The sequence below is a fragment of the Myotis nattereri genome (assembly GCF_964212035.1).
Source record: "Myotis nattereri genome assembly, chromosome: 3".
In the NCBI taxonomy this organism is placed as follows: domain Eukaryota; kingdom Metazoa; phylum Chordata; class Mammalia; order Chiroptera; family Vespertilionidae; genus Myotis; species Myotis nattereri.
Window position 1 is genome coordinate 185,044,834 of NC_138077.1, and position 117,202 is coordinate 185,162,035.

At 49.4% G+C, this 117,202-nt stretch overlaps 3 protein-coding genes and 3 pseudogenes across 6 annotated transcripts; 3 read left to right on the top strand and 3 right to left on the bottom strand.

The window, feature by feature from the left end:
- Positions 1-16,727: 16,727 nt before the first annotated feature.
- Positions 16,728-42,847, bottom strand: LOC308515216 (vitamin D3 hydroxylase-associated protein-like; the record flags this gene model as incomplete). The annotated part of the gene is made up of 16 exons (XM_081085782.1): positions 16,728-16,803; positions 16,912-17,081; positions 18,940-19,085; positions 20,643-20,751; positions 21,161-21,200; positions 21,944-21,987; positions 22,462-22,561; positions 22,854-22,951; positions 23,845-23,970; positions 24,861-24,985; positions 25,415-25,455; positions 26,932-27,138; positions 28,190-28,323; positions 29,005-29,154; positions 29,293-29,406; positions 42,650-42,847. 15 exons carry the CDS (start codon positions 42,845-42,847, stop codon positions 16,953-16,955), a joined length of 1,761 nt encoding a protein of 586 aa, XP_080941908.1. The 3' UTR covers positions 16,728-16,803; positions 16,912-16,952.
- LOC308516932 (large ribosomal subunit protein eL15-like) lies at positions 35,249-35,851 on the top strand (annotated as a pseudogene). The gene has a single exon. The product of its transcript is annotated as a large ribosomal subunit protein eL15-like (transcript).
- Positions 42,848-56,602: 13,755 nt separating the features above from the next.
- LOC308515219 (fatty-acid amide hydrolase 1-like) lies at positions 56,603-79,662 on the bottom strand. The gene is made up of 10 exons (XM_081085786.1): positions 79,419-79,662; positions 68,954-69,067; positions 64,721-64,855; positions 64,353-64,486; positions 64,066-64,272; positions 63,776-63,816; positions 63,425-63,512; positions 62,751-62,790; positions 62,150-62,258; positions 56,603-57,009 (listed from the first exon to the last, which is right to left on the bottom strand). Exons 1-10 carry the CDS (start codon positions 79,611-79,613, stop codon positions 56,897-56,899), a joined length of 1,176 nt encoding a protein of 391 aa, XP_080941912.1. The 5' UTR covers positions 79,614-79,662; the 3' UTR covers positions 56,603-56,896.
- LOC308516933 (zinc finger and BTB domain-containing protein 10-like) lies at positions 65,097-66,673 on the top strand (annotated as a pseudogene). Its single transcript has one exon. The product of its transcript is annotated as a zinc finger and BTB domain-containing protein 10-like (transcript).
- Positions 79,663-85,339: 5,677 nt separating the features above from the next.
- On the bottom strand, positions 85,340-113,746 carry LOC308515218 (vitamin D3 hydroxylase-associated protein-like; the record flags this gene model as incomplete). Its single annotated transcript, XM_081085785.1, has 15 exons — positions 85,340-85,689; positions 87,552-87,697; positions 89,234-89,342; positions 89,752-89,791; positions 90,535-90,578; positions 91,053-91,152; positions 91,445-91,542; positions 92,438-92,563; positions 93,475-93,599; positions 94,029-94,069; positions 94,735-94,941; positions 95,975-96,108; positions 96,786-96,935; positions 97,074-97,187; positions 113,549-113,746. The coding sequence occupies 15 exons, from the start codon at positions 113,744-113,746 to the stop codon at positions 85,561-85,563; spliced, it is 1,761 nt and encodes a 586-aa protein (XP_080941911.1). The 3' UTR covers positions 85,340-85,560.
- LOC308516934 (large ribosomal subunit protein eL15-like) lies at positions 103,038-103,640 on the top strand (annotated as a pseudogene). Its single transcript has one exon. The product of its transcript is annotated as a large ribosomal subunit protein eL15-like (transcript).
- Positions 113,747-117,202: the final 3,456 nt, after the last annotated feature.

The following is a 117,202-nucleotide window of genomic DNA, read 5'->3' on the forward strand; positions in this document are numbered from 1 at the left end:
CGTACACTCAGCTTGGGCCGGGCTGATGGGAGGGAGGCCCGAGGCTGCCCACAGTGGGGTTTGAAGGAATCAGGGGGCATGGTCGATGTGGAGGCCTGAGTCTGCATAGGTAATGAGGCCAGGGACTGGCTTGTCAATAGCGTTTAAGTACTTTTCTCCCATTTTCAGGCCAGACTGAATTATTTATTCGTTTCTGGTCAATCGCTGGTAATGTCATTAGCATTTGTCTATCAAAGGGAGCAGAATGGGAGTGGTCCCCTTCAACTGACCCCCACATCCAAAACTGACTCTCAGAGGTCAAGCTGCCCAGTTCCCGGCCCCTGCCCTCAAGTTACCCTGGGACCAGAATGTCTCAGAGGCCCTGCATGCAGAAGGTTGTCTATCCCCATGTGCCACAGCTTTAAGCTTAGTGGATCTAAGGAGCCTGGTGGTGGGGTCCTTCCTGCTCTTCTCACACACCCCTGTCGCTAACTTCGACCAGTCCTCCCACATGTGGGCATCACACTGGCTGGCTGACCTTTGGAGAGGGAGCCACAACTGGCAAGGGAAAGCCTGGATGGATGGTGGAATGATGGCCCACAGAGCAGGCAGCCAAGGTGGGCTTCTGCCTCTTCTCTTGCTTCCTCAGACTGAGCTCCTAATGTAGAATTCGTCCTTCTCCCTCACACTGGGCTCCCAAAGCAGAGTTCTGCTTTTCCTCTAAGACCAGGCCCACAGGAAGTGACCTGCCTCCCCCACCCAGATTAAGCTCTCTGACCAGGGTCCTTCTTTTTCTTCAATCAGCTTCCCAGACAGAATCTGCCTCCTCTTCCTGGCCAGGATCAGACCGGGTCTCCAGGGCAGGCCCTCTCTCCCCATCCAGTCCACAGGACTGCCTCCACCACAGGAACCAGAGCACCCTTACCCCCTTCTTCTCCACCAACCCCGCCCACCCCGGCTAATCCCCAGGGAAGGAACTGCAGGTCCTCTCAGGCTGAGATGGGCTTGTAGGTCCGGAGCTCCCACATCCAGGCCCTTCACTGATCAACCTGATCTTCCATCCTCAACCCTGGGACTTAGAACAGAAAGTGAAGGTGAGACGCTATGTGCGGGACGTGTGTGTGTGTGTGGAGGGGTCCTTTGTGGGGAGTGATCTGAGGAGCAATACTTATGAAACAGTGGGGCAGCAGGACTGGGTAGAGCAAGAGTTCCACTGTGGTGCTATCCCAACAGCGGCTTCACCAAGCCCACAGGAAGCTCCGCTGCTGGGATGGCCTTTCAGACTCGTCCCGGACTGAAATAGGGGGACAGACCTTTGTCCTGCTACACGGACCAGTCATCCGGTGGAGTGCCCCTAGGGACAGGGCATAAACCCGGGAGAGGCAGCTGAGGGCAGTTCCCTGGGGGAGGAACTTGATGGTGAGTCACCAGTAGCCAACACCCCAGCAGCCGCAGAAGCAAGTGCCTCGGCCCTTGGCCCTTGAGGAGGGTGGGCAGCACCACAGCACCCACAGTGGATGTTCTGGGCAGCATGGAGGAATGAGGCACTAGGAGTCTCGGGGGGCTGGCTCAGTTTGTGGAGGCGTGGGTAGCTACAAAATTTAGGGGCGTGTGCCTAGACAGGGCAGTTTGTCTAGAGGTAGCAGGATAAGAAGGCACCACGTGCCCAGCCAGCATGGCTTAGTGATTGAGTGTCCACGTATGAACCAGGGGGTCACGGTTCAATTCTGAGTCAGGGCACCTTCCTGGGTTGCAGGCTTGATTCCCAGTGTGGGGAGTGCAAGAGACAGCTGATCAATGATTCTCTCTCATCATTGATGTTTCTATCTCTCTCTTCCTCTCTGAAATAAAAAAAAAATACATTAGAAGGAGGAGGAGGAGGAGGAGGAGGAGGAGGAGGAGGAGGAGGAGGAAGAGGAGGAGGAAGAGGAAGAGGAGGAGGAGGGGGAGAAGGCAGCATGTAGAGGGCTGGGGCAGTATGGGGGACAAGGCAGAGATGACTTGAGGGACACCAGTGGACCAAAAGTTTGGAGGACAGAAGGGGTAGATGAGTCTTCTTAATGCTGTGCCTGCCTGGGCTGCGCCCTGTGGGCCAGGGCCTGGGGGGCTGGCAGGTCTGAGCAGCCTGCGTGGATGGGAAGAAAGCCCCCCTCTTGGCACTGCCGGCTCCTGAGCCGCTAAGCAGGATTAGCCTCCTCTTCCTCAGGAGGAGGGGCTCTGCTCCGGCATCAGCCACCAGCTCTGGCCCTAATCCCCCTCGCTGTCTAATCCACCCACGACTTTCTTAGGCATTAACGTTGGGCTCTCAGCTCCCTAAGCACCACCCTGAAGATGGGAGCGGGGCTCTGCCGGGAATTAGGCCAGCCTCAGAGGATGGCTCTGCAGACAAATGGAGGGAGGCCAAGAATAGCCCCAGCCTCTTCCTCTCTATAGCCCCCAATTCCCAGACAGGGGTCCCTTCCAGCTCACTGCTAGAGCCAGGTGAGGATAGGGGTGCAGAGAGGGGCTGCAGAGGAAGAGGATTTCCTAGGTGGGTGTGGAGTCTAGAGGTGGTGTGAGACAAGGATATGAGGGTGATTCACAGCCTGGCAAAGGCAGAGACAGGAGAGCTCAGGACACTCTGTGCCATGAGAGACTGGAAGGGTAAACTGAGGCCAGATTGTATAGGGCCTTGATGCCAGCTGAGGAATTTGGACTTGGGGGAAGTAAGGAGTCATGATGGAAAAGTAGTGGGATTCAGAGCCATTGAATTGGCACCTGGGAAGGACTGATGGGGCTGGGGCAGAGACTGGGGGGTGAGAACGCTCTTGCTATGATGCCAGTGGCAGGCCAGTTGATGAGACCCAAGAGGACACTTGCCCAAGGTCACCCAGCACCACTCCCGGTGCACTGGGCAGCACAGCCACCCATGTAGTGGCAGGGGCTCCACTGCCCTTGTGAGGGATGGAGGCAGAGGTGCCCTGGTGAGGCAAGTCATAGTGACAGTGCATTGACTGTTGGTGGCTTCTATTTTAAAAATATGTTTTTATTGATTTTGGAGAGAGATGAAGGGAGAGATAGAAACATCAATGAGAGGGAATCACCCAGCAGTTGTCTCCTGTTTGCCCCCTACTGGGGATCCAGCCCACACCCCCGCATGTGCCCTGACTGGGGGTATCAAACTGGTGGGCAACCTGTTGGTGCATGGGACGACACTCAACCAACTAGACACACCAACCAGGGCTGTTGGCAGCTTCTTAATTATCAGTTATTCGAACTATTAGAAACAGGTAGTGGCAGCCTGGCTGTAACACAGAACAAGAAAGGCCGGGTGGACAGGACCTTCTCCTGCCCCAGGACGCATTTAGTGACAGCATTGAAATCAGAGAAGAGGAGGAGGCAGGAGAGCCATTTACAATCCAGGAAGGCCAAGTAGTGCAGGGGCTACAAGAGGGACCATTGGAGTCTGATGGACTGGGGTTCAAATCCAAGCCCTGCCTGCTTATTTCTAGCTGGACAACCTTCTTGAGCCCCAAGTTTCTCATTTGTAAATGAGTTAATAACTCCAACTCATAGGACCCCTACAGGGAGGGCCATGTAGGAAAACATCCGTGCAGTGTCCCAGTGGAAACCCAGGGCGGGGTGGGGGCGACACAGCTACTGTTGTTGCTGCCTATGGCCCCTGGGTGGGCAGTCAGAGGGGCAGAGGTTGGTTCCCAGCTCTGTGTGCTTCCAGAGCTCTTGAATGCAACTTCTCAGAGGCAGTAGGAGGCGGCTGGGGTCCCCAGACTCTGGAGGGCAGGTGAGTCAGGGTATTGAGCGGGTGGTGGGGTGCTGAAAGGCTGGGAGGTTCATCACGGCAGGTTCGTTAGGCTGTCCCAGCAGGCCCCTCTCATTGGGCGCCGCTAATGAGCTTCCACTGGATTATCCGCTCCCACCTCCACTCGGTTTACTCTGTCAAATCGAGTTTGCATTTTAAATGGGAATTTGACAAGACGGGCAATTTGTCTGCTGACGAGGTTAATGGGTGTTAGCCCTGCGGACGGAGGAGAGAAGACCCAGGCCCCAGCCTCGCCTGGCCTCTGCCCAGATCAATGACCCCGGCTGCTGCTCCTCCCTCCACTGTAGTCACTCTGGCCCTCCCAGTGTCCAGAGGCTGTCCCCAAAGCACCCTGCCCTGGGCCACCATCTACTGCTCAAGCGGGTGACAGGCCCCCCCACCTGGGTTCAGACAGGGCTCCTGAGGCTCTGCCATGTCACCCCTCTCAGACCATGGTTCCCAGGGCAGGGCCAGGTTCTCCCTCACCACCGAGCTCCCAAGCACTGGGCACTGTCTCCTCCCTCCTGTCTCCCTCACCGCCCTCCCTCCCACATATGTGACTTAAAATGAAGCTTCAGTACTGGGGGATAGACTGGTTGGCAAGACCAACCACTAGGCCAAGCCCTAATGTTGGGGCTCACAGGGGAGCTGGGGAACCCTTCTGAGACTTCCTGTTGGAGCCCAACTTGGCCTCCCCTACATGGGGTCCTTCCTTGAACCACCCCTTCCAAGGCTGAGCAAGAATGCGGGTTGCTGGGACCCCAGCCTGAGTCCAGGAGCAGCACCAGGATGGGCTTGGGCTGTGGGAGAAGATGCCTCAGCCGCCCCTCCTCCCAGGGGCTCGGCGCCCTTCCCCGCCCGGCTAATGTGCCACAATTACCTCCTAAGTGCCCAAACAAATGTGGCTGCTGGGGGAAGTGACACGAGCTCCAGGTGATGGATTCGTGCCATCGGGGAGCCGGGCGGAGCGGGCCCGAGCGGGGGGCGGGAGGGGGCAACACTAATATTGTATCAGCGTCGGTGCGGGCGCCACGAGCCGGTGATGAATATGTGTCACTTTACACGGCGCACACTCGGGGGCCTGGCTGCGCAGGCATGGAAAATAGAGTGTCTGGGATTAATGATATTGAAAATGATAGAGAGCAGATTGGAAATGGCTTCGCCCGCCCGACCCGCGGAGATGGAAACGTACCTCACAGCTATCTGCCCAGCCCGGCCCCCACCTGCCCCCCCTACATCGCTGCACAGGCCCACGCACGCACCATGAGGACCCAGCATCTCATTCCTCCAGCAGCTCCTTGGGATGGCACATATGGGAGGTACACCTGTGAGCAGAGACAAGGGGCATCAACAAAATCTCAGCCCCTAACTGACCTTTGATCTTGGTTCCAGATGAGTCTGACCCCAGTCACCCAGTGAACCTTGACCTTGGCCACAGACCAAGCCCTGACCCCAGGTCCAGCTGAGCCCTGCCCCTGGCCACAGACTGAGTCTGCTGAAGCCTGGCCTCTCACAAGAACAGGAGGGCTGGCGTAGCGGAGCAGGGGGGGTGCGGGGATGAGGCAGGAGCGTGTGGATCGCGCAGCAGCAGAGCGCATCCCCTGCTGGCGGGCAGCTCAGAGCCAGGCTGTCACTGCACAGGGTGGACTCCCAGGTCAGTGAGCAAGTGAACAGGTGTCTTCTCCACTGATGTCTTTAGTGTTTAATTATGTTGGTTTTTATTACTGTGTCTGCACACGTAAGTATACATTTGTAGAGGTGTGTGTGTATATCTGTTCAACCATAAACTTGTGGGGTTGTGTCCAGCGTGTGTAGGAATGTGGGTAACTGGGCTTGTCCTGTGTGCCTTGATGTGTATACATCTCTGGGGGAGGGGGATCTGTGCATGCGTGTGAGTGTGGCTTATTTTAGGCCACTCTGTGCATGGATATGAGTGTGCCTGTGGTGAGTGTGTGTGTGAGTTTACCCACAGATAGAGGAACGTCGTATGTGGGCGTTGGTCAAATGGAACTTTTAAAAATCTTTATTGCTGAAAGTATTACATATGTCCCCTTTTTCCTCCCATTGGCCCCTTATAGCCCGCCCCCACCCCCCACCCCAGGACTCCACATCGGATTGTCTGTGTCCATGGGTTATGCATATATGCATACAAGTTCTTTGGCTCACCTCTTCCCACCCACCCACCATAGTATAGTGTTTATCACGTTCGCCTAACTAGTAAAACTCTCATGAGGCCTGACTCTGGTCACAGGCTAAATTTCCAGCATCAGGACAAGATGCCTCTCCTCATCGAAATGGAATCTATCACACTGGGATTTCAACAAATTTGCCACATGGACTGCAACCTGCAAACCGTCAGACCAGCCTCAACATCCATCACCACATCAGTCCCAATCCAAACCAAGGTCAGGAGAATGTGCCTACTCCAACATCATTCATTCATTCATTCATTCATTCAGCAAATACTTCTTGAGGGCTCATGACATGGCAGATACTGTCTTTGATGAACAGGAAAAACATGGTTCCTGACTTCATGGAAGGCACATCCATCAGAGAAGACAGACACTAAACAAGTAAACAGGTAATAAACCAATATTGACAGAGTGTAAAAAGTGCCACAAAAGAAATATTCAGAAGGCCATGATAGAGATGATGGGGTGGTCAGGGTTGGCTCCTCCATATAGGTCACATTTGAGCCAGCCCCGTGGGAAGAGGAGAACAGTGAGTCCAAAGGCCCTGGGCATATTGGAGGCCATGTCAGGAGAGAGAAGTCAGGGAAGAAGCAGGAGAGAGGGTGGGGCCAGAACAGCTGACCTTCTAATCCAGGGTGAAGAGTTCAGGTTTCCTTTCAGTGGGGTGAGGAGCCATTGGGATATTGAACCGAGAGAGTGACATGATCATATCTGTGTTTTGAAAGGAAATTGGGAGTATAGCAGGAAATCTTTCAGAGGTTCTGGTACTAGTCCCAGGCCCAGGGTGCACGTCTTCCTAGCACCACTAGCAGTTCCCACACACCCCATCATTAGCAGCAGCAGCAGCACAGCTGGTGCTTTATTGAGTCCCTCCTGGCAGCATCTTGGGGGCCTTTGGGTCCCTGGCCACACTGTCCCCAGTCCTGCCACACTACCCCCACCTGGCTCCTCCCTCTGCCTCACTCTCCAACCATGGGGTCTCCTAAAATTGCTCTCTCTCCCAGACCACCTGAGTCTTCCCAGGGCCCTGCTGTCATCTGATGAACCAGTGCTGAGAAAGCTCAGAGCTTCCATGAAGACAGGAGTGGAGGCCCTGGCCAGTGTGGCTCATCCTGTGCACCAAAATGTTGCCAGTTCGATTCCTGGTCAGAGTACATGCCCCTGTTATGGGGCTCGATCCCTGGTAGGGGGCATGCAGTAGGCAGGAGGCAGCAGGCAGCCGATGTCTCACTCTCACATCTATGTTTCTCTCTCTTTCCCTCCCCCTTCCTCTCTCTAAAAATCAATAAAAAATACTTTTTAAAAAAATATATAGGAGCGGAAGAGAGAGCCTCACACTGGTGGTGAGAAGAGCTCTGTGCAGTAGCCAGAGGCACAGCTCGAGGGCAGCCCACTTTCAATTGTGGGACCTTTGAAACCACTCCTCCACCCCACCCCATCCCAGAAGTGTCCCCAGAGGGTCCTAGCACATTGTAGGCAGGGGTTCACCTCCCTGTCTGCCTCCTATGTTTAGCTGATGGAGTGAGGGATACCAGGTGTCTGGTTCGCCCCTAGCACCGCACTGGCACATGGAGAGGCCTTCAGGAAACATGATAGGGCGGTGGGGGCGGAAGGACTTGCAGCAAGTCCCACAGGGAAGGGGGTACTGAGTGACCTGATTCCACCCCCAGACTCAGCACCACCCCTTCTGCCCTGGTGCAGGCAGGCTCCCTAGTGGCTGTGACTTTTGTATGTGGAGGAGGCAGGAAGAGAGGACTGAAGCCTCTCTGGGGCTGCTTCTCTCCCCCTTTCTGCCTCGGGCTCTTGTCTTCTGCTGGCTGGCTTTTTCTCTCAGTCTCTTTCTGCTCCGTTCTCTCCCTCCTTCCCTGCCTCTCTCTCCCTGAGTCATTTGCAAAGCGGAGATGGCCTAGCCCATCTGGGAGCGAGAGCAGGGCTGGTGACGGAGGCGCAGGTAATAGCCGAGCAGAGGAGAGAGACGTGGAAATTTATGACATTGAAAATGACTAAGAGAGAGAGAGAGTGTGTGTGTGAGTGTGGGGGAAGGAGAGCAGGAGGGGCAGAAAGGGAGGGGGCGGGAGCTCTTGCGCACTCTCTCATACACACGCTTCCTGCTTTACCCCTCCTTCCAACCTTGCAGAGAGGAGAGGGCATGGGGGGGGGGGGCGGGGTGCTGCCAGTACAGAGAGAGAAAGACAGACAGACAGTTGGTAGGACAGAGAGGGCAAAAGGAAGGAGAAGAGCAGGTGAGACCAGGAGAGAGAGCAAGGCTGTGAGCCACCGTGGGAGAGATGACCAGTGTCTGGCTGTGGCACCTGCTTGTCTCTACCCTGGTCTCCACTTCAGCAGCTCTGGCCTGAGGTTAGGGGTGTCCCCATGGCATATGGGAGCATGGAGTCTGGAGTCTAAGCTGGAGTTTTCTAAGGGATGAGGCTCAGAAGGGGCCAGAACATGCTCCAGCTGTACAGCAGGTCTCCTTCCTCCCAGCATGGCTATTTCCCCACAGATGCTGTGGTGTGGAGAGCCAGGACGTAGATGGACTAGACCTTGTAACCAACAGCAATTCCCTCTGGACCATGGGAGTCGGGGGAATGGCCAGAATGATCTGCCACATCTTCTTGAAGTCAGAGGAGAATCTGTTTCCATGATGTGTTGGCCCGTAATCCCCTCTGCTCTAGTCACCCCTAGACCACCCAGGATGGCATGGCATTGTGGACACAGAAGAAATTAAACATCCACCAGAGAGCTGTGTGTGCCACCCCTGACCTGGGGCCAACCCAGACCCAGTGGACTGCCCTCCGCCCCCCTCCTCAGCCCCCCTCTGCTACCTTTTGGCTGGAATGCAGCTGAATTCCCTCCCGGGCACTGTCCCTTAACCCAGGGTTCAGGTCTTTGCTCAGAATCCTTCCTTCTCTGGGCCTAAGTTTCCTCATCTTTGAAATGAGGATAGTAACACTCACCTGTGCCCATCCGCCTTGGGCCAGAGAAGCCATGGGGCCCAGGGGGAACTCTGATATACCTACATCTGGAAATGGTCCTCTGTTAGAGATGTGAGTCATCTCTACTCCAGAGGAGCTCTCGGCATTCCGGCTGATGTGTGGGTGAAGGGAGAGAAAATAAGGCTCCCAGGCATCCCACAGACACACAGCCATCTCCCAAGGAAGCGGATATGTCAGGTACTCAAAGGGCAGAACACATGCCCAGGTCCAGGCAGAGGCTGAGGCCTAGAGAAAGGAGGGCCTCCCAGTCACACAGATGGCAAGATCTGAGTCAGGCCCTGCTAATCCAGACCATATACCAGGCCCCTTGTCCTGCCAGATGTGGGCAGAACAGGTGCCTTGGGGCTCTAAGAGGCCTTACCTCCAACCCCCAGTAGTTTGGAGCCTGACTCTGAACAGGTGTCCAAGTTTTTCCAACTGTGGAGGTCACTCCCCAGCCCTGCCCCATCTCCTTGGCAGCCTTCCACGGAGGACCCATCCCCTCCCTCCTCTTCTCCCTCCTCCCCTGCTCTGTAGCCCTCTGCTGGAAAACTTTCTTGGATTAACCCCTTCTAGCCCAGGGCATCTGAAGAGGTGGTAGAGGACATTGGTTGGAAGTATAAGCGTTAGGCCCAGAAAAACCCCAAATCACAGCTCTGCCCCTTGGCTGGGTGATGGGCTCTTCATTTAATGTCTCTGAGCCTTATCTCCTCATCTGGCCAATGCTCCAGGATTTGGGGACGATCACATGAAATCATGGATGTAAAGTGACTGGCACGGAGGAGGTGCTTGGCAAATGCCAGCTGGCATCCAGCCGCTGGTACCGCATCTCACTGTGTCCTCGCTTTCTGCTGCACTTGGGGGGCTGAGGCTGAGCCCTGAGGGTGGGTAGAGGAAGAAGGACAGTGGCAGCAGCTTCTAAAGGCTCCTGCTCACTTAGAAGAGATGAAGCCAGCCAGAGCTACAGCGGGAGAGACTCAGGTTAGCTCTATGAGGGACTTGCTCTTTGTGAGACCCAGGAGGAAGACGCATTTCACAGGGCCCACCTGGTCCAGTCTGTTCTGAGGCCTCATTCTAGAGGCAGCTCCAAGGCAGCCGTGGCTGCTCTGTCTGGGGAGCAGTGGGGGAGGTGAAGAGTTCACTGGGCCCAGGGCTTCGGGCAGTGGGCCTCCCACCCAGCCCCAGTGCCCTGGCCCAGCCCATCATGGCCGCATAAAAGGTGACGGATGGTTAATGGGGGAGATAACAGGATTCATAAGGGAAATTTATCGGTCGCTCTGGTGGTATAAATATGTTTATAGCGGACCAAGGGGAAATGAAGAAGCCCCAATAAATCACGACGAAGCCACCAGCCACTAATAGGCAAGCAGCCGCGGGAACCCCAGCATTGGCGCTTGCAGACACCCCCTCTGGCTGCCCGCTAATGGCATGGCAGGCTTGCAGACTTGTCAGGCAGGCCGCCCAGCCCACGCCATGGTGGGAACAGGACCCCGGGGGCCACTTCCACTGGACCTGAGCTGACCTGCCTGGTCCAGCCTCTCCTTCGGCAGATGTGGGCTCAGTCCGACTGGAGGGCTGAGGGAACAGGGCAGGGGTAGGGGGGTGGGCATGTCTGATGTCTGGGAGGCCCGTGGTGCAGGGCTCTGGGTCAGACATGGCTTCAAAACTGGACGCTGCTACTTCCCAATCCCTGGCCCTCTTTGGGTTTCCTTGTCCACCAAGTGGCTTTACAACCTCTGAAAGCTGTGAGGAGGAGGAGAGATAATCCACTAATCACAGTCCTTCGCACCTGGTAAGCCTCCATAAATAGCAGCTACTCTTCTTACTTTGCGCATGGTTTTTCCCTCTTGGGGAAAGTGCTATGCAGAGCGAGAACACTCATGTAGAAGTGGATAGCACTGTCCTCATTGTATAGAGAAGGACCCTGAGGCTCAGAAGTTAAGAAAGAGGTTTGCTTGAGGTCTCACAGCTAGAAGAGAAAGGCTCTATTTGATCCCCAAGCCCATGCTCTTCCATCTGCCCCAACTTAGACCCACTCCTTCCTCAGAGTTTCTGGGTTCCCTGTCGGCACCCCCTCCAGAAGAGGCTAGGACTCCAGGGGCCCTGCAGTCCTAAGGGCAAAGCCCTGGGGGATCTGGCAGCAACTTGCTGATGCTAGTGAGCAAGGCCTCCATCCAGGCCTCCGCTCCCTGCCCACCCCTACGCTGCTGCTCCTAGCCCTGCTCTTCCCTCCACTCACCCCCCTCCCTCTGCAAAGGCAGGCCTGACTCAGTTACCGGAACCGCCCCCAGAACTCAAGGTGCCCCCTTCCCTCGGGGCCTCGCCTCAGCCTTGGCCGCACACCTGGCCCTGTGAAGCTTCCTGTTCCTGAGCTGAAGTCCTCCTCCCTCATGACTGGAAGCTTCCACATGGTCTGCACAGCGCGCTTTACACTCCCCTTCCCTCCAGACTCGGCACCTGGGTCACAGCCTCAGTCCAGCAAAGGTCTCCTCTGGCCCGGCTCAGTCCTCCCTCCACACATTCAGCAAATATTTATGCGGCTGCCAGGGCCTGCCCGTGAGGTACGCACTGTCTGGCGGAGGAGTCAGGCCCGGACCATGGGAAATAATGGGGTGTGGAGCTGAGGCCCAGGCAGGCACCGCAGCTGGGGAGGCCCGAGTCAGAGAAGGAGCAGGAGGAGGCAGGAAAGGCATTTCCAGAGGAGGAACCCGCTTGGGTGAGAGCCTGGGGGGCAGACGGGACGGAGCCCACCGGGTTGGTGTCACCACTTCTCTCTCAATGTGGAGGAGACACACAGACGCTCCCAGCGCCCCCCTCGCCCCCCTTCTGGCTCTATCCCCCCTTGGTTGCTCACTCCCTCGTTCCTCTTTTCACCGCCACGCTGTTCAGCTCACCCCACACTGGACAACCCCGCAGCCTGCTCCCAGTTTCCTGCTAGGACAGGCCTCTCTGAAAACTATGCTCCCCACCTTTTCACTTCCTGAGCCCCAGGTCTGTCCCCCAACACCGCTGGCGAGACAGCAGAGCAGCTCCCTCACCCTGGAGGTGAGGGTCCTCACACCAACACTCGGGGGAAGGGGGGGCACAGGGCTCCCTCTCTGCTGCTCTGGAAGAGACACCCAAGCTGCCTGTGCCTCGCCGGGTGCGCTTGGCTCTCATCGCGGTCCCGCTGTCCCTCCCTCTCCCTGACTCCCTGACTCCCTGGGTCCCTGGGTCTCTGGCTCTTTGCCCCAGTCCCCTCTCTAGCCTCTCCCTCCCGGTCTCGGGCTCCGTCTCCCCGTCTCTCTCCCTCGCGAGGCCGGGCGGGGGAAATCGCTCCGTAAATAGGCGGATGGCCCGGGGCGCTCCCGGCGCAGACACTCGTTTTTAGAGCCGGTAATTGACTCCTTTCAGTTGATAATTCATGGCTTGCATATGCGCTTTAATGCGGGCGCCCGGGGAGCGCGGCGGGCGGGGCGGCCCTTGCGGAGCCAGCGGCCGGGCGGCTGGAAAGGGAGCCGGACTCGGGGCGGGTTTCTGCCGCGGCCGTCTGTCCGTCCGTGCGCGGGAGGGGAGGGGGCGCCCCCGCTAGGGTCGGTCTGTCGGGTCCTCGTGGGCCTGGCTACGTGACGAGATGGGAGTGCGGTGGGTGGGGTGGAGAAGCCGGTAAGTCCCAGCGCCAGCGAGGGGTGCGGGGTCAGGGGGCGACGATAGGCCGACTGGCAGAGCCTTCGAAATGAAGGGGGGCGGGGTGGGGAGCAAGACATGCTGACAGTCCTTCCCCCTGCAGCCAACCGGCAAACTGGGCCTAGAAAGGGGATAGGCCTTACCCATATGCCACAGCGCAGAAAGGAGACTAGAACCCAAGGTGCCCCCTTCCCACGGGGCCTCGCCTCAGCCTTGGTAGGACCACCTGGCCCTGAGGATCTTCCGGTTCCTGAGCTGGAGTCCTCTGTTGCCCTCAGGCAGGCTTTCCCAGGAGGACCTGGCTCTTCCAGTGAATGCTGGACGGACACCTGGACCATGCCCGCTTCTCACTCCACAGCAACTCCCAGGTCATGTTCCGCTGGGACTGCACCTTCTGTGGATCTGTCTCATCCTGAGGCTGTGACAGATGCCATCATTATTTCCATTTTACAGAAGAAACTGCGGCTTAGAGAAGCTGGGAGATTTGCCTAGGGCCGCAGAGAAGGCCGAGCCTGGGTAGATGAGCACCCAGACCAAGCCCTCCCAGGTGGAGGTACTAGAGGGAGAAGGGGGTCGCAGGGGATATCATGTCCCTGGAGGCCCCATGTGCACCCACAAAAGGGCCTCAGAGAGACTTAGAGGATGCCAGTGCCCTGCCTACAGCCACACAGACCAGGTAGAGGTGATGCTGGGAGGTGGTAAGAGGTTAGAGGTCAGTGTGGGAGCTGGAGTTGGGGAGGAAGACAGACGTGGACCCCAAATGTCAGCTCAAGAGAAAGCAGACAAATCCCAACCTGGAGAGAATTCTGCCCCCACGATGGGGCTTACTCAGTCCCTTAGCCTGGTATCTGGTATTTTCTCCAGGCTAATTTCAGCCAAAAAGAGAATTCCACCCCCTATCTTCTAAAATACGCAAATGTTTTGCCAAGTCAAAGCACCTGGCTTATTTCTGTGTCCCCCTATGTTTATTTGTTCACCCTCTAGTGTCCCCATCTTCACAATGGAGTTGGGACAAGGATCTGACTGACAAAGTCCTGGGTAGCAGTGGATCTGCTTAAAAGGCCACAGTGCGGTAATGTCGGGGCTGTATGAAGCTCAATGCTGCCCCCTGGTGCTCACTGTTACAGCCGGTAAGCCTCAGGGAAAGGAGGCAGGAGGCACTTGAGTTAAAACAATAAATAAAACCTCTCTGCCCGGCTCCCGGCTACCCCACCATCTCTGACCCTTTCAGACCTCCTTCTAAAGGGGAGGAAGAACAGAGCAGGAGCCCTGCTCACTGAGTGAGGGTAAGCCCCGAGGCTCCTCCAGCAGAGGTCTCAGACTCTGTGGTAAAGCCTGGAGAGGGATGGAGGCCATAGTGACAGCAGCAGTAGCTCAGTCCACCCTGCACTGGACACCCCAGATGGTTTCTTCTATTTTAAGTGGAGTCAGGGCTGCCCTTCTAGTGTGACTCCTGGGGTCTTCAACTCAGTTCATTAAACTCGGGCCTTTTTCTGCCTGAAATTCCACCATTTGTGTTCAGAGGAGGTCTTCAACAAATGTAGGATGGATGGATGGACGGTTGGACGGATGGATGGATGGATGGATGGATGGATGGACTCAATCCCTTTGCACTGAGATATTATCTCCAGAAGGTTTGTGCTGTTAAGCACAAAGGGCGATGAGTTCACTGGTTTTCCTAGTTGACTGGAAGTGGGACTACTAAGAGGAATGGGATAGGGGAAGGGGAAGTTGTGTGTGTGTGTGTTTTCATTTTGTCCATATATACTGAGTGGCCAGATTATTATGACCACCTGATGTTTGTAGGCAAATTAGCTATAATTTCGTGCTGAAGTTGCTAGAGGGACAGACCATTATAAACATCTGAATAGCACAACATACCTAAGTATCATTGCTGATCAAGTTCATCCTATCATTTTGATGGCGTACACCAATGGAGATGGCTTCTTCCAACAAGACAATGCGCCATGCCACGGTGCTCGTATTGTGCAGGAGTGGTTTCAAGAACATGAGGGAGACTTTACCTTGCTTAGGTGGCCCCACAATCACCAGATCTCAATCCAATTGAGCATTTGTGGGACGAAGTTAAAAGAGCTATCAGGCAGCTGGTTCCACAACCATCAAATCTCACAGAACTGGACAGTGCTACTCATCAGGCATGGTGTCAGATTCCTCGCATCACCTTTCAACATCTTGTGGAGTCAATGCCAAGAAGAATCGCCTCAGTATTGAAGGCAAAAGGTGACCCAATGAAGTACTGATGGGATGGTCATAATAATCTGGCTAGTCATAATAATCTGGCCACTCAGTGTATATCTTTACTACTTACAAGAACCTTTCATATATATTTTAATTTATTGGGGTGACATTGGTTAATAAAATCATATAGGTTTTAGGTATATGGTTTCTATAATATACTAGTGCACGAAGAGATTCGTGCAATAGGCCTTCCTTCCCCTGGCTGCTGGAACCAATTTTTCTCTGGCACCCGGGACCCAGGCCTTCGCTCTGGCTGCAGCGGAGAAGCCAAGCCTCTTCAGTCTTCAGTCTTCAGTCTTCACTTGGACTGGAGCCTTCAGTCTCGCCTTGCGCCTGTATATGCAAATTAGCCCACCATCTTTGTTGGCTTAATTTGCATACTCATCCTGATGGGCTGGTGGGCATAGTGGAGTGATGACCAATTTGCATGTTTCTCTTTTATTAGTATAGATTCTCTGTACTTTCATATATTTTTTATTCTCAGACCCACCTTTCAAGGTAGGCAGGTTTCAGTTATTCATTCTAATGAGGTCTTTTCTCCATAAATAGTGAAGAATGCTTTTGGATGCTAGTTCATGTACTTAGAGAATAAATAAAAGTTTTCTAAAATCTGTTTTTCTGACTAACTTTCATTTCAGAAATTCCATTAAACACTTCTTACACTTAGTAGCCAGGTTATTATGACCACCCCATCAGTACAATGAAGTGGATTAGTTATGCAAATAATAATAAAACCTTGAGAGTATTTGCTTAGGAAGTTTTCAATATTCAATATTTTTGGAAGTGTCAATGAAGTACTGATGGGGTAGTCATGATAATCTGGCCACTCAGTGCATTTTCATAGTCCGTCTGGAACAAGCAACTGGAAATAGAATGGGCATGTTTCTTCAAAAGTGATTTTTGCATTGTGTGACAAATTATGGGCCCAACGGCGGTAATAGGCCTGGTCCAGGCAGCTATCTTGCAGTTTCCATGCTGCAGACACAAGGTAGTGCTTCTGCCTCATTGCCACCACTGTCCCCACACCAATAAGACCCAGTGATGAAAGGAGTGGGAAGGGTAGGTTTCGATGTGTTGGGACCATGCTCTAATCAACTGAGCTACCTGCCAGGAGGAAGGGTAAGTTTTGATTCAGGAGGATCGCAAGAGATCAGATGAAGGGAAGGTCATGAGGGAGTTGGCGGGATCAAAGAAGGCTTCCTGGAGGAATTGGCATTTGACAAAGGACAAATGCCAATTCCTCCAGGACAGAAAGGACAGTGATGATGTTCAGGTTAAAAGGGAAGTCTGAACAGAGGCAGAAGCGCATCGTGCTGCCAAGAGGGCTCCCGTCTGAGGAAATGAGGGAGGCGGTGCTCCTGCAGAGCCAAGGCAGAGGACACGGAGGACCTCGGGAGGTGCTGTGTGTCACACCAAGAAATGAGCACTTTGTGGGCAAAGCACCAGACTGTGAGCTGAGGCCTGGGTCCCAACCCAGGGTGTGCTCTGACTGGGCTTCCCTTCCTTGGTCTTGCTCTCTGAAACTTTCTCTAGACCCCAGTGGGGGCCGTGGCAAGTGCTTGTCAGGGAAATACCTAGGAATCACAGCTCACAGAATAATTAAGTGATCAAATCTACCTCCCTCAAGTTGTAGGTGAGAAAACACACCCAGAGAGGGGAAGGAATTTGCCCAGCACTGCATAGTAAGCCAGTGGCAGAGCCAAGACTTGAGCCCACGCCTGCAGCCTCTCAGTTTGGGGCTCGTTCCCCTCTGCTGCAATCTGGGATAGCATCTGGGGGACTGAGCTGGAGGAGGACAACTGGAGGCAGAAGGCCGTCAGGAGGCTATAGTCCGCCTAGATCAGAAATCACAAGGCTGGCCAGGAAGGAATGTTTATTGAGCCCTTCACCCTGATCCCCATCTTGAGTGGCTTTGAGTCCACCGATGAAGCACCTACAAGGACAGAAAAAAAATGCAAAGAAAAGGAATATGGTGGGCTTCCCGGAGGAGATAGGAGGTGGATATGGTACTCATGAGAAGGAAGGGGCATTGGGAACAGACTTGGATAAGGATGTAGGAAGATCTCCAAAAGAAATGGCTTGTCATCTGGGTTCCCTCTGGTTCTTGGTCAAGGTTTCCACCTCCTTCATGAACCGAAGACAGAGTTCCTCTTCCCATGGCAAAGCGATGCACTGCACAGCCACTGGGAGCCCCACGGATCCTTCCACCGCCTGCTCAGAGAGTGTCTGTAAATCAGAGCCTGCTTCCTGCCCACAAGCCCCTTGCCCACCCCTCCTCACCTCCCGTAGGTATGCATTAATCCAAATATCTCATCTCCAGTCCAGATTAAGATAGAGATTTCCTGGATCTCAGAGTTCCAGGCTTCCTCGGCTCTCAGTAAAACCTGGAAAAATTGTTCTGACTTTGTCTACAATTCTCCAGGGTAAAACTTGTTCCTTGTGCAAAGAGCTGACTATAACAATGAAATATAAAACCAAGTATCCAGCCAATGTTCTTCGCATAGGAAAGAAGAATGTGCAAGTCCCTGATCCAGAACCTAGTTACGCTTCTGCAGTGAAAGAGGTGCCTTGGCTCCAAACACAAGCCCGGGAACATGGGGGCTGGGCCTGAGTGCCTGCCATGAAATCCAAACATAATTGTAGGAATTCAAACATGTTTTCACTGCTTTATGACAGCACTTTCCCATCACACTAGTGTGCAGCAAGAATTTTTAAAGCGTGTAATACCTGATTATTGAGTCAGGGGCACTGACCTCTTCTCTCTTACTTAGATTGTCAAATAGAAGAATGACAAGAGCCAACACAACAATAGCCATCTGTTGTGAATGCCTGTCTTTGTTTTTTAATCTTCACCTGAGGATATATTATTGATTTTAGAGAGAAAGAGAGAGGGGGACAGGGAGGAGGTAGAGAGAGAAACATCCATGTAAGAGAAAAACAACAATCGGTTGCCTCAGTTGCCTCCTGTACTGCAACCCAGGTATGTGCCCTGACCAGGAATCAAACGACCAGCTTTTGGTGCACAGGACGATGCTCAATCAACTGAGCCACTATGGCTGCACTCTATATATCACTTTTAAACAGCTCCTGGAACAGAGGAAGAGCTGAAGACACACTAGATAGTGTCATTATTATTATTTTCTCATCAGTTCCACTGGGTAATTCTACCACTAAAATCAATTTCCAGCCCTGGCCAGGTAGTTCAGTTGATTAGTGTCATCCCAATATACCAAGGTTGCGAGTTCAATCCTGGGTCAGGGTAAATTAAGGAATCAACCAATGAATGCACAAATGGAACAACATATCCATGTTTCTTTCTCCCCTTCCTCTCTCTTTCTAAAATCAGTAAGTAAAAAATAAAATAAAATAATTTCCGGAAAAATAAGTTACTTAATGTCTTACTCAGACACATGAATACTTTTCAAAGTCAGACTCTCTTTCTCTCTCTCTCTCTCTCTCTCTCTCTCTCTCTCTCTCTCTCTCTCTCCTTTCTCTCTTTCACCCAAGTCAGGGTTGTTATTTTAGACCCTGCATTGAATAGGCCCATAGAAACATTTCCTTTTGGTAAGTCACCTCTGAATTAATTATAGTAGCATTTATTGAACACTTCCTACATATAAGACCTTATGCTAATTGCTTCAGTCTTTTTTGATTTAACCTTTAACATCATTGGGCAAAGTAGACTTTTTTATTCCTGTTTTTTTCTGACAAAGAAACTGAGGCCCAGAGAAGGGCGGTGTCCATTGTTTCACAGGAAGCTCTTACCCCGGGGCCTTTGCCCTGATCCACCCTTCCTGCCTCTGGACTGGACTTTCCTTACAGGGGTGTCGAGCAGACCACTGTTTTTGTAAAATATGCTCCCCTGACAAGGACAGAGGGTGACCTGGACATTAAATGGTGTGTCCTCGGGGATGGGGTGACACAGTATCACTTTAGCAGAAGTGATAAAGGCTAAACCCTGGGAATGCCCAGACCCATCCCACCCTGCCCTCACCCATCCACAGGGATGGAGGCAAGACTCAGTACTGGTCTGTGCTCCTGGGGGAGAGGTAAGGAGAGGGGCACTGACCTCCTTGAAGTTTCTGTCATTACTATCTCCGTAGTATCCCTTGTAGAAGGCCAGTTCCTCCTCGTCCTGTAGTGTCACAGTGGTGACGGGCACCACGCCAGCAGGGAAGTCCAACATATTGTACAGGCTGTGGTAAGAGCTGCTATCTGTAGGAAGACCCAGGTTAGCCCAGGAAATCACCAACTCCCAAAGACTCAGGTGGGGAAGAATGTGACTTGAGTAAGCACTCCCCCTCAGGTCCTTCTCGGAACTGCATACCTGTGGGCTTGAAATCGCCCCAGGAATCACCTGACAAACACTCCCTGCTCTTCCCACAAGGTGTGGGGAAGGAGAATCCCATTGTCCAAGCCTTACTCAGTGCCGGGCATCTCTGCATTGCTGATTCTCTGAATCCTCTCCACCCCTGAGAAATGGGGATTTCTATTCCCTGAGTGCAAATGAAGAAACCCAGGTGCCAGATGGGTGAGATGGCTTTTCACAGGCTGCACAGCTGGTGAGTGGCAGAGATTCCGCCCATGCCCTCCAATACACTAGGCTTCAAGATGGCTGGTGTGTGCAGTGCAAACCTGAGTTGAAAAGACTTCTCTATGGCCACAGCCACCTGTGTGCAGGGACGGAGCATCACAGAAGTGGTCATGATGCCTACAGACCACAGTAGAGAGCAGAGCACGGTGTGGGCGTGCCTTTGGGCAGCCACTGTGGGGGACCCAGGGGAGAGGACTCCAGGCTTGAGGTGGGTTTTCATTCTGCATTGACATCACCTCTGACACTGCACCTGTTCTGGGCACGAGACCCAGTGATGCCTCAGACACTGCCCTATGCTGAGGCCTGCATTTCAGGTGGGTTGGGCTACAGACACCTCTAGAAATGGGGCAGCAGAAAGCATGCTAAGAGTGAATGCACATGCTCAGTGAAAGAAGCCAGACACAAAAGCCTCATATTTTATGATTCTGTTTATATGAAATCCTAGAAAAGGCACATCTATAGTGAGAGAAAGCAGATTAAGTTGTTGGGGGTGGGGGTAAGGTTAAGGAAAAATTGCAAAGGGACATGAGAGAAATTTGATCAGTGATGGAACTATTCTATATTTTTATTATTGTGGTGGTGATACCACTATATACCTTTGTCAAAATGCACTCTGTGAATTTTATTGCATGTAGGTTATACAGATGGTCCCCAACTTATGATGGTTTGATTACTTTTTTTTTTTTTTTTTTACTTTACTTATACATATTCAGCAGAAACCAACTAAACTAAGCTGATGTTCACCAGGTTAAATGTATTTTCGACTTAGATATATTCAACTTACAATGGATTTATTGATACATAACCCCATCTGAAGTTGAGGAGCATCTGTGCTTTTTTCATTTTTAAAGCGAATGGAAATTCACTTTTAAAAGTTCATTTTTAAAGCAAACGGAAATTGAGAGTGTCTGCTAACAGGTACGATATATTTTTTTAAGGTGATGGAAATGTTCTGGAATAAGATAGTGGTAGTGGTTGCATAATATTCTGATTATACAAAAACCATTAAATCACACACTTTAAAATGGTGAATTTATGCTACCTGAATTTTATCTCAATTTAAGAGAAAAAATGTTTTTAGGTGAATGAAACCAAAGGTCAAGGTCACATAGGCTGTGGCAGGACTCAGAAGTCCTGGACTCCCTGTCTAAGCCCACCAGGACCTAGTGTCCTCTCACCTGTTGCTTTGGCAGGATAGCCTATATAGAAGGCAGGGTCCAGAGCTGGCGACAGCAGCACATCCAGGTCCAAGGACCTCCACTTGGCTATGAACTCTTGCTGATATTCCTGCAGCAACAACAGGGGTAGGAGGGATAAGATCAGCAGAGGTCACTGTTTGCAGGACAAGGTCTGGTGCGGCCAGGCTGAGTTGGCTTAAGCACCAGGAAGAATTCCGAAGCTATGAGATGAAGACCGAGATATCTGGGAATGGTCAGGGTCTTACCAGGGACTAAGGTAAAAGGATGGGAAGAGGAGTCTCAGACTACAGTGATTTGCGGACAACATATCATTCAGGCCCCAGAGAGATGGACTAGATTAATCTCATAGGTCACTAAGCCTTCCCATCCAGGTCCAGCCAGGCCTCCCCTGCAGGCCAGGACAGAGCTCTGCCCCCTGTCTGGCCACTCGTGTCACCACCAGGCTTCTGCTGCCCCTGATCCAGCAGTCCCTTGAGGTCTTGCCAGGCACACATCACCTCCACTGCTGTGTGCTGCTCCCACAGTTTCTTGGGTGTCCTGGAGGAATGAGGAAGACACTGGGAAGTCCAAAGGGCAGATTGGGAGGATCTTCTCTTATACAAATGGGGCATGATGCCCAAGGGCAGGGCCTGGCCTCAGTGCAGGCTGCACATCAGCTGATGGGCTGGGAATAACCCTGTGTCTTGTCCCCTCGCCAAGACACCTTGCCTGTCCAATGTTCCCAAGAGTACACATCCTCTGGTCAATACCCCACTTCCACCACCAGCCACAAGAATTCACAAGTGCCCCCCAAAACTATAGTTCCTTTCTTCACCTGTGAGGCTCTAGGTCAGCCCTCAGGTTACTCCACCCCAATTCCAACCAGCAACTCAACTCCAAGCCCCACCAGGCCAAGCCCAACAGCACACCCAAGCCCAAATCAGAATTCTCTTCAACCCACATCCCCACCCCAGTTCCAACCTTAACCCCAATTCCAACTCAAACCAACTTCAACCCCGCCCAAATCTAACCTCAATTCAGACCCAACCTTTACCACAACCTAACCCAATTCTAGCCTAAACTCAGAGCTTACCTCCAAATCAAACCCCAATCCCAAACCCACTCAAAGGTCTAAATTTAACCCAGTGTCAGGCATGACTCTAAAACCCTAATTAGATCCCAAAGTCTAAATTGCCTTTGTCCCCAGTGAACACCAACTCTAACCACATGCCCCTCAGTCAGTTATCACCACCCCATGCAAAACCCTGGTGAGCTGAACCTGAAGAGACTCAACTACTCACTTCACTCCACGAATCATTTCCAAATCCTGGGCCGTTCGGGGCTCCTAGAGGTAAGGAGAGAGGGGGCCACCAACTTCAGAAACCACAGGCCAGTGCCAACCTGCCCTGGGTGGGGGTCCAGGAAGAGCAACTCTGCTTGGTACACGGACATGGAGCCCTCAATCGTTCATAAGCCACTACCACCTCACACAGCCCTGAGCCCCCTTCAGGCCCTCACCCCTCTCTAAATCCCTTTCCCTTTCTGTGAAACTCCTTCCTCTCTCTAAGATGCCCTTCCCCTATCAGAGCCTCTCTAAGCTTCCTCCCCTCCCTGAGAACACTCCTCTGTTCTGGCCTCTATTCCCCTCTTTTAGCTCCTCTTGCTCTTGAATCTAGCTCTGAGCCACCAACATTCTCTGGATCTCAGGCTCCTCTCTGACTCTACCCCACTCCTTGAATCAACCTTCCCCCCTTCTGAGCTTCTTCCTCTCTGGGCCTCACCCCCTCTGAATCCCACCCCATCCTAGGCCCACACTCACTATGTACTTCAGGATCCTGGCCAAGATACACTTCAGCAGGTCTGGCAGGCAGAGCTGGGTGACTAATGCCTTCATGGAGGGGTCCACAATGTCTCCCTCACTGAGGAACCACAGGCACATGGTTGCTCAGTTACAGCTTTTCAGTCATGGACCGACTCCCACACCCACCCAACTCCCCCTCCATAGGTAAGCCACAGAGGGAGGTCAGACCCAAAGAAACACTTCTGTTTCCACCACCACCAACCTGGAACATGTACATTCTGAAAATGAGGCCTGAATAGATGACTTAAGGTCACACAATTAGCCATTGGCATCCCACCAATCCAGCCCCACAGGTCCCCTCTCCCACCCCATTTCCACCATGTTCCATGTCTGAGTCCCAACAAACATACAGCTTCTCGAGAAGTGTGGCCCCTCCATCAGCAAACAAACCCCTTCTGTAGAGCTCTTGTATGGCATACTCTATCCGGGGGATGGAGAAGGGAATGACCTGTGGAGACAGAGGCTGAGTCAGGGCCTGGAGCTTTCCCCACCCAGCCCTGTTTTCTCTCCGCATCCCTCAGGATCTAAGGAGAGAAAATCACGTCACTCCTCATCTCCTTCTACCTCAGCTCCTCAGCAGGGCAGGGGAGGCCTGTGGGTGGGTGCCATGCCCACTCCCTCATAGGGATGTGATGGGAATTCCACCAGGCCCTATTTCCTGCCTGCTCCACTGTGATCCAGCCTCAGACCAAATGCCTTACACATGTGACCTCACTGACCAGTAATTTGCACAGCTGCCCCATGTGGTAGAAAGCTGAGGCTTGGGGTGTTAGGAGAGTGGTCCAAGATCACATAGCACGTGTGTGGCCAACCACCAGTTCTCAAAGGGGAGGCAGGGCCAGGACAAGCCACTGAGGCATGAGAGGCAAGGGAGGAGGGGGAGGAGGATTTTGAAGACAGGAAGATCTTTATGGCCATTTTAGGCTGAAGGAATTTTAAGAGTGAATCCCTGAGTCACCACCGCTGAAGGGAGAAGCCACACAGAATCATGATGCCTTTCTCACAAGGTGAGACTCCCTCTCCCCCCTTCCATATATTTTCTCAGTCCATCTTCTCCATGGAATTTAGGGAAAACACAATGATCTCAGCAGCCCAAACTTAGATATAATTTCCTTTCTTATTTTTTTTTAAATTTTATTTTATTGTTTAAAGTGTTACAGATAGTAGTACATATGTCTCCTTTATTTTTCCTCCCTATTGACCTTCCCCGGCCTCCCCTACACCCCAGCACATGCTGGATATAATTTCCTTTCTCTCCAAGAATGGTCCAGTCCAGCATCCTCACCAGTCCAGCCTTCTCCCCAAACTCCACCCCCCTTCCCCAGGGCTAAGTAAGCCTACCTCATGTCCTGCATCCTGGAGCAGTCTGCAGGTGAGCCTCACAGCCCTGGCCATGCTAGGAGATGGTTGAGAGAAGCCATCTGATTCATAGTAGCCAATTCGAAGGGGCCGGGTGTTGGAGTATATCTGGGGGCAAAAGGAGAAGAGTAGGGCTCTGATGGGAGATTGGGCTGGGGACAAGGTGATCTCACTCTCTCCAGGAGCCAGATTTATAGACTGGGGCCTTGGGCCACAGCTGGCCTTACCCACATATAGGCTATCCTATATACGTTTCAGGCTTTAGCTCCTCTGGAGACTCCCCTGGAATAACAAGAACTGGATGGGGCCCTAGCCAGTTTGCCTCAATGGATAGAGTGTTGGCCTGCATACCAAAGGGTCCCAGGTTCAATTCCAGTCAAGGGCATATACCTCAGTTGCAGGCTCCTCCCAGGTCCGGGCCCTTGCCTGGGCGCATGCAGGAGGCAACCAATTAATGTGTTTCTCTCACATCAATATTTCTCTCTATCTTTCCCCCTCTCTTCCGCTCTCTCCAAAAATCAATGGAAAAATATCCACTGGTGAGGATTAAAAAAAAAAAAAAGGAAAGAAATGGATGGGGACGTGAGTGACTGGGTGGATGAAACAGATAGGTAGAACAATTCATGAATGAATGAGTGGGTGGATGTATGAGAAGGTAAATGGGTGGGTAGGCAGAGATTTGAATGGATAGAGGAGTAGGTGGATGAATGAATAGCTGGAGTTGAGTGGGTGGGCAAATAAGTACTAGTAGATGAATAGACATGAGCATTTTTAAGCTAAAGAAGTGCCAGAACAGGATAAGGATGGAGAGATCAACAGAGGCAAAGAATGGATGACAATGATCATAGGTTGATCATACCAGGATGTGTGTAGGGAGTTGCTTGCTGCACCTTGGACTAGGAAATGAGATCTTCAGAGGGGTTGGCAGACAGGTCAATGAGGAATGAGGGGAGGGGAGAGGAAGGAGCCCTCCAGGTCTGTTCCCCAACCCGGCTTACCTCCTCCCTGAAGGGCATGAAAGGCACAGTGGGGTCCAGCTGGTGCATGTCTTCACTCAGCAGGGCTCGCAGGCACAACACCAGGCTGTCCACATCCCGGGCCAGGGGGCCAGCCACAGTGGCCACTGCATAGCAAATGGGAAGGAGGCATCTTTTCTACTCTGGGGACCCCCCACTCCCTGGCCTCTGAGGGTGGGGCCCAGGGCCATGATCAGGGCTAAAGAAAGAGTTCATGGGGGCCATTTTGCTCAGGGACTGAGGACAGGTGCAGTTGATAAACCTGCCAAAGCAGCTCTGGTGCCTGGAGGGAGAATCTCATCTGGGACAGAACATCAAGAAACCAACAGGAAAGATTAAAGCAAGATAACAGAAAGCACTTCTCAGTGGGGCAAGAATCACTGGGCTAGGGGAGGCCAGGCAGAAGCCATGAAGTCCCTTCTCCCAGATGCTTTTATCACTAGCGGGGCTGATAGGTCTGAGATCGAGGCTGGGTGAAATGTCCTTGGAGAAAGGCTGGCCAGTTTGTTTTTGAATAGGCACAGACAGGAGCTTACCTGATTTCTTGCCCTTCACAGCAGAGGCAATTCCTGTGTAGCTGCAAATCCCCACCCACCAAGAGCCCAGCTCAGCACCTGAAGGGAAGGGCCTGGGTGCCAAGGAGGCTTGAGCACCCAGCCAATGCACTCCCCCAGGGCTCAGCACACAGGTATGAGAGCTGCTTCAACCCTCTCATAACTCACTATTTCCCTTAACATAAAGTCTGATCTCTTTGACTGCCCTTCAAGGCTCTAAAGTATCAACTTCCATAGCTTCCTCTTCTAGCTCTTCGATGAACACATATTTCTCCAAGCAGTTAATTGCTTACAGTACAGCCTTCTGGACTCCATACTATCTCTGCATGTCCAGCCTTCAAAACCAAACTCAAATGCTGCCTCCTGCAGGAAGCCTTCCTTTTCTTTGCCCTGCCTCTGAAAGTTCAAAGTGCAGGTAAATGGATAAATGTAAGATGACTGGATGAATGAACTAATGAGTTAATGAATGAGTGGAAGGTCTATTCCACTGCCACCTATAACAAACATGCTGTGGCTGAGGCAGGAGTTATTTGAAGCCCTCCTACCTTCACCACTTTCCCCTAGTCCTAAGCTGAGTGAATGAGAGTTAATGTGTAGATCAGGCCCCTCTGTTCCCCAGACTGCTGGGGTCCAACCCCAGCAGGTCCAGGGGTCCCCAAAGGTGTGGATGGAGTCGGCGAAGAAGGAATGACACGGAGGCAGTGTTCAGTTGATCAGCAGCCTAGCCAGGGTCTCCAGCCAGGATCTCCAGCCAAGTTCTGGTCTGGATCTCCAGAGAGGTTCTGCTTAGGATCTCCATCCAGGTTCTGTGTCCATGTTCTCTTGCTAGGTTCTCCAGCCGGGTTCTGTAGCCATGTTCCCTCACTGGGTTCTCCAGCCAGGTTCTGTCCAGGTTCTCCAGCCATGTTCAGTCACCAGGTTCTAGTCAGGTTCTCTTGCCAATTTCTGTAGTCAGGTTCAGTCCAGGATCTTTTGCCATGTTCTTTCCAGCGAAGTTCTTCTGTCTCTAGGTTCCGTGTAGGTTCTGAATTCTTGGTTCTGTCTTCTTAGTTCTGTGTTCTAAGTTCTGTCTTCTAAGTTCTGAGTCTTGCTATCTTGTTACATCTGTATTTATACCAGTTCATTCAATCCTATCAATCTCTATTACAAAGGTTAGGGCATTTCTTATCTCCATTCCAGGGAGTAAAGATTATGTAGCTTAAGCATGCTTGTTCGTAGTTAAAGTGATTAATTACCCGCCTGGCACTTAGTTGAGGGGTTTTATTCCCTCCCTAACTTCAGGGGAAATTCCCTACCTGGGGAAACAACCTTTCTCAGAGACCTTGGTTAAAACACATAGTGCCAAGAAGGTGAGCAAACATATTAAGAACAGTATGCCATATATGCCAGGTCCTTTGAAACAGTAAGGATGGACCGACTCCCGGCACCAGACCCCTAATTCCTCTAGGCTGGGCAGAGCCTGCTCTTCCCACCCCCACCCCAGCACCACCACTGAGTACCTGAGGCGGCTTCTTGAGGTCCGGAGGCCATAGACACCGCAAAAGCTGGATGGTATGCGAATGCTGCCCCCTGTGTCGGTACCCATGCCCAGGATGGAACCCCCTTTACTCAGCACAGCTCCTTCACCCCCCGAAGACCCTCCAGGGGTCTTCTTTAAGTTCAGAGGATTCCGGGTCTGTCCATAGATGGGGTTGCTGCAGTCAAAGCTGGGGGATGCAGAAAAGGAGTTGTGAGGTGAAGGTGTAACTGGGGAATGTTGCCCTTCCCCACATAGAGGCTGACCACCGGCTGCTTCAACTCAGGAGCTGCTCCCAGGGCTGAGGTGAGTGCCGCTGCTGCAGGAAAGACCCGTAGCAGCACCAATCACCTCCTAACAAGGAGCAAGGAGCCCACAGCTCTGCTGTCAGAAAAATGGGCGTGCTGGCCCCGGCCAGTGTGGCGCAGTTGGTTGAGTGTTGTCCCATGCACCAAGAGGGTGCACGTTTGATTCCTGGTCAGGGCACATACCCAGGGTGCACATCCAGTCCTCCATCAGGGTGTGATTGGGTGTGTGCAGGAGGCAACTGATCTATGCTTCTCTCTCACATCAATGTCTCTCTCCCTCTCTCTCTAAAACCAATGTTTATTGGTTGTTGTTTTTTACTGGATACACTAAAGGATGAATGGGGAGGAGAGAATACAAGATGAGAAGACCAATTAGAGACAGAAGCTGGGAGAGAAAGAGACATAACTTTTCAGAACCTCCAAGCCCAGGAGCCGTTAGAGACCACTGAGCCCACACACGAGGACAAACCTGAGGCTCGGAGGGCACAAAGACTTGCCCAAGAACTTCGTCCTTGAGGTCTGCATGACTGACTCCCACCTCACCCTCTGCTCTAAATCAGGACTTCAAGGTGCTGTTTCAGTCCTGGCCTGACCCCAGCCAAGCCCCAACCCCAGCCCAGCCCCAGCCCCAAGCCCAGCCCCAGCCCGGCCCCAACCCCAGCCCAGCCCCAGCCCCAGCCCCAGCCCCAAGCCCAGCCCCAGCCCGGCCCCAACCCCAGCCCAGCCCCAGTCCAGCCCCAACCCCAGCCCAGCCCCAGCCCCAGCCCAGCTCCAGCCCCAACCCCAGCCCCAGCCCCAGCCCCAGCCCAAGCCCTAGCCCCAGCCCCACCAGCCCCAGCCCCAGCCCCAGCCCTAGCCCCAGCCCCAGCCCAGCCCCAGCCCCAAGCCCAGCCCCAGCCCCAGCCCCAGCACCAGCCTGCCCACTTCACAGACCTGAGCAGTGTCTGGGGGATGTTGGTCTTAACGAAGGGAATAGCCCCCTGGGCCTTCAGCACTTTCACAAGGACCCCGTCCTTGGCCGCTGGCTTCTCCAGGAACTGTGCCAGGCCACACGTAGAGTCATGGCCCTGCAGGAAAGTGACATTAACGCCAGTCCTTGGGGGTCAGGGTAGTTACAGTGAACAGACTCTTCCCCATTCGACCCCCACCCACATCCATTCTCACACCCTCTGAGACAGTGCAGCACCTTAGGTGGATTCACAGGTGGCAGAAGAACATGGTGGTTAAGAGTTTGGGCTTTGAGTCAATGAAGGAAAAATACCACATGATCTCACTCATTCATGGATAATAGAGACCATTATAAACTTTTGAACAATAATAGATACAGAGGCAGAGCTGCCTCAAACAGATTGTCAAACTGCAGCGGGAAGGCCGGGGAGGGTTGGGGGGCAGGAGGAAGGGGGGTAAGAGATCAACCGAAGGACTTGTATGCATGCGTATATGCATAACCAATGGACATAAGACAGTGGGGGGTAGGGGAGGCTAGGGGACTGTCAAGGGCGGGGGGGGGGGGAAAGGACACATATGTAATACCCTTTGTAATACTTTAAGCAAAAAAAAAAAAAAAAAAGAGTTTGGGCTTCGGTTTGAACCCAGCTGCTGGGTTCAGTCTCCATTGGCCACTTTCTAGCTGTGCATCCTGGACTAAGTAACGTGCCCATGTCACACACTCAGATATTCACAGGCTCCGTGGCATGTGTGCCCCCACACATACATGCACACCTGAGGACATACGCCCCAGGACTCACCATGCAGTCATAGGGGTCCTTGAGGCTCATGGGGACCCCATAGAGAAGGCCTCTCTCACTCTTCTTGAGCTTCTTCAATGCCTGCAGTTGTTCCTCACATTCTTCCAGGAAATCTGTCAGGCAGTTCACCTCCTGGTGCACCTTCAGCGCCTGAGCAACATTGAGGGAAACCAGGTAAGGGCTCACAGGGAGGCCAGGGACAGGACATTCAGTCACCACAGCCCCTCCCTCCATCCCCACTCCAGCCCAGAGGCAGGTTTAAGTCCTGACCCTGACCCCTAACCCCACCTCCTCTAAGTAGCTACAGAGGACACTCTCCAGACTCAGCTCTTCCGCCTGCAACTTCTGAGCCAGCTCCACCAGGGGCAACTCCAGGATGGGCTTGGGGTCCAGGCCTGGCTCCTGTGGAAATGAGGTGGGAAGGACAGATATCAAAGGCTGATCCCTTCAGGCCCACTCCCACACACTCCACATCACACCCCATACACTCCAGTGTACACATGTACATGTGCTCAGTACATATCTATCCCTGTGCTCACCCTTAGCATTAAAATCATTTATTGGTCTGTCTCCAGGTTGGCATGAAAGACCTACAGGAAACAGATATTCCCTTCTGTCTCTGCCTCCCCAATGCCCAGCCCAGGGCTTGGCACAGAGGAGAGTCTGACCCCTAGTGTTGCTATTCAGAAGGGGCACAATTGGAGTGGGAGTGACATTATATGCTTATCTTGAGACTCGTTGCTTATGGAAATGAGGTTTAGCTCTGTGTGATTTGCCTTCAGGGGAGCAATCCAGCATCCCACATTTCCTTCTTATTTAGTCCTCCCAACCCTGCTGATCTGACCTTGGGAAAGGACAAGAGTCTAGCATGACTGGCAGGAAAGCTGGGACCCAGCCTTGACCACACTATGGCTCAACTGGATAACCCAGGGTGGGCCCCTTCCCCTGCCATGGCCTAGGAGTCCTCAGAGAGGTAAGGACTAGAAGTCAATCATTAGTCAGTCATGTAGGATGACCACAGACAGGCCCCCCGCCTGCTCTGAGCTGGGTCCTTCAGGGAATGATGGAAAGCCTGGCACTACCCCCTCAGGGCTCCATGACAAGGCCCTGGAACATAGCAGGCACTCAGGAAGGCAAAGTTGTCTTCCCTTAGTCCTCAGCCCCAGTCGAGACCCTGAGGGACAGAGAGAGAGCACTGTTTGCCCAAGGACACACGGCTAGCAAGTGGCAGAGCCTGGCTCCACACGCTTGCTGAGTCATCCCCCCACGGAGGCAGGAGGACCCCAGTGACCAACTGCCAGTAGGTGTTCTTGCTTCCTTCATATCTCCCACCTCTGACTCCACAGCCTCCTTCCTGCCTAGAACCTTCTGTGTTTCTCAGTTTTCTCAACAGCCTCCTCATCGGACCCCCTGCCTCAAGTCTCTTCCCCTCCAGCTCAACCTCTTCACTACAACCTGGGTGATCCTTTTAAGATCTTATATAACCTAAACCTGATCATAGGTCCCAACTGCCCTCAGAATAAAGTTACAACACCATTCTCATCAGTGTGGTTTATAAGGTTTTCAAAATCAGCATATAGCATGTGTTCATCTTCAGATACACCAATGTGTTCATCTTCAAATACTTTGCCTGCACCAATTCATTAAGTCCTCACAAAAACCCTTGGACAGGCATTCTTATCATTTCCATTTCACCAGTGAAGACAACTGACTCACAGAGAGGTTACTCTCTTGCACAAGGTAAGGGAGCCTGGACTTTAACCCATGTCATCTATATCTTCACCATTACCCTCGCAGTGGTTCTCAACTTTCTGGCCCTTTAAATACAGTTCCTCATGTTGTGACCCAACCATAAAATTATTTTCATTGCTACTTCATAACTCTAATGTTGCTACTGTTATGAATCATAATGTAAATATCTGATATGCAGGATGGTCTTAGGCGACCGCTGTGAAAGGGTCGTTCGACCACCAAAGGGGTTGAGACTCACAGGTTGAGAACCGCTGCTCTGCTGGCTCTATGCTCTGAAATTAAAACTTCTTAACTGAAAGCGAGCTGTGGAGGGTTGTCAAGTCCTAGGCCCATATATTCCTTGACAAAAAGGCGATCTTTACCTTAAATGAGCCTGTCTATTGTCTTTTTTGCATCTAAGATAACGTACCTTTTCAATGTCTGAGTTATCCTTTTTTTCCCAGACTCCTCAAGGCACAATCTCCCACCAGAGCCCAACTCAGGGTATCTTGTTCCCTCATTGTTATCTTGTTCCCTGAATACCACTCTATATGTGTGTGGGGTGGGGGGTCGGGGGGGGGGAGGATGGGGGTTAATGGGGGAGATGAGGACACATTTGTAATACCTTAACTAATAAAAAATTTTAAAAAATATATACCACTCTATGTGCTATAAATGTTAATTATTAACTGTCCTCTACCCACCAATGTGAAAGAAGTATGTGTCTCTTCATTTAACGTTTTTTATCCAATCCCGTAGATTTTCCCACTTTGCTTTCTCCCATCTCCCTAATCTATCACCAATGAATTTTATAAAACCCTCCGTATGCCTCCTCTTTTGACTGTAATGTATAAAATAGGATGCAAAACTGTCATTCTCTGGAGCATTTTCTCAATCCATTGAGATTTTGCTTCCCAGCAATTGTCGTCAGTTTGGCTCAAATAAAATTATAAAAATTCTTACAGGTTTGGACACTTCTTATGTTGGCATTACATAATTTACTAAATAATCATCCCGATATATCTTGCACCCATCTGATACCATACATAGTTAATAGATTATTATTGACTATATTCCCTATGCTGCACTTTACACCACCTTGACTATTCTGTAACTACCAATTTGTACTTACTAATCCCTTCACCTTTTTCACCCATCCCCCAAACCCACCCCCACCTGGCAGTCATCAAAATGTTCTCTGTATCTATTGAGTCTGTTTCTGTTCTGCTTGTTCTTTTATTTTGTTGTTGCTTTTTTTTAGATTCAATTGATAGATATGTATTTATTGCCATTTTATTGCTTATCTTTTTTCATTCCTTCTCCTTCTCCTTCTCCTTCTCCTTCTCCTTCTCCTTCTCCTTCTCCTTCTCCTTCTCCTTCTCCTTCTTCTTCCTCCTATTCTTATTCTTATTCTTCAAGAAGACCCTTTAACATTTCTTGTAATACTGATTTGGTGATAATGAACTCCTTTAGCTTTTTCTTGTCTGGGGAGCTCCTTATCTGTCTTTCAATTCTAACTGATAGCTTTGCTAGGTAGAGTAATCTTGGTGGACGTCCTTGTTTTTTATCACTTTGAATATTTCTTGCCAATATCTTCTGGCCTGCAAAGTTTCTGTTATGAAATCAACAGACAGTCTTATGAAAGCTCCCTTGTAGGTAACTAATTGCTTTTCTCTTGCTGCCTTTAAAATTCTCTCTTTGTCTTTAACCTTTTGCATTTTAATTATGATGTGTCTTGGTGTGGACATCCTTGGCTTCATCTTATTCTATTTCCTTCACCAGGTTAGGGAAGTTTTCTGTCTTTATTTTTTCAAATAGGTTTTCAATTTCTTGCTCTCTCTCTTCTCCTTCGAACACCCTGATAGTGTGAATGTTGGAATGCTTGTAGTTGTCCCAGAGGCTTCGTACACTATCCTCATTTTTTTGGATTGTTGGGTCTCTGTAAATTACCCTTCATTTCAGTTAGTGTATCCTTCATTTCTGAGTTGTTCTTTTCTATGCTTTTGAAGTTCTCATGAAGTTAATTGAGCATTCTTATAACCAGTGTTTTGAACTCTGCATCTAGTAGATTGCTTGTCTCCATTTTGGTTAGTTACTTTTCTGAAGTTTTGTTCTGTTCTTTTATTTGGGACATGTTTCTTTGTCTCCTCATTTTGGCAGCCTCACTGTGTTTGTTTCTATGTATTACATAGAGCTGCTACATCTCCCAGGCTTGGTAGAGTAGCCTGATGTAGTAGGTGTTCTGTAGAATCCAGTGGTACAGCCTCTCTGATCAACATGTGGGCTGTGTAACCTCTTCCTATAGTTGAGCCTTGATTATTGTTGGCTCATCAAAGGGAGGGATTTACCCCCAGGTCAATCAAGCAAGAACTGGCTGTGACCACTGACCAATGACCTCTGACCACTGTGGAGGACCAGCTGTGCAGGGGCTTACTCAACAGAACAGGACTTACTTCATCAGGGCTTTGTGCTCACTGAGTCCACCCCTTGAATGTGCTGTTTGTGAAGGTAGTTGGGTGGTGGTGCTTCAATGTGGTCTCAAGCTGTCCACTGGGTACTCTGGCTCTGGGGCCTCCACCTGTGTTCTGCCCAGAGCCACCTGGCATGAGCTACAAAGTGAACTGCAGATAGCTGCTGAGCTTGGAGGTGCCCAGTTGAGGCCAAGTTGCGAACCAAGGCCAGGTATTGCTAGAGCCAGGCCTGGGGCCACATAGCGAGAGGTATTGGACACACTGAAGCCAGATGCTACTTGTTTGATAGATTTTTAGGAAGATATGAAGCATGAGCCAAGACAGGCCATTCACATGGAAAAGTCACTGGAAACAACTTGGGTGGGATTGAAAGTTGGGTAGAGTGGGGCCTTAGGCAATCACCAGGGGATTGGTAAACAATGTGAGCCAGATTGATGGAGTCTCCGATATGGCATCTGCCTGCCAGCTCTGTGTTGGGAGGTTCCGGGTAGTGGGGGAGGGCTGTTATCAAAGGAATAATGTCTTCTGCCAGCATTTCTGACTGGAAGAAAGCTCACACACACACACTGCCAACTCTCATCCTGATGCCAGACAATTCAGTTCCTCCATGTACATCCCTGGTGCATTTCAAGCTGCTGTTCCAGTGTTGGAGCTCTAAAGGAGTGCATCCGAGTAAGTCCACGCACAGGCCCATTAACAGGAACTGCTTAGGATTCCAGCTGCCCTCTGTCTCCCTCAGTCACAATATCTGCTAGTTTTTACAGCCAGAAGTTATGGAAACTTCTCTTCCTGGTACTACAACCCTGGACTGGAGGGCCCCGGGACCCCTTCCTCTTCATGGGGATCTCTGCAACCAAGATATCCCTCCCAATTTTTATCTGCCACATGTGAGTGTAGGACCAGTCTGTTCAGCATCTCAGCCCCTCCTACCAGTCTCTATGTGACTTCTTTTTAAATTCAAGAATCATAGGTCTTCCATTCAGCCAGATTTTAGTGGTTCTGAATGATGGTTGTTCTTTAGTTTAGTTGTAATTTTAGTGTCAAAAATGAGGACTGCCTTAGCTGGTTTGGCTCAGTGACTAGAGCATTGGCCTATGGACTGAAGGGTTCTGGGTTCAATTCTGGTCAAGGGCACATGCCGGGGTTGTGGACTCAATCCCCAGTTAGGGGTGTGCAGGAGGCAGCCAATTGATGATTCTCTCCCATCATTGACGTTTCTCTCTCTCTCTCTCTCTCTCTCTCTCTCTCTCTCTCTCTCTCTCATCTCCCCCACCCCCTTCCTCTCCAAAATCAAGAAAAAAATATTTTAAAAATGAGGATAGTGTAAGGAGTCTTTGGGACAACGTCAAGCATACCAACATTTGCATCATGGGGGTGCCAGAAAGAGAAGAGAGAGAGCAAGGAATTGAACAAAATAGTAACAGAAACTTCCCTAACCTGATGAAGGAAATAGACATAAAAGTCAAGGAAGCACAGAAAGTCCCAAACAAGATGAACCCAAAGAGGCCTACAACAGGACACATCATATTAAAATGCAAAAGGTTAAAGACAAAGAGAGAATCTTTTTTTTAAAGTATGTTTTTATTAATTTCAGAGATAGGAAGGTTGAGGAAGAGAGAGATAGAAACATCAATGATAAGAGAGAACCATTAATCAGCTGCCTCCTACATGCCCCCTTCTGGGGATGGAGCCTGAGGTTCAGGCATGTGTCTTGACTGGGAATCGAACCATGACCTCCTGGTTCATAGGTCAATGCTCAACCACTAATCCACACTGGCCGAGCAAAGAGAGAATCTTAAAAGCAGTAAGAGAAAAGCAATTAGTTACCTACCAGGGAGCTCCCATAAAGCTGTCAGCTGATTTCTCCACAGAAACTTTGCAGGCCAGATGGGATTGGCACAAAATATTCAAGATGATGAAAGCAAGGACCTACAACTAAGATTTCTCTACCCAGCAAAGCTATCACTTAGAACTGAAGGACAGATGAAGAGCTTCCCAGACAAGAAAAGGCAAAAGGAGGCTACAGCCATCGGGTAAGCAGGATGGGCTTTCACAAGTGCATCCAGGAGCTATGGAAGAAGCAGCAGTCCTATGTAACATACTTTTTTCTCAGGGTGTGCTGCTGGCAGTACTGTCAGCTCTCTGCACTCCACAGGCCCCCAGCCCCACCCCACTCAGCCTGATAAAACATGCAGGCTGTGATACAAGGCCAAGCAGGTTATGTCATGTGAGCCATGGTTGCCTCAAACACCCAGTTCCTAAGGGTGTGACCACAGCAAGCCTTTCCATCATGGTGTTAACCAGCTAAAGTTTTCTCAAAACCTTCAGCCTCCTGCTGAGGAGTGAGCAAGCTGGATGCCACTGTGGGGCTCTAAGAGTCCTGGGTTCTTACTGGGTCGGTAAAGACTCCACGTGTACAAATTCTTTGAGGTTATCCTCATTTCATTCCATAAGGCTATCAGAAGGAATCCTGACACCCAATGGATCACCACACCAGCCCACTAGCACAGGGAGATGCGAGGGCTGACATCTGCAGGCTGCAAGAGCCCTGCCTTAGAAAGGGCCACAAGTCCCACCACATTATTGGTGGTTGTTGCCATGCAGCTTGGGTGTATAATACTCTCCAGCTCCATTGTTACCTCTAATATAAGTAATGTTTGTAAAAGTCTTAGCTAATAAACAGTTTATGACAGAAAAAAAAAGGTCAAGGAGTTTATTACCAAACTAGTATCACAAGAAATGTTAAAGGGTCTTCTTAAGATGAAAAAGAAAAAAGAAAAGATAAAAAATATGAAACATAAAATGGTTATAAATACATACCTATCAACAATTACTTTAAATTCAAATGGATTAAATGCTCCAATCAAGACATAAGGTGGCAAATGGATAACAAAACAAGACCTCTACATATGCTGTCTACAAGACTCACCTCAGATCAAAAGACACACATGACTGAAAGTAAAGGGATGGAAAATATTTTCCATGAAAATGGAAAAAAAACAACAAAGCTGGGGTAGCAATACTTATATCAGACAAAATAGAGCTTAAAACAAGAGACAAATAAGGGCCCTGTAATTCCAATTATGGTTATTTGTCTGAAGAAACCCAAAAAACTAAATTAAAAAAGACATATGCGCCGAAACCGGTTTGGCTCAGTGGATAGAGCGTCGGCCTGCGGACTGAGAGGTCCCGGGTTCGATTCCGGTCAGGGGCATGTACCTGGGTTTGCGGGCGCATCCCCGGTGGGGGATGTGCAGGAGGCAGCTGATCAATGTTTCTCTTTCATCGATGTTTCTAACTCTATCTCTTTCCCTTCCTCTCTGTAAAAAAAGTAATAATAATAATAAAAAAAAAGACATATGCGTCTATACATTCATTGCAGCATTATTTACAATAGCCAAAATATAGAAGCAACCTACTAGTAAAAGTCCAGCAATAAATGAATGGATAAAAAAGAAGTGGTATATATATACAATGGAATATGACTCAGGAATAAAAAAGAATGAAATCTTGCCATCTGCAACAACATGATGAACCTCGAGGATACTGTGCTGAGTGAAATAAGTCAGACAAAGACAAATGCCATATGATTCTACTTACATGTGGAATCTAAAAAACAAAATAAGCAAAAACAGACTCATAGATACAGAGAACATTTTGACAGTGGCCAGATAGAAAATGATTTGGGGGGCTGGGTGAAAAATATGAAAGGATAAAGAAGTGCAAATTTGTAGTTACAGAATAGTCAGAGGGATATAAGGTTACAGCACAGGGAATATAGTCAATAACTGTGTGGTGTCAGATGGGTACTAGATTTATCAGGGTGATCACTTTGAAAGTTATATAAATGTCTGATCACTGGGTTGTATGCCTGCAAATATAATATTGTACATCAACTGTAATTGAAAAAAGAATTATTTTTTTAAATATAACTCCCCAGCCTGTGTGCCACAAGGACTTTCAGGAAGGCCCAGGCATGGACAGGGTGGGCATTCAGTTAGCATGCATCCCCACAACTGCACTGTGGCTAAAATATTGAAATCCTTCTGAGTCACTTAGCAAAAACTCACTGCCCTGAGCATACCACCACCCCAGCTGCTTCAGGCTCTCTGCTGGGACTCCTCACAGTCCAGCAGTAAAGGGTTAATGCTCAGCCCATGGGGGCCCTCCAGGCACAACCTCTGATTCCCTCAGGGACTGTGGAGGGCCAGCCTGTGCCCACCCCTTGGCCTGCTCCCCAACCCTAAGGATTTTCAATAGGACCCACCAGGGACCACTCGAGCACTCACTGCTAGTCCACAGGCTCACCACCAATACTGAAGGTTAAATTACATATCTACTAGAGAGATGATACCCCTGGTGGCATCCCTGTGGGCAAGTACTCAGTGTCAACTAAAACCCTGAGGCTAGAACTCCCTGGCAGTTGTCCTTACATGCCCACCGGTAAAAGTGGCAACACACACACACACACACACACACACACACACACACACACACACACATACATATACACACACTAGAGGCCCGGTGCACAAAAATTCGTGCACTCAGGGGGTTCCTCAGCCCGGCCTGTGCCCTCTCACAGTCTGGGACCCCTCGGAAGATGTCCATCTGCTGACTTAGGCCCGCTCCCCTGGGGATTGTGCCTAAGCTGGCAGACATTCCTCTGGCAGCCCGAGAGCCCTTGGGGGATGTCCACTTGCCAGCGGGGAGCAGGCCTAAGCTGCATTCGGACATCCTTAGCCTTGCTGAGGAGGCGGGAGAGGCTCCCGCCACTACCACTGTGCTGGCAGCCATCAGCCTGGCTTGTGGCTGAGCAGAGCTCCCCCTGTGGGAGTGCACTGACCACCACAGGGCAGCTCCTGTATTGAGCGTCTGTTCCCTGGTGGTCAGTGTGTGTCATAGTGACCAGTCATTCCCAGTTGTTCTGCTGTTAGGGTCAATTTACATATTACCCTTTTATTATATAGGATAGAGGCCTGGTAGATGGATGGGGGCTGGCTGGTTTGCCCTGAAGGTTTCCCAGATCAGAGTGGGCATCCCGCTGGGGTGTCTGGCCAGCCTGGGTGAGGGGCTGATGGCTGTTTGCAGGCTGGCCAAATCCCCCAGCGGGGAACCCTCACCTTATGGGGGTGTGGCCAGCCTGTGTGAGGAGCTGAGGGCCATTTTCAGGCTGGCCATACCACCCGGCGACCCAAGCTCCCAGCCTCTCCTTTTATTCTTTTTCGTTTTTCTGGGATTTATTTATCTTCTATAATGGAAACTTTGTAGCCTTGAGCAGAGCCCAGGTCCGGCTGGAAGCCTGGGTTGCCCCTGGAAACCCAGGCTCCCAGCCCCTCCTTGAATGGAGGCCTCGGCCGGCTGGAAGCAGGTATATGGGATTTATTTATCTTCTATAATTGAAACTTTGTAGCCTTGAGCGGAGTCAAGGGCCAGCCAGGGCAGGCGGGAATCTTGGCTTCCTCCATCACCGGGGGCAACCCAAGCTTCCTGGTCACTCCAGCTCCTTTGCCGCCGCCATCTTAGTTGGACTAATTTGCATACTCCCTCCTGATTGGCTTGTAGGCGTGGCTTGAGTGCAGCAGAGGGGTGGTTAATTTGCATGTTTCTCTTTTATTATATAGGGGATATATGTATATAAAATTTGATTTCAGAGAGGAAGGGAGAGGGAGAGAGAGATAGAAACATCAATGATGAGAGAGAATCATTGATTGGCTGCCTCCTGCATGCCCCCTACTGGGGATCAAACCCGCAACCCAGACATGTGCCCTTGACCAGAATCAAACCCTGGACCCTTCAGTCTGTAGGGAGATGCTCTATCCACTGAGTCAAACCAGCTAGGGCAAAGTGGCAGCTTTTCAGAGAGCTGAGGAGAGGTGGAGAGAGCAAACCACCAGATCCTATTGAGGGCCCCTGCAGATGTCTGTCTGCTGGGACTGTTCCTCTGCCCCCCCACTCCCCCCTGGGCAGGCACACTGGTGACCTGGAGAGGATGGGGGAGGCCCAACCATGCCTTTTCAACCAACCTTGTTGAGTGTCACTTCCATGTGATAGATCAAATTCATTGACTCACCAAATGACCACTCATCAAAGACAACAGTTTGATTACGAAAGTGAGAATTATCACATACTAGTACAGTGGTCGGCAAACCGCAGCTCACGAGCCACATGCGACTCTTTGGCCCCCTGAGTGTGGCTTTTCCACAAATTACCATGTGTGGGCGTGCACGTACAGTGCGATTGAAACTTCGTGGCCCATGCGCAGAAGTCGGTTTTCGGCCTGGGTGAGTCTATTTTGAAGAAGTGGCAATAGAAGAAGTGGGAGGTGGACATATAGAGAGGATGAACGAAAGGAGATAGACGAAACAAGTATACAAGACAAGTGTGGATGGGAGAGTTGGAAGGGGTCCACCTTGGCGAACGTACCTCAATCAGATTGAGGACGTTTTTAGCAAAGGCCAGCTTAGGAGTACCCTAATTAAGTTAATAACAATGTACCTACCTATATAGTTTAAGTTTGAAAAATTTGGCTCTCAAAAGAAATTTCAATCGTTGTACTATTGATATTTGGTTCTGTTGACTAATGAGTTTGCTGACCACTGTACTAGTAGATAGTGCTTAGGTACCCAGGCTCCACTGTAAACATTTATTAACTTGAATACTATTATTATAATGATCATCCCACTGTAGATATGAGGAAGTTAAGGCACAGAGAAGTTATTTAAAACACACAGGCTTAGGAAAAGTAGGTTTACAGTTGTTTGTATGGAAAATAATATAATAATTACAGTAGTAGATAATAATACAAGAGTAAACTATGCTGACATACTCACAACTATAAACCTACTTTTGTCCACCTCTGTAAGTGTCAGAGTCAGGCAGCCCAGCACTTTTAACTATAGTGTTACACAACTTCTCACTGACACCTGTACAATTAGGATCAAAGTACTTTAATATGATCCTCATGACAATCTATATGAGTTCACTGTCAAAAGAGATGTTGACTATGTATAATGTCAGAGGACATCAGTAGATCTAGCAATTTTGGGTGTAATTGCTACTGGTTCAGCAGAAAGTGAGCAATAACTCAACCCAGGGAATGAGATCATTCACGTTGCAAATCTGCTTAGACTTCCACTTCCCTCTTTACCTTTTTCTTCCTCTTCCTCTTCTTAAAGGATACCTTTCAGCATTTCATATAATACTGGTTTGGTGGTGATGAACTCCTTTAGCTTTTCCTTATCTGGGAAGCTCTTTATCTGACCTTCAGTTCTGAATGATAGCTTTGCTGGATAAAGTAATCTTGGTTGTAGGTTCCTGGTATTCATCACTTTGAATATTTCTTGCCACTCCCTTCTGGCCTGCAAAGTTTCTGTTGGAAATCAGCTGACAGTCGTATGGGTATTCCCTTGTAGGTAACTGACTGTCTTTCTCTTGCTGCTTTTAAGATTCTCTCTTTGTCTTTTGCTCTTGGCATTTTAATTATGATGTGTCTTGGTGTGGTCCTCTTTGGATTCCTTTTGTTTGGGGTTCTCTGCGCTTCCGGGACTTGTAAGTCTATTTTTTTCACCAGGTGGGGGAAGTTTTCTGTCATTATTTCTTCAAATAGGTTTTCAATATCTTGCTCTCTCTCCTCTTCTGGCACCCCTATAATTCTGATGTTAGTACGCTTGAAGCTGTCCCAGAGGCTCCTTACACTATCTTCGTATTTTTGGATTCTTTTTTCATTTTGCTTTTCCGGTTGGGTGTTTTTTGCTTCTTCGCATTTCAAATCTTTGACTTGATTCTTGCGCTCCTCTGGTCTGCTGTTGGCTGTCTGTATAATATTCTTTATTTCAGGCAGTGTATGCTTAATTTCTAGTTGGTACTTTATCACAACATCGAGGGTCTCATTAGATTTCTTGTAGATCTCATTAAGTTTATCGGCAGTTTCTAGAAAATTATTGAAAGACTTTAAAAGTGCGGTTTTGAGCTCTATATCCTCCATTTCTGTCATGTTTCTTTGTCTCCGCATTTTTTATGCTTTCTTGGTGCACCCCCTTGTGGTCTTTGTGCGCAGTCTTGTTGTATTTAAGCCTTGATTGTTGTAGGTAATACTGGAGTGTATTTGACGTCCAGGCCAAGTTCCGACCGATGCCAGACAGTCCCGCTTCTCCCGTTTGAGTCTGGGTCCCCAGAGACTCGCCCAGATCTGGAGCTCAGAGCCTGAGACTCCCTCCCGATTGAAACAGACAAGCGTGCCCTCAGCCGCCCGCCCGCTCCACATGCACTTGGCACCTTAGTATTTGACTTCAGCACTGCGCCTCCTCTGAGGCTCGGTATGCTATTCTCTTTCCTCCTAGTTGTAGAACTTCCACTCAGCCAGCCTTCCTGTGGTTCTGGATAATGTCCGCTTGGTCTTTTAGTTGTATTTTTGAAGTGGTTGTTCGAGGCAGCAAACTCCGGTGTTAACCTATGCCGCCATCTTGGTTTCTCCCCCAATTAATATTAATACACATTCTCAGGAGCTGCAGCAGCTCCAGCAGAAAAGCTGCCCACTGGGGCCATCAATCACTGTCCGGGGGATGGCAGAGGACACTGAGGAACTCCAGGTCACAGGGACAGTACCTCAGGCGCTCTTGCCAACCCCCGATCCCAAGGTCCAAAGGGAGACCACCACATTCAAGCAAAGTCGGGGACCCTAAGCTACCACGAGCCCACCATTCCTTGAGCAGTCAGGGAGCCCATGGCCCAGAAGAGGCTGTCACACCCTCCAGGCCATACAGCGAATGCAAACACAGCGTGAGCTTCTTTCTGTGTCCCTCCTTCCCACCCTTCTGTTGACCACTCTAGCTGGGCTTTGCTGACACACCCAGGGCTGTTATTTCACCTTCAAATCCCAACCCAGTCATAATCGCGGTCACAATGCCTTGAAATAACCCCATCCGGGCTGTCAAAACCCTCTTTTAAGTTACATAACTTCCCGGGAGGAACCTACCTCCATTGACCCCCCCCCCACCCCCCCTGCGTTTTGCATCTGTCAGGTGCTCAGCAAACATATGCAAAAACCAGTGGGTGGCCCACGGGAGGGAGAATATGTAGACCAGGGTTCCTGATTCAGTGGGATTTGGGGATGGTCTGGAGCTGAAAGAGGCCTGGCCTCCTGCCTCCAGTTTCTCCATCAGTTTATTTTATTTCAACAATTAGCCCAAGTGCACACCACCATGTTACTGAGCCACTAGGAGAACAGAGAAAACACACTGCCCCCGACCACAAGGGGCTCGAAGGACATAAATGGGGAGGAACTGGTGACACAAAGATCTAGCATAGAGCTGGAATGGGGGACTGTCCCCCCAGGCTCTCTGTCTTCTGAAGGGGATGAGGCCATGAGAGGGGTGTGTCCTGAGGTAGGACCCACCTGTTGGGATTGAGGCTGGGTGCTTCAGGGGTTGATGTCTACTCACCTGCTCCCGGAGACGCTGTGCCAGGGCTGCCATCTGCTGCAGCGCCACCTCCCTGCGCCTCTGTGCCCTGGGGATCTTGTTTCGTGCTGGAGAGCGCTGCCTGGAAAGCAGGGCGGCCCCCAGCAGGGCGGCCCCCAGCAGGGTCAGCAGGAGCAGCCCCAGCAGGGGGTAAGGCAGCAACAGCATCTCCAGCATCATGGGGCCTGTGTGGATGTATCAACTGCTTCCTCAAAATCACTTGGTATTTAATTGTCAGCTACACTGCTAGAGCACCCTCCCACTTCTGGGGCCCAAGGGGAAGAGCCAGGCCCTGGGAGTGGGAGGTCACAGAATCCTCCCAGCTGGTTCTTACCTCCACCTGGAATTCCTGGGGACAAAGACCCTGTCCCACAGGCCATTCAGTGTAAGAGGCTTTGGAAGCGACAAGCCTGCAGGTGGACAGATGACCAGGCTCTGAATACACCTCTTTCTCTTCCTCCTCCCCCATCTCACCCATCAGATCCCAGGACCTTAGTGTGACCATTGCCAGTTCCTGCTAGGGTTGCCTCTAAGGTTTCCTGTTGCTTTTAGGATAATTGCCCTTAATATGGCTCACAGGCCAAGTGGACTGAACAAGCCATGTGTGTCCAGAGTTAGCAAATCACTCTGGGGGGCATCTGGGGCCCAGGCAGAGAATAAAGGAAGGAGACCTGGGGGAGCAGGCAGGGCTCAGAAGGCATCCACCCTAGGGGAGACGATGCAAGGAAGTGAGGCCTGCATAGCCCTCACCCCTGCCCCGGTCATCCCAGGGGAGCGTTCATTCCCTACTCCCAAAGAAAGGCCACACTCTTCCAGAGTCATCCATTTTCTCCTTGGACCAGGAGCTGCCTATGGCACGGAGGGCAGTGAAGAGGAGTCTGGGTGGGGGGAGGTGAGGAGGTGGAGGTGACTTGCTGGAGGAAGGACAAGAAAGATGGGGAAGCTGTGAAGCAGTAGGGCAGGAGGGACTGGGTGTGTGAGCCCTTCCATTCTTGTTGGATGTTTCAGGCCTCTGTCTCAGACGAGAACGGTGACTCCACTCTCAAAAATGGCAAGTCAGAAGCAGCAGATTTGGTGGGATGGAGATGGGCTTATGGTTGGTAATGTTGCATCTGAGCCCCTGAGGGTCAGACCGTTGACCTGTTGATATGTTGGTCATGACCTAAAGGGTAACCCCAAGGTCATCCACCCTCTGACACTCTGACTTTGTCACCTCCAAGGGGCCGCTGGAACTAGCCCTCCTGCCGGCACACTCCCCATGTACTTGCTCTTCTTTTCTGACATATCCCCTACCCCCACATCCCTCACTGAACCCTGGCACTCCCTGGTGACTCAGTTCCTCTGGGCCTTTTGGCACCTGCATCACCTCCACAGCACCTGAGGCCTTTTACATCTACTTCTTTTTTGGATTGCACCCCTTCATTATCACCTCACCTCATTTTATCTCTTCATTGTATTTACTAGAAACTTAAAATGCCTTATATGTTTATTTATTTCCTGCTTCCCGCCTTAGAAAAATAAGTTGCCAAAGAGCAAAGGCCTTGTCTGCCTTTTTCAAAGTGCCTGACACATGGCAGGTGCCCAATAATATTTCTTAAATGGAGGGCTGATACACGGGTTGAGCCTTCTATCCCCACCTTTAGCTGTGTGTATCTCTGATGGCTTCCTTCCTAGCAGCATTATCGTGCTTAAGTCTCCTCCATCTTAAAAAAAATTCTCTCAGCCCTGGCCCGGTGGCTCAGTTTGTTAGAATATCATCCCATACACCAAAAAGGTTGCAGGATCAGTCAGGGCACATACCTAGGCTGCCGGTTCAATCCTCCATCGGGGCATATATGGGAAGCAACCAATCCATGTTACTTTCTCTCTCACTCTCTCTCTCTCTCTTCCTCTCACTAAACATATTCTCGGATGAGAATTAAAAAACAAATCTCTTAGATCTGCGTCCTTCATAGCTAATCTCCTTACATCACTCCTTTCCCTCCCAGCCAAGCTCCTCCGATTACCTTTCAGATTGCCTTTCACTCACTTCTTCACCCAATCCAGTCTGCTTTATGCCCAGATCATCCCAAGGATCTCCTTTGAGTTAAATCAGCAGCATCTGAAGCTTCACCTCCACCCTTCTTAAAGTATGTTTTCCTTCACAAGCTTTCCCTGATACTCCAGGCTGGGTCAGGTCCATATAGGAAGCGCACTCCAGGAAGAGCAAACACGGTGAGCAAAGGGCTTCAAGGTGGGAGGTGTGGGAGGTGTGCACCTGAGGGCCACGTGGCCAGGATGTGGACATTCAGGAAGGAGAACAGAGCGTGCAGCAGCAGGCAGCTCAAGCATGGCCTTGTAGGTCATCACCAAGCGTCTGGACTGAGCACAAGTGATACTAAAGGTCTTAGGTGTGAACAGATTTACATATTTACAAAGGTCACCCATTCCCTGAATATGGTAGCTTTCTCTAAGATGGTCACCATCAATCCCTTCAACTCCTTGTACGCATATATCATTCCCCCATTGGGAGGTAGAGTCCATTCCTTACTCTCCTTGAACCTGGACTGCCTTACTTACTTACTGGCCCAATAGATTATGGAAAGGATGTTATGAACTTCTGAAGTTAGGTCACAAGAAGACTTGCAGAGGGGGGAGGAAAATGGCGGAGGTATAAACGAACATGTCCTGTGCCTTGTCCTGGAGCAGATAAGGGTGAGCAGCTGAAACGGGTAACATACAGCCCGAATAGGCAGAGGATATTCAGCTGAGAGACAGCCTGCAGCTAGGAAAGACAGAGAACTCCCAGAAAAAAAAGGACGGTTGGAGACTGTGGCTGAAACCTCTCCTGGTGCTCCAGCTCAGCAGCGGAGACCACGCCATCTTGAGTGGCTGTTACCGGCATCCAGAGATCAGCTACTAACCTGGAAACAAGGGATCTCAAGCAGCATGACTGCGTGAACTCAGAGGAGCACTGCTTCTTCTCACGGAAAGGTTAGACTTCCCCTAAAGGTGTGGTTTGCAATTCAGGTTGGAGAGAGGACCGCGCGCATGCGTGCAGGGCAAAATCTGTGCCCCACAGAGTCTGCAGCAGTTGGGACCAGCGTGACCAGCGAGTGGGGGAAGGGGCCCCACGGGGCTGCTGGCAGAAGGGAACGCTAAAAATAAGCCCATAGTTGGACCGGTTGTAAAAAAGCAGCCTCGGATTTTGCCAGTGTGCCGGCTGCTTGGTGCCAGGGGCGAGTGGGTGCGCGGAGAGTGCGCGCAGACCTGGAAGGTGGAGGCTTGCGAATTCGCACAATGTATCAGGCTCTTCTTGTTACAGTTCCCCTTAAATCCGTGCATTTGATTATTAAACCCAGTGCATGGGATTCCCCAGTTGGGGTCATTCGCGGAGCCTGTAGGGGAGAGTTCTTTTTGGGGAGCCTGGGAAACAGAGCAGGGAGTAACGATTAAAGAACCAGCTCTGGGCAGTGGACTTTGCCAAACCAGTTTCAAGTACCATAGAGAAAATAAACCCTACTGATAGAGAGGACTTATAGCCTCAGAGGTCAATCCAGACACACTGCCACCCAGAGGCAGAGCCACAAACTGTCTCTTCTGTAAATACAAATAAAGGCAGTCTGGTAAACAAATACAACCAGCCTTAAAATCAGGACTGTGGTTTATGGCACGGAGGGACAGTGTATCGCAGGGAAATTCAACACTCTCCTGAATGCCTGGCAGGACTAAGGCATGCCAAAAAGAAGAGTAGAAGATCTGAAGCACCTTCATTACTGCACATTTTTATCTTTTTTTAAAATTCTTTTTTCACCATTTCATTAAGAACCTATTTTATTATTTTTTTCATCACCTGATTTTACCTTTTTAATTACTACATTTTTTAACCAGTATTATTGCTATCATTTTACCATTTTTTTCAAGTGTCATTTTATTTTTTTTATTTTTCTTTATTTTATTTTTAGATTACTGTTCTACACTCTATTTTCATCATTCCTTTAGCATCATTTCTCTCTATCGCACCTTTACCCTTAAGCCAAAACTCTCTTCCTCACTTTTCCCCTTTTGTTGTCCTGTTTCTCTTACCCTATTCCTGCTTTAGATTTTCTCTATTCCTTCTTTTTACCCACTGTCTAAATTTCACCCTACTTATATATCTAATTTCCAATCCCTTGCTCTAAATCCACATACACCTCTCTCTTATCTTTCTTCACTATCCAATTTTTTTTCTCTCTCTCTGTCGTTTTGCTAGTGTTTGCTTGATTTTGAGTATATTGGGTTTTTTTATGCTTGCTTGGGAGATTGTTTTGTTTTTCATTTTCATTTTTCTGTTTTGCTTATTTTTTCTTTCTCTGGTTATTATTGTGCTTCTGTTTTCCCTTGCCTCGCTTGATATTAGTGGTTGTTTGTAGTTTGCATTAATCTCCAGGGATCTGCTGCTGGAATTCCTTGGGATTAGTTTCGGTTCTATTAGAGTTTTCTCCCGATACAAATAGCCTCTTCCCCACCTCTATTTCATTCTCTCTCTTACTTTTTTTTTCTTTTTTCTTCTCTCCCTTTTCCCAATCTCATTTCGGCACTCCTTTTTGTTTTCTTCTTTTTCTCTTTAATCTTTTTCTCTTTTTTCTTCTTTATCCCCTAATTCTCTTCGCTCGGGTGGTCACCTTTATTTGGGGTTCTTAATATCGTGAATACATTTATGTTCAGTGCCTTGTACGTTGTGCCTTGTTGTGTTGTATTTTGTGCCTTTAAATCAACACAGCAGAGAGAGAACTACATAACCAAACACCTGGAGAAGAGAGATCATGGTGAAACAAAGAACCAACCCACATATGAAAGAAAAACAGGCATCATCAGAAAAGGAAGTAAACAAAATGGAGGCAATGGAGGCAAGCAACCTGTCAGAAAAAGAATTCAGAGAAATGGCCATAAGGTGGATGAAAAGAATGGAAGACAAATTCAACAATATGTGTAGGAACCACGAGGAAATGAAGAAAAACCAAGAAGAAATGAAAAATGACATCACTGCTATAAAGAACTCAATAGAAAGCATCAACAGTAGACTAGAAGAAGCAGAGGACCGCATCAGTGAGCTAGAAAACAAGGTAGGAAAAAATACCCAAACAGAACAGCTTCTAGAAAAAAAAATTAAAAAGCAGGAGGAGAGCCTAAGAGAACTCTGGGACAACGCTAAACGAAACAACATCCGAATAATAGGGGTGCCAGAAGGAGAGGAAACTGAGCAAGGAATAGAAAACCTGTTTGAAAAAATAGTAACAGAAAATTTCCCTGATATAGGGAAGAAAAAACTCACACAAATCCAAGAAGCTCACAGAGTCCCAAACAAAATGAACCCGAAAAGACTGATGCCAAGGCACATAATAATTAAATTGGCAAACACCAACGACAAAGCAAGAATCTTAAAAGCAGCCAGAGAGAGACAGAAAGTTACCTACAAAGGATGCCCCATCAAACTAGCGACCAATTTCTCAACAGAAACACATCAGGCAAGAAGGGAATGGAATGAAATATACAAAGTCATGCAAAGGAAGGGTCTGAATCCAAGAATACTGTACCCAGCGAGGCTATCAATCAAAATTGAGGGTCAAATCAGGAGCTTCACAGACAAAAATGGTCTGCGGGAGTTTATTACAACCAAACCAGCAATACAAGAAATGCTAAAGGGTCTGCTGTAAATAGAAAAAATAGGAAACAAAGAAGGAATGCAGCGGTAAAGAACAAAAATGGCGACTAACAAATTTCTATCAATAATAACTTTAAATGTAAATGGATTAAATGCCCCAGTCAAAAGGCATAGGGTAAATGAGTGGATAAGAAAACATGACCCATATATCTGCCGTCTACAGGAAACCCACCTCAGAAAAAAAGATGCACACAGACTGATGGTGAAGGGATGGAAAAAGGTTTTTCAGGCCAATGGAAGTGAAAAAAAAGCCGGGGTAGCAATACTTATATCTGACAAATTAGATCTCAAAGTGAAGGACATAAAAAGAGATCAAGAAGGCCACTTCATAATACTAAAGAGAGCAGTCCAACAAGAAGAAATAACTCTGGTAAATATATATGCACCCAATATAGGAGCACCCAAATACGTAAGAAATCTTCTGGAGGAGATCAAGGGAGAGATTGACAGCAATACAATCATAGTAGGGGACCTTAACACCCCATTATCTCCACTGGACAAATCCTCTAAACAGAAACTCAGCAAAGAAACATCAATCCTAAATGACTCACTAGATCAGATGGAATTAATTGACATCTTCAGAACATTTCACCCCAAAGCCACAGAATATACATTCTCCTCAGGTGCACATTTGTCATCTTCAAAGATAGACCATAGATTGGGTCACAGACAAAGTCTCTTCCAATTCAAGAAAATTGAAATCATATCAAGCATCTTCTCAGACCACAAAGGCATAAAACTGGAAATCAACTACAACAAAAACAATCCAGAAAAATCAAACACATGGAGACTAAATAGCATGCTATTAAGCAATGACTGGGTTACCAGTGAGATCAAAGAAGAAATAAAAAACATCATGGCAACAAACGACAATGAAAACACAACAATCCAAAACCTATGGGACACAGCAAAAGCAGTCTTGAGAGGGAAGTTCATAGCTCTACAAGCCTACTGCAAGAAACAAGAAACAATGAGAATAAATGGCCTAACTCTACAACTCGAAGAGTTAGACAGAGAGCAACAAAGAAAGCCCACTGTAAGCAGAAGGAAGGAAATAACAAAGATCAGAGCGGAGATAAACGACATAGAGACCAAAAAAACAATACAAAAGATCAACAAAACCAAGAGCTGGTTCTTTGAAAAGATAAACAAGATTGATGGACCTCTAGCCAGGCTCACCAAGAAACAAAGAGAGAGGACCCAAATAAACAAAATCAGAAATGAAAGAGGAGAAATAACAACAGACCCCATAGTAATACAAAGGATTGTTAGAAAATACTATGAACAACTCTACTCCAACACACTAGACAACCTGGAGGAAATGGACAAATTCCTAGAAAAATACAACATTCCAAAACTTAACCAGGAAGAATCTAAAAATCTCAATAGGCCAATAACTATGGAGGAAATCGAAGCAGTAATCAAAAAGCTTCCAGCAAACAAAAGCCCGGGGACAGACGGCTTCACAGGGGAGTTTTACCAAACATTCAAGGAAGACCTAAAACCCATCCTCCTCAGACTATGTCAAAAGATCCAAGAGGAAGGAACACTTCCCAGCTCATTCTATGAAGCCAGCATCACCCTAATCCCAAAACCAGATAAAGACAATACAATGAAAGAGAATTATAGGCCAATATCCCTCATGAACATAGATGCCAAAATCCTCAACAAAATCCTAGCAAATCGGATCCAGCAGTACATCAAAAAGATCATACACCATGACCAAGTAGGATTTATCCCAGGGATGCAAGGATGGTACAATATCCGCAAATCAATAAATGTGATACATCACATAAACAAATTGAGAGAAAAAAAACCACATAGTCATATCAATTGATGCAGGAAAAGCATTTGACAAAATCCAACACCCTTTCTTGATAAAAACTCTCAGCAAGATAGGAATTGAGGGATCATACCTCAACATAATAAAAGCCATATATGACAAACCCACAGCCAATATCATAATCAATGGGCAAAAACTAAAACCATTCCCCCTAAAAACAGGAACAAGGCAGGGATGCCCCCTCTCACCACTCCTGTTCAACATAGTACTGGAAGTACTAGCCGTTGTGATCAGACAAGAAGAAGAAATAAAAGGCATCCAGATTGGAAAAGAAGAAGTAAAACTGTCCTTATTTGCAGATAACATGATACTGTACATACAGAACCCTAAAGACTCCATCAAAAAAATTATTAGACTTAATAAATGAATTCGGCAATGTAGCAGGATACAAAATTAATGCTAAGAAATCCATGGCATTTCTTTACACCAATAGTGAACTTACAGAAAGTGAAACTACAAAAGCAATCCCATTTACCATTGCACCAAAAAAATTAAAATACCTAGGAATAAACTAAGGAGGTAAAAGACTTATATGCCCAAAACTACAGGACACTGAAAAAAGAGATAGAGGAAGACATAAACAGATGGGAGAACATACCGTGTTCATGGATTGGTAGAATCAACATCATCAAAATGTCCATACTACCCAAAGCAATCTATAGATTCAATGCAATCCCCATTAAATTACCAATGGCATATTTCACAAATCTAGAACGAACGTTCCAAAAATTCATCTGGAATTAAAAAAGACCCCGAATAGCTGCAGCAATCCTGAGAAAGAAGAACAAAGTAGGTGGGATCTCAATACCAGATATCAAACTGTATTACAAAGCCACTGTTCTTAAAACAGCTTGGTACTGGCACAAGAACAGACATATAGATCAATGGAATAGAATAGAGACCCCAGAAATCGACCCAAACCACTATGCCCAATTAACATTCGACAAAGGAGGCAAGAGCCTACAATGGAGTCCAGACAGTCTCTTCAATAAATGGTGTTGGGAAAATTGGACAGATACATGCAAAAAGATGAAACTAGACCACTAATTCACACCATACACAAAAATAAACTCAAAATGGATAAAAGACTTAAACGTAAGACGGGAAACCATAAAAATACTAGAGGAATCCACAGGCAGCGAAATTGCAAACATATGCCGAAGGAATTTCTTCTCTGATAATGCTCCTAGGGCAATGGAAACTAAAGAGAAAATAAACAAATGGGACTACATCAAAATAAAAAGCTTTTGCACAGCAAAGGAAACCATCAACAAAACAATAAGAAGACCCACTAAATGGGAGAACATATTTACCAATGATACCACCGATAAGGGTTTAATTTCCAACATTTACAGGGATCTCATGAAACTTAACAAAAGGAAGATAAACAATCCAATAAAAAAAATGGGCAACGGACCTAGATAGACACTTTTCGAAAGAGGACATACAGAAGGCCGAAAGACATATGAAAACATGCTCAAAGTCACTAATTATACGAGAGATGCAAATGAAAACGACAATGCGTTATCATCTCACACCTGTCAGAATGGCTATCATCAACAAATCAATAAACAACAAGTGTTGGAGAGGATGTGGAGAAAAAGGAACCCTTCTGCACTGCTGGTGGGAATGCAGACTGGTGCAGCCACTGTGGAGAACAGTATGGAGATACCTCAAAAAACTAAAAATGGAACTCCCATTTGACCCAGTAATCCCACTACTAGGACTATATCCCAAGAAACCAGAAACGCCAATCAGAAAGGATATATGCACCCCTATGTTCATAGCAGCACAATTCACCATAGCTAAGATTTGTAAACAGCCTAAGTGCCCATCAGCAGATGAGTGGATTAGAAAACTGTGGTACATATACACAATGGAATACTATGCTGAGGTAAAAAAAAAAAAAAAAAAAAAAAAAAAGGAACTCTTGTCTTTTGCAACAGCATGGATGGAACTGGAGAGCATTATGCTAAGTGAAATAAGCCAGTCAGAGAAAGCTAAATACCACATGATCTCACTCATTTGTGGAATATAGAGAACAACATAGACTGATGAAAAGGGACAGATCCAAAGACTGAGAAACAGCGATCAGGCTATCAATCCCCAGAAGGAAAGTAGGGAAGGGCGGGGGTAAGGGGAAGAGATCAACTGAAGGACTTCTATACATGTATATAAGCCAGACCAATGGACATGGACAACAGGGGGATGGGAGCATGAGTGTGCGGGGCGGGGCGGAGGGAGGTTGGGGGTTACTGGGGGGGATGAGGACACATTTGTAATACCTTAACTAAAAAAAAAAAAAAAGAAGAAGGCTTGCAGCTTCTGGAAGGGCTCCTTAGAATGCTCACTCTTTAAAAAAAATTTTTTTGTTGTTTTTTAGAGAGAGAAAGGGAGAGGGAAACATTGATGTGAGAGCAAAACATCGACTAGCTGTCTCCTGCATGCCCCCTACTGGGGATCAAGTCCACAACCCAGGGCATGTGCCCTGACCAGTAATCAAACAGCAACCTTTCGGTGCACGGGATGATGCCCAACCAACTGAGCCACACTGGCCAGGGCAGAATGCTCACTCTTGGAGCCCTGAGCTACCATGTAAAAAGTCTGACCACCCTGCTTCAGTGACCATGTGGAGAGGCCCTGAGTCTGCATGGAGTGGGGAAGGGCCCAGCTGAACCTATCTATCAGCTGTGCCCACCAAAGCAGCATAAATGTAAGTGAAATCATTTTAGTCACTTCAGCCTAGGTCATCTGTCAGCTGACTATCATTGGAGAATGACTCCAGTTAATGCCACATAGAGCAGAAGTATTAACCACCCAAGTTCTGCCTGAATTCTGGACTTAAGAAATTGTGATTTTTTTCAAGCCACTATGTTTTAGGTTGTTTTTTGTTTGTTTATTTTTTAACACTACAATAATCAGAGCACTGAATAATAATCTGAGGTAACAAGATAAACTATTAGAAAATTATTACCACTACCACTTAATTATCTTGTGGATCCGGCAACAGAAATGGAGAACATATGATACAGAAATAAACTGAGCATCACCCTAGCTGGTTTGGCTCAGTAGATAGAGCATCAGCCTGCATACTGAAGGGTCTTGTGTTCAATTCTGGTCAAAGGCTGTGCCCAGGTTGCAGGCTTGATCCCCAGTAAGGGGCATGCAGGAAGCAGCCAATCAATGATTCTCTTTCATCATTGATGTTTCTCTTTCTTTCTCCCTTTCTCTTCCTCCCTGAAATCAATAAAAATATGTATTTTTTAAAATAAGTCAACTGAGCATCATGTATGATTTCTTTAAAAATTAAAGGGCCACCCAACTGTGATACGGACCATTGGAGACCAGCCTGGAGATAGGGAAGACCAGGCAAGAAGCTGTGGCAGTGCACCCAGGAAGGGAGGAAAGGCGAAAACAGGCAGTGGCCATATGACTTAAAGGGTCTTGATGCCACCGGACCAGTGGTCAGACAGGAAGAGGAAGTGGTTGGCTTATGCTGTCACTCCTCTCTGCCTCAGCACCAGCGGATACTAGGAAGCTCACTGCATAGATTCTGACATAAACTGATACCATTTTTTTATTCCCATTCCCCCACTTCTAGCTGTGGGCCCTTGGGCAAAGTGTGTCACCTTTCTATAAAATGGGACATGGCAAGGGTAGGGCCAACAAGTCTATCACAAGCAAGCCAACGATTTGGTAACTAGGTGAATTAAATGGTAACTGTTAAGTGCCTAAAATGGTCATAGTAAGTACTTGGTAAATGTCATTCAATACACGCCCCCCCCTTTTACCTGATGAAGAGTAAATGCATTACTCCATGCATTAGTGAGGGTCTTCACTGCACACCAGGTGCCTCCCGTCCTCTGGTCATTCAGCAAGTACCCTCCAGAATGTAAGCTCCAAGAGGCCAAGAACCCATCACTCATCACCGCAGTCCCAGCACCCAGTACAAGCCTGGCCCCTAGTGCACGCTCACTTAATGTTCACAGAATTGAGCGCCTTATAAGCACCATTCCACATACCAAGCATACAGTGATGAGCAAGACAAAGCGCAGCTCTCAGGAAGCTGGAGTTGAGACAAAAAAAATCATATGGTCCCAGACAGTGATAATGCCAAGTACAAAGGGTGACATTAGGAAGGGTCAGGGCAACTGCTTAACCAGTGGGTGATCAGGGGAGGTAACACTGGCGCTGAGTGTTCCAGGCTCAGGGACAGCTAACACCAAGGCTGTGATGCATGGACCTGGTTGAGATGAACAGGAAACCAAAAGGTGCCCATGTGGCTGGAGCACAGTGAATGGGAGGAGACACCCAAGGTGGGGCTGGAGAGGTGGGCAAGGGCCACTTCACACAGGGCCTCATGGGAAACAAGGACGCTGGATGTTATTCTGGATGGGATGGACCATTGGCAGGTCTTGAGAGAAGTGACTCAATCTGATATACACTTTTAAGGGAGCACTCTGGCTACTATCTGGAAAGTAGGTTGGGGGATAGGTGTTGATGAACGCAGGGAGCCAAGTTAGGCTATTGCAGCATCCAGGAGGTAGGTTGCTTGGATTAGAGCGAAGCAGTGGAGATGATACTTGCGCAGTGACCACCTCCTCCACCTTTTGGTAGCATGTGGTGCCTTATCTTCCCTTTTCCCCACCGCTGATCACTCAGGGAACAGATGTGTTTGTGTCAACGTCCACCACCCCCACAAGCCCAGAGGCCCAAGGATGGAAACCAGGCTTGGTTGAGTTCCAGGACCATTCAGCACAGGGTGGGTATGCCCATGCTGGGGCTTTAGGGTGAAGGAATGAAGGAATGCAGCCTTGTGTCTGAAGGCACAAAAATATTAATAACCAAAAAGAGAAATTGGTCAAGAGGAAACTGGGCAGATGGCAGGTAGCTTTATGGAATAGTATGAGGTGAGATGACACAGCTGTTACAAGGAACCAGGGCAAAGTACAGCAACTACTAGGTCATCCTGGTACAGGCATCCATGTGGGTTGGGCTCTCTAGTCAGCTCCAAGGTGTGGGGCCCCACCGAGGCAGAGACACCTTTGGCAGAGAATGCAGTTACCACTGGTTGTACAACCTTGAGGGGAAGCACCTTTAGAGAAACAGAATGGAGAGGCAAGCCTTCCTTGGCAAGGCAGCTGGTCCGGAAAAGAATTTGAAGTAGGCCAGGTGAGGCCTATGGCCTACCTTACCAGAGGCTCAGGCTCAGAAACACCTTCTACAGCAAGCAGGGAGTTAGCACGAGGGCTGGGGGGTGGGGGCAAGAAGGAGTGAGGGGGGTTTTGCTAGTAGGGCCAAGAAGTCTGTCACAAGCCAGCCAACCTTCCACCTGTCAAGCAACGCAGTGCAGCGAGAGGTGACCTGGCAGACTGAGCTGATAGCTCACTTGCATCTCAACTGTCAATTCCCAAACCACCTCTCTCTGCCGCTGGACCCCCACCCTAGCTCAGGCCTCAGGCCTCCTTCCCGATTAGGAAAATGGAGCAACCTCTTTATCCCTCTGCAGCCTCTATCCATCCAGTCTACTCTCTTCCCTGCAAGAGCTTCCCATTGCCCTTGAGATAGGATTCCAGTTCCTGAACTGGCCCCTCAAATCCACTTGGATCTGACACCACCTACATTTTTGCTCCTTCTCCTGCACCCATTCAACATGCCTCCATCTGCCAAACTCATCCTGGTCTTTGGGCGTACTATTGTTCCTTCTCCCTGGGATGTCCTCGTCCCCGATCTCAGCCTCTGGGAATCATCTAGACTCAACAGAGGCCCTCCTCCTTCAGGAAGCCTTGGCCGGCCCGTGAGCACTCTCTACCACATCGCCGGCCTGGTGCTCACCTCCCCAGGCCTGTGGACTCACTACCAGAGGGTCAGCACTCCAATGGTGCCAGCTCAGGGTCAGCACTCCAGACTCCCTGCTGCCCTGTGCCCAGCCCGGTGTTGGCCACTGAGGACAAAGATATACAATAGAGTCCCTGCCATCAAGGAGAGCCAGCGTGCTGAGAGGCAGCTCCCCACACACAGATGCCCCGCATACGGGGCAGACTTTGGGAAACTGGCCACCTACTCCAAGGCTCAGAGGCAGGAGGGAAGGCCTTCTGGAGAAAAGGGGTCTGAGCTGGGCCTCAGAGTATCCAAAGGTAGAGGAGCAGAAAGAGCTTCCTCAGCAGAAGGAAGGAGCAAAGGAAGGAAGAAGAGAAAGGGCAATGTCTAGCAAAGCAGGACTTCATCGAAGGCAGGGCGCGGGGGAGAGTGAAGTGCTGGGTGTGCAACACCCACTCGGAGCAGCCTGTGCCCATCCTGTATGATGGGAACCAGGGGAGGTTTGGGAGCAGGAAACTGACATGGCTGGAATCGGTCTCTGAAAGGTCAAGGCTCCAACCCCCAGTGCCCTACAGTGACGGCCAGAAAGTACACAGACTAGAAACCATTTTTTACTGTTAGTGGGGCCTTGCCTATGGCATACCCACTGGCTGCCACATGGGGAGGGGGTTAGGGCAGAGACTGGGGACCAGACTGAGGGGCAAGGTCCAGACTCAGGGGGACTTGGCTTCTTGGAAGGGGACGGGGGGGAGGCAGCCTCTGCCCCAAGTGAACGTTTCCTTGCAGGATGGCAGCTGTGCCCTGACCAGGCTGGACGCAGATCCAGTGGGTCCTCTGGAGCCGGCTGGGTGGCCGGGCAGGCAGCAGTCAGAATGGCTGCTTTTCAGGGGTCATCAGTCGTTCCACCTCCCGCATAAACCGCAGACACAACTCTTCCTGCCAGGGCAGAGCCACACACTGCACGGCCACAGGCAGCCCCATGCTCTTCTTCATGGCCTGCAGGGGACACAGGGATAAGAATGGGAGGCGGCAAGGCAGGACCCCACCCCAGGTCCAGGAAGCACCCCAGATGGAGAGAAGGGGCAGCACAGCAAGCCCAGCCGCATCCTTCAGGGTCTTGTGTTAAGAAAGACAGACAGGAGAGAAACCAAGATGGCGGCATAGGTTAACGCAAGAGATTGCTGCCTCGAACAACCACTTCAGAGATATAACTAAAGGACAGAACGGACATCATCCAGAACCACAGGAAGGCTGGCTGAGTGGAAATTCTACAACTAGGAGGAAAGCCAATATCATACCCAGACTCAGAGGAAGCGCAGTGCTGAAGTGAAATACTCAGGTGCGGAGTGCGCGCACAGAGCGGGCTGGCGGCGGAGGGCGCAGTTGTTGTTTTCAATCGGGAGGGAGTTTCAGACTCTGAGCTCCAGATCCGGGCAAGTCTCTGGGGACCCAGACTCAAACGGGAGAAGCGGGACTGTCTGGCTTCGGTCGGAACTTGAAGGCAGCTTTCTCTCCGAGGTTTGCAGCAGTTGCTGGGACTCTGAGAGGCAGAGCCTCTAGGGACGGAACTGAGAGCAGCCATAACTGCTTGCTCCGCCCGCCCTGTTGATCCCCTGCGACCCACCCCACCCAAGCCCTGCGCAGAGCCATTTGCCGGATAGCCTCAGGCAAAGGCTAGATTAGCACCACCCTAGAGATCCAGCACAGAAGCTCTCCCACTGCAGACACAGCTGACTCCCATAGCCAGTTAGCCTGGAGGTCAAATCACCCCTGGTATTACCGACAACAATCAAGGCTTAACTACAAGACTGCGCACAAAGACCACTAGGGGGTGCACCAAGAAAAGATATAAAAATGCGGAGACAAAGAAACAGGACGCAAATGTCAGAAATGGAAGATATAGAGCTCAAAACTACACTTTTAAGGTCTCTCAAGAACTGTCTAGAACAGCCGTGGGCAAACCATGGTCCGCGGGCCGGATCCGGTCCGTTTGAAATGAATAAAACTAAAAAAAAAAAAGACCGTACCCTTTTATGTAATGATGTTTACTTTGAATTTATATTAGTTCACACAAACACTCCATCCATGCTTTTGTTCTGGCCCTCCGGTCCAGTTTAAGAACCCATTGTGGCCCTCGAGTCAAAAAGTTTGCCCACACCTGGTCTAGAAGCTGCCGATAAACTTAGTAAGGCCCTCGAAAAGACTGGTGAGACTGCCGATAAATGTAGTGAGATCCTCAAGAAATCTAATGAGACCCTCAATGTTGTGATAAAGAACCAACTAGAAATTAAGCATACACTGACTGAAATAAAGAATATTATACAGACTCCCAACAGCAGACCAGAGGAGCGCAAGAATCAAGTCAAAGATTCGAAACGCGAAGAAGCAAAAAACACCCAACTGGAAAAGCAAAATGAAAAAAGAATCCGAAAATACGAAGATAGTGTAAGGAGCCTCTGGGACAGCTTCAAGCGTACCAACATCAGAATTATAGGGGTGCCAGAAGATGAGAGAGACCAAGATATTGAAAACCTATTTGAAGAAATAATGACAGAAAACTTCCCCCACCTGGTGAAAGAAATAGACTTACAGGTCCAGGAAGCACAGAGGACCCCAAACAAAAGGAATCCAAAGAGGACCACACCAAGACACATCATAATTAAAATGCCAAGAGCAAAAGACAAAGAGAGAATCTTAAAAGCAGCAAGAGAAAGACAGTCAGTTACCTACAAGGGAATACCCATACGACTATCAGCTGATTTCTCAACGAAACTTTGCAGGCCAGAAGGGAATGGCAAGAAATATTCAAAGTGATGAATACCAAGAACCTACAACCAAGATTACTTTATCCAGCAAAGCTATCATTCAGAACTGAAGGTCAGATAAAGAGCTTCCCAGATAAGGAAAAGCTAAAGGAGTTCATCACCACCAAACCAGTATTATATGAAATGCTGAAAGGTATCCTTTAAGAAGAAGAAGAAGAAGAAAAAGGTAAAGATACAAATTATGAACAACAAATATGCATCTATCAACAAGTGAATCTAAGAATCAAGTGAATAGAGAAACTAAGATGGCGGCATAGATAAACACCGGGAAATAGTCGCCTCCCACAACAATTGAGAAATATCCCAAAGGATGGAGCAAACATCGTCCAGAACAACAGGAAGGCTGGCTGAGTGTAATTTCTACAACTAGAAGAAAAGAAAAGCACGCTGAGAGCCAGAGGAGCTGCGGAGGCTGAGTGCAGAGGTACGGCGGCGGCTCGCGCGCGCGGAAAGGGGGTGGCACCTGAGGACGCGGCTGTCTTTTTGAATCACAAGTTCCCGACTGCTCTGAACTCCGGTTCTGGGAAGTCTCTGGGGACCCAGGACTCATACGGGGAGAGGCTGCTCTGTCAGGCGGCAGCGGGCGAACTTGAGGGCGGATTTCCCTCAGAGGTGCTTGCAGCCGTTACTGGGACACTGAGACTCGCGACTCCGGGCGCGGAGAATCAGCCATAGCTTCTTTCTCCGCCCTTTTGACTCCCTGAGACCCCGCCCCACCCAGGCTGCGGCAGAGGCTTTTGCATGTTAATGTACCTAACTACAGCCCAGCCAAGCAGACCCAGAACTTCCAAGAGAAGGCCCAAGGCCCCGCAGCGGCTTGCATTGCTTCACAGCTGAGCCTCTTCGTGGTGGCTCCGGCTGTGTGGCCTCAGGCAGGGGCTGAATTAGCACCTCCTTAGATCCAGGAGCCACTGTACCCAGTGGTCAGAGGGGGACCATTCTCCCACTTCAGACACAGCTGCTTCCCACAGCCAATTGGCCTGGAGGTCAATTCCTCCCAGTGATCCTACAACAACCAAGGCACCAAGAGTGCACCAAGAGTGTCCACCCCAGGTAACTGGGGAGGCTGAGCCACTGGGCCCTACAGGACACCTGGCGCGCAGGGCCACTCTATCAACACAGGGAAGCAGCCAAAATGCGGAGACAAAGAAACAGGTCACAATTGGCAGAAACGGAGGAGGGCAGACGACTGGATATAGAGTTCAAGGCCACGTTTATAAGGTTTGTCAAGAATTTTATGGAAACCGCCGATAAATTTAATGAATCCCTCAAGGAGTATAGTGAGACCATGGAGGACATGAAAAAGGACCAACTAGAAATTAAGCATACACTGACTGAAATAAAGAATAATTTACAGAGATCCAACAGCAGACAAGAGGATCCCAAGAATCAAGTCAAAGATTTGAAATACAAAGAAACAAAAAATACCCAACCGAAAAAGAAAAAAGAAAAGAGATTCAAAAAATATGAAGAGAGTGTAAGGAACCTCTGGGACAACTTCAAGCGTACCAACATCAGAATTATAGGGGTACCAGAAGGAGAGAGAGGGCAAGATATTGAAAACCTTTTTGAAGAAATAATGACAGAAAACTTCCCCTACCTGGTGAAAGAAATGGACTTACAGGTCCAGGAAGCGCAGAGAACCCCAAACAAAAGGAATCCAAAGAGGACCACACCAAGACACATCATAATTAAAATGCCAAGAGCAAAAGATAAAGAGAGAATCTTAAAAGCAGCAAGAGAAAGACAGTCAGTTACCTACAAGGGAGTACCCATCCGACTGTCAGCTGATTTCTCAACAGAAACCATGCAGGCCAGAAGAGAGTGGCAAGAAATATTCAAAGAGAAGAATAGCAAGAACCTGCAACCAAGATTACTTTATCCAGCAAAGCTATCATTCAGAATGGAAGGTCAGATAAAGAGCTTCACGGATAAGAAAAAGCTAAAGGAGTTCATCACCACCAAACCAGCATTATATGAAATGCTGAAAGGTATTCTTTAAGAAGAGGAAGAAGAAAAAGGAACTCTTACCATTTGCCACAGCATCGATGGAGAGCGGATAAATACCACAAGATCTCACTTATTTGTGGAATATAATGAACAACATAAACTGATGAACAAGGACTGATCCAGAGACGGAGAGGCATTGATTGGACTGTCGGGCCTTGGAGGGAAGGTAGGGGAGGGTGGGGGCAAGGGGGAAGGATCAACCAAAGGACTTATATGCAAGCATATAGGCCTAACCAATGGACACGGACAACGGGGGGCGGGGGCGGGGGGGGGGGTGAGGGGATGAGCGGGGGGGGGGGGGTAGAGGGTACACATATGTAATATCTTAATCAATAAAAAAATATTTAAAAAAAAAGAATCAAGTGAATAAATAATCTGGTGATCATAATAGAATCAGGGACATAGAAAGGGAATGGACTGACTATTCTTGGGGGGGAAAGGGGTGTGGGAGATGCGGAAAGAGACTGGACAAAAATCGAGCACCTATGGAAGAGGACAGTGGGTGGGGAGTGAGGGCGGAGGGTGGGGCAGGAACTGGGAGGAGGGGAGTTATGGGGGGAAAAAAGTGGAACAAATGTAATAATCTGAACAATAAAGATTTAATTTAAAAAAAAAAGAAAAAAAAAAAAGAAAGACAGACAGGGCCGGCTGGTGTGGCTCATGGTTGAGCGTCAACCTATGAACCAGAAAGTCATGGTCAGGGCACATGCTCAGGTTGCAAGGTTGATCCTGATGGGGGCGTGCAGGAGGCAGTCGATTGATGATGTTTCTCTCTTATTGATGTTTCTATCTCTCTATCCTTCTCCCTTCCTCTATTTCTAAAAATCAATAAAAACATATTTAAAAAGAAAAGAAAAGTAAGACAGGCAAGACCTACATGTGTTTATCTATTTCCTCCACTGCAGCTAGAGTTAGGGAATGGGTGAGTCCAGGAGAAGGGAGACCTGGAGTTGGCCAGGCCAGTCCCCATGACCTCACCTTCCACAGCACCTTGTCCCACGTATCTCCAAAGTAGCCTCTGCAGTGCTCCATCTGGGCCTCATCCTCAAGTGTCACCATGGTGACTGGCACCACCCCCACTGGGAAGTCCCACTTGAATAGTGAGGAGGACAGGGAGCTCATTCCCTCCCAGGATATCCCATCTTTGCAGCCAGCCAGACTATGAGTCACCTAAGAGCCAGATCCTCCCCAGGGCTCCTCTTCTTCTACTTCCCAGCAGCCTGGCCAGGCACAGGGCTGAACTCATAGAAGAGAAGGGATGGGCGGGGCTGTCAGGGGCATGGTGGGGAAGCAGGCCTCACCTGTGGCCTTGCCTGGGGCATTCAAGTCCATAGCAGGGCCCAGCATGGGCGTGAGCAGCACATCCAAGTCCAGTGCTCTCCACTGGGTAATCACAGAGCTGCGGTACACCTGGGGAGGGTCCAGCACAGCGGGTGAAGCACTCAGGCCCAGCCCAACCCATAAGCTCTTCGATGCAGGCACTGTGTGGCTGGGGGCTGGGGTGGCTGGGGGCTGGGGAGCCACAGTGGGAGGGAGGTCCTCAGGGCACACAGGCAGGGCTGCTTTCAGGGGAAGTGATTTCCCCGCCTCCTACAGGAACTGTAGACACCATTCTTCTGGACAGGGCAGGGCCACATAGTGCCTGGTGACAGGCAGCACCGTACGGAAGAAGAAGCGTCCGGAGTAAGAGCCCAGGGCTGACCCAGACCCCAAGGATGTGCATTTGGGCAAGTGAGGGTCAGAGAGCTGGACCCGAGCAGGCCTGTCCAGGGAGGGGGAGGGGGAATAACAGGCTGCTCCAGAAGACAAATAAAACCAGTGCCCAAGAGAGCCCACTGGCTCCCATTCCCCTCCCAAGCCCTCCCATTCCCCACCCTAGTCTAGTTCGGGGCTGTGCCTCACCTCGATCTCGTGCTGCAGTTCCCAGAGCTTCCCAGTGGACCTGGCGGAGGGAGTGAAGTCACCAGCCACGATGGTCACAGCCATGGGGATCAGGGGGTGAGCAACATCAGACCCCTACTCTTAACACCTCCCAGATCTCATTCCTGCAGACCCTTCTCAGCATTATGGGGGCTCTGAGAGGGAAGCAGTGCAGGGCAGAAGTTCAAATCCCTACTGTCCTGTTGAGAAGATCAGGCCCCACGGGGGACTTGGGCTGAGTGACTTAGTGACTCCACTGCAGAGCCAGGACCAGACCAGGCCTGATTCCTAGCTACCCTTAGGAGGGGGCAGAGCTTTCCAAGGTCCTAAGTGCCCCGTGGTGAGAAAAGGAGCAAGTCCACAGGATGCCAGGGCCTGAAATGGGGCAGCCACTGCCCTGATTTTCCCGCTCCAGCCACTAAGGGGCAGGCAAGACCCAGTGCAGCTCAGTTCAGTTCAGACCTCTCTGGAGGAGCATCCTCACAGGGTCCCCAGCATCCCCCTGTCCCCTGCCGCACAGCAACTCCTTCCTGGTCCTTCCCACCCATGCCCCAGCCAGGGCAATCTTCTCCCCACCACTCCCATCCTGTGATCTCCCTCCAGCCCCTGCTTTCCAGCCAGACCTGGGCCCCGCTAAGACAACTTGCAGGTCCCACCTGAAGGCCACAGAGGGACTGTGGAATAGACTCCAAGCAGGCACAGCGCCAGACTCTCCACATCCCGGGCCATGGGGCCAACTGAGAGCTGTACTGTCAGGTGGGGAGGGGAGGGAAGAGAGATCACTCGGGTCTGGGGTTGGGTCCAAGTAAGGGGCTGGGCCATGGCCCAGGAGTGTGGACAGAGATAAGGAGGTAGGAGCTCAGACCTAGAGTGGTCTGGGGACCAAACTCTGTCCTCAGAAGAGGCAGGGGCAGGGGTGGATCAGGCAAACCCCCACACCCCCCCCCCCCCCGCCACCACCACCGCCACCACCGCCTCCAGGGCACTAAGGGAACCACAAACCTCACCTGCCAGCTGTCCATAGACATGGCCCTCCAGACCAATCTTGCTGGATAAGAAACACAAGATAATTGGGAACAAGAAAGAGCCAACCTCTGTCCCACTCCTCACCCACACCGTAGCTCGGAACTCTTAGCACGTGGCAGCTAGGAACCAGGGCCAGTGGAGCTGTGGCACTCCCTCCCAGAAAAACCCCAGGCAGGGAACCCCTGCCAAGAACCCAGAGAGGCGGGAAGCTAGGCCAAGGACACACCACGAGGGACCCAGAAGCTCCCTCCACCCACCTCCTGCACCATACCTGAGGCGGTTCCCTGTAGGCTTGAGGCTGCAGATGCCACAGAAGGAGGAGGGAAAGCGGATGCTGCCCCCGATGTCAGTGCCTAAGCCCAGCAGGGATCCTCCAGCTCCAATGAGGGCTCCTTCTCCCCCTGAGGAGCCACCTGGGCTCTTGGAGGGATCCCATGGGTTCGCGGTCTTGCCGAAGAGGGGGTTATTGCAGTCATAGCTGGAGAAAACAGGGATGGATCGGCCATGTCACCCTGGCACAGGTGACCCTGCCTCCACCCCACACTCATGAGACCCAACCTGAACATGGACTGGGGCACGTTGGTATGCACGAAGGGCACGGCACCCTGCAGCTTTAGCACCTGCACCACCACGCTGTCGTACTCTGCTGGCACCCCCTCATTCATGCTCAAGCCCAAGGTCGAGTCCTGGCCCTAGAAGGAAGGATGGACACCGAGAGTGACATGGCTGATGAGTCAGGGCCCTTCCAGCAGCAGAGGGTCCACTCCCACCACCCTGTCACAGGCCAAGACAAAGCACACCGTGGTGCCCGCTCAAGGCCTCTGAACCTGACATTTCCTCTGAGGGCCCAGGGTAACTAAGCCAGGACACACAACCAGCTGGCAGGGATGGGGGGAGTTGAGGCCTGACGCCAAGGCAGGGCATACCTTGTAGCTGAAGCACTCCTTGAGGCTCACGGGGACACCGTAGAGCAGGCCCTGTTTTGGGGCCTGGGACAGCTGAGTCTCACAGTCTGCCAGGTAGTTGGTCACACAGATGGTCTCTTTGTTCACTTCCCAGGCCTTGGGGAGGCAGAAATGGACACAGGGCAGAGTGAGGCTGGCCTTTAAAAAAAATGTGGTAAAATATACACAACATAAAACTGGCCTTTTGGACAGAACCTGGCTGGAGATCCTAGCTAGAACCTGGCTGGAGAACCAACTATGCTGATCAACTGAACGCTGCCTCCGTGTCCTTCATTCTTCACTGTCTCTGTCCACACCTTTGGGAACCCCTGGACCTGCTGGGGTTGGACCCCAATAAATGGCGCACCTCCTGCTCGCGCGGCCCAAGTCCCTGCTGCAGAAGCTCCAGAGCTCCTTCGAGGCGGCCTGCCTGCAGGACTTCCCCTGGCTGCGCTACTGCCCGGACACCGGCCTCATGTCCTGTGGCTGGTGCCAGAAGACCCCCGCGGACGGCAGCGGCGGGGACCCCCCCCCCTGGGGGGGCCAGGACGTCCTGTCTCGAGGGACCTACACCTACAAGAAAACCCTGCTCCTGCGGCACCACGTCTCCACAGAGCACAACCTCCACCAAGCCAACGCCCAGGAATCAGAAATACCTTCAGAAGAGGGATACTGTGACTTTAATAGTAGGCCAAATGAAAACTCTTATTGCTATCAACTTCTTCGACAATTGTCAGTATTGTGGTGAGCGGAAAAATCTTTAAAGCTCATAAGAACATCCTGGTTGCAGGCAGCTGTTTCTTTAAGACTTTATATTGCTTTTCCAACAAAGAAAGCCCTAACCAAAACAATACTACCCACTTAGATATTGCTGCAGTTCAAGGTTTCGCCATCATCTTGGACTTCCTGTACTCTGGTAACCTGGTGCTCCCAAGCCAAAATGCCGTTGAAGTGATGACCGTGGCCAGCTATCTGCAAATGAGTGAAGTTGTTCAGACTTGCTGAAATTTCATTAAAGAGGCCTTAAACATAAGCATTAAATCTGAAGCTCCGGAGTCTGTGGTTGTGGACTATAACAACAGAAAACCAGTCAGTAGAGATGGTCTGTCTTCATCATGGGATCAAAAAATTGCCAGTTTTTGGGCAACACGGAATCTTACCAATTTGGCAAGTAATGCAAAAACTGAAAATGATGGTTGCAATGTCAACGAGGGCCAAATAGAGAACTACCAAATGAATGACAGTGGTTGGGTCCAAGATGGTTCACCTGAATTGGCTGAAAGTGAAGCCCCAAGTCAAACAAAAGTGTTTATTTGGAATAATATGGGCTCCCAAGGAATTCAAGAAACTGGCAACAAAACAAGGAGGAAAAACCAAACTTCAAAGAGATTTATTTATAATACACCACCTAATAATGAAACAAGTTTAGAAGATTGCTCTGTGATGCAGCCACCTGTTGCCTATCCAGAAGAAGATATGTCATTCATTAAGGAAGAACCAGATCTGGATGGTGCTCTGCTCCCGGGGCCGGACTGTGACAGGAATGTGAACACAAACGTGCTGGCAGAAGCCAGCTTGGGGCAGGATGCAGGCGATGCTGGTACTTCACATGATTTCAAATATGGCCTGATGCCTGGCCCATCAAGTGATTTCAAGTATGGCTTGCTACCAGGGGCTGCAAACGATTTCAAGTATGGATTGTTGCCTGAATCTTGGCCAAAACAAGAAACTTGGGAAAATGGTGAATCATCTCTAAACATGAACAAGTTAAAATGCCCTCATTGTACCTATGTAGCCAAATGCAGACGAAAACTAAAAAGGCATTTGCTCATTCATACAGGAATCAGACCCTTTAGCTGTAAGATTTGTGGAAAACTGTTTACTCGCAGAGAGCATGTAAAAAGACATTCCCTGATGCATAAAAAGGATATTTAATACAAAAAAAAAAACCAAAAAACTGGCCTTTTGAATTACACTCAGGGGAAGGGGAGCCAGGAGCGCAGAGGATAACTTAGGGCCCAGCATCCACGTCACTGGGGACATCTGGCCCCAGCCTCACCCTGGCTTCTCTGGCCTTCAGCCCCCCAGAGACGGAGAAAGAGAGTCGTCCCAGGGGCAAGGCACAAGCAGAGCACTCGAAAGAGCAAGATACTGGCGTCAGAAGCCCCCCAGAGGGAATGAGATGACCCTTGGCCACTCTCCTCCTCCTTCAAGCCACACTCTGCCCAGTGAGGCAGTCAGGGCAGATCCCCATCTCAGACCACACTGGGAGTCAGCACAGTGCAGGGCTAGACCCAGGCTCTCGCCTCGCAGAGCCCAGCACACGCTCCTCGGCCCCAGGCCTGGCCCACATCCCCCCCAGCTAAGCTTCCCCTCTCCCAGGAGCTCTTGAGTCTGATAACCAAGTCACATGGAGGAGTCACTGACTCATAGTGAAGGGGGTGGGCACTTGACTGGAGTAAGGACACCCTCACTGTGGCTGGCAGCCACGAGGCCTTGCTGACACACACTCAACAGGGCCCGACAGGAGGGAAAGGTCAGGGAAGAGTGAGGTGCAGTTTAAGTAAATACTCTTGTTCCTGTGAAACACCTGAGAAAATGGGTGTCGGTCCTGTTACCACACTCAGGCTCATGAAATCTGTCTCCGGGCTACCCAAGGCATGAAGGTAGGATGCCAATCTGTAACCAGAATGCTTTCCTTTCTTTTTTTAAAAAAAAATATATTTTTACAGAGAGGAAGGAAGAGACATAGAGAGTTAGGAACATTGATGAGAGAGAAACATCCATCAGCTGCCTCCTACACACCCCCTACTGGGGATGTGCCTGCAACCAAGGTACATGCCCTTGACCAGAATCCAACCTGGGATCCTTCAGTCCCCAGGCCGACGCTCTATCCACTGAGCCAAACCAGTTAGGGTTCCTATGATCTCATTCAAGAAATCATGCTAAAGCCACACTCATAAAGCACAAACATATTTCAAACACATTTCTTGAGCACTTACTATATAAAAGACATGGCGTCCAGCACTAAGGTGCAAAGACAAATAAGAAGTTCTGTCCCAAGAAAGCTCACATTTGCCATGGGAAAGAGAAAGACAAAGTAGGCCCTGTAATGCGATGAGAAATGTGCTATTAGAAAGTGAACACAGTCCTAGCCAGTTTGGTTCACTGGATAGAGCATCGGCTTGCAGACCAAAGGGTCCCAGGTTCGATTCCAGTCAAGGGCACGTACCTTGACTGCAGGCTCCTCCCCCAACCCAGGCCCTGGTCAGGGCTCCTGAAGGAAGCAACCACTCGAGATGTTTCTGTCACATTGATAATTCTCTCTGTCTTTCTCTCTCTCTCCAGCTCTCCCTAAAAATCAATGGAAAAATATCCTTGGGTGAGGATTAACAAAACAAACCAAAGAGAGTGAACACTAAAGAGGAAACCTAACTTGGGCTGGGAGGGGAGGAGGGTCAGGGAAGGCTTTGGAAAAGGGGAGTCCTCTAGGCCTGAAGGCTCAGCTAGGGGAACTTGTTGTGCTGAGCAGGGCAAAGAAGAGGGAGAAGAGCCGTCCGGCAAAAGGAACTCCACACAAGCCAGCACAGAGCATGCCAGGCCCTGGAACTGCCAGCAGTTGAGCTACACTGATGCCCCAAGCTCCAGAAGGCTTTGGCCAGAGAGGATGCTGGAGACAAAGGCGGAACAGAATCAGAGTCTGAAGAACTGGAGGCCTTAAAGGGATCTGTCCAGGAGGCTGGTGCTTGAGCGTGGAGGGAGACAGTGCTGGAGGACCAGGGCTGCTGAAGAGGGGTGGGGACAAGGGGTGGACTAGAGAGAGCCATAGAAAAGGAACAGACTAGACTTGGTGACCAATGGGATGGGGGCCGGAGGGAGAGGGAAGTCTGGGCTGAAAGCCAGGTTTCTAGCAAAGACAACATGATCAGTGTCCCCTCCTCCTCATACACAGAATCAGCCTCTTCAGCCTCTCTCTCTCTCTCTCTCTCTCTCTCTCTCTCTCTCTCTCTCTCTCACACACACACACACACACACACACACACACACACACACACACACCCCTCTGGCTCCTTTCCTCCCTGGCAGCCCCTAGCACTGTGGTCCCACAATGGCCCTCAGCAAGATAAACTCCAGGCCAGGTTTCCCCCACAGCCTGTACTGAGAGAGCAAATAGGAAGGAGCAGGCAAGATCACTGGCTGGCCAGCCACCCTTACCTTTTCCACATAGGTGAACAGTGCAGCCTGCGGGGACAGCTCCCCATTGTGTAACTTCTGTACCAGTTGAGGCAGAGTCAGGGCCAGCAGTGCCTTTGAGTCCAGGTCGGGGTTCTGGGGAGACACCTCAGATCAGTCCTGCTCCCTGCAGGCCCTACATGCGTGCAGCAGACACCTTGTCCCATGTCCTCAAAACCCCACATCTACTAAGCAGATGCTCACCGTCACATGCCAATCCACGCCAGACATGCCCATCCACAAATCTGACACCGTGACCCAGCCATTGCCACCTGGGACAGTGCAGATATTATCTCTTCAAGAAGCTTCCTGGACAGACACCCAGGGAGAAGCCATGCCCAGGCTGATTTTTTTTAATAAATTAGAACTTATAAAAATTAAAAACCTAGGCTCTGTGAAAGATGAAATGACAAAATGTACACTGGAGGGAAATACTGGAAACCACATTTACATCCAAGTGGTAGAATGTGAACGCACACACACCAAAAAAACTCAAAATGAAAACAATCCAGTTACAAAGTAGGCAAAAGACATGGACAGGCACTTCATGGAAGAGGATATACAGATGGCAAAATCAAAACCATAGTGAGGCTCATATATCAGAACATCTCACACTAAGTATAAGAACAGTCCCAACTGCTGATGGGGATGTGAAAAAAACAGTCATGTGGGCATCGTGCATCGATGGTGGTGATAAAAATGGCATGTCCACTCTAGAAAACAGTAATTTCAAAACGCAAGCAAACAAACTACTATAACAAGAACATGCGATTATTACACATCCCAGCAACTCAACCCAGGGCATCTACTCCCCCACCGACCCCCCCGAAATGAAAACGTGTGTCTTCCAGACTTGACTCAGCAGGCCTGGGATAGTCAGAACCTGCACATTACAGAGAAAGGTCTGACGGGCCTGGCTCCAGGAGGAAACCTCTGAGCCCTTGGAATGTCCTGGCCCAGGAGGATTATTAAACCACCCTCAATGGCTGCCTACTGTGTGCCAGGTGCTGTGCTGGTGTGCTCTATGTTTTTATTACCGTTCCCCTTGCACAGTAGAGAAACTGAGGCTCAGAGAGGGGAAGTGCCTTGCTTAGGACCATACGGGCAAACTCCAGTTCTCTGCCCACTCAGCACAGGCTGCCCATTGGCTGTCCACCTGCACCTGGCCACCCAACCAGCAGGGGAGGGTGAAAACAAGAAGAGCCCATGCTGCGTGCTTAGGCTGCAGCTGAGAGCCACGTACAGAAGAGGATTTCTTCATTCATTCCACAGAGATGGTGCCTACTCTGTACCAGGTGCCACACTAAGCAGGGTGATACCAGTGAACAAAGAAGGCATGTGCATGCTTTGGGGGGTTTATACCAGGTGTGCTGGGGTCCTGCCCCAGCAGGTCCAGGGGTCCCCAAAGGTGTGGATGGAGTCGGCAAAGAAGGAATGACACGGAGACAGCGTTCAGTTGGTCAGCAGCCTTGCCAGGATCTCTAGCCACAATCTCCAGCCAAGTTCTGTCTAGGATCTCCAGCCAAGTTCTGTCTAGGATCTCCAGCCAAGTTCTGTTCAGGATCTCCTGCGAAGTTCTGGTTAGGATCTCCAGCCAGGTTCTGTGTCCATGTTCTCTTGCTAGTTTCTCCAGCCAGGTTCTCCAGGTTCTCCAGCCAGGTTCAGTCACCAGGTTCTAGTCAGGTTCTCTTGCCATGTTCTATCCAGGTTCTGTAGCCAGGTTCTGTCTCTAGGTTCTTCAGCCAGGTTCTCTCGCTAGGTTCTGTCCCTAGGTTCTGTGGCCAGTTTCTGTCCAGGATCTTTTGCCATGTTCTCTCCAGCAAAGTTCTTCTGTCTCTAGGTTCTGTGTAGGTTCTGTGTCTAGGTTCTGTGTCTAGGTTCTGTGTCTAGGTTCTGTGTCTAGGTTCTGTCTTCTAAGTTCTGTCTCCTGTTGTCTTGTTACATCCGTATTTATACCAGTTGATTCCAATCCTATCAATCTCTATTCCAAAGGTTAGGGCGTTTCTTATCTCCATTCCAGGGAGTAAAGATTATGTAGCTTAAGCATGATTGTTCATAGTTAAAGTGATTAATTACCCGTCTGGCACTTAGTTAAGGGGTTTTATTCCCTCCCTAACTTCAAGGGAAAATCCCTACCTGGGGAAACAACCTTTCTCAGAGAGGTGACCTTGGTTAAAACACATAGTGCCAAGAAAGTGAGCAAACATATTAAGAACAGTATGCCATATATGCCAGGTCCCTTGAAACAGCAAGGATGGACCGGCTCCCGGCATAGGTGCAGGTTCCGAGTGAGCAGATAGTAAGTTAACAAATAAGACATTTCAGATAGTGAGATATAATTTAAAGAAAATAAAACTGGGTGAGGGAAACGGGCAGCATACAGGTAGAGGGTGGTCAGGGAAGAGCTCTCTGAAGGAGACATTTGATCAAACGCCTCACTGCCTGGCCTCAAAGGCTCCGAGAGTCCCTGGGATCAGCCCCTGCCGGCAAACACAGTCACTTCCTCCTCCAGGGCACTGGACTAATTCGTGAACAGGGGCTAGAGGAGATCAGAGCCACAGCCACCAATTCTCACCTCTATGGTCTCCTGCTCTTGTCAAAGTCTTCAGGGGCCTCCCTGTTGCCAAATCCCACAGGAACTTCTCCTTTCTATTCTGCTCCATGTCTCCCTGACCACACACCAGCTTTCTTCAATTCCCTCCTGGCCTGGAGATACCACCCTCTCTGATTCTCCTCCTGCCCTTTGGCTACTTCGGTCATCCACTTGGTCCGTCAACTAACATTTTCTGAGCTACCTCTATGTGTCAAGAACTTTGTTAGAGGCTATGAATTTAGAAGTAACTAAGATAGGCAAGTCCCCGCTTTCAGAGCGCTTACATTCAAGAAAATAAACAAATAAACAAGTAATAAGTAGACCACAGTGTAACAAAGCAAATAAACAGAGTGTGGTGATGAAACAGCAGAGAACTGACCCAGATGGCCTGGGCAGGCCTCTCCAGGGGGTGACATTTCAGCTGTGATTTGATGGATGAGAAGGTGCCAGACAGAGACTCCTTGAGTTTCCCTTGAGGCACCTCTTCTTCCCTCTCTGATGCTGGGAGAAGTCATTCACTCTGGTGGCTCTCTCAGCTCTCCACCTCCCCCAATGACCTCCCGTTCCTCCACCCAGCCTGACTCAACTGAGCTCAACCCAGTCACAGGGCTATTCCCAATGGTGCCCACCCCTCCGTGTCCTTCCCCCTGAGCTTGCTCCCCTACTTTCCACCAGCTCCCTCTCATCCTCCTCCGTGTATACCCTCACTCAGGGAAGGGTGCTGCATCCATCCAGGTGCTCAAGTGAGAAAACAGGAGTCAGCCTGGACTCCTCCCTCACCCTCCCACCTGCATCCAATCACTCACCAAGCCCCATAAGCAGCTCTGGAAAATGCCACCTCTCCATCTCCTCTACCAAGATCCTCACTGGTGCTCATCCCTTCTCTCCCAGGTCACCCAGAGACCACCTAGCTGGCCGCCCTGCCAAAGTCTTATCACTCCCACCCACTCTTCCTTTTTGCCTGCCCAGATTGTGCAAAGCTCAACCAGGGCTTGCCTTTCCCCTTAAAACCTCCTTACACCACAAGCATGTTCCGGGAGGTGCTTCCAGGCACGATCTTGTCAGACTCCTCTGCACCCCTCAATGCGACACCACCACTCATACCCTCCACATGCACCCATCATACAGCACCCTTCCCTTAATTTGTTAAACAGATACAATACTTATTTGGGATTGTTTTTTTTAAAAAAAATGGATCCATGATTTCTCTATACACACTAAATAATCCCTGGATTTTTTTTCACATGCAATACAATTCATTTACTTTTACAACTTATAATTCATTCTAAAGGCTTAACTTATTTGTTGGTATAACAGCTCTATTAGTTCAAATCAAGACATCACATGTTCTAGCTAGCCCATCATGATGATGCAACAATTAGCTCTTCCCTGGATATTTTTTTTAAGGCATACAAAATAAGCCCAGTTGGCATGGCTCGATGGTTGAGCATTGACCTATGAACCAGAAGGTCATGGTTCGATTCCCAGTCAGGACACATGCCCAGGTTGTGGGTTTGATCCCCGTGTGGGGCATGCAGGAGGCAGCCGATAAATGATTCTCTCTCATCACTGATGTTTCTCTGTCTCTCTCTCTCCCTTCCTCTCTGAAATAAATAAAAAATATATATATTTTATATATTTTATATATATTTTATATATATTTTATATATAAAATATTTTTTTATTTATTTCAATATATATTGAAATATATATATTTCAATTAAAATATATATATTTTATATATTATAAAATATATATATTTTATAAAGGTATAAAAATGAAAAGTGAACATTCCCTCATCTCTGGGACCATCCTGCCCAGTCCCTCTTCTGAAAACAAAACCATAGTTAACAGTTTCTGATTAACCTTATAGGGGAAAAAAAGTTTATGAAAAACCCACAATGTATGTAATTGTTGACATATATTCTATTTTGCACAGAGGGATCATACTATATACACAGTACTACACCTTACCTTTCTCACTTCACAATAAAAATAGCAAGGCTGTTTTTCCCCCCAATTATATAAATATGTGATCATTGTTTTTATTTTATTAATCCTACCCAAGGATATTTTTTTTCCATTGGTTTTTTAAATATATTTTTATTGATTTCAGAGAGCGAGAGGGAGACATAGAAACATGAATGATGGAGCGAATCACTGATTGGCTGCCTCCTGCACACCCCCTGCAACCCGGGCATGTGCCCTTGACTGGAATCAAACTGGGACCCTTCAGGCTGATGCTCTATCCACGGAGCCAAACCAGCTAGGCTAGGGCTTTCATTGATTTCTTAGAGAGAGTGGAAAGGAGGGATAGGGAGAAAGAGAGAGAAACATCGATGTGAGAGAGACAGATGTATCAGTTGCTTCCCGCATACTCCTTGACCAGAACCTGCAACCCAAGTACGTGCCCTTGATCAGGAATTGAAACCATGACCCTCCGGTGCACAAGCCAACGCTCTAATCCAGTGGTTCTCAACCTTCCTAATGCCGCGACCCTTTAATACAGTTCCTCATGTTGTGATGACCCACAATTTCATTGTTACAAATTGAACATAATTAAAGCATAGTGATTAATCACAAAAACAATATGTAATTATATATGTTTTTCCGATGGTCTTAGGGGACCCCTGTGAAAGGGTCATTCAACCCTTGGTTGTAGGTTCTTGCTGTTCATCACTTTGAATATTTCTTGCCACTCCCTTCTGGCCTGCATAGTTTCCAATGAGAAATCAGCTGACAATCTTATGGGTACTCCCTTGTAGGTAACTAACTGTTTTTCTCTTGCTGCTTTTAAGATTCTCTTTGTCCTTTGCTCTTGGCATTTTAATTATGATGTGTCTTGGTGTGGTCCTCTTTTGGGGGGTTCTCTGTGCTCCTGGACTTGTCAGTCTATTTCTTTCACCAGGTAGGGGAAGTTTCCTGTCATTATTTCTTCAAATAGGTTTTCAATATCTTGCTCTCTCTCTTCTTCTGGCACCCCCATAACTCGGATGTTGGTACGCTTGAAGTTGTCCCAGAGGCTCCCTACACTATCTTCATATTTTTGGATTCTTTTTTCTTTTTGCTTTTCCAGTTGGGTGTTTTTTGCTTCTTTGTATTTCAAATCTTTGACTTGATTCTTGTGATCCTCTAGTCTGCTGTTGGATTTCGGTATAATATTCTTTATTTCAGTCAGTGTATACTTAATTTCTAGTTGGTCCTTTTTCATATCCTCGAGGGTCTCACTAGATTTATTGAGGGTCTCACTAAATTTATCGGCGGTTTCTAGGAAATTCTTGAAAAACCTTATAACCGTGGTTTTGAACTCTATATCCAGTAGTTTGCTTTCCTCCACTTCTGCCATTTGTGACCTGTTTCTTTTTCTCCCAAGTGATTTTTTAAAAAGTCAGTTGCCTATACTTTGTATATAAGGATTTCTGGTACCAAGAATTAACCAATCAGACACAACCTTATTATGCAATGTGACCAATAAGATGCAACTCTATTATTCGACTTATATATTTATGGTTCAAGACAGGACATTCACACTGGACAGCTATTGTTGTGTTGGCTGTTGTCATTTTGTTGTTGTTAACCCTCACCTGATGATATTTTTTTCATTGATTATTTAGAGAGAGTGGAAAGGAGCAGGAGAGACACAGAGAGGGAAACATCTATGTAAGAGAGACACATTGATTGGTTGCCTCCCTGTCGAGGCTTGGGGCCTGGGAGCAAGTCTGCAACCAGAATCAGACCCGGGACCCTTCAGTCTGCAGACCGACACCCTATCCATTGACCCAAACTGGCCAGGGCTGTTGTCATTTTTTAAATTTGACAACCTAAGGGAAAAGCAGTCAGTGCTGCTGACTGAACCGTCAGGTATTGCATGCTTTAAAAATTCAGGGGCATAGAAATGGAGTGGACTGACAATTCTCGGGGGGAAAGGGTGTGGGAGGTGTGGGAAGACTGGACAAAAATCGTACACCTATGGATGAGGACAGTGGGAGGGAGGTAAGGGCAGAGGGTGGGGTGGGAACCAGGTGGAGGGGAGTTATGGGGGGGAAGAAGAGGAACAACTATAATAAACTGAAGAATAAAGATTTAATTTTTTAAAAAAAACCCTTAAGCCCCACATTTAGGGCACAGAACCTGAGAACCTATCTTTCCCTCTGCAGAGCCTCAATATATCTGCCTTTGGTTTTATCAGTGTCCCTGGTCTCAATTCTTTTATATCAAGAAACAAGAACCCAAATTTGTCAGTAACAAATTCATCTACTGACTTATTTTGTGTTAAAATCAGGTTCAAGGTGGACTTTGAAAAAGGCCAGGAGATAGAACTACAGGTCAGATCCACTTGAAGAAAGTAAGACCAATGGGATTTTGACAAAAGGGGTTGTAATAAATGTGGGGGAAAGGCATTCGAGATAAAATTACAAATGCCAAGACACAGGCATGAGCAGTTGAACTTTCTGTGATATTTTTCCCAGCAATAATATTCTATTTATAGTGCTCCCCCTTATAGACTGAAAACAATGGAATCAACTAGGTATTCCATCAACAAAAAAGAATTTATTCAGGAAAAAGAAAGGGTTGCATGCCGGGGTTCTTGTCCCAGCATCAAGAAGGATTCAGGAATCTGGAGAAGGCGCTGTGCGTAGATGATATAGGAATCCAGAGACTAATAAAGAATCTGGAGATGAGATATAATTTTGAAAGGCATTGGGGGTCAGAGGACCTTCAGCTAAAGGAACTGAAGATTCCCTCCTTGTCCTGGACCCTTGCTTTTATTAACACAATGTGTCCTAAGGCAAGGTGGAGATAATACACTTCAAAGGGTAAGGTTTCAAAGGGTACAGAAGCATTGTCAGTTTGGGGAATTGCCTATGATGCTGTTCAGGTGTTTGGCCAGTAGGAGGCAATAACATGTATATTAAGATGACCTTTAACTGCCTGGGAGCCACAATCAGTTTCCTATTCAGGTTTGGGGAAATGCCTTTAGCCATTCCCAACAGGTCACTACATGTGTGACTCAACCCTGATGAGTCCCCAAGTTTTTTATGAAACTCTTGAAAGTATGACGTGCTGGAATTGGTTCCGGGCAGTTGCACCCGGCTGGGTGTGGCTCAATGGTTGAGCACTGACCTATGAACCAGAAGATTACAGTTTGATTCCTGGTCAGGGCACATGCCCAGGTTGTGGGTTCCATCCCCTATGGGAGGGCATGCAGGAGGCAACCGGTCGATGGTTCTCTCTCATCATTGATGTTTCTATCTCTCTCTCCCTCTGCCATCCTCTCTGAAATCAGTAAATATATATTCTTTTAAAAAAAAGAAAGATTGCATTCTAGGGTGAATCAAAATGGCAAACCACATGCACATGCTGAACCAAACCATTATGGAGGAGACATTATAAAGAGGCAGTGGAAGTTAAGGGTAAAGGGAGTTGCTGCAATGAGAGAACTCTGTTATAAACATAAGGTTCTTCCATGTAAGGCTATCCAATAACCAAGTGCCAGAACTCCTCCCATAAGCCCCAGCTCCTCCCACAGACCCTCCCAGTTGTGTCCTGGTTAAAGTCTCTGTCATAATTTTAATGTTCTCTTCCCTCTAGAATGGATATCAAAACTCATTTAGGAGGCAAATGGACAAATAGTTGTTACAGGTCATTAAGCCTCACTTTGTCAACAGAGAATTACCATAAACATGCCTTACTCCAGAGTTGTTCTAGATCTAGAGAGATAACTATCTTGTAATGACTCAGGAAATGTTTATGATTCTCCCCTGCTCCAGCACTGCCTTGGAATACACGCAGGATCTGGGCTCCCAACAAGCTTTGGAGTCCATCAGGGGGGAGCTGTACTTCAAGCTGCTGGACTCTCCTAGGGCCTGCTTACCTCAGTGCCCCTTGCCAGTCAGGGCTGGGCAGAGAAAGCCTCAGAAGGAAGGCTGCTGAGACAGCCTCAAACCCCACCTCCCTGTCATACAGTGACTCCAGAGCCAAGCATAGGGTGTGTTAAGGTCCGGGAGGCTCAGGCGGGACTGACTGCAGCCCACCTCCTACCTGCCCCAAAGGCCTACAAAGCTATTGTCATCAAGATCTCAACCCTTGGCTCATAGCTCAAAACAGTAAGACTCCTGAGGTAGCTCTTCCTTTCTTCTCCAGTCTTTGCAAAGCCAAAAGGTAATTTCCTGGCTTCCCCTGCTGGAAGAGCCAAGCTGTGCGGTTCTGAGGTCAAGCTCTCTGGCTCGAAGGAGGGTGTGTAAACAGCTCTTTGTATGTCAAGGCCAAAACTTCTGCCCTAGAAAATCCATTTCTTAGAATTAATGAGAGGTGGCCTCTCCAGAGGGAAACTACTAATGCTCAGAGTTGAAGTGAGGGAAGACCCACCTTTCAACCACCCCACACTCCTGCCAGCTGGTGGGTTCTTTGGGACTGGGAGAGGAGCTCTGTGGGCAGACACTGTGGGCAGATTCCTGCAGCTGTCCCATGCAGCATTTGGAGCTGGCAGAACTTAGAGGGCTGCACAGAAGGACTTGGTGGATCCCTGAGTGGGGCACCTAGGAGCTCGGGCAGAGAAGGACGAGAGAGTGAAGGACCTGTGCTCAAGTAGGGGGAGTGACCAGTTTGGATTGAACACCCTGGTCTCCCAATCTGAGCGTGGGGAATTCTAAAATTGATGGTAGATTTTTCAGCCAGCTTGATGAATGAAGGCTGGAACCAAACATATTTTGATTTCAATAAATAAACAAATATGACATATGCTGGCCCAGGAATGGTATGGAGTGAATTCATCATCTAGCCAAAACCTCACCACAACGAAGGCCATACCCTGGGCCTATCCGGTCTCCTTTCCTAATATCTCTCCACTGCTCCTCTCCACTGCAATGAGCCTGGAGAGCCCCACTGGACATCTAGGTTCTGGTCCCAGCTCGACTCCAACTCAGAAATCACTTGCTGCATCTGAGAATCTGTTACATGCAATTTTCTGTGACTCCTTCCCAGTCTCCCACCTCGGCACACCCTCCTGCCTCCTGTTGTCCCATCACCTGGGCCGCCTTCCTACCTGTCAGATGGGAATCCTATCAAAACACATACCCTCACAAACACTCCTGGCAAGTCTTTTCTCCCTCAGCACATACAATTGCCACCGTTTAGCATTTTAATTTCTGTCTCATATACTCGGAGAGAAAGCCCTCTCTTCTAAGCCCCTGCTCCACCCCCAAACACACACTGATCTGATCTAGAGGGAGCTGTTGACAGATCACCCAGCGAAGGGCTGGAACTCAACCTGCTCACGGAAGGGGCTTGTCAGGAGCCGGCCACCACAACCTGAGTGTAGGAGCTGGGGAGACTTCCATTCCAGCTGGGCTCGGTCAATAACCCCGGGTGCATTTGGGCCAGCCCTTCTCTGGCTCCTAACGCACAAATCAATGAGTGTGAACTGTAAGCTCTCCGCTTTCACTTGGCCATCCCGGGCGATTCCAAAGTCCTAACCCTGGCCATCCTATTGGTTCCCATGCCAGCGTTTTGGCATTCTAATCGGCAAGTGATCTTGAGATTCTTTTGCAAGGAGCAAAGCTCCTCTTTCAACCTAGCGCCCTGATGGCCTTCCAAAACTACCCTCCCTGTCTCTTTCCTCTCCCTTCCTCCCCTTGGCCCTACCTGGCTCAGGAAGAGCACGGAATGCATTTCAGCAAGAAGGGGTTCTGAAAGTTACAAACCTGCGCTGCCCACACACCTGCGCTGCCCACACACCTGCGCTGTCTCCCTCCCCTCTCCCCGCCGCCCCGCCTCCTCGCGCGTCCGGGCAGCTGACAGTGCTGCGGGGGTACTCCCACCCGGCGACCCCTGGACCCCGACCCCGAGCGTCACCTGGAGCCGGAAGCGCTGCGCCGCCTTGTCCATGCTTTCTAGGGCCGCTTTCTGTCTCTGTCGCGCCCGGGCCGCCGCGCCCCGCGCCCTCCCGCGACCGGACCAGCGTAGGGCCACCGCCGCCGCCACGAAGCAGCAGGCCAGGGCAGCCCCGGAGGCGCCCGAGAGCGCGGCCCACAGTTCCTCCAGCACCATGATCCCCCGCCGCCCCGAGCTGCCTAGACCACTAGCGACACAAGAATCGGCACTCGCCGGTTTCGCCGCAAAACCCGGCCTGGATCCGCCGGGGATCCGCGCTCCTCTGCGCGGGCGGAGCCGGAGGAGAGCTGCGCCGCCGCAGGCCCGCTCGGAGCGCGCGGTTGCCGGGCAACGGGCCGGCGGCTGGCGGCGCGCAACGGTCAAGGTCCAGCTGGGCGGCCGGGCTGGGGTAGCTCCCGCGTCCTCGCGCAGGGCGTGAGGCTCAGCTGGGGGGACGCGAAGGGCACCCGCTTCCCGAGGGCGTCCTCAGAAGCACGAGCGCAGCGGTTTGGCGCCACGGCTCGGCCCGGCCCCGCCTCAGCCCCGCGCACCCCGAGCCCCAACTCCCTGAAGACGGGGACAGCCCGAGCCCCTGCGGGAAAGGCCAGCCAAGAGAACTGGGAGCGGAGACAGGCTGGGCTCGCGGACCTGATTAAAGCCCGCAACCAGTTTAGCAGCTTTTTCCTGGAGAACCTGCCACCACGGGCACCGTAGGACGCCCACCTCTCCCAGCGGGAGGCTCCTGAGAGGGGCCACCCTGGGGCTGTGCTAGGGGCAGGGCCTGGCAGAGAAGAGTTACTGAGTGGGCTGAGAGCCTGGGGGGCAGACGGGATGGAGCCCACGGGGTTGGTGTCACCACTTCTTTCTCAAGGTGGAGGAGACACACAGACGCTTCCAGCGCCCCCCACGCCCCCCTTCGGGCTTTATCCTCCCTTGGTTGCTCACTCCCTCGTTCCTCTTTTCACGGCCACGCTGTTCAGCTCACCCCACACTGGACAACCCCGCAGCCTGCTCCCAGTTTCCTGCTAGGACAGGCCTCTCTGAGAACTATGCTCCCCACCTTTTCACTTCCTGAGCCCCAGGTCTGTCCCCCAACACCGCTGGCGAGACAGCAGAGCAGCTCCCTCACCCTGGAGGTGAGGGTCCTCACACCAACACTCGGGGGAAGGGGGGGCACAGGGCTCCCACTCTGCTGCTCTGGAAGAGACACCCAAGCTGCCTGTGCCTCGCCGGGTGCGCTTGGCTCTCATCGCGGTCCCGCTGTCCCTCCCTCTCCCTGACTCCCTGACTCCCTGGGTCCCTGGGTCTCTGGCTCTTTGCCCCAGTCCCCTCTCTAGCCTCTCCCTCCCGGTCTCGGGCTCCGTCTCCCCGTCTCTCTCCCTCGCGAGGCCGGGCGGGGGAAATCGCTCCGTAAATAGGCGGATGGCCCGGGGCGCTCCCGGCGCAGACACTCGTTTTTAGAGCCGGTAATTGACTCCTTTCAGTTGATAATTCATGGCTTGCATATGCGCTTTAATGCGGGCGCCCGGGGAGCGCGGCGGGCGGGGCGGCCCTTGCGGAGCCAGCGGCCAGGCGGCTGGAAAGGGAGCCGGACTCGGGGCGGGTTTCTGCCGCGGCCGTCTGTCCGTCCGTGCGCGGGAGGGGAGGGGGCGCCCCCGCTAGGGTCGGTCTGTCGGGTCCTCGTGGGCCTGGCTCGTGACGAGATGGGAGTGCGGTGGGTGGGGTGGAGAAGCCGGTAAGTCCCAGCGCCAGCGAGGGGTGCGGGGTCAGGGGGCGACGATAGGCCGACTGGCAGAGCCTTCGAAATGAAGGGGGGCGGGGTGGGGAGCAAGACATGCTGACAGTCCTTCCCCCTGCAGCCAACCGGCAAACTGGGCCTAGAAAGGGGATAGGCCTTACCCATATGCCACAGCGCAGAAAGGAGACTAGAACCCAAGGTGCCCCCTTCCCACCCGGCCTCGCCTCAGCCTTGGTAGGACCACCTGGCCCTGAGGATCTTCCTGTTCCTGAGCTGGAGTCCTCTGTTGCCCTCAGGCAGGCTTTCCCAGGAGGACCTGGCTCTTCCAGTGAATGCTGGACGGACACCAGGACCATGCCCGCTTCTCACTCCACAGCAACTCCCAGGTCATGTTCCGCTGGGACTGCACCTTCTGTGGATCTGTTTCATCCTGAGGCTGTGACAGGTGCCATCATTATTTCCATTTTACAGAAGAAACTGCGGCTTAGAGAAGCTGGGAGATTTGCCTAGGGCCGCAGAGAAGGCCGAGCCTGGGTAGATGAGCACCCAGACCAAGCCCTCCCAGGTGGAGGTACTAGAGGTAGAAGGGGGTCGCAGGGGATATCATGTCCCTGGAGGCCCCATGTGCACCCACAAAAGGGCCTCAGAGAGACTTAGAGGATGCCAGTGCCCTGCCTACAGCCACACAGACCAGGTAGAGGTGATGCTGGGAGGTGGTAAGAGGTTAGAGGTCAGTGTGGGAGCTGGAGTTGGGGAGGAAGACAGACGTGGACCCCAAATGTCAGCTCAAGAGAAAGCAGACAAATCCCAACCTGGAGAGAATTCTGCCCCCACGATGGGGCTTACTCAGTCCCTTAGCCTGGTATCTGGTATTTTCTCCAGGCTAATTTCAGCCAAAAAGAGAATTCCACCCCCTATCTCCTAAAATACGCAAATGTTTTGCCAAGTCAAAGCACCTGGCTTATTTCTGTGTCCCCCTATGTTTATTTGTTCACCCTCTAGTGTCCCCATCTTCACAATGGAGTTGGGACAAGGATCTGACTGACAAAGTCCTGGGTAGCAGTGGATCTGCTTAAAAGGCCACAGTGCGGTAATGTCGGGGCTGTATGAAGCTCAATGCTGCCCCCTGGTGCCCAGACTGTTACAGGCAGTAAGCCTCAGGGAAAGGAGGCAGGAGGCACTTGAGTTAAAACAATAAAACCTCTCTGCCCGGCTCCCCGCTACCCCACCATCTCTGACCCTTTCAGACCTCCTTCTAAAGGGGAGGAAGAACAGAGCAGGAGCCCTGCTCACTGAGTGAGGGTAAGCCCCGAGGCTCCTCCAGCAGAGGTCTCAGACTCTGTGGTAAAGCCTGGAGAGGGATGGAGGCCATAGTGACAGCAGCAGTAGCTCAGTCCACCCTGCACTGGACACCCCAGATGGTTTCTTCTATTTTAAGTGGAGTCAGGGCTGCCCTTCTAGTGTGACTCCTGGGGTCTTCAACTCAGTTCATTAAACTCGGGCCTTTTTCTGCCTGAAATTCCACCATTTGTGTTCAGAGGAGGTCTTCAACAAATGTAGGATGGATGGATGGACGGTTGGACGGACGGATGGATGGATGGATGGATGGATGGATGGATGGACTCAATCCCTTTGCACTGAGATATTATCTCCAGAAGGTTTGTGCTGTTAAGCACAAGGGGCGATGAGTTCACTGGTTTTCCTAGTTGACTGGAAGTGGGACTACTAAGAGGAATGGGATAGGGGAAGGGGAAGTTGTGTGTGTGTGTGTGTTTTCATTTTGTCCATATATACTGAGTGGCCAGATTATTATGACCACCTGATGTTTGTAGGCAAATTAGCTATAATTTCGTGCTGAAGTTGCTAGAGGGACAGACCATTATAAACATCTGAATAGCACAACATACCTAAGTATCATTGCTGATCAAGTTCATCCTATCATTTTGATGGCGTACACCAATGGAGATGGCTTCTTCCAACAAGACAATGCGCCATGCCACGGTGCTCGTATTGTGCAGGAGTGGTTTCAAGAACATGAGGGAGACTTTACCTTGCTTAGGTAGCCCCACAATCACCAGATCTCAATCCAATTGAGCATTTGTGGGACGAAGTTAATAGAGCTATCAGGCAGCTGGTTCCACAACCATCAAATCTCACAGAACTGGACAGTGCTACTCATCAGGCATGGTGTCAGATTCCTCGCATCACCTTTCAACATCTTGTGGAGTCAATGCCAAGAAGAATCGCCTCAGTATTGAAGGCAAAAGGTGGCCCAATGAAGTACTGATGGGATGGTCATAATAATCTGGCTAGTCATAATAATCTGGCCACTCAGTGTATATCTTTACTACTTACAAGAACCTTTCATATATATTTTAATTTATTGGGGTGACATTGGTTAATAAAATCATATAGGTTTTAGGTATATGGTTTCTATAATATACTAGTGCACGAAGAGATTCGTGCAATAGGCCTTCCTTCCCCTGGCTGCTGGAACCAATTTTTCTCTGGCACCCGGGACCCAGGCCTTCGCTCTGGCTGCAGCGGAGAAGCCAAGCCTCTTCAGTCTTCAGTCTTCAGTCTTCACTTGGACTGGAGCCTTCAGTCTCGCCTTGTGCCTGTATATGCAAATTAGCCCACCATCTTTGTTGGCTTAATTTGCATACTCATCCTGATGGGCTGGTGGGCATAGTGGAGTGATGACCAATTTGCATGTTTCTCTTTTATTAGTATAGATTCTCTGTACTTTCATATATTTTTTATTCTCAGACCCACCCTTCAAGGTAGGCAGGTTTCAGTTATTCATTCTAATGAGGTCTTTTCTCCATAAATAGTGAAGAATGCTTTTGGATGCTAGTTTTCATGTACTTAGAGAATAAATAAAAGTTTTCTAAAATCTGTTTTTCTGACTAACTTTCATTTCAGAAATTCCATTAAACACTTCTTACACTGAGTAGCCAGATTATTATGATCACCCCATCAGTACAATGAAGTGGATTAGTTATGCAAATAATAATAATAATAATAATAATAATAAAACCTTGAGAGTATTTGCTTAGGAAGTTTTCAATATTCAATATTTTTGGAAGTGTCAATGAAGTACTGATGGGGTGGTCATGATAATCTGGCCACTCAGTGCATTTTCATAGTCCGTCTGGAACAAGCAACTGGAAATAGAATGGGCATGTTTCTTCAAAAGTGATTTTTGCATTGTGTGACAAATTATGGGCCCAACGGCGGTAATAGGCCTGGTCCAGGCAGCTATCTTGCAGTTTCCACGCTGCAGACACAAGGTAGTGCTTCTGCCTCATTGCCACCACTGTCCCCACACCAATAAGACCCAGTGATGAAAGGAGTGGGAAGGGTAGGTTTCGATGTGTTGGGACCATGCTCTAATCAACTGAGCTACCTGCCAGGAGGAAGGGTAAGTTTTGATTCAGGAGGATCGCAAGAGATCAGATGAAGGGAAGGTCATGAGGGAGTTGGCGGGATCAAAGAAGGCTTCCTGGAGGAATTGGCATTTGACAAAGGACAAATGCCAATTCCTCCAGGACAGAAAGGACAGTGATGATGTTCAGGTTAAAAGGGAAGTCTGAACAGAGGCAGAAGCGCATCGTGCTGCCAAGAGGGCTCCCGTCTGAGGAAATGAGGGAGGCGGTCCTCCAGCAGAGCCAAGGCAGAGGACACGGAGGACCTCGGGAGGTGCTGTGTGTCACACCAAGAAATGAGCACTTTGTGGGCAAAGCACCAGACTGTGAGCTGAGGCCTGGGTCCCAACCCAGGGTGTGCTCTGACTGGGCTTCCCTTCCTTGGTCTTGCTCTCTGAAACTTTCTCTAGACCCCAGTGGGGGCCGTGGCAAGTGCTTGTCAGGGAAATACCTAGGAATCACAGCTCACAGAATAATTAAGTGATCAAATCTACCTCCCTCAAGTTGTAGGTGAGAAAACACACCCAGAGAGGGGAAGGAATTTGCCCAGCACTGCATAGCAAGCCAGTGGCAGAGCCAAGACTTGAACCCACGCCTGCAGCCTCTCAGTTTGGGGCTCTTTCCCCTCTGCTGCAATCTGGGATAGCATCTGGGGGACTGAGCTGGAGGAGGACAACTGGAGGCAGAAGGCCGTCAGGAGGCTATAGTCCACCTAGATCAAAAATCACAAGGCTGGTCAGTAAGGAATGTTTATTGAACCCTTCACCCTGATCCCCATCTTGAGTGGCTTTGAGTCCACTGATGAAGCACCTACAAGGACAGAAAAAACTGCAAAGAAAAGGAATATGGTGGGCTTCCCGGAGGAGATAGGAGGTGGATATGGTACTCATGAGAAGGAAGGGGCATTGGGAACAGACTTGGATAAGGATGTAGGAAGACCTCCAAAAAAAATGGCTTGTCATCTGGGTTCCCTCTGGTTCTTGGTCAAGGTTTCCACCTCCTTCATGAACCGAAGACAGAGTTCCTCTTCCCATGGCAAAGCGATGCACTGCACAGCCACTGGGAGCCCCACGGATCCTTCCACCGCCTGCTCAGAGAGAGTGTAAATCAGAGCCTGCTTCCTGCCCACAAGCCCCTTGCCCACCCCTCCTCACCTCCCGTAGGTATGCATTAATCCAAATATCTCATCTCCAGTCCAGATTAAGATAGAGATTTCCTGGATCTCAGAGTTCCAGGCTTCCTCGGCTCTCAGTAAAACCTGGAAAAATTGTTCTGACTTTGTCTACAATTCTCCAGGGTAAAACTTGTTCCTTGTGCAAAGAGCTGACTATAACAATGAAATATAAAACCAAGTATCCAGCCAATGTTCTTCGCACAGGAAAGAAGAATGTGCAAGTCCCTGATCCAGAACCTAGTTATGCTTCTGCAGTGAAAGAGGTGCCTTGGCTCCAAACACAAGCCGGGGAACATGGGGGCTGGGCCTGAGTGCCTGCCATGAAATCCAAACATAATTGTAGGAAATCAAACATGTTTTCACTGCTTTATGACAGCACTTTCCCATCACACTAGTGTGCAGCAAGAATTTTTAAAGCATGTAATACCTGGTTATTTAGTCAGGGGCACTGACCTCTTCTCTCTTACTTAGATTGTCAAATAGAAGAATGACAAGAGCCAACACAACAATAGCCATCTGTTGTGAATGCCTGTCTTTGTTTTTTAATCTTCACCTGAGGATATATTATTGATTTTAGAGAGAAAGAGAGAGGGGGGCAGGGAGGAGGAAGAGAGAGAAACATCCATTTAAGAGAGAAACATCAATCGGTTGCCTCAGTTGTCTCCTGTACTGCAACCCAGGTATGTGCCCTGACCAGGAATAAAACTGGCCACCTTTTGGTGCACAGGACGATGCTCAATCAACTGAGCCACTATGGCTGCACTCTATATATCACTTTTAACAGCTCCTGGAACAGAGGAAGAGCTGAAGACACACTAGATAGTGTCATTATTATTATTTTCTCATCAGTTCCACTGGGTAATTCTACCACTAAAATCAATTTCCAGCCCTGGCCAGGTAGTTCAGTTGATTAGTGTCATCCCAATATACCAAGGTTGCGAGTTCAATCCTGGGTCAGGGTAAATTAAGGAATCAACCAATGAATGCACGAATGGAACAACATATCCATGTTTCTTTCTCCCCTTCCTCTCTCTTTCTAAAATCAGTAAGTAAAAAATAAAATAAAATAATTTCCGGAAAAATAAGTTACTTAATGTCTTACTCAGACACATGAATACTTTTCAAAGTCAGACTCTCTTTCTCTCTCTCTCTCTCTCTCTCTCTCTCTCTCTCTCTCTCTCTCTCTCTCTCTCCTTTCTCTCTTTCACCCAAGTCAGGGTTGTTATTTTAGACCCTGCATTGAATAGGCCCATAGAAACATTTCCTTTTGGTAAGTCACCTCTGAATTAATTATAGTAGCATTTATTGAACACTTCCTACATATAAGACCTTATGCTAATTGCTTCAGTCTTTTTTGATTTAACCTTTAACATCATTGGGCAAAGTAGACTTTTTTATTCCTGTTTTTTTCTGACAAAGAAACTGAGGCCCAGAGAAGGGCGGTGTCCATTGTTTCACAGGAAGCTCTTACCCCGGGGCCTTTGCCCTGATCCACCCTTCCTGCCTCTGGACTGGACTTTCCTTACAGGGGTGTCGAGCAGACCACTGTTTTTGTAAAATATGCTCCCCTGACAAGGACAGAGGGTGACCTGGACATTAAATGGTGTGTCCTCGAGGATGGGGTGACACATTATCACTTTAGCGGAAGTGATAAAGGCTAAACCCTGGGAATGCCCAGACCCATCCCACCCTGCCCTCACCCATCCACAGGGATGGAGGCAAGACTCAGTACTGGTCTGTGCTCCTGGGGGAGAGGTAAGGAGAGGGGCACTGACCTCCTTGAAGTTTCTGTCATTACTATCTCCGTAGTATCCCTTGTAGAAGGCCAGTTCCTCCTCGTCCTGTAGTGTCACAGTGGTGACGGGCACCACGCCAGCAGGGAAGTCCAACATATTGTACAGGCTGTGGTATGAGCTGCTAGCTGTAGGAAGACCCAGGTTAGCCCAGGAAATCACCAACTCCCAAAGACTCAGGTGGGGAAGAATGTGACTTGAGTAAGCACTCCCCCTCAGGTCCTTCACGGAACTGCATCCCTGTGGGCTTGAAATCGCCCCAGGAATCACCTGACAAACACTCCCTGCTCTTCCCACAAGGTGTGGGGAAGGAGAATCGCATTGTCCAAGCCTTACTCAGTGCCGGGCATCTCTGCATTGCTGATTCTCTGAATCCTCTCCACCCCTGAGAAATGGGGATTTCTATTCCCTGAGTGCAAATGAAGAAACCCAGGTGCCAGATGGGTGAGATGGCTTTTCACAGGCTGCACAGCTGGTGAGTGGCAGAGATTCCGCCCATGCCCTCCGATACACTAGGCTTCAAGATGGCTGGCACGTGCAGTGCAAACCTGAGTTGAAAAGACTTCTCTATGGCCACAGCCACCTGTGTGCAGGGACGGAGCATCACAGAAGTGGTCATGATGCCTACAGACCACAGTAGAGAGCAGAGCACAGTGTGGGCGTGCCTTTGGGCAGCCACTGTGGGGGACCCAGGGGAGAGGACTCCAGGCTTGAGGTGGGTTTTCATTCTGCATTGACATCACCTCTGATACTGCACCTGTTCTGGGCACGAGACCCAGTGACGCCTCAGACACTGCCCTATGCTGAGGCCTGCATTTCAGGTGGGTTGGGCTACAGACACCTCTAGAAATGGGGCAGCAGAAAGCATGCTAAGAGTGAATGCACATGCTCAGTGAAAGAAGCCAGACACAAAAGCCTCATATTTTATGATTCTGTTTATATGAAATCCTAGAAAAGGCACATCTATAGTGAGAGAAAGCAGATTAAGTTGTTGGGGGTGGGGGTAAGGTTAGGGAAAAATTGCAAAGGGAGATGAGAGAAATTTGATCAGTGATGGAACTATTCTATATTTTTATTATTGTGGTGGTGATACCACTATATACCTTTGTCAAAATTCATTAAATTGCACTCTGTGAATTTTATTGCATGTAGGTTATACAGATGGTCCCCAACTTATGATGGTTTGATTACTTTTTTTTTCTTTTTTACTTTACTTATACATATTCAGCAGAAACCAGCTAAACTAAGCTGATGTTCACCAGGTTAAATGTATTTTCGACTTACAATGGATTTATTGATACATAACCCCATCTGAAGTTGAGGAGCATCTGTGCTTTTTTCATTTTTAAAGCGAATGGAAATTCACTTTTAAAAGTTCATTTTTAAAGCAAACGGAAATTGAGAGTGTCTGCTAACAGGTACGATATATTTTTTTAAGGTGATGGAAATGTTCTGGAATAAGATAGTGGTAGTGGTTGCATAATATTCTGATTATACAAAAACCATTAAAATGGTGAATTTATGCTACCTGAATTTTATCTCAATTTAAGAGAAAAAATGTTTTTAGGTGAATGAAACCAAAGGTCAAGGTCACATAGGCTGTGGCAGGACTCAGAAGTCCTGGACTCCCTGTCTAAGCCCACCAGGACCTAGTGTCCTCTCACCTGCTGCTTTGGGAGGATAGCCTATATAGAAGGCAGGGTCCAGAGCTGGCGACAGCAGCACATCCAGGTCCAAGGACCTCCACTTGGCTATGAACTCTTGCTGATATTCCTGCAGCAACAACAGGGGTAGGAGGGATAAGATCAGCAGAGGTCACTGTTTGCAGGACAAGGTCTGGTGCGGCCAGGCTGAGTTGGCTTAAGCACCAGGAAGAATTCCGAAGCTATGAGATGAAGACCGAGATATCTGGGAATGGTCAGGGTCTTACCAGGGACTAAGGTAAAAGGATGGGAAGAGGAGTCTCAGACTACAGTGATTTGCGGACAACATATCATTCAGGCCCCAGAGAGATGGACTAGATTAATCTCATAGGTCACTAAGCCTTCCCATCCAGGTCCAGCCAGGCCTCCCCTGCAGGCCAGGACAGAGCTCTGCCCCCTGTCTGGCCACTCGTGTCACCACCAGGCTTCTGCTGCCCCTGATCCAGCAGTCCCTTGAGGTCTTGCCAGGCACACATCACCTCCACTGCTGTGTGCTGCTCCCACAGTTTCTTGGGTGTCCTGGAGGAATGAGGAAGACACTGGGAAGTCCAAAGGGCAGATTGGGAGGATCTTCTCTTCTACAAATGGGGCATGATGCCCAAGGGCAGGGCCTGGCCTCAGTGCAGGCTGCACATCAGCTGATGGGCTGGGAATAACCCTGTGTCTTGTCCCCTCGCCAAGACACCTTGCCTGTCCAATGTTCCCAAGAGTACACATCCTCTGGTCAATACCCCACTTCCACCACCAGCCACAAGAATTCACAAGTGCCCCCCAAAACTATAGTTCCTTTCTTCACCTGTGAGGCTCTAGGTCAGCCCTCAGGTTACTCCACCCCAATTCCAACCAGCAACTCAACTCCAAGCCCCACCAGGCCAAGCCCAACAGCACACCCAAGCCCAAATCAGAATTCTCTTCAACCCACATCCCCACCCCAGTTCCAACCTTAACCCCAATTCCAACTCAAACCAACTTCAACCCCGCCCAATTCTAACCTCAATTCAGACCCAACCTTTACCACAACCTAACCCAATTCTAGCCTAAACTCAGAGCTTACCTCCAAATCAAACCCCAATCCCAAACCCACTCAAAGGTCTAAATTTAACCCAGTGTCAGGCATGACTCTAAAACCCTAATTAGATCCCAAAGTCTAAATTGCCTTTGTCCCCAGTGAACACCAACTCTAACCACATGCCCCTCAGTCAGTTATCACCACCCCATGCAAAACCCTGGTGAGCTGAACCTGAAGAGACTCAACTACTCACTTCACTCCACGAATCATTTCCAAATCCTGGGCCGTTCGGGGCTCCTAGAGGTAAGGAGAGAGGGGGCCACCAACTTCAGAAACCACAGGCCAGTGCCAACCTGCCCTGGGTGGGGGTCCAGGAAGAGCAACTCTGCTTGGTACACGGACATGGAGCCCTCAGTCGTTCATAAGCCACTACCACCTCACACAGCCCTGAGCCCCCTTCAGGCCCTCACCCCTCTCTAAATCCCTTTCCCTTTCTGTGAAACCCCTTCCTCTCTCTAAGATGCCCTTCCCCTATCAGAGCCTCTCTAAGCTTCCTCCCCTCCCTGAGAACACTCCTCTGTTCTGGCCTCTATTCCCCTCTTTTAGCTCCTCTTGCTCTTGAATCTAGCTCTGAGCCACCAACATTCTCTGGATCTCAGGCTCCTCTCTGACTCTACCCCACTCCTTGAATAAACCTTCCCCCCTTCTGAGCTTCTTCCTCTCTGGGCCTCACCCCCTCTGAATCCCACCCCATCCTAGGCCCACACTCACTATGTACTTCAGGATCCTGGCCAAGATACACTTCAGCAGGTCTGGCAGGCGGAGCTGGGTGACTAATGCCTTCATGGAGGGGTCCACAATGTCTCCCTCACTGAGGAACCACAGGCACATGGCACATCAGTTACAGCATTTCAGTCATGGACCGACTCCCACACCCACCCAACTCCTCCTCCATAGGTAAGCCACAGAGGGAGGTCAGACCCAAAGAAACACTTCTGTTTCCACCACCACCAACCTGGAACATGTACATTCTGAAAATGAGGCCTGAATAGATGACTTAAGGTCACACAATTAGCCATTGGCATCCCACCAATCCAGCCCCACAGGTCCCCTCTCCCACCCCATTTCCACCATGTTCCATGTCTGAGTCCCAACAAACATACAGCTTCTCGAGAAGGGTGGCCCCTCCATCGGCAAACAGACCCCCTGTGTAGAGCTTTTGCATGGCATACTCTATCCGGGGGATGGAGAAGGGAATGACCTGTGGAGACAGAGGCTGAGTCAGGGCCTGGAGCTTTTCCCACCCAGCCCTGTTTTCTCTCCGCATCCCTCAGGATCTAAGGAGAGAAAATCACGTCACTCCTCATCTCCTTCTACCTCAGCTCCTCAGCAGGGCAGGGGAGGCCTGTGGGTGGGTGCCATGCCCACTCCCTCATAGGGATGTGATGGGAATTCCACCAGGCCCTATTTCCTGCCTGCTCCACTGTGATCCAGCCTCAGACCAAATGCTTTACACATATGACCTCACTGACCAGTAATCTGCACAGCTGCCCCATGTGGTAGAAAGCTGAGGCTCGGGGTGTTAAGAGAGTGGTCCAAGATCACATAGCACGTGTGTGGCCAACCACCAGTTCTCAAAGGGTAGGCAGGGCCAGGACAAGCCACTGAGGCATGAGAGGCAAGGGAGGAGGGGGAGGAGGATTTTGAAGACAGGAAGATCTTTATGGCCATTTTAGGCTGAAGGAATTTTAAGAGTGAATCCCTGAGTCACCACTGCTGAAGGGAGAAGCCACACAGAATCATAATGCCTTTCTTCTTTCAAGGTGAGACTCCCCCTCCCCCCTTCCATATATTTTCTCAGTCCATCTTCTCCATGGAATTTAGGGAAAACACAATGATCTCAGCAGCCCAAACTTAGATATAATTTCCTTTCTTTTTTTTTTTAAATTTTATTTTATTGTTTAAAGTGTTACAGATAGTAGTACATATGTCTCCTTTATTTTTCCTCCCTATTGACCTTCCCCGGCCTCCCCTACACCCCAGCACATGCTGGATATAATTTCCTTTCTCTCCAAGAATGGTCCAGTCCAGCACCCTCACCAGTCCAGCCTTCTCCCCAAACTCCACCCCCCTTCCCCAGGGCTAAGTAAGCCTACCTCATGTCCTGCATCCTGGAGCAGTCTGCAGGTGAGCCTCACAGCCCTGGCCATGCTAGGAGATGGTTGAGAGAAGCCATCTGATTCATAGTAGCCAATTCGAAGGGGCCGGGTGTTGGAGTATATCTGGGGGCAAAAGGAGAAGAGTAGGGCTCTGATGGGAGATTGGGCTGGGGACAAGGTGATCTCACTCTCTCCAGGAGCCAGACTTATAGACTGGGGCCTTGGGCCACAGCTGGCCTTACCCACATATAGGCTATCCTATATACGTTTCAGGATTTAGCTCCTCTGGAGACTCCCCTGGAGTAACAAAAACTGGATGGGGCCCTAGCCAGTTTGCCTCAATGGATAGAGCGTTGGCCTGCATACCACAGGGTCCCAGGTTCAATTCCAGTCAAGGGCATATACCTCAGTTGCAGGCTCCTCCTAGGTCCAGGCCCTGGCCTGGGCGCATGCAGGAGGCAACCAATTAATGTGTTTCTCTCACATCAATATTTCTCTCTGTCTTTCCCCCTCTCTTCCGCTCTCTCCAAAAATCAATGGAAAAATATCCACCGGTGAGGATTAAAAAAAAAAAAAAGGAAAGAAATGGATGGGGACGTGAGTGACTGGGTGGATGAAACAGATAGTTAGATCAATTGATGAATGAATGAGTGGGTGGATGTATGAGAAGGTAAATGGGTGGGTAGGCAGAGATTTGAATGGATAGAGGAGTAGGTGGATAAATGAATAGCTGGAGTTGAGTGGGTGGGCAAATAAGTACTAGTAGATGAATAGACATGAGCATTTTTAAGCTAAAGAAGTGCCAGAACAGGATAAGGATGGAGAGATCAACAGAGGCAAAGAATGGATGACAGACAATGATCATAGGTTGATCATACCAGGATGTGTGTAGGGAGTTAAGCATGTGGGCATCTTTCTTGCTGCACCTTGGGCTAGGAAATGAGATCTTCAGAGGGGTTGGCAGACAGGTCAATGAGGAATGAGGGGAGGGGAGAGGAAGGAGCCCTCCAGGTCTGTTCCCCAACCCGGCTTACCTCCTCCCTGAAGGGCATGAAAGGCACAGTGGGGTCCAGCTGGTGCATGTCTTCACTCAGCAGGGCTCGCAGGCACAACACCAGGCTGTCCACATCCCGGGCCATGGGGCCAGCCACGGTGGCCACTGCACAGCAGAGGGGAAGGAGGCATTCTTTCTGCTCTGGGGACCCCCCACTCCCTGGCCTCAGAGGGTGGTGCCCAGGCCCATGATCAGGGCCAAAGAAAGAGTTCATGGGGGCCATTTTGGTCAGGGACTAAGGACAGGTGCAGTTGATAAACCTGCCAAAGCAGCTCTGGTGCCTGGAGGGAGAATCTCATCTGGGACAGAACATCAAGAAACCAACAGGAAAGATTAAAGCAAGATAACAGAAAGCACTTCTCAGTGGGGCAAGAATCACTGGGCTAGGGGAGGCCAGGCAGAAGCCATGAAGTCCCTTCTCCTAGATGCCTTTATCACCAGTGGGGCTGATCGGTCTGAGATGGGATCTGAGGGAAATGTCCTTGGAGAAAGGCTGGCCGGTTTGTTTTTGAATAGGCACAGACAGGAGCTTACCTGATTTCTTGCCCTTCACAGCAGAGGCAATTCCTGTGTAGCTGCAAATCCCCACCCACCAAGAGCCCAGCTCAGCACCTGAAGGGAAGGGCCTGGGTGCCAAGGAGTCTTGAGCACCCAGCCAATGCACTCCCCCAGGGCTCAGCACACAGGTATGAGAGCTGCTTCAACCCTCTCATAACTCACTATTTCCCTTAACATAAAGTCTGATCTCTTCGACTGCCCTTCAAGGCTCTAAAGTATCAACTTCCATAGCTTCCTCTTCTAGTGCTTCCATGAACACATATTGCTCCAGGCAGTTAATTGCTTACAGTACAGCCTTCTGGACTCCATACCGTCTCTGCATGCCCAGCCTTCAAAACCAAACTCAAATGCTGCCTCCTGCAGGAAGCCTTCCTTTTCCTTGCCCTGCCTCTGAAAGTTCAAAGTGTAGGTAAATAGATAAATCTAAGATGACTGAATGAATGAACTAATGAGTTAATGAATGAGTGGAAGGTCTATTCCACTGCCACCTGTAACAAACATGCTGTGGCTGAGGCAGGAGTTATTTGAAGCCCTCCTACCTTCACCACTTTCCCCTAGTACTAAGCTGAGTGAATGAGAGTTAATGTGTGGATCAGGCCCCTCTGTTCCCCAGACCCCTAATTCCTCTAGGCTGGGCTAAGCCTGCTCTTCCCACCCCCACCCCAGCACCACCACTGAGTACCTGAGGCGGCTTCTTGAGGTCCGGAGGCCATAGACACCGCAAAAGCTGCATGGCATGCGGATGCTGCCCCCTGTGTCGGTACCCATGCCCAGGATGGAACCCCCTTTACTCAGCACAGCTCCTTCACCCCCCGAAGACCCTCCAGGCGTCTTCTTTAAGTTCAAAGGATTCCGGGTCTGTCCATAGATGGGGTTGCTGCAGTCAAAGCTGAGGGATGCAGAAAAGGAGTTGTGAGGTGAAGGTTTAACTGGGGAATGTTTCACCTTCCCCACATAGAGGCTGACCACCGGCTGCTTCAACTCAGGAGCTGCTCCCAGGGCTGAGGTGAGTGCCGCTGCTGCAGGAAAGACCCGTAGCAGCACCAATCACCTCCTAACAAGGAGCAAGGAGCCCACAGCTCTGCTGTCAGAAAAATGGGCGTGCTGGCCCCGGCCAGTGTGGCGCAGTTGGTTGAGTGTTGTCCCATGCACCAAGAGGGTGCACGTTTGATTCCTGGTCAGGGCACATACCCAGGTTGCACATCCAATCCTCCATCAGGGTGTGATTGGGTGTGTGCAGGAGGCAACTGATCTATGCTTCTCTCTCACATCAATGTCTCTCTCCCTCTCTCTCTAAAACCAATGTTTATTGGTTGTTGTTTTTTACTGGATACACTAAAGGATGAATGGGGAGGAGAGAATACAAGATGAGAAGACCAATTAGAGACAGAAGCTGGGAGAGAAAGAGACATAACTTTTCAGACCCTCCAAGCCCAGGAGCCTTTAGAGACCACTGAGCCCACACACGAGGACAAACCTGAGGCTCGGAGGGCACAAAGACTTGCCCAAGAACTTCGTCCTTGAGGTCTGCATGACTGACTCCCACCTCACCCTCTGCTCGAAATCAGGACTTCAAGGTGCTGTTTCAGTCCTGGCCTGACCCCAGCCCAGCCCCAGCCCCAGCCCCAGCCCCAGCCCCAGCCCCAGCCCCAGCCCCAGCCCAGCCCCAGCCCCAACCCCAGCCCCAGCCCCAGCCCCAGCCCCAGCCCCAGCCCCAGCCCCAACCCCAGCCCCAGCCCCAGCCCAAGCCCCAGCCCCAGCCCCAGCCCCAGCACCAGCACCAGCCCCAGCCCCAGCCCCAGCCCCAACCCCAGGCCCAGCACCAGCCCCAGCCCAAGCCCGGCCCAGGCCCCATCCTCAGCCCCAGCCCCAAGCCCCAGCACCAGCCCCGGCCCCAGCACCAGGCTGCCCACTTCACAGACCTGAGCAGTGTCTGGGGGATGTTGGTCTTAACAAACGGAATAGCCCCCTGGGCCTTCAGCACTTTCACAAGGACCCCGTCCTTGGCCGCTGGCTTCTCCAGGAACTGTGCCAGGCCACACGTAGAGTCATGGCCCTGCAGGAAAGTGACGTTAACGCCAGTCCTTGGGGGTCAGGGTAGTTACAGTGAACAGACTCTTCCCCATTTGACCCCCACCCACATCCATTCTCACACCCTCTGAGACAGTGCAGCACCTTAGGTGGATTCACAGGTGGCAGAAGAACATGGTGGTTAAGAGTTTGGGCTTTGAGTCAATAAAGGAAAAATACCACATGATCTCACTCATTCATGGATAATAGAGACCAGTATAAACTTTTGAACAATAATAGATACAGAGGCAGAGCTGCCTCAAACAGATTGTCAAACTGCAGCGGGAAGGCTGGGGAGGGTTGGGGGGCAGGAGGAAGGGGGGTAAGAGATCAACCGAAGGACTTGTATGCATGCATATAAGCATAACCAATGGACATAAGACAGTGGGGGGTAGGGGAGGCCAGGGGATTGTCAAGGGCGGGGGGGGGGGGGGAAGGACACATATGTAATACCCTTTCTAATACTTTAAGCAAAAAAAAAAAAAAGAGTTTGGGCTTCGGTTTGAACCCAGTTGCTGGGTTCAGTCTCCATTGGCCACTTTCTAGCTGTGCATCCTGGACTAAGTACCTTGCCATGTCACACACTCAGATATTCACAGGCTCCGTGGCATGTGTGCCCCCACACATACATGTGCACCTGAGGACATACACCCCAGGACTCACCATGCAGTCATAGGGGTCCTTGAGGCTCATGGGGACCCCATAGAGAAGGCCTCTCTCACTCTTCTTGAGCTTCTTCAGTGCCTGCAGTTGTTCCTCACATTCTTCCAGGAAATCTGTCAGGCAGTTCACCTCCTGGTGCACCTTCAGCGCCTGAGCAACATTGAGGGAAACCAGGTAAGGGCTCACAGGGAGGCCAGGGACAGGACATTCAGTCACCACAGCCCCTCCCTCCATCCCCACTCCAGCCCAGAGGCAGGTTTAAGTCCTGACCCTGACCCCTAACCCCACCTCCTCTAAGTAGCTACAGAGGACACTCTCCAGACTCAGCTCTTCCGCCTGCAACTTCTGAGCCAGCTCCACCAGGGGCAACTCCAGGATGGGCTTGGGGTCCAGGCCTGGCTCCTGTGGAAATGAGGTGGGAAGGGCAGATATCAAAGGCTGATCCCTTCAGGCCCACTCCCACACACTCCATATCACACCCCATACACTCCAGTGTACACATGTACATGTGCTCAGTACATATCTATCCCTGTGCTCACCCTTAGCATTAAAATCATTTATTGGTCTGTCTCCAGGTTGGCATGAAAGACCTACAGGAAACAGATATTCCCTTCTGACTCTGCCTCCCCAATGCCCAGCCCAGGGCTTGGCACAGAGGAGAGTCTGACCCCTAGTGTTGCTATTCAGAAGGGGCACAATTGGAGTGGGAGTGACATTATATGCTTATCTTGAGACTCGGGGCTTATGGAAATGAGGTTTAGCTCTGTGTGATTTGCCTTCAGGGGAGCAATCCAGCATCCCACATTTCCTTCTTATTTAGTCCTCCCAACCCTGACCTTGGGAAAGGACAAGAGTCTAGCATGACTGGCAGGAAAGCTGGGACCCAGCCTTGACCACACTATGGCTCAACTGGATAACCCAGGGTGGGCCCCTTCCCCTGCCATGGCCTAGGTGTCCTCAGAGAGGTAAGGACTAGAAGTCAATCATTAGTCAGTCATGTAGGATGACCACAGACAGGCCCCCCGCCTGCTCTGAGCTGGGTCCTTCAGGGAATGATGGAAAGCCTGGCACTACCCCCTCAGGGCTCCATGACAAGGCCCTGGAACATAGCAGGCACTCAGGAAGGCAAAGTTGTCTTCCCTTAGTCCTCAGCCCCAGTCGAGACCCTGAGGGACAGAGAGAGAGCACTGTTTGCCCAAGGACACACAGCTAGCAAGTGGCAGAGCCTGGCTCCACACGCTTGCTGAGTCATCCCCCCACGGAGGCAGGAGGACCCCGGTGACCACTCCCTTAGCAATACATACTGCCAGTAGGTGTTCTTGCCTCCTTCATATCTCCCACCTCTGACTCCACAGCCTCCTTCCTGCCTAGAACCTTCTGTGTTTCTCAGTTTTCTCAACAGCCTCCTCATCGGACCCCCTGCCTCAAGTCTCTTCCCCTCCAGCTCAACCTCTTCACTACAACCTGGGTGATCCTTTTAAGATCTTATATAACCTAAACCTGATCATAGGTCCCAACTGCCCTCAGAATAAAGTTACAACACCATTCTCATCAGTGTGGTTTATAAGGTTTTCAAAATCAGCATATAGCATGTGTTCCTCTTCAGATACACCAATGTGTTCATCTTCAAATACTTTGCCTGCACCAATTCATAAAGTCCTCACAAAAACCCTTGGACAGGCATTCTTATCATTTCCATTTCACCAGTGAAGACAACTGACTCACAGAGAGGTTACTCTCTTGCACAAGGTAAGGGAACCTGGGCTTTAACACATGTCATCTATATCTTCACCATTACCTTCGCAGTGGTTCTCAACTTTCTGGCCCTTTAAATACAGTTCCTCATGTTGTGACCCAACCATAAAATTATTTTCATTGCTACTTCATAACTCTAATGTTGCTACTGTTATGAATCGTAATGTAAATATCTGATATGCAGGATGGTCTTAGGCGACCGCTGTGAAAGGGTCGTTCGACCACCAAAGGGGTTGAGACTCACAGGTTGAGAACCGCTGCTCTGCTGGCTCTATGCTCTGAAATTAAAACTTCTTAACTGAAAGCGAGCTGTGGAGGGTTGTCAAGTCCTAGGCCCATATATTCCTTGACAAAAAGGCGATCTTTACCTTAAATGAGCCTGTCTATTGTCTTTTTTGCATCTAAGATAACGTACCTTTTCAATGTCTGAGTTATCCTTTTTTTCCCAGACTCCTCAAGGCACAATCTCCCACCAGAGCCCAACTCAGGGTATCTTGTTCCCTCATTGTTATCTTGTTCCCTGAATACCACTCTATGTGTGTGTGGGGTGGGGGGTGGGGGGGGAGGATGGGGGTTAATGGGGGAGATGAGGACACATTTGTAATACCTTAACTAATAAAAAATTTTAAAAAATATATACCACTCTATGTGCTATAAATGTTAATTATTAACTGTCCTCTGCCCACCAATGTGAAAGAAGTATGTGTCTCTTCATTTAACGTTTTTTATCCATTCCCGTAGATTTTCCCACTTTGCTTTCTCCCACCTCCCTAATCTATCACCAATGAATTTTATAAAATCCTCCTTATGCCTCCTCTTTTGACTGTAATGTATAAAATAGGATGCAAAACTGTCATTTTCTGGAGCATTTTCTCAATCCATTGAGATTTTGCTTCCCAGCAATTGTCGTCAGTTTGGCTCAAATAAAATTATAAAAATTCTTACAGGTTTGGACACTTCTTACGTTGGCATTACATAATTTACTAAATAATCATCCCAATATATCTTGCACCCATCTGATACCATACATAGTTAATAGATTATTATTGACTATATTCCCTATGCTGCACTTTACACCACCTTGACTATTCTGTAACTACCAATTTGTACTTACTAATCCCTTCACCTTTTTCACCCATCCCCCAAACCCACCCCCACCTGGCAGTCATCAAAATGTTCTCTGTATCTATTGAGTCTGTTTCTGTTCTGCTTGTTCTTTTATTTTGTTGTTGCTTTTTTTTAGATTCAATTGATAGATATGTATTTATTGCCATTTTATTGCTTATCTTTTTTCATTCCTTCTCCTTCTCCTTCTCCTTCTCCTTCTCCTTCTCCTTCTCCTTCTCCTTCTCCTTCTCCTTCTCCTTCTTCTTCCTCCTATTCTTATTCTTATTCTTCAAGAAGACCCTTTAACATTTCTTGTAATACTGATTTGGTGATAATGAACTCCTTTAGCTTTTTCTTGTCTGGGAAGCTCCTTATCTGTCTTTCAATTCTAACTGATAGCTTTGCTAGGTAGAGTAATCTTGGTGGACGTCCTTGTTTTTTATCACTTTGAATATTTCTTGCCAATATCTTCTGGCCTGCAAAGTTTCTGTTATGAAATCAACAGACAGTCTTATGAAAGCTCCCTTGTAGGTAACTAATTGCTTTTCTCTTGCTGCCTTTAAAATTCTTTGTCTTTAACCTTTTGCATTTTAATTATGATGTGTCTGGGTGTGGACATCTTTGGCTTCATCTTATTCTATTTCCTTCACCAGGTTAGGGAAGTTTTCTGTTTTTATATTTTCAAATAGGTTTTCAATTTCTTGCTCTCTCTCTTCTCCTTCGAACATCCTGATAGTGTGAATGTTGGAATGCTTGAAGTTGTCCCAGAGGCTTCGTACACTATCCTCATTTTTTTGGTTGTTGAGTCTCTGTAAATTACCCTTCATTTCAGTTAGGGTATCCTTCATTTCTGAGTTGTTCTTTTCTATGCTTTTGAAGTTCTCATGAAGTTAATTGAGCATTCTTATAACCAGTGTTTTGAACTCTGCATCTAGTAGATTGCTTGTCTCCATTTTGGTTAGTTACTTTTCTGAAGTTTTGTTCTGTTCTTTTATTTGGGACGTGTTTCTTTGTCTCCTCATTTTGGCAGCCTCACTGTGTTTGTTTCTATGTATTAGATAGAGCTGCTACATCTCCCAGGCTTGGTAGAGTAGCCTGATGTAGTAGGTGTTCTGTAGAATCCAGTGTTACAGCCTCTCTGATCAACATGTGGGCTGTGTAACCTCCTCTTATAGTTGAGCCTTGATTATTGTTGGCTCATCAAAGGGAGGGATTTACCCCCAGGTCAATCAAGCAAGAACTGGCTGTGACCACTGACCAATGACCTCTGACCACTGTGGAGGACCAGCTGTGCAGGGGCTTACTCAACAGAACAGGACTTACTTCATCAGGGCTTTGTGCTCACTGAGTCCACCCCTTGAATGTGCTGTTTGTGAAGGTAGTTGGGTGGTGGTGCTTCAATGTGGTCTCAAGCTCTCCACTGGGTACTCTGGCTCTGGGGCCTCCACCTGTGTTCTGCCCAGAGCCACCTGGCATGAGCTACAAAGTGAACTGCAGATAGCTGCTGAGCTTGGAGGTGCCCAGTTGAGGCCAAGTTGCGAACCAAGGCCAGGTATTGCTAGAGCCAGGCCTGGGGCCACATAGCGAGAGGTATGGGACACACTGAAGCCAGATGCTACTTGTTTGATAGATTTTTAGGAAGATATGAAGCATGAGCAAAGACAGGCCATTCACATGGAAAAGTCACAGGAAACAGCTTGGGTGGGATTGAAAGTTGGGTAGAGTGGGGCCTTAGGCAATCACCAGGGGATGGGCAAACAATGTGAGCCAGATTGATGGAGTCTCCAATATGGCATCTGCCTGCAAGCTCTGTGTTGGGAGGTTCCGGGTAGTGGGGGAGGGTGGTTATCAAAGGAATAATGTCTTCTGCCAGCATTTCTGACTGGAAGAAAGCTCACACACACACACTGCCAACTCTCATCCTGATGCCAGACAATTCAGTTCCTCCATGTACATCCCTGGTGCATTTCAAGCTGCTGTTCCAGTGTTGGAGCTCTAAAGGAGTGCATCCGAGTAAGTCCACGCACAGGCCCATTAACAGGAACTGCTTAGGATTCCAGCTGCCCTCTGTCTCCCTCAGTCACAATATCTGCTAGTTTTTACAGCCAGAAGTTATGGAAACTTCTCTTCCTGGTACTACAACCCTGGACTGGAGGGCCCCGGGACCCCTTCCTCTTCATGGGGATCTCTGCAACCAAGATATCCCTCCCAATTTTTATCTGCCACATGTGAGTGTAGGACCAGTCTGTTCAGCATCTCAGCCCCTCCTACCAGTCTCTATGTGACTTCTTTTTAAATTCAAGAATCATAGGTCTTCCATTCAGCCAGATTTTAGTGGTTCTGAATGATGGTTGTTCTTTAGTTTAGTTGTAATTTTAGTGTCAAAAATGAGGACTGCCTTAGCTGGTTTGGCTCAGTGACTAGAGCATTGGCCTATGGACTGAAGGGTTCTGGGTTCAATTCTGGTCAAGGGCACATGCCGGGGTTGTGGACTCAATCCCCAGTTAGGGGTGTGCAGGAGGCAGCCAATTGATGATTCTCTCCCATCATTGACGTTCTCTCTCTCTCTCTCTCTCTCTCTCTCTCTCTCTCTCTCTCTCTCTCTCTCATCTCCCCCACCCCCTTCCTCTCCAAAATCAAGAAAAAAAATATTTTAAAAATGAGGATAGTGTAAGGAGTCTTTGGGACAACGTCAAGCATACCAACATTTTCATCATGAGGGTGCCAGAAAGAGAAGAGAGAGAGCAAGGAATTGAACAAAATAGTAACAGAAACTTCCCTAACCTGATGAAGGAAATAGACATAAAAGTCAAGGAAGCACAGAAAGTCCCAAACAAGATGAACCCAAAGAGGCCTACAACAAGACACATCATAATTAAAACGCAAAAGGTTAAAGACAAAGAGAGAATCTTTTTTTAAAAATATGTTTTTATTAATTTCAGAGATAGGAAGGTTGAGGAAGAGAGAGATAGAAACATCAATGATAAGAAAGAACCATTAATCAGCTGCCTCCTGCATGCCCCCTTCTGGGGATGGAGCCTGAGGTCCAGGCATGTGTCTTGACTGGGAATTGAACCATGACCTCCTGGTTCATAAGTCAATGCTCAACCACTAATCCACACTGGCCGAGCAAAGAGAGAATCTTAAAAGCAGTAAGAGAAAAGCAATTAGTTACCTACCAGGGAGCTCCCATAAAGCTGTCAGCTGATTTCTCCACAGAAACTTTGCAGGCCAGATGGGATTGGCACAAAATATTCAAGATGATGAAAGCAAGGACCTACAACTAAGATTTCTCTACCCAGCAAAGCTATCACTTAGAACTGAAGGACAGATGAAGAGCTTCCCAGACAAGAAAAGGCAAAAGGAGGCTACAGCCATCGGGTAAGCAGGATGGGCTTTCACAAGTGCATCCAGGAGCTATGGAAGAAGCAGCAGTCCTATGTAACATACTTTTTTCTCAGGGTGAGCTGCTGGCAGTACTGTCAGCTCTCTGCACTCCACAGGCCCGCAGCCCCACCCCACTCAGCCTGATAAAACATGCAGGCTGTGATACAAGGCCAAGCAGGTTATGTCATGTGAGCCATGGTGGCCTCAAACACCCAGTTCCTAAGGGTGTGACCACAGCAAGCCTTTCCATCATGGTGTTAACCAGCTAAAGTTTTCTCAAAACCTTCAGCCTCCTGCTGAGGAGTGAGCAAGCTGGATGCCACTGTGGGGCTCTAAGAGTCCTGGGTTCTTACTGGGTTGGTAAAGACTCCACGTGTACAAATTCTTTGAGGTTATCCTCATTTCATTCCATAAGGCTATCAGAAGGAATCCTGACACCCAATGGATCACCACACCAGCCCACTAGCACAGGGAGATGCGAGGGCTGACATCTGCAGGCTGCAAGAGCCCTGCCTTAGAAAGGGCCACAAGTCCCACCACATTATTGGTGGTTGTTGCCATGCAGCTTGGGTGTATAATACTCTCCAGCTCCATTGTTACCTCTAATATAAGTAATGTTTGTAAAAGTCTTAGCTAATAAACAGTTTATGACAGAAAAAAAAAGGTCAAGGTGTTTATTACCAAACTAGTATTAGAAGAAATGTTAAAGGGTCTTCTTAAGATGAAAAAGAAAAGATAAAAAATATGAAACATAAAATGGCTATAAATACATACCTATCAACAATTACTTTAAATTCAAATGGATTAAATGCTCCAATCAAGACATACGGTGGCTGAATGGATAACAAAACACTACCTCTACATATGCTGTCTACTACAAGAATCACTTCAGATCAAAAGACACACATGACTGAAAGTAAAGGGATGGAAAATATTTTCCATGAAAATGGAAAAAACAAATAAATCTGGGGTAGCAATACTTATATCAGACAAAATAGAGCTTAAAACAAGAGACAAAGAAGGGCCCCATAATTCCAATTATGGCTATTTGTCTGATGAAACCCAAAAAAATAAATCAAAATGACATATGCGTCTATACATTCATTGCAGCATTATTTACAATTGCCAAGATATAGAAGCAACCTACTAGTAAATGTCCAGCAATACATGAATGGATAAAAAAGAAGTGGTGCATATATACAATGGAATATGACTTAGGCATAAAAAAGAATGAAATCTTGCCATCTGCAACAACATGATGAACCTCGAGGATACTGTGCTGCGTGAAATAAGTCAGACAAAGATAAATGCCATATGATTTTACTTACATGTGGAATCTAAAAAACAAAATAAGCAAGCAGAACAGAAACAGACTCATAGATACAGAGAACATTTTGACAGTTGCTGGATGGGAAAGGATTTGGGGGGCTGGGTGAAAAATATGAAAGGATAAAGAAGTGCAAAAAAGGAAACATGTAATACCCTTTGTAATACTTTAAGCAATAAAACTAAAAAAAAAAAAGAAGTGCAAATTTGTAGTTACAAAATAGTCAAAGGGATGTAAGGTTACAGCACAGGGAATATAGTGAATAAATGTATGGTGTCAGATGGGTACTAGATTTATCAGGGTGATCACTTTGAAAGTTATATAAATGTCTGATCACTGGGTTGTATGCCTGCAAATATAATATTGTATATCAACTGTAATTGAAAAATGAAAAATTATTTTTTTAAATATAACTCCCCAGCCTGTGTGCCACAAGGACTTTCAGGAAGGCCTAGGCATGGACAGGGTGGGCATTCAGTTAGCATGCATCCCCACAGCTGCACTGTGGCTAAAATATTGAAATCCTTCTGAGTCACTTAGCAAAAACTCACTGCCCTGAGCATACCACCACCCCAGCTGCTTCAGGCTCTCTGCTGGGACTCCTCACAGTCCAGCAGTAAAGGGTTAATGCTCAGCCCATGGGGGCCCTCCAGGCACAACCTCTGATTCCCTCAGGGACTGTGGAGGGCCAGCCTGTGCCCACCCCTTGGCCTGCTCCCCAACCCTAAGGATTTTCAATAGGACCCACCAGGGACCACCCCATCACTCACTGCCAGTCCACAGGCTCACCACCAATACTGAAGGTTAAACTACATATCTACTAGAGAGATGATACCCCTGGTGGCATCCCTGTGGGCAAGTACCCAGTGTCATCTAAAACCCTGAGGCTAGAACTCCCTGGCAGTTGTCCTTACATGGCCACTGGTGAAAGTGGCAATACACACACACACACACACACACACATATACACACTAGAGGTCCGGTGCACAAAAATGTGTGCACTCCAGGGGTGTCCCCCAGCCCGGCCTGTGCCCTCTCACAGTCTGGGACCCCTTGGGGGATGTCCACCTGCTGGCTTTTGGTCCCCTGGGGAGTGGGCCTACACTGGCAGTCAGACATCCCTCTGGCAGCCCGGGAGCCCTCGGGGGATGTCCACTTGCCAGTGGGGAGCAGGCCTAAGCTGCAGTTGGGCATCCTTAGCACTCCTGAGGAGGAGGGAGAGGCCCCCGCCACCACTGCTGTGCTGGCAGTCATCAGCATGGCTTGTGGTTTAGCAGAGCTCCCCCTGTGGGAGTGCACTGACCACCACAGGGCAGCTCCTGCATTAAGCGTCTGCTCCCTGGTGGTCAGTGTGGGTCATAGTGACCAGTCATTCCCAGTTGTTCTGCTGTTAGGGTCAATTTGCATATTACCCTTTTATTATATAGGAAAGAGGCCTGGTGCATGGGTGGAGGCTGGCTGGTTTGCCTTGAAGGGTGGCCCAGATCAGGGTGGGGGTCCCGCTGGGGTGCCTGGCCAGACTGCGTGAAGGGCCCAGGGCCATTTTCAGGCTGGTCACACCCCCTTCAGGGTGGGGGTCCCCACTGCGGTGCTTGGCCAGCCTGGGTGAGGGGCTAATGGCAGTTTGCAGGCTGGCCAAGCCCCCCGGGGGGAACCCCCCACCCCATGAGGGTGTGGCCAGCCTGGGTGAGGGGCTGAGGGCCATTTTCAGGCTGGCCATGCCACCCGGCGACCCAAGCTCCAAGCCTCTCTTTTTTTTCTTTTCTTTTTTTCTGGGATTTATTTATCTTCTATAATTGAAACTTTGTAGTCTTGAGCAAAGCCCAGGTCTGACTGAAAGCCTGGGTTGCCCCTGGAAACCCAGGCTCCCAGCCCCTCCTTGAATGGAGGCCTCGGCCGGCTGGAAGCAGGTATATGGGATTTATTTATCTTCTATAATTGAAACTTTGTAGCCTTCAGCAGAGCTGAGGGCCAGCCAGGGCAGGCGGGAATCTTGGCTTCCTCCATCACCGGGGGCAACCCAAGCCTCTTGCTCACTCCAGCTCGGTTGCCGCCGCCATCTTAGTTGGTTAATTTGCATACTCGTTCCTGATTGGCTGTGGGCGTGGCTTGAGCGCAGCATAGGGATGGTTAATTTGCATGTTTCTCTTTTATTATATAGGAGATATATATATATATACATAAAATTTGATTTCAGAGAGGAAGGGAGAGAAAGAGAGATAGAAACATCAATGATGAGAGAGAATCATTGATTGGCTGCCTCCTGCATGCCACTTACTGGGGATCGAGCCCGCAACCCAGGCATGTGCCCTTGACCAGAATCAAACCCCGGACCCTTCAGTCTGTAGGGAGACGCTCTATCCACTGAGTCAAACCAGCTAGGGCAAAGTGGCAGCTTTTCAGAGAGCTGAGGAGAGGTGGAGAGAGCAAACCACCAGATCCTATTGAGGGCCCCTGCAAGTGTCTGTCTGCTGGGACTGTTCCTCTGCCCCTCCCACCCCCCGGCAGGCACACTGGTGACCTGGAAAGGATGGGGGAGGCCCAACCACACCTTTTCAACCAACCTTGTTGAGTGTCACTTCCATGTGATAGATCAAATTCATTGACTCACCAAATGACCACTCATCAAAGACAACAGTTTGATTACAAAAGTGAGAATTATCACATACTAGTACAGTGGTCGGCAAACCGTGGCTCATGAGCCACATGCGGCTCATTGGCCCGCTGAGTGTGGCCCTTCCACAAAATACCACGTGCGGGCACGCACATGCAGTGCGATTGAAACTTCGTGGCCCATGCGCAGAAGTCAGTTTTCGGCCTGGGTGAGCCTATTTTGAAGAAGTGGTGATAGAAGAAGTGGGGGGTGGACATATAGGATGAACGAAAGCAGATAGACGAAACAAGTATACAAGACAAGTGTGGATGGGAGAGTTGGAAGGGGTCAACCTCAGCGAACATACCTCAATCAGATTGAGGACGTTTTTAGCAAAGGCCAGCTTAGGAGTACCCTAATTAAGTTAATAACAATGTACCTACCTATATAGTTTAAGTTTAAAAAATTTGGCTCTCAAAAAAAATTTCAATCGTTGTACTGTTGATATTTGGCTCTGTTGACTAATGAGTTTGCTGACCACTGTACTAGTAGATAGTGCTTAGGTACCCAGGCACCACTGTAAACATTTATTAACTTGAATACTATTATTATAATCATCATCCCCATTGTAGATATGAGAAAGTTAAGGCACAGAGAAGTTACTTAAAATACACATGCTTAGGAAAAGTAGGTTTACAGTTGTTTGTATGGAAAATAATATAATAATTACAGTAGTAGATAATAATAAAAGAAGAGTAAACTATGCTGACGTATTCACAACTGTAAACCTACTTTTGTCCACCGCTGTAAGTGTCAGAGTCAGGCGGCCCAGCACTCTTCTTTTATATATATATATATATATATTTTATTGATTTTTAACAGAGGGATAGAGAGTTAGAAACATCGATGAGAGAGAAACATCGATCAGCTGCCTCCTGCACACTCTGTGCCTTCAACCAACGTACATGCCCTTGACCGGAATCGAACCTGGGACCCTTCAGTCCACAGGCCCACGCTCTATCCACTGAGCCAAACCAGTTAGGGCAGTCCAGCACTCTTAACTATAATGTTACACAACTTGTCACTGTGGCCTGTACTATTAGGGTCAAAGTAATTTAATATGATCCTCATGGCAATATATATGAGTTCACTGTCAACAGAGATGTTGACTATGTAAAATCTCAGAGGGCATTGGGGAGCTGGCAATTGTGGGTGTAATTGCTACTGGTTCAGCAGAAAATGAGCAAGAACTCAACCCAGGGAATGAGATCATTCATGTTGTAAGTCTGCTTAGACTTCCACTTCCCTCGGCTAGTGCCTAGACAGTGTGCTTCCTTAGGTACTTGTCTGGCCCACACCCTCCTCCAGCGACATCCAGGCCTTGATGTAGAAATTAGATACTAGGCAGCCCCTCTCTCCCCCCACCCCTCACTGCACCAGGCCTGTGCCTGCCACGTTGCCCCTGCCCTCTGTCTGCTTCTTCAGCTCCTGACCCTGCCCACCAGGACAGCCACAGGGAAAATGGCGCCACACACTGGGCCCCGATGCTTAGACTGAGTCCCTGTCCTTCTGCTATGGAAATAAGAAGGTAGAGCCCAGTCGGTGTGGCTCAGTGGTTGAGCATTGACCTATGAATCAGGAGGTCATGATTCAGGGCACATGCCTGGGTTGTGGGCTCCATCCCCAGTGTGGGGCATACAGGAGGCAGCCAATCAATGATTCTCTGTCATCATTGATGTATCTATCTCTCACTCCCTCTCCCTTCCTCTCTGAAATCAATAAAAATATATGTATTTTTAATTTTTAAATAAAAGAATAAGAATGGGAGACTCCTAGGCAAATTCTGGGCTAGGGACCCCCCTGGGATTCTACTGAAGAGGAAGAAGAGGCGGTGCACAGGGAGAACGAGTGGAGACAGAAGCTGCAGGGAGAACTAGAAGACGAGTGGCAGGAGGTCAATGGGCAGCTCCAAAACGATGCTTCCCTTGAGGCCCAGGAACTCGAGTCCTTCTTAGCCTGGTCAGATCACCCGGCCGGGAACATGCCCAGAAGTGCCAGCAGCAGCCTGAGGCAAAGGGAGCTGTGCATCCCCCACAGAATAAGGGCAGGAGGAAGAGCAGTGGCTCCTTAGAGAGTGAGCCAAGGGCCAAGGAGGAGGAACTGCGTGAGAGCCAGACCAGCAGGCCTAGGAGCAGGCACAGGAGGCTCACAGGGACCCAGAGCCCAGGGCTCAGCACTCCAGACAAGCAAGGAGGGGCAGCCTCTGGCACTTTGACAACCTGTCCCGGCCCTGCCCTGGGGCCGTGGCTGCAGCCCTGATGGCCAGTCCCCACACCCACCTGCGGGCGGGGGGGGACAGGGAGCTCTGAGGAGGTACTTGAAGCCGCCTGACAGCTTCCTACAGTGATTCCAGAGCCAGAGTGAGACCTGAAAGTTGGGTCGCATGCTGGGAGAGGTGACAATTCTTTCTCAAGTCCTGAATCACCATATGGAGGCCCTCAAGTGGCCTCAGGGAAACAAGGAGAAGCTGTTGGGAACACAGGCAGGGTGGCAGGATGGGCCAGTCAAAGATGGGGATGACGAGGACCGGGACCAGGGTGATGCTGCGTAGCAGAGGATGTGGTGGGGTGGGAGTGGAACTTCAAAGGAGCCGGGGTGGGGAGGACAAGTCATCTCCACTGCTCCTTGACTCTGCCCTTTCCTAATAAGCCCTGGTTCCACATCTCATTCCCGGTATCTCCTCCTCTTTTTGCATTGCTGTGGTTTTCATCATCTATGACATCTCTTGTTCCACCCCACCTGCCAAAACCCACAGCTCCTACACACCTGTGACACGCACACACTAACATGTGCCCTCAGCTGGAGACAGGAAGCCCCTGCTGGCCCACCCGCAAGGTTGGTCCTCAGAAGGCCCAGTTTGCCCTCCAGTCTACTCCACTCTATTGAGAGATGAATGTGAACAGAGACAAAAAAAAAAAAAAGGAATGAAACCAGTTTCCCTCTCCTCCCCCAGCACAGACAGGGCTTTCCCTTTGCTGAGTCACTGGATAGTCTGGGTTAGGGCAGCTGGAGCTGGGGGACCATAGGAGGTCCTGGAAGGTCAGGGGATAGAAGCAGAATGGATGGAAGAAGAGCCTGTGGGAGAGTGGAATTTCAGTTGCTAAAATGTAAACAGGGGAAGTAGGCAGAAAGCCAAATTATGTAACCTGAGTTGTCTGTTCTTGGGCAACCAGGGATCCACACCCGATGCCATCTCTCCCCTCTAGCTTCTCAGTCCTATCTCTCCTCCAGGTCCCGAGGAAAGAGCGAAGAGGTAAAGTGGACTCAGTATAGTCAAGATGCTAAATACTAAAGTCAAGTAGGCTGAGGAAGTGATTCTCTTCTCATTTTAATTAGCCTGGGAATTTAAACTTCTGAATTTTCCAGTCCTGCGTCAGTGCCTGGATATACATCAGATCTCCAGATAACCCCCTGATTACCTCTGAAGGACTCATGAATGCATTAACCTGACGTCATTACCCAGAGCACCGGATGTAACCAGACCTCTTGGTGTGCATCTTCCAGACCACCTGCCATCAGTCATCCAGGTCACTTGACATCTGACTGATAACCATCCTGAACCAATAACAGAGCTAAGAATGTAGGAATGGGGACCCCCCCCCCCCTCCGGGATTCTACTGAAGAGGAAGAAGAGGCGGTGCACTAGGGAAGAGGGAGCCGCTAGGGACCTTATGTGCACTGGCCTCTAGTTTTACTATTAGAACTTAACTTTTCATTCTTCTTCAGAAACATTTCTGGGTTTTTGCCTAGTTATGTCTCCAGTTTTCATACCCATGAATTAATCTTTATCACTTATTTCTAAAAAAGGAGGAAGAGGAAGAGGAGGAGGAGGAGGAGGAGGAGGAGGAGGAGGAGGAGGAGGAGGGGAAAGAGGAGGAGGAGGAGGAGGAAAGAGATGAGGAAAAGGAGGAGGAGGAGGAGGAGGAGGAGGAGGAGGAGGAGGAGGAGGAGGAGGAGGGAGAGGAAGGGTCTCTGCTTAATGAGGTTTCCAGTCACCAATGACTCAGTTACTGGGAGAGCTTTGAAAGAGAGACACCTTCACAAGATGAGAGCCACATCAAAAGACCCTCACAAGTTTTTTAAAAAATCAAGAAAGTATTTGGAAATTGTTATAATCATTTGATGAAAGAATTGAGCTTCAACTTCTATCACTTTTAAGCTGTTTTCATATATAGTTTAGTTTAGAACAAATCTCACCTCCTGCCCAGTTCCACAGCCCAGGGGACATCTGCCTTCTCCACACTCACCTGGTGTTGCCTTCTATCATGGTTTGAAAACCAAAAAATACATATTTCAAAGTTTTTAGCCTGTTGATTTATTATTACTATTTCCAAAGTGGTGGTTAAATATGCTTAATATTGTAAAAACCATCAACCCTCAGGGCAGCCAATTCCCCCTGAAGTGCTCAGAGCCTCCTGGTAAGCAGCCTTCGGAATGAGCAGCTTGTCTGCTTCCCCAAGCGGACCGGCAGATTTTTCCTGTGTTCTGTAGAAGCAGCCCCTTATCTCCGCTTTTCTCTGCTTGGCATCGCCTGCCCTGTTCTTTCCTCCTTTTGGGAAACTCCCATACATCTTTCAAGGCTCAGCTCTTTGAAACCTTCCCCACATGACCTGCTCCAAAAAGAGCAAAGCACCCCTCCTGCCAAGTCCCACAGCTCCATAGGCATCTGGCTGTCACCACATTTGGCTGAGTTGCTTCCCATTATGGTTGGCACAGCTCTGTTTCCACCACACCCCACCCAGAGTGAGAACATCTTTAAGACATATCTGAGTCAGACATCAGATCTCTGTCCCGGAGTTCAGCAGAAAACAAGACCACAGGAGCCATCTGTGAAATTTTGCTAAAATGAACTGAATTGGGTCTGTTTGAACCCTACGAGGGTTTGCCTATGTCTCAGCCTCCCACTTCCCTGAGGCATAAAGCTGGACATATGAGGCCTTGAGGGTATCCCTGGCGGAGGAGTGACCAACTAGGGAGGTGCCCAGGACAGACCTGTGATAGCTTTCTTGGGGAGAGAATAGGCCTATAGCCTTGAGGGAAGGCTGGAGACACTATGGGTGACCTCACCCCAAACTTTTCCACTCCCCCAGCCAACCAGACACACACAGCCCCACCAGGTACCCAGCCCAATAGGTATATATTCCAGATGCCCACACGTATACCATCCAGATGTCCAGACACATACAGAACCAGATGTCCTTTCACATCAGACACATAACCTCACATAAACACAATCAAACATTCAGACCCAAACATATCTAGATGTATACACTCCAAACCAGTAACACGACACATACACACCCAGCCAGACACACACCACAGGCATTGAACCAAACACAAGCAGCACATAATAACTCACCAGCAGGAAGCACACACAGGCAGGCCCTGGTGTTAGCAGTAAAGGAACCTAAACCCAACACCGCACACAGCTGGGGTCACCACACGCACACAGAACCCTCTCCATCATGCTGACTCGCCACAGCAACCCCATTAGCCTCGATTTCCTTCCCATCAACCAAGGAGGGGCAGCTGTTCTCTAGGGGCAGATTGATTCATCCAACTAATTAGCCCCAATTAATATTAATACACATTCTCAGGAGCTGCAGCAGCTCCAGCAGAGAAGCTGCGCACTGGGGCCATCAATCACTGTCCGGGGGACGGCAGAGGACACTCAGGAACTCCAGGTCACGGGGACAGTACCTCAGGTGCTCTCACCACCCCCCGATCCCAGGGTCCAAAGGAAGATCACCACCATCAACTAAAGTCGGGGACCCTAAGCTACCAGAAGCCCACCCTTTCCTGAGCAGTCAGGGAGCCCATGGCCCAGAAGAGGCTGTCACACCCTCCAGGCCATACAGCGAATGCAAACACAGCGTGAGCTTGTTTCTGTGCCCCTCCTTCCCACCCTTCTGTTGACCACTCTAGCTGGGCTTTGCTGACACACCCAGGGCTCAGTTACTTCACCTGCACATTCCAACCCAGTCATAATGGCTGTCATAAGGCCTTGAAATAACCCCATCCGGGCTGTCAAAACCCTCTTTTAAGTTACATAACTTCCCGGGAGGAGCCCATCTCCATTGACCCCCCCCCCCCCCTGTGTTTTGCATCTGTCAGGTGCTCAGCAAACATATGCAAAACCCAGTGGGTGGCCCACGGGAGGGAGAATATGTAGACCAGGGTTCCTGATTCAGTGGGATTTGGGGATGGTCTGGAGCTGAAAGAGGCCTGTCCTCCTGCCTCCAGTTTCTCCATCAGTTTATTTTATTTCAACAATTAGCCCAAGTGCACACCACCATGTTACTGAGCCACTAGGAGAACAGAGAAAACACACTGCCCCCGACCACAAGGGGCTCGAAGGACATAAATGGGGAGGAACTGGTGACACAAAGATCTAGCATAGAGCTGGAATGGGGGACTGTCCCCCCAGGCTCTCTGTCTTCTGAAGGGGATGAGGCCATGAGAGGGGTGTGTCCTGAGGTAGGACCCACCTGTTGGGATTGAGGCTGGGTGCTTCAGGGGTTGATGTCTACTCACCTGCTCCCGGAGACGCTGTGCCAGGGCTGCCATCTGCTGCAGCGCCACCTCCCTGCGCCTCTGTGCCCTGGGGATTTTGTTCCGTGCTGGAGCATGCTGCCTGGAAAGCAGGGCAGTCCCCAGCAGAGCGGCCCCTAGCAGGGTCAGCAGGAGCAGCCCCAGCAGGGGGTAAGGCAGCAGCAGCATCTCCAGCATCATGGGGCCTGTGTGGATGTATCAACTGCTTCCTCAAAATCACTTGGTATTTATTTGTCAGCTACACTGCTAGAGCACCCTCCCACTTCTGGGCCCCAAGGGGAAGAGCCAGGCCCTGGGTGTGGCTCCTCCCAGTTTATTCTTACCTCCGCCTGGATTTTCTGGGGACAAAGACCTTGTCCCTCAGGCCATTCAGTGCAAGAGGCTTTGGCAGCGACAAGCCTGCAGGTGGACAGATGACCAGGCTCTGATTACATCTCCTTCTCTTCCTCCTCCCTCGTCTTACCCATCAGATCCCAGCACCTTAGTCTGACCTCTGCTAGTTCCTGCTAGGGTTGCCTCTATGGTTTCCTGTTGCTTTTAGGATAATTGCCCTTAATATGGCTCACAGGCCAGGTGGACTGAACAAGCCATGTGTGTCCAGAGTTAGCAAATCACTCTGGGGGGGCATCTGGGGCCATGGCAGAGAATAAAGGAAGGAGACCTGGGGGAGCAGGCAGGGCTCAGAAGGCATCCACCCTAGGGGAGACGATACAAGGAAGTGAGGCCTGCATAGCCCTCACCCCTGCCCCGGTCATCCCAGGGGAGCGTTCATTCCCTACTCCCAAAGCAAGGCCACACTCTTCCAGAGTCATCCATTTTCTCCTTGGACCAGGAGCTCCCTATGGCACGGAGGGCGGTGGAGAGGAGTCTGGGTGGGGGGAGGTGAGGAGGTGGAGGTGACTTGCTGGAGGAAGGACAAGAAAGATGGGGAAGCTGTGAAGCAGTAGGGCAGGAGGGACTGGGTGTGTGAGCCCTTCCATTCTTGTTGGATGTTTCAGTCCTCTGTCTCAGACAAGAACGGTGACTCCACTCTCAAAACTGGCAAGTCAGAAGCAGCAGATTTGGTGGGATGGAGATGGGCTTGTGGTTGGTAATGTTGCATCTGAGCCCCTGAGGGTCAGACCGTTGACCTGTTGATATGTTGGTCATGACCTAAAGGGTAACCCCAAGGTCATCCACCCTCTGACACTCTGACTTTGTCACCTCCAAGGGGCCGCTGGAACTAGCCCTCCTGCCGGCACACTCCCCATGTACTTGCTCTTCTTTTCTGACATATCCCCTACCCCCACATCCCTCACTGAACCCTGGCACTCCCTGGTGACTCAGTTCCTCTGGGCCTTTTGGCACCTGCATCACCTCCACTCCACCTGAGGCCTTTTACATCACTTTTTTTTTGGATTGCACCCCTTCATTATCACCTCACCTCATTTTATCTCTTCATTGTATTTACTAGAAACTTAAAATGCCTTATATGTTTATTTATTTCCTGCTTCCCTCCTTAGAAAAATAAGTTGCCAAAGAGCAAAGGCCTTGTCAGCCTTTTTCAAAGTGCCTGACACATGGCAGGTGCCCAATAATATTTTTTATATATATATATTTTATTGATTTTTTTTTACAGAGAAGAAGGGAGAGGGATAGAGAGTTAGAACAATCAATGAGAGAGATCGATCAGCTGCCTCCTGCACGCCCCCTACTGGGGATGTGCCCGCAACCAAGGTACATGCCCTTGACCGGAATCGAACCTGGGACCCTTCATTCCGCAGGCCAACGCTCTATCCACTGAGCCAAACCGGTTCGGCCCAATAATATTTCTTAAATGGAGGGCTGATACACGGGTTGAGCCTTCTATCCCCACCTTTAGCTGTGTGTATCTCTGATGGCTTCCTTCCTAGCAGCATTATCGTGCTTAAGTCTCCTCCATCTTAAAAAAAAATTCTCTCAGCCCTGGCCCGGTGGCTCAGTTTGTTAGAATATCATCCCATACACCAAAAAGGTTGCAGGATCAGTCAGGGCACATACCTAGGCTGCAGGTTCAACCCTCCATCGGGGCATATATGGGAAGCAACCAATCCATGTTACTCTCTCTCTCTCTCACTCTCTTCCTCTCACTAAACATATTCTCGGATGAGAATTAAAAAACAAATCTCTTAGATCTGCGTCCTTCATAGCTAATCTCCTTGCATCACTCCTTTCCCTCCCAGCCAAGCTCCTCAGATTACCTTTCAGACTGCCTTTCACTCACTTCTTCACCCAATCCAGTCTGCTTTATGCCCAGATCATCCCAAGGATCTCCTTTGAGTTAAATCAGCAGCATTTGAAGCTTCACCTCCACCCTTCTTAAAGTATGTTTTCCTTCAGAAGCTTTCCCTGATACTCCAGGCTGGGTCAGGTCCAATTTGGTTTACTCTCATAAAATAAAGTAGTGCTTCTGCTTCATTGAACTCCTGACAAGTGTTTTTGTGTGATTGTGCATTTGATGTCTGTTTGCTAGCAGAATGAAAGTTCCATTCAGGCAGGGATGATTTCTGATTGCTTACCCTGGGCGCACTGTGAGAGGAATTCGATAGATATATTGGAGGAATGGAGGAACAGAAAGGGTAGGGAGTTGGGGGGAGTGGCTGGATCAGGAATTGCAGACCAGGAGAAAGCTATAGGTTGAACTGGGGGTTATTTGTCCTTATGGTAGGTAGAGGGCAGGGACAGATTGGGATATTTCCTGTTGGGGACAAGAGAAGGAAATATCAGAAGAGACCAAAATGGGTTCACTAATAACAAGTCACCCATTCCTCCATTCAATAAGCCTTTGCTGGGTACCCGCTGAGTACTAGGCACTGTGCAGGGTGCTGGATATACAATGGCAAACCCCACACAGCCCTGACTCTGTGACATTACCTGCCTAAGGCGCCCAGGGTCACCACTCCCAATCTACATGTTGGGAACTTGGAAGACCCAACCAAGGCTGGTTGGGAGGCTCAGTACTTAATTATATGACTATCTCTTAAGGGTGTGGCATATCAGGCTGCCCTGGGGGGTGATCTGGAGTGAAACACCCCAGGGCTCTTTTCTCGGCCTTAATCTGATCCATATATTATTGGTGACTTGGATGAAGTTGGAGAGGTCCAGTACTCAGACCTGTGGGTAGACAAGCTGGGAGGTAGAGCAGAGAGTGAGCAACAGTGCCAGAATCCCAAAGGCTCTCAATAGGCTGGAGCCTTGGGGTGACTCCAAAAGATGTCGTCTAATAGAGATAATGGCAGGTCCCCTGACTGTGTCCTGAACTCCAATAGCACAACCCAGGGAGAGGAAGGGGCGGTGGACAGGGACATGACAGACACCTCCTACAAACAGACACCAGCAGCAGCACACAGCACATGGGTGCTGCTTCTGTCTGCAGTGTACACGGGCACCTTGCAGAGAACCTGGCACCCAAAGGGTGTTCAGTGCATGTTCTTGGGATGAGTGTGCAAAGGACTCAGGCGTGTGGGTTCAGGTCTTCTCTGTTCGAGTCTTTGATTTTGGACAAACCAGCAACTTTCCCTCAACTTGTTTCCCTGTCTACAAAGTGGAAATGGTGATGCCCATTGTTTCCAGTGAAATAATGAAACATAACTTCAAGCCTAGCACTATCATTAAGTC

Coding starts and splice junctions, on each gene's coding strand:
- LOC308515219 (XM_081085786.1), bottom strand. CDS start 79,613: ATGGTGCTGGAGGAACTGTGGGCCGCGCTCTCGGGCGCCTCCGGGGCT. Junction 69,068..79,418: donor CGCAGCGCTTCCGGCTCCAG/GTGACGCTCGGG, acceptor GTGTCTCCCCAG/AACCCCGACCTGGACTCAAA. Junction 64,273..64,352: donor GTGCCCCAGTCCATGTTCAG/GTTGGGTCTCAT, acceptor TGTTTTCTCCAG/CTATGACTGCAATAACCCCC.